At 44.2% G+C, this 123,095-nt stretch overlaps 1 protein-coding gene across 1 annotated transcript; it reads left to right on the top strand.

The window, feature by feature from the left end:
* Positions 1–39,344: 39,344 nt before the first annotated feature.
* On the top strand, positions 39,345–91,150 carry BIN2 (bridging integrator 2). The gene is given in 12 exon segments (XM_088466309.1): positions 39,345–39,422; positions 57,609–57,689; positions 63,261–63,315; positions 67,751–67,845; positions 70,750–70,845; positions 71,265–71,372; positions 72,115–72,200; positions 81,235–81,310; positions 84,287–84,369; positions 86,774–87,914; positions 87,917–87,947; positions 90,813–91,150. Coding segments are annotated over 12 exon segments (2,004 nt in total). The 3' UTR covers positions 90,887–91,150.
* Positions 91,151–123,095: the final 31,945 nt, after the last annotated feature.

Below are 123,095 nucleotides of genomic sequence, written 5' to 3'. Positions count from 1 at the left end.
CGGCCATCCAAAAATGGCCGCCGCCAAGGAGGAGACAGATGCTAGAGGTCCTTAATGGACCTCTAGTGTCTGTTAGGCCAGCGCAAGTGCCGGGAGAAGATGCTGAAAGCTGCATCTTCTCCCATGAAACCCCCTGGCAACGAGCATAAACCCCATGGCAACGAGCATGTAACCCCTGGTAATGAGCATAAACCCCATAGCAACGAGCATGAATCCCCCTGGCAACGAGCATGAAACCCCCTGGCAATGAGCATGGAACCCCCTGGCAATGAGCATAAAACCCCTGACAGCGAGCTGGTAATTTTAAAGTAATTAGAAGCCTTACTGTGGGTATAAAATGGTGTCGGGCAAATATGTAAGTGGCACTTTGGTAATAGGCATTACAGTGTGTGGCATAATGTGTAATGGGCATTATTGTCTGTGGAATAATGTAAGTCACTATACCAGGGACGTTTGACTAGTGCACCGCCTTATGGAGGAGCAAGGACAAAATCCAGGTACGGGAAGGGAGGGGGCGCAAAATTGCTACTTTGCACCGGGTGACAGATATCCTAGTTTCGGCCCTGCATAATGGACCCTATACTCTGGCACTGGATCAATCCCAGGAACTTCCTTAAATAGGTAAGGGTCCAACCAGCCTTAATCAGCACCTCCTACTTCCTGTGTCTGTCCCTTTAAATCTAAAGCAGAGCAGCATGCGCGTCCCTATGGGAGCCGCGTCTTCCTGCACACAGAGCCACCAGGGAGGAGACAGTGGCGAGCCACCAGGGGAGAGAGAGTGGCGAGTTCCCGGGGGGGAGACAGCAGAGGACAGCAGGCACCGGGAACACACTGCCCGCTGCCCACACTCCAGCGCCGCAGGACCCAGTAAGTGACAGCCGGTGTCCGGCACGCTGTGACATTATTCCCTCCTCTAGGGGTGGGCACCGAACACCTCACAAATGGTTTGTTGGGAAAACTTTGGTGGAACTTCTGAAGAAGACTGGGTGCATAGATATCTGAGGCCTTGACCCAGCAGCGCTCCTCAGGTCCATGCCCCTTCCAGTCCACCAAGAACTGAACAGCTCCTCTAGAAACCCTGGATCAAGAACTGAACAAGAACTGAACAGCTCCTCTAGAAACCCTGGATCCAGGATCTGTTTCACTTCATACTCCTCCTGCTGATCCACTGTAATCGCAGGAGGAGGACTGCCAGGTGCCAAGAAACAGTTAAGGACCAGGGGTTTTAGAAGGGACACATGAAATACATTGGGGATCCTAAGTATATTAGAAAGTTTCAGGCGGAATGCCACTGGATTAATCACCTGAAGAATCGGGAAGGGACCAATGTATCTGGGAGCAAATTTCATTATAGGAACTCTCAATCTCAGATGTTTGGTTGACAGCCAGACTTTATCACCAGGCCTTAATACTGGAACCTTCCTCCTTTTCCTATCTGCAAATATTTTATACCTAGAAGAGGCTTTACCTCTTTCCAGACTTTAAGGAAGCGGCTTACTGTACCATGCACAGCTGGACACGATGCTGATTGAAGACCTGGTAGTTCTGGTAATATAGGATGCAAGCCGTATATTACAAAAAATGGAGAGTGCCCCGATGCTTCATGATACAAATTATTGTGGGCAAATTCAACCCATGGTAACAGAGAGACCCAGTCATCTTGATTGGCCGAGACATACATCGGAATGAACTTCTCCTAATCCTGGTTTATTCGCTCTGTCTGGCCATTACATTGGGGATGGTAGGCCCGAGGAGAAGCTCAACTTAATGCCAAACCACCTGCATAATGCTCTCCAAAATCTAAAAGTAAACTGTACCCCTCAGTCAGAAACAAAATCTTTTGGAAATCCGTGTAATCTAAAAATTTCTCTAACAAACACCTCTGCCAACTTCGGTGCTGAAGGTAGACCCTTTAGAGGAATAAAGTGTGCAGTCTTGGAGAATCTATCCACCACCACCAGAATAGTGTTGTACCCTTGGCACTAAGGGAGATCTGTCACAAAGTCCATAGAGATGTGAGTCCAGGGACAATCAGGTACTGATAGTGGTAAGAGAGGACCAGTTGGAGGGTGCGATGGAACTTTGTGCTGCGCACACGTATGACAAGCTGCCATGAAGTCCTTAACATCTTGCCTAACCGTTGGCCACCAGTATCTCCTGAGGATTAGCTCCAAGGTTTTTTTGACTCCTGCGTGCCCACTGAACCGTGAAAAATGTGCCACTGAAGTAGTATAGAAAGCTATAAATGTTTTCCCCTGTGGAATTTTGACCTTGCTAGTGACAGCTACAAAGCAAAGCAGGGTTTAGAATGGGCTTATCTTCCTTTACTTCCTCCATTTCAGCAGTACTAAATGCCCAGGACAGAGCATCAGCTTTGATGTTTTTATTATCTGGTCGATAGGTAATCACCAAATTAAAGCGGTCAAAAAACAATGACCACCTGGACTGACGATAATTCAAACAATTCGCTGTCTTAAAGTACATTAAATTCTTATAATCTGTATAGACTGTCACTGGAAACTTAGCTCCCTCCAACAAATACCGTCATTCCTGAAGAGCCAACTTGATGGCTAGTAGTTCTTTATCCCCGACAGCATAATTCTTCTCTGGAGCCGAGAATTTACGGGAGAAGAACCCCCAAGAATACCACTTGCCTTTTTCATCTCTTTGGGATTACACAGCTCCCACTCTGACCGTAAAAGCGTCTACCTCCAGGAAGAATGGCTGGTCACAATTTGGTTGCCTTAGAATTGGTGCTGACAGGAAACATTGTTTTAGCAGAGCGAAAGCTTCTTCTGCCTTAGAAGGCCATACTCTAGTACTCTGACCCTTCTTGGTAAGAGCCGTGATTGGAGCTGCGATGGATGAGTAGTTCCTGATGAATTGACGATAGAAGTTACAAAACCCCAGGAAATGTTGAATGGCTTTTAATCCAACTGGACGAGGCCAGTTGACAATGGCAGAAAGCTTCTCTGGGTCAATCCGAAGGCAAGACCCTGAAACGATGTATCCCAGAAATGTCAATTCTTCCTGTTTGAAGGAGCATTTTTCAAGCTTGCAGAAAAGCTGGTTAGCCCTAAGTCATGACAACACCTTGCATACATGCTGACGATGACTCACTATATCCTCAGAGAAAATCAGGATGTTGTACAGGTATACCACCACGTACTTGTATAACAGGTCCCGAAATATATGATTCATGTATTTTTGAAAAACTGCGGGAGCGTTGCTCAAGCCAAATGGCATAACAAGGTATTCGTAGTGGGCATCCTGAGTATTAAAGGCCGTCTTCCATTCGTCTCCTGACCGGATCCTCATTAGATTATAAGCCCCACGAAGGTCCAGCTTGGTGAAGATCTTTGCTCCTTTTATCCGATCAAAGAGTTCAGGGATCAGAGGCAAAAGAAACCTGTCTTTGATAATAATCGCATTGAGACCTCGGTAATCAGTGCAAGGTAGCAAACCTCCATCCTTCTTTTTAACGAAAAACAGACCAGCCCCAGCGGGGGATTTGGATTCCCTGATAAAACCACATTCCAGATTCTCCTTAATATATTCTGTCACCGCCTGGGATTCGGGAAGCGAGAGAGGAAAAATTCTTCCACAAGGATGCACTTTCCCAGGTAACAAATCAATGGCGCAATCCCATTCTCTGTGGGTAGGAAGCGTCTCAGCAGCCTTCTTACTAAATACATCACTGAAGGATCGATATGGGGCTGGAAGCTGTTCCGGTGTAGAGACGACTGAACTCTGCATAACTCGGTGTGGAGGTCTGACAGACAACAGACAGGACCAGCGGCATTGATGACCCAATGACAATATTGAGGTTCCTCTCAATCCAGAACAGGGGCATGCTTGCGGAGCCAAGGTAGACCCAGGATGACCGGACTCTCAGCTGACGGGAGTATATTGAACGCAATCTGTTCCCGATGGAGCGCCACTACTTGCATAGAAATCTCTATCGTCCGAGAGTGGATGGTAGCTGTGGGAAGTTTATTCCCATCCACTCCAATGATACAAAGGGGTGTTTGTAAAGGCAGACTTGGTATTCCTAGTTCCTTGGCCTTTTCTGCCAATATGAAGCTACCATCGGCACCTGAATCTAAAAAAGCTTTAGTGACTTCGGAGGAATTTCCATGGACCAGAGTTACATCAATGGTGAACTGAGGAACAGTACAGTCTTTTGGGGTGTGTTGAAATGTACCAAATCTGACCACCCCTCGATCATTTAGGCCTTCTCGTTTCCTGGACGTTTAGAGCATCCAGAAAGAAGGTGTCCCGGCTTACCACAGTACAGACAGAGTTTGTTTTAAACCTCCTCTCCCTCTCTGCGGCAGGAAGGCGGTACTTCCCAACCTGCATGGGCTCCTCAGGAGGTTCCACTGGTGCCGTGAAGCGTGGAGCGAGTTTGAAGGTGAAGCAACGGGACTGTTCCTTCTCTCTCGCTCTCTCCCTGTGGCGAAGATCTACACATAAGGAGATTAAGTCATCCAATGTGGTTGGCAATTCCCTGGATGCGAGTACATCTTTGATCTGTTCAGACAGCCATTGCATAAATGCGGCAATCAATGCTTCATTATTCCACCCTAATTCTGAAGCAAGAGTTCGGAAGTGCACAGCATACTGTCCTGCAGAGTGGCTGCCTTGTTTCAGTTGTAAGATAGCTGATCCTGCAGAGGATACTTGTCCAGGCTCGTCGAAGCCCCTCTGAAAAACTTTCAAAAACTCTGCGCTGTTATTGACCAAGGGATCATTCCGCTCCCATAATGGTGAAGCCCAGGCTAACGCCTGACCGATCAGTAGGGAGATCACGTAAGCCACCTTCGTTCTCTCTGAGGAGAAATTTGCTGCTTGGTCCCCAAATTGAATTGAGCATTGGTTCAAAAAACCTCGACAGCCTTTGGGGTCCCCATCATACTTTGTAGGATTCGGTATGCATAATGAGCTGGTAGCACCCACAGCTTATACAGTCACCGCAGGAGGGGTATTTAACTGCACCAGAGGTGGCTGAGCAGTTCCGACTTGCTGCATTAGGGTCTGCAGGCACTGCATAATCTGAGCCTGGTCTTGTTCTTGTTTCTCGACCTTAGCAAGAAGGTTCTCGAGCAGGTCTCGTGGCGACGGACTTCCAGTAGCATCCATGTTTTTTAGGCCAGAGTATTCTGTCACAACTCTCAGGTAGATTATGGATGCAGCCCGTATTTAAGGAATTGACGTGACCTATTCCTGAGGCACGGAGTCTAATGTGCCGGCGATTTTCACCAGGGACCCTCGCAAGAAGGTATGGACTTGGCTGCATCCAACACACAGGTCACGGCCCCCAGGATAGGTTCTCCTATACAAGTTCTGGGAAACTATGGATGGAGCGTAGGGAATATTCAGCGTAGTCGATAAGCCGGGTCAGGACCAAACAGACAATATGGTACCAGGGAGCAGACGAAAAGCAGGTCACAGGGAATAGCCGAGGTCAGAATCAGATATAAACGCAGTACCAAGGATCAGGAAAATCGGAGTCACAGGCAATGCAAAGGTCGGGAACGTTTAGAGGATATACACTGGAACGCTGGAGTAAGGTAATGGAGTAATGGAGCCTATACTTTGACACTGGATCAATCCCAGGAACTTCCTTAAATAGGTAAGGGTCCAACCAGCCTCAATCAGCACAACCTACTTCTTGTGCCTGTCCCTTTAAATCTAAAGCAGAGCAGCGTGCACGTCCCTATGGGAGCCGCGTCTTCCTGCACACAGAGCCACCAGGGGAGAGACAGTGGTGAGTTGCCAGGGGAGAGAAAGCAGCAAGTCACTGGGGGGAGACAGCAGAGGACAGCGGGCACCGGGAACACACTGCCCGCTGTCAACACTCCAGCGCCGCCGGACCCGGTAAGTGACAGCCGGTGTCCGGCGCTCTGTGACATTACACCACAGACACATTTATGCTGCTTACTCCCTGAGCCCGTGGTCTACATCATAGACACATTTATGCTGCGTATTCCCTGAGCCCGTGGTCTACATCACAGACATGTTTATGTTGCTTAATCCCTGATCCCGTGGTCTACATCACTGACACGTTTATGCTGCTTACTCCCAGAGCCTGTTTATGCTGCTTACTCCCTGATCCCATGGTCTACATCACAGACACATTTATTCTGCTTACTCCCTGAGCTTCAGGAAAAGGAAGAATCACCCGCACAGAAACGTATAATATGTATCAGATCTTTCCTTATTTTACTTAAGTAATGAGAATAATATATTTCATTATCAAGGGAGGTGCACCCTGGAATCCAATAGCAATATAGATATAGAAAGAAGAAAAAGAGATTCCTTTATGGGGCACTCACAGACCTGAATATATATAATAATTCAAGTGTTTGTCAAGGGGATGATATGAAAATAAAATTTAACCTTTATTACATTATTTAAAATATGCAAATGCGAAATATGAAAAATTATATATGAAAAAATAATAAAATCTTAACCACTGTGTGTTGTCTTTTTTGATGCCACTGTCTATACTCCCAAATCCCTCGGCTCAGTGCCCTAATAGTTTATAAGTCAGACGGGTGTCTATAGAATAAGGGACATATATTGTAATATTGATACTCCTCAAGAATGAGTAGATATTGATACTCCTCAGAAACAATTGTTACAATGGTATTTACTCAAGTTCAAATAATATCCTTGCCATCCTAGTTTTAATACGGTGGCAGATGTTGACAGTATGTCCTCGCATAAGCTCTGCTATCCTGATACTAAGTATCTAAATCTCCCTTCACAGCTCCTGTTTGAATCGTATGTATCGGATAGTGGCACGTGATTTTAAGAACTGGTAATATCACTTTTAATCCTTAAAGTGATAGGGTTATAATCCGTGCTATATTAATCAGAGTAAGAGTACTACATTGACACACTGACACATATATATATTAATAACCCTGGATCCTTAATAAGGGAACAAACTAATAGTTTGTCCTTCTCCTATCTCCATAATCAACTATGTACTGTAAGTTGCAGGGTTAATTAATGAAGGTGATAATTCTCTATATCAGAGAGGTAATGAGCTAAAGAGTAATATAATAGCCCTATTACAATGGTATTACTTGAGTTCAAATAATATCCTTGCCATCCTTATTTTAATAAAGTGGCAGATATTGACAGTGTGTCCTAGCTAAGACTCTGCTATCCTGATACTAGGTATCTAAATTTCCTTTCACAGCTACTGTGTGAGTCATATGTATCGGATAGTAACACGCATTGCCCCAAGCCTCTCTCCTACGCTGTGAGTCATAAACAGCGCTAACGGAGTCCCTGTGTAATAGACACCCTCGGGCATTCAAGACAACAAATACATTAACAAATAAGTGGTTTTAACATAAAAACGAAGCACATGCTTAATAGCGTGTGCAGCGTGTCTCCTGACGCGCGTTTCGCATTGTCTGCTTATTCATAGGATCAACCAGTATCTTAGGTTGATAGTGCTTAAAAAGCGCTTCTCAACCAATCAGAGCGCTATTATATTTGATGGACATCTACATAGGCCAATCAGTGTCTCTCCTTATGATTTATTGTGGCAGTGACCAATCGGATTAGCCTGTCAGCTTTTTCATTGGTCCCTAATCGTATCACTCGAAAATATACAGAAGAGATACTATAAAAACTTTATAATCTCGCTTGTCTTACCGCTGGGCTTCTTTTTATAAGTGTGGATATATCTAAACATTATTCTATTTTGCAAACACATAAAGGGCACAGTTCCTATTTTTCCCTTTGATTGACTTATACATGGACCAATCGGATTATCCTGTCAGTCTCACCATTGGTCCAGACTTCTGTCACTCGATATTATAGGGAGAAATAAATAATACTCAAAGGCAGATGAATGCTTTAGGTTGATATAATAACCCATAACTATATTGTCCAACATTCATCTGTCAGAGAGTATATTCTTAAAAAATAAATAAAATCGTGTTTAAGGCATCACACATCCCATGTGAATACACATTTAAGTGATACATAAAATTAATCATTTATTATGGTGTGAAAAAATATAAAAATTAATTGAAATAATAACCAATTATATGATAGATCCCTAAAACTAAAGTGATAATATCCATGTGAAATCAGAAGATCAGAAATAATCTGAATATATTGAATAAGTGTCAATTAAATAAGTGCATAAAAATATATGTGATAAAAATGTATAAATGTGATAACAAACAGAAAAAAAATTAAAAAAATTAATTAATGTGAAAAAACAAAAAAATTATTATACAAGTGATCAAAACCTATACACACATCTAAAAAGTATAAATACATAGAAAATCATGACTATAAAATATTAACAATATCTCGTGTATATAAAGTGTTATAGAAATGCCCCATAAAATATATGTTCATTAAGGCCATCCGGTTGGAGACCTCCCATCATGAATGTCCAAAAACTCTCCCTTTTTAGGAGTTCTTGTGTGATGTTGCCACCTCTTATGCCTAGGTTGAGTTGTTCCAATCCAAAGGCCCTCAAAGTGGTACAATTCCCCTGATGTAACTCAAAAAAATGTTTAGCCACCGTCGTCAATTTCCTACATTTTCTCAAATCTGTTTCAGCATTCCTAATAGTACCTAGATGTTCTAAGATCCTTTGCTTAAGGGGTCTGGTTGTCATTCCAATGTATCTTTTATTACACGGACATGTAATACAATATACCACCCCTGATGTATTGCAATTGATAAACTGTTTGATCTTATGCATTTTATTAAATTTATCCATAAACTCTGTGGTTCTTTGCATATAGGAACAGGCTTTGCAATTCCCACATTTGAAGGACCCTTCCGCTACTGGTTTTTTACGTTTTATATCGGAGAAATGGCTATGTACCAATTTGTCCTTAAAATTAGGGGATCGCCTCCAACTGATCTGTACTCTTGGTCCAAGATTCTTTTCCAAGTCCGGATCTAATGTTAGTATAGTCCAATATGTTTGTATTATATTCTGAATTTTATTCCATTCAGCACAGAAATCTCCTACAAACCGGATTGTACTATTTTCCTTCCTCATATTCATCCTATTTGGATACAGTAGGGAATTTCTATCTTTTTGCAAGGCATGATGTTTAGCCTTCTTAATTGCTCTCTTACTGTATCCCCTATGTATTAGTCTTTCTCTCAATTCATCTGATCTTGCATGAAAGAGATCAGTATTTGAGCAATTTCTCCTTAACCGTAAAAATTCCCCCTTAGGGATCCCTCTCAGAACCGACGGGAAGTGTGCGCTGGTGTTATGTAACACACTATTAGTTGCTGTCTTCTTTCGATATTGCTCAAATACTGATCTCTTTCATGCAAGATCAGATGAATTGAGAGAAAGACTAATACATAGGGGATACAGTAAGAGAGCAATTAAGAAGGCTAAACATCATGCCTTGCAAAAAGATAGAAATTCCCTACTGTATCCAAATAGGATGAATATGAGGAAGGAAAATAGTACAATCCGGTTTGTAGGAGATTTCTGTGCTGAATGGAATCAAATTCAGAATATAATACAAACATATTGGACTATACTAACATTAGATCCGGACTTGGAAAAGAATCTTGGACCAAGAGTACAGATCAGTTGGAGGCGATCCCCTAATTTTAGGGACAAATTGGTACATAGCCATTTCTCCGATATAAAACGTAAAAAACCAGTAGCGGAAGGGTCCTTCAAATGTGGGAATTGCAAAGCCTGTTCCTATATGCAAAGAACCACAGAGTTTATGGATAAATTTAATAAAATGCATAAGATCAAACAGTTTATCAATTGCAATACATCAGGGGTGGTATATTGTATTACATGTCCGTGTAATAAAAGATACATTGGAATGACAACCAGACCCCTTAAGCAAAGGATCTTAGAACATCTAGGTACTATTAGGAATGCTGAAACAGATTTGAGAAAATGTGGGAAATTGACGACGGTGGCTAAACATTTTTTTGAGTTACATCAGGGGAATTGTACCACTTTGAGGGCCTTTGGATTGGAACAACTCAACCTAGGCATAAGAGGTGGCAACATCACACAAGAACTCCTAAAAAGGGAGAGTTTTTGGACATTCATGATGGGAGGTCTCCAACCGGATGGCCTTAATGAACATATATTTTATGGGGCATTTCTATAACACTTTATATACACGAGATATTGTTAATATTTTATAGTCATGATTTTCTATGTATTTATACTTTTTAGATGTGTGTATAGGTTTTGATCACTTGTATAATAATTTTTTTGTTTTTTCACATTAATTAATTTTGAAAAAAAAATTTCTGTTTGTTATCACATTTATACATTTTTATCACATATATTTTTATGCACTTATTTAATTGACACTTATTCAATATATTCAGATTATTTCTGATCTTCTGATTTCACATGGATATTATCACTTTAGTTTTAGGGATCTATCATGTAATTGGTTATTATTTCAATTAATTTTTATATTTTTTCACACCATAATAAATAATTAATTTTATGTATCACTTAAATGTGTATTCACATGGGATGTGTGATGCCTTAAACACGATTTTATTTATTTTTTAAGAATATACTCTCTGACAGATGAATGTTGGACAATATAGTTATGGGTTATTATATCAACCTAAAGCATTCATCTGCTTTTGAGTATTATTTATTTCTCCCTATAATATCGAGTGACAGAAGTCTGGACCAATGGTGAGACTAACAGGATAATCCGATTGGTCCATGTATAAGTCAATCAAAGGGAAAAATAGGAACTGTGCCCTTTATGTGTTTGCAAAATAGAATAATGTTTAGATATATCCACACTTATAAAAAGAAGCCCAGCGGTAAGACAAGCGAGATTATAAAGTTTTTATAGTATCTCTTCTGTATATTTTCGAGTGACACGATTAGGGACCAATGAAAAAGCTGACAGGCTAATCCGATTGGTCACTGCCACAATCAATCATAAGGAGAGACACTGATTGGCCTATGTAGATGTCCATCAAATATAATAGCGCTCTGATTGGTTGAGAAGCGCTTTTTAAGCACTATCAACCCAAGATACTGGTTGATCCTATGAATAAGCAGACAATGCGAAACGCGCGTCAGGAGACACGCTGCACACGCTATTAAGCATGTGCTTCGTTTTTATGTTAAAACCACTTATTTGTTAATGTATTTGTTGTCTTGAATGCCCGAGGGTGTCTATTAGACACAGGGACTCCGTTAGCGCTGTTTATGACTCACAGCGTAGGAGAGAGGCTTGGGGCAATGCGTGTTACTATCCGATACATATGACTCACACAGTAGCTGTGAAAGGAAATTTAGATACCTAGTATCAGGATAGCAGAGTCTTAGCTAGGACACACTGTCAATATCTGCCACTTTATTAAAATAAGGATGGCAAGGATATTATTTGAACTCAAGTAATACCATTGTAATAGGGCTATTATATTACTCTTTAGCTCATTACCTCTCTGATATAGAGAATTATCACCTTCATTAATTAACCCTGCAACTTACAGTACATAGTTGATTATGGAGATAGGAGAAGGACAAACTATTAGTTTGTTCCCTTATTAAGGATCCAGGGTTATTAATATATATATGTGTCAGTGTGTCAATGTAGTACTCTTACTCTGATTAATATAGCACGGATTATAACCCTATCACTTTAAGGATTAAAAGTGATATTACCAGTTTTAAAATCACGTGCCACTATCCGATACATACGATTCAAACAGGAGCTGTGAAGGGAGATTTAGATACTTAGTATCAGGATAGCAGAGCTTATGCGAGGACATACTGTCAACATCTGCCACCGTATTAAAACTAGGATGGCAAGGATATTATTTGAACTTGAGTAAATACCATTGTAACAATTGTTTCTGAGGAGTATCAATATCTACTCATTCTTGAGGAGTATCAATATTACAATATATGTCCCTTATTCTATAGACACCCGTCTGACTTATAAACTATTAGGGCACTGAGCCGAGGGATTTGAGAGTATAGACAGTGGCATCAAAAAAGACAACACACAGTGGTTAAGATTTTATTATTTTTTCATATATAATTTTTCATATTTCGCATTTGCATATTTTAAATAATGTAATAAAGGTTACATTTTATTTTCATATCATCCCCTTGACAAACACTTGAATTATTATATATATTCAGGTCTGTGAGTGCCCCATAAAGGAATCTCTTTTTCTTCTTTCTATATCTATACTCCCTGAGCTTGTGGTATACATTGCAGACACGTTTATGCTGCTTTCTCCCTGAGCCCATGGTCTACATCAGTGGTCTCCAACGTTAATTGAGGTGTGAGCTACTTTAGAAAAATGAAACCTCCTGAAGAGCTACTAAAATTGTAGAAAACAAAATCTGGCTAATAACCGAACAATTGAAGGAAATTTTATGAAAATGAAAAAAAAAAATGTGTAATAGAAAATAACAATGCATTTAATTATTACAGTGATATTGTTGTAATTTGTAAATAAAATTTAAGCACAGACACATTTCACTGTTAATTACCGGCTCCAAGGAGGTAAGTGCAGTAGAGGAGTAAAAGATATTGGCAGGGCTGCTGTGTGATTTTCCGGCAGGGCTGGGTGGGAGTCACTCGCTCCGCCGTAGTGTAGACACCATGGGTGAAACCACAGGGAAGCACGTCCGGTGATTGCTGTTGAGGCTGCAGAAATCATCCGATGTGCTTCCTTGTGGCTCCATCCATGGCATCGATGCCACGGGGAAGCACACGTCAGACGTCACTTCCTCCTTGTTGACTCAGCAGTACTGCAGCTAGGTGAGCTACCAAAATTAAGGCCGTGAGCTACCGGTAGCTCGCGAGCTACAGGTTGGAGACCACTGGTCTACATCATAGACACGTTTATGCTGATTTCTCCCTGAGCCCATGTTCTACATCACAGACACATTTATGCTGCTTTCTCCCTGAGCCCGTGGTCTACATAACAGACACATTTATGCTGCTTACTTCTTGAGCCTGTGGTTTACATCAAAAACACATTTTATGCTGCTTGCTCCATGAGCCTGTGGTTTACATCACAGAAACATTTATACTGCTTACTCCCTGAGCCCATGGTCTACATCACAGACACATTTATGCTGCTTACTCCCTGAGCTCGTGGTCTACATCACAGATACGTTTATGCTGCTTACTTCCTGAGCCCGTGGTCTACATCACTGACACGTTTATGCTGCTTACTCCCATAGCCTGTTTATGCTGCTTACTCCCTGATCCCATGGTCTACATCACAGACACATTTATTCTGCTTACTCCCTGATCCCATGGTCTACATCACAGACACATTTATTCTGCTTACTCCCTGAGCTCGTGGTCTACATCGCAGACACGTTTATGCTGCTTTCTCCCTGAGCCCATGGTCTACATCACAGACATGTTTATGCTGCTTTCTCCCTGAGCCCATGGTCTACATCACAGACATGTTTATGCTGTTTTCTCCCTGAGCCCGTGGTCTACATCACAGACATGTTTATGCTGCTTTTTCCCTGAGCACGTGGTCTACATCAGACACATTTAAGTTGCTTTCTCCCTGAGCACGTAGTCTACATCACAGACACATTTATGCTGCTTACTCCCTGAGCCCATGGGCTACATCACAGACACGTTTATGCTGCTTTCTCTCTGAGCCCGTGGTCTACATCACAGACATGTTTATGCTGCTTTTTCCCTGAGCACGTGGTCTACATCACAGACACAGTTATGCTGCTTACTCCCTGAGCCCATGGTCTACATCACAGACACGGTTATGCTGCTTACTCCCTGAGCCTATGGTCTACATCAGACACGTTTATGCTGCTTACTCCCTAAGCCCGTGGTCTACATCACAGACACGTTTATGGTGCTTACTCCCTGAGCCTGTGGTTTATCTCTCAACCCATTTTATGGTGCTTACTCCCTGAGCCTGTGGACTATATCACTGACACATTTATGGTTCTTACTCCCTGAGCCTGTGGTCTATATCACTGACACGTTTATGGTGCTTACTCCCTGAGCCTGTTTATGCTGCTTTCTTCCTGATCCCATGGTCTACATCACAGACACGTTTATGCTGCTTAGTCTCTGAGGCTCTTGGCTACACAACAGACACGTTTTATGCTGCTTACTCCCTGATCTCATGGTATGGTAAGTTTTAGATGCAACAGACGAAAGAACTTTTTTAGTACACAGCTCAATTTTATCATACATCGATCCTAAAATAAGCTCTCTCCTGGTGTCGACAATCACTGGCATTACCCTTCCCCAGGGGCCTCCTGCGATGCATGGGGAAGCATATTCATCAAGGGATCATGGGATGCAGCAATCCAACTACTGTTGCTGCCCTCCAGTTAATAATGCTAACTCAAGATGCAGGGGTGCCGACAATGAAAAAATGCTTTATTATTAAAATATACCATATTCAAAAGGATTTGATTACATTTCTTCACCTACATGACCAAGAACTCTCTTCGGCTATAAAGGATAATCCACTATTGTGGAATACAAAACGATTATGGCATCAAATGAGACATGAGGCAGGCCTGAATTCACATAAAACATTGTTTCTCTCATTTATAAGAAATCCTGATTTTCAGGAGGGAAGGGCGACATACCCATTCACACTATGGCAAGTAGGAGGTATTCAGAGAATAGGATGTTTGGCAGATAGAGAGGCTCATAGGGCACTGACATTTAGTGAAGCCATAGAAAAATATAATACTTTGTCGGGATACCCCATGGCCTTCTTGCAGGCAAAACATTACGTTAATTCTGTTATCCAGGTATTTACAGAGGGAGATTGGGATAATTCAATAGATAATACAAAAACGAAAATCTGCGCTGTCACTATATATGTCACTAAGATTAATAATAAATAAATGGTAACAGAAAAGATTTTTAATTAAACAAGCTAAAATAGTAAACACACATTAATACATACAATTGACACAGTAATAAAGACAAAATGATTTTCCTTGCAGATAAAAGTGACAATGTCACTAAAAAGCAAAATTGATACACAAGTTGCATAAAAAGAGTGTATCTTGTGGTAGTAAGTGATTCACCGTTATTACGGACCAGATGATAGAATGTTTCCACAAATATATACGGAAAAGCAACTGTAGGCACAATAAATGGAGTGTTTAATCTGTTACTACTCCTTATAATGCTATAGTCACACTCCTGTGATATGGCTCACGTATTCACTTCCTATTTAGGAATAAACAGTGACCCGTTAGGTATATTCAGTCTCAGACTGTCTGCCATGCATGTGATATAATCCTGGAAAACTCAATAGAGAGTCATGTATGGGTGATCGTTATCAGTATAAAATACACTTGGAGGTAGCTCTCATATTCAAATCCAAGTAGATCTGAGAAATAAACGATGAACACTAGTATAAATCCACCGTGCACAGTCTCTGAAACAGCGGAGTGTAAACCGAGTCACTGCAAAATGATTACTTTGGAGAACTTCACGGCATGAGAAAACGTGGTATTTGATAGTACTCACAGTCCGTAGAACCAGCAGGCTTGGGGGCCCCCCCTAATCTGGTAAAAGTATTCTTACCACCGGTTCCTGATTAGAAATGCACACATCCAGATCGAGTGCTGCCAAATAACGGTGAAGCTGCTAGGTCCCGAACCTACGAATGCAGCTGTTCAGTCCTCAATGTGGGCGTCCGTAGTATGTGTGTCAGCTGACACCGACAACAGCAACGGCACTAATAAGCGTGTGCACAGCCAAATCATGTGCCGCTGACAGAAGTGGAGCCGCTGGGTCCAAAGCACAGGATAGGAACTGCCGGATCCTTAGTGGGGATATCCGTGATACATGTGTCAACTGACACCAGCAACAGTGTATCGATTAGCTAAGTCCCGCCTAATTCAATAGATAGTTTTCTTTCTAAGCCACCAATTTTGAGAAAAGCCATCTCCACTTATTATCAACATTTTAAAACAAATATGGATCATGCATCCAATACTAGGGGACTTTCACAGTGGGTTCAGAAATTTCCTGTATACACAATAGAAACTTTACTGACAGCCCTTAATTACTCCTGTAGGTCTCTAACATCAACAATTTGGGAGAGAGTTCTTCACTTATTTCTTTTAAAATCATTTTTTTTTCTATTATTTGATATTGAGTTTATATGATTACATTGAAAACATCACAGACATTTATTATATACTGATTGTTACCATACACAATGTAATGTTTTTGAAAATTTTTATTGTGAAAATGTGCAGTGTTTCAATAAAAATTATATACCATTTTTTTGCATTATTTTAAGTTTTAATTTTTACTTTTTATTTTGCTGAATCTGTAACTGGAATTCCAAGTCTGAGCTTCCGGTTCCTGTGGCACTAAGAGCTGGCTCATGCATGTACTGGTAAACTGCTACTACTAAAGCCACTTACACACTAGATGATTTTTATGAACGAATTGGACAATAACAATATCGTTCAATGATGTATCGTTCATATCGTTTAGTGTGTATGCAGTGAATGACCCCCCCAGTGCTCCCCCAGGTCATTAACAATGTCTTTTGTCATCCGTACATGCAGAGCAATATGACGATATCATCAAGAATTGCCTGTTCAGAGATGTGGCAGGATAACTTCACTGAAAGATATCTTTAAAAAAATCTTTCAGTGTGTACACCCAATATCTATCACAGATATCTATCAGTGTGTACATCCAATATCGTTTGTCCTGCACCACAGAAAATTCAAGGGAAATCTTTCACCAATATCGTTCATACAGCACATCGTCTAGTGTGTATGAGCCTTAAGACTCCTCTTAACACTGCCAGCCAGAAAAACATCTGTTAGTGATGCAGTTAACAATTTAATCATGCAGGGGAACAAATAAATTCTTTCTGACATGGTGGTGGGATTAGGAATGAGACCCTTCATATGGTTCATTACTTACCTTACATCAGCCATGCCAAACTCTCGTCCTACCTGGGGCCATGTTAAGGAACATGAAAAGTTTAGGAACCTGGAGTCCTGGACCGTGGGTGTGGCCAAGAGGCATGCCCAAAACCAAAATAGAGTTACAGACAATTTGTTTGTCAGATTCATGCCATTTTCTTAACACTTTAATAAAGATCCCTTCATGGCCCTTTATATTCCAGCCTTGACCCCCTCATGCACCTGTGCCTCAGAGCCCCTCATGCCATATTATTTGCTAGAGCCCTCTCATGTCCTTATGTGTCACCAGAGCCCCATTGTTATCTTACAGGTAATCATTTTACTTCAAAACCATAAGTCTGTTTAAAAAAAAGGGTTGTTTATTGTGTGGAGAAGAGACACTCTTTAGGGACACACAGCTCTGAGAGAGATCGGAGGACGCAGCCTTCTACAAACATTGATACATCAAAACATGTTTATAGAATACTATTAACTACTTATCGTAGGTTAGCACCTTTCTACATTCTTTTCTGCTAATTACTTCATTAATCTAACCAATCATATGAAATGTCATGTTATTGCATAGAGGCAAACAAGTGAACTACTCTAAGGTCCATTTCTCAGTCACACACTGTATTCAATGGATTGGGTATGAGATGCCGGTGGTCAGGATGCCACTGGTCAGACTACCAACAGTGGCATTACGACAGTGAAGATCCTGACAGTGAAGATCCTGACAGCTGTAGGTAAGTATAATACTAAACTCCCCATCGCCTGATGAGTGTTCCCTCCTAACAGTGCAGGTTAAACCATCAACCATAATCATAATGAAATAATGACACAGAGACTTGTATAAGGGGAAAGGAAGGTCAGCTTTATTTATTTTTAAACTAATTAAACTATTTAATTTATAACTGAACTAACTAATAGAAGAATAAAGAAAGACAGACAAAGTATGGTGGCGCAGAAAGAATGGCCCCACAATGCAAGATCACCAACTGCATACTCACACTGATCTTCTAAATGGGAGATGACCAGCCAGCCCATTACCATGTCCAAGGTATCCACCTCCCACCACAATGACACGACGTGAAACCAACCTGGTTAGGTGGTTGCCGTTGACCCCAGTAGGGTAAAATCAGCCTAAGCCATGTATTGGAAGGGAGAGCACCTCAAGCTCCAAAGACAGATGGCAACTGCTACCGTTCTTTCCCGCCACAAGAAAACCGACACCAAACAACTCAATGAATAAGGGAGAGAGAGCAGGAAACAGCCGACCAGAGAAATTTCTATGAAATGGCTGCCAAGCAGCAACTCTGAAAAAGCACTGAAAAAACCCACCCGCTGCCAATCCTATAGGCTAACCAAACCTAACCCCAGCCCACAACACTATCTCACTAAACAGCTAGCCCCTTCTTGTCCAGAGGCCGACACCCACAGGCTTGGGTGTTTAATTAACTCCTTGCATATGAAATGCACTCCGTCCTACTAAACTCCTCATCACCTGATGAGTGTTCCCTCCTAACAATGCAGGGTAAACCATCAACCATAATCATAATGAAATATCGACAGAGCCTTGTATATGGGGAAAGGAAGGTCAGCTTTATTTATTTTTAAACTAATTAAACTATTTAATTAATAACTGAACTAACTAATAGAAGAATAAAGAAAGACAGACAAAGTATGGTGGCGCAGAAAGAAGGGCCCCACAATGCAAGATCACCAACTGCATACTCACACCGATTTTCTAAATGGGAGGTGACCATCCAGCCCATTACCATGCCCAAGGTATCCACCTCCCACCCCAATGACACGACGTGAGGCCCACCTGGTTAGGTGGTTGCCACTGACCCCAGTAGGGTAAAATCAGCCTAAGCCATGTATTGGAAGGGAGAGCACCTCAAGCTCCAAAGACAGATGGTGACTGCTACCGTTCTTTCCCGCCAACAGCAGTTCCCAGCTAAGAACCCAACTGCCACCATACACTAATCTACAACACCTTGACTTCTTACAACTAACTCATCAATAACTCCATTCCAATGCACCATCCATCCTTTAAAGAGGAACATCCCTGGACCTAATCAAAGCATGTAAAAGGACCACTCCTCCAAAACCCCGGACACTGCAACTCACAACCAGGTTTATCCATCTTCTGACCACCTCCAGGGCCCCAGGAGACAAACCAGCTCTCCAGACCTGCTGTGGAATGATATTAAACCACAAAACTAAACAATAGGGGGCACATGGCAATGATTGTCTCCAAATGAGCTGAAATGGAACACCACAAAACCCCAAAACCATCTATCCCTCTCCAAAACTGGAATAAATCCTGTATATCAAATAAATACACAAAAAAACACAAATAGGAAAGAAAAGAGTAGCAAAGACAGAAGCCTAATACAGGGAGAAAGAGGGGGGCAGGGAGGGGATCCTAACTTGACCTGAGGCAAAATACAAAACGTCCACCAGCCGGCAGGCAGCCTAAGTTATAAACTACTGGTAAAACAAAATTCCTCAGGACCCCCAAATATGACGAGTAGCTAGTAATCAAGTTAGGATGTAAAGGAAAATTTTACCAAAGTCTAAGGTACGTATATAAGCACTAGACTTCCCTCAGCTCATGGCTTTACTCTGATCAACGGAAAAAACCCGATGCAACAGTCAATGCAGCTGCACCGATCCGGACTCTAAAAACCGAAAAACTGTCGAAAAGAAACAACCTGTAATAACCACACAGGAAGATGCAAATAGAGTGGGCGCTGACCAGCAGGGACCAACTTGGCCCACCCCTTCAAAGATCTCTTGGCCAAGAAACACTTTGAAAGGTCGTTCTGGCCAAGACACAGAAAAAATTGGGACAGGCCTGCTAACATCATTACCCCTATCGCACTGGACCTATCCCAATGCAAACAAGCTCTACGCAAAAGCAAGAATAAGCTTTCTACTGGTCTTACCTCGATTCCATCCATGGGCTGAAAATCAACGCAATACCAACCAAGCAGCCTGATAAATTGCAAGGTCCTGGGAGCAAGTATCAATATGCTAGCCCCTCCATGGCAGGTTGGTAATATGCTGTACAGCAGAAAGGCAAAAAATCACTTATCTGACTAGGCTAGCAGGGCAAAATTGCAAAAATGCAACTAATAAAAATGCGACAAGGATTATGCAAGCATGTTCTAACACACAGGGGCATGCCTGGCCCAAAATAGAATGTTAGAACAATGTACATCTTCATCCGGGTCCTCCAATATGGAAGGACTATGGCTGCTAGGTTTATACCTTCTCCGTTGCTTTGACCAAGTATGCCACCCAATCAGCATAAAGCGCGAAAGTTGCCTCATCAGAGCTGGCCATCTGTTTGCCATGTCCAGAAACTGCAGTCATATCTCCATCCCCAGCACCATTCTCTGGAACCGCAGCCTCTGAAAGAGAAACAGAAACCAAAAGAACAACAGGACCAGCCATTTTAGACGTTGCACTATCCTACGAAGGAGTGTAAGAATATTGCCTGCATTTGTAGCAGTATTAGGGCTCCCGTCATGGACCATCACAAACGCACTCAGCTGGAGGACCCCTGGAGCTCCCAAAACCAACACAATAATTTGAAATAATTGCAAAGTCAAAAGAGGGCCAACTGAGCCCCCAGTAGCTGTGAATCAATAGGCTGCACAGATGCCCCACCACAGGTGCTACAGCAGTAGCCATGCACCCATGAATGCAATGGGGGGGGGCTGCGGTTACCGCTACTGCCAACGGGGCCAAAGTGTATTATACAGTGTGGTGTAACCAGGGCTATTTTTCGAGAAAAGTAGGTTCAGGAACTGTGAGTGGCACTACTGGGGGAGGAGCTAAAGAAAATTAATTATAAACACACACATAGCTCTGTGTGTGACCATTATCCGTGTATACTCAGTATTACTATACAGAGCGGTATGCTTACCATTAGTGTTCACCTCAGTGTTATAAATAGAAACTATGCATACTGAGTATCATCACACAGGGGACCTCATTCAGAGTCGGTCGAAGCGGCCGCACGGTCGTACGCAGCCGATGTTCGCTGATCTGCGCATGCGTACAGTTCGTAATGCGCGTGCGCAAACTAGCGACTACGATCAGAAATTTCTCTCTCCTTGAACACCGCCAGGTCGGTAGTTTGAGTGACAGATTGCGGCGTTTGTGGGTGGTAACATGGGAAGGTGCTTGAAAACGGGGGTGTGGAGATCCGAACGCAGGCGTGCCTCATTATGCGAACGGCGTTTTAAGGGAGTGCATAATTAACAAAGTAGTGTCATGGCACACGTGACAGGGGAGGTTTTACACTGACATGATCGTAGAGCTTAAGAGAGGGTAAGGTCAACCTTTAGCTCTACGACCAGTTCCGATGGCATACGATGCTCGCGATTAATCCTTATGTAGCCGGAGATGACGTGTTATGCGTACGAGAAGTGGGCGTATTTTTAGTGATCCGACCGCATCCACCCCTTGGTCGGCCAGCTAACGATCCGACCTTAGGGACGCAACATGCGTGTGCATTATTTGCATATCCGGACCCTTTTTCTATACGACCGTGCGGCCGCTTCGACCGACTCTGAATGAAGTCCAGAGTGTGGTGTATAGAGAGTGTTGTGTTCATCATCACTGTTATCACTATAAACTGTGCATACTCAGTATAACTATAGAGAGTGGTGTGTTTATCATCAGTTTTATCACTATACACTGTGCATACTCAGTATTATCATACAGAGCAGTGTGTTCATCATCAGTGTAATAACTAAACACTGTCTATACCCAGCACTATTATACAGAGCAGTGTATCTTACCTCAGTGTTGTAACTATACACTGTGCATACTCAGCATTACTATACAGAGCAGTGAACCATGTATACTCAGTACCATCATACAGAGCAGTGTGTACACCTCAGTGTTGCAACTATACACTGTGTCTACTCAACACTACTATACAGAGCAGTGTGTTCACCTCAGTGTTATAATCATACACTGTGTATACTCAGTGCTCTTATATAGAGCGCTCACCTCAGTGTTATCACTATACCGATAGCTATATAAAAATAACTATATATAAAAAATGTGATATGTTCTATAAGATCCCGTTTAAGAGACATTTTACCACAGAATTTGAGAGTCCGCTGTGGGTCCTGTAATGTATATATTTCTCATAGCAATCAAGCCAGAAAAACTGAAGAAATCACTTCTTATGCCACTAAACAAACGGTTTAAATTAAAAATTTTATTACGTGCAACCGTACCATTTGTATTTATTTAATCAAATGTATTTGTGGCCTCCAATATATTGGAAAAATCACTAGGGGACTCTGAGACAGATGGACAGTACACCTGCGGAATATTAAAAAAGGTGTTGCCAACCATTCCCTCTCAAACCATTTTGCAGAAAAACATAATTGCTCAAGCATATTAAGAGATACATTGGTTTACCGCTTCCAACCTTATACAACCTTCTTAACTTAACTTAACTAATAAATAACGACACAGACACAAAGCAGCTTGGCTAAAAAAGATCACAGCTTTTATTAATAATTAAGAGGCGCTGCAAGCTCAGTTCTAGCTTTAGAAATACGAGTGACTCGAGGGACGACAAAAAAGACCCTCCTATAGATGCACTTACGATGTGGGGGTCTCGCTTCCCTCCTGGGCCAATCCAAACGCTTCCATACAAAAGCGTTCGGGTCCCCTCGTACAGAGAAGGACAAATTTGCCACGCACCTTGAGGGCAAGCGCCCCCACAACGTTTTCTTGCGCCACATGAAGCCACTGAGCTGCAGTGAACGCCCGCCAAGCCAGACAACAAAGGAAGACTGGCCCGCCACCAAAGAAAAACTAATCTAGAAAGGAAAGCAGATCCTTGATAAACAGCCCAAGGCAAAGAGCATTTAAATGCACACCATTCGGGCAAAAAAATCGATCCAAGTCGCCAGTCAAAAACCTGTGACTTACAACCACACCACCCAAGGAAAGTACATGCCGATCCACCGCCACATTCACCACCTTCTTTCTGTCCACAGCCGTGTGTTTTCGAGCACCCCTCTAAATCAAACGAGGAACCATTTCTGACCAAACTATCCGTACTTCCGGCCAACGCATTCGCACCTCCTCCAACAGGCCTCGCAGACGAACAATCAATTCAACACCTTTCAGATGACCCACATCGTTACCACCAACATGCAACACCAACCACTCTGGCACCCCCCAAGAAGCAACTGATGAGATCACCCTCCACACGCAAACCCCTCACTCCAATCCACCAAACAAGCCGTCCTACAAGCAACAAACTAGCACGCTTAGCCAGCCCATGTTTCTCCGCCCAAAACACATAGGAATGACCCACAAACCAGACCTGTCCATCTTCCCTTGCAGGTGCTGAAATGAAAAAAGCCTAACCATGAGAAACTGTAGAAAACCACCACCACAACGCAACTTAACTGAAGAGAACATGGCAACTAACTAGCAACTAACTAGCAGGGATGCATAAAAAGGGGGGAAACAAAGAAACCGAATGAAGAAGAAAAACTAAAAAACCCAACCCGTGAACCAAAGTGGTGAAACTAATAAGTTGCTGGTGAGGCCCTCGCTGCGCCATTCTGGAGGCCACGGGGCGGCGCACCAATCTCCATCAAAATAAGCCCCGAAGCCAGATGACCTGTCAGCATCAGTGAAGTGCTGCAGCACCTTGTTGGCCATGGGAGGCGAAGGCCAAATGCGTTCGCCATTGAATTGCACCAGGAATCTGGCCCAAACACGGAGATCATCTTTAATCTCGGCCGAAAGACGGATGTAGTGATGAGGACAGAGTACACCTGCCGTGGCCCTTTATAGTTTCCTGCAAAAAACCCTACCCATCGGGATCACCCGGCAGGCAAAGTTGAAGGACCCTAACAGCGATTGGACTGCGCACAATCTCACCTTATCAATCGCCAAACAACACGCCACCATATCTAGCAATTGTGATACTTTGTCTTGGGGAAGACGACAACAACCATCTAATGTGTCAATCTCAATACCTAAATAAGACAAACGGGTACTGGGACCTTCAGTTTTATCCAATGCTACTGGAAAGCCTAGAATCCGAAAAAGCGCTTGAGCGGAAAAGAGGAGGTCTGCACAGACGTTGCTCCCTCCTGGACCCATAAAGAGAAAATCGTCCAAATAATGCGCTACGCCATCCCGACCTGTACTGGCCTGAGTGCACCAGTGCAAAAAGGAGCTGAAACTTTCAAAATAGGAACAGGAAACCGCGCAACCCATGGGCAAACATTTGTCCACAAAATAACCAGTGGGCAGACGAAAGCCCATATAACGCATAGCCTCCGGATGCAGTGGCAGTTGACGAAAAGCCAACTCAATGTCAAGCTTCGCCAACAACGCTCCCTGACCAAAAAGGCAAACGAGGCTTAGAGCCTCGTCAAACAACTGGTATACAACTCTACAGGCTGATGCGGTAATGGCATCATTGACCGAAGAGCCCGCAGGGTAGGATAAATGCTGAATTAGGCGGAAATTGCCTGGAGCCTTCTTGGGGACTACATCTACCGGGGAAATGCAGAGATCCTGCAAGGGGGGAACAGGGAAAGGGCCCTCCATCCTCCCCAACAGGATCTCAGCCTCAACTTTGGTGCTCAAAACATCTGCATGGTCTCTAGCTGAACGCAAGTTACGCTGAGCGCAAACAAACAATGTACCCGAAAAGGGCAAACGAAAACCGATTGAAAAACCTTCTAACAAGAATTTTGCCTCCTCATGCAAGGGGTACCGGCCTAACCACCGGGAAAGAGCCTCTAGGCAAATAGGGGATCTGGCCTTAGCTAGCATTCTTTGCTCCCTCAGGGCAATCAGGTACGTTGCCGCCCGCTCCCCGGCGGCAATCCCTGGCCGGGTGGTCGCCACTGCAGAGACGACAGGAGTGGCGAAAATGACATGAGGCGCCCCGTGTGCACCTCTGGTCGTTAAAGGCAAAAAAAATATTTGCCTCTCGCCTAACCCGTCGCACCCGACTTAAAAGATACTGGAGACCTGCGGGGCTGGGACCCATCCAAAGGGGGCGACGGTTTTGAGAAACCTCCAACCATCCCTCAACATTCTTCACGCCAAATGGCAGGATGCATCTGCCCTCATGTTTTCTACGAAATTGCACATCGTAATCACACCATGCCACGCCCCTGGAACGGACAAACATGTCATGTACCAAAAAAATTTATTTCAGAATATTAACGTGCTCGTCCGCCCGAGTGTGGAGGTAGCATACCGCAAACACGAGCATACCCTTCAACCAGGCATTAAAATTGCAAAAGGCATCCTCACCAAAACCCCCAGGCTTCTTTGCTTTCGCTAAACCTTTTTTTTGTTTCCTCTGTGAGCAAGAAAAAATCCACAAATTTACCCTTGTGGATTCTTTCCCGAACACTTTTACGCAATCCGCGAAGGATTGCGGTGTTCGCGCAGTGCACAGCATCCGAGCCTGGTTCAGGCTCCTCGGGTATTGCTGACTCAACCTTCTTGCTGCTATTATCTGTCTTTTTAGCGAGGCGCCGCGCAACCATCCTGGCAATTTTACGCGGGCGCGCGGGAGAATCAGAGGAATGAGAAGAGGAACTGGAAAAAGAACAAGAGGAATTAGACAAATCATACTCACCATCCTGTGAGGGACCTGGAACCGCGCCATCGACATCTTCACGAGGAGAAGCCGCCGGCCAAACAGCCGGGATTACTTAGGAATGATCATGGATGACAGCCGCACTAGCTGAAGAATCCTCTGTCGCGCATCCACCTGAAGCCCATGTACCTGAAACTACATGCACTTGGTGAGTCACGGGTGGTTGCGCGCTGAGAGGTCAAAGGGGCCAAAGTGACTAAAGAAGGTGGAGCGACTTGAGCAGGCTGCAGGACGGGGGACGGATGAATAGGAAGAAGTAAGCCAAGGGTAAAAGTAAGGTTGGTGAGTAGAGGGCTGCAAAAAAGGATGGGAGGGGTAAGAGGGGAAGGAAGGGGCAGAGAAATGGGGGTAACCTAGGGTGGAAGGTGACACGGAAACAGATGGGTAAACTGGAGGGGCAAAACTGGAGCTCCTCGCAGCTTGACCCCAGGAGGGGCCAGCCATTGATGCAACTGGGGCAGATGAGAAATAGGGAGGGTGAGTAGCTGTAGTATGAATCCAGGACACTTGTGAAACCAGAGGGGAGGGGAAAGGACCAGGGGGACCAGGCATTGGAAATGGCTGCCAGGGTGCAGCAGCAGAATAATTATAAACAGAACCCTGCTGTATACTAGGGTGGATGGCCGGTGAGGCAATCACACTACCTAAAATGGCTGCTGCAGGTGTAATGGCCGCCAGGCCCGCTGCACTGACAAGGGCGCAGGAGCCATCACTGCCCATACTAAAGCCCTGCAGTGTGGGGGACCCCACCGCCGACCGCACCGCTGGGGGGGAAGGGGCACCCAAATAAGCAGAGTGACCGGCGAGAGCGCGCACGGCTTCGCTCCCGCCAGAGTAGCAGAAGGAGGGGGCGGTGTAAGCTGCTGTGACTCGCGACCAGCGGGAGCCGTGTAAGCAGACACTCCCGCTGGCGCGGCCAAAGCGCGACAGAGCAGAGGGCATATGCCGGGAGCCGCCTGCCGGAGCCACCTGCGACATCAACTCCGGCGTAGCAATGCCGGCCGGGGGGGAGCTGGAGCAAGGCTGACGAGCCCCGCGGGATCCATGACCGGAGAAGGACCAGACGGGTAGCGCTGAAGTAAGGGATGGAGCAGTAGTGGCCGTAGATGTGGGGCATGTGTACGCTGGTGGAGGGGGAGAGGGGGTGGCTACCCAACCATATGCCGTGGTGGAGCGCAGCGGGCGGGCAAAGTCCGCCAGCCAGCGTGGAGGGGGGGCAGAACGACGTGGATGGGGCATAATGACAAATAGAAAGAATTAGCACAGTATGGATACTCAGCCTGCTTTCATAAAACGATCACAGAAGAGGCTGAACCTAGGCAAAGCCTAACCTATATACCCTAAACCTAATCAATCCTACAAGAACCCCTATAGGATGAGAACTGACCCCCTGACACACTGACATCACTAAGTCACCTGAGCCAATAAGCCTGTCAATCAAAGCCATCAGCAAAAAAACAGTTCTCTTATCTCCACTTAAACTTAGGCAGTTTTCGCTTGTTATAAAAGCATTATAGGGATTAAAAAGATTGAAGGCAATTGTCTTAGAAAAGGTACAGATACGTTTAGCTAAGGCAGATATGAAATCCATTTACGAAATTAAAACAATACATTCGTGGGGTTTAAATACAGATTTCGAACTACAGTGGTTTTTATAGTTTTTAGAATTTTAAAATGGTTTTGATTCATATAATAGCATGAATTTATATTATTTTAAGATTGTGTTTTTATGCTGGTCATTTTATAGATCTTATTACTATTTACATACATACAGTATATGCACTTTTATTATAATTGATATGCATATTTATGTTTATTGTTTACAATGCCGAAGCCGTTTGCTATATACTAATTATATGAGAGAATTACCTATTTTGCATTTATATAAAAATAGGGAACTCATGTTTTACAATGATGTCCCCAGGGGTGTTATTTCTGGTGGACGGACAAGTGCTGGCATGCAGACGTACACCCTGACTTGTCCAGTGCTTAGCCATCATGCTAGACCTAGTGGTCATGTAGTTTGCGTCATGTGCTACATGGCGTTGTACACACACCGAGTCCCCCGCCACCACGTCATGTCCGGGGGTCAAGTGGCCAGCAGTGTACATTCCAGTACTTGGCACGCAGGAAACGTCCTCGAATTACAGGAAGTGACGCTGAGCATTCAGACCCTCCAACTATACCGATTTAGCCAGTACAGTACCGTTTTTTAACGGTCTGTACCGGCAAACAGGGGCTGTACCGTTTGTATGGGTTAGTAAAAAGACCAGATATCAATAGCAGAGCTGCGGGAACACAGACTCCCGCAGCGCTGCTAAGTGACAGGCGGCTCCTACCTCCATGTTCTCTCAGTCAGCTCAGCTGTTACTTGCAGCAAGCTGCCGAGGACCTTCTCCAGTCAAAGTCTTGCGAGATGATTACGTCATCATCCTGCGAGACAATGACTCACTGCGAGGCTGAGAGCTACGGCTGCTGCAACACCTCGGCGGCTGTAGGGGAACAAGTGCACAATCACAATGCACTTGTTCCCCTAGAGAGGTAGGTAGTCCGCCCGCCCACTATTTACATATAATAATGTAAATAGATTATAAACACCCCAAGTGATATAAATCATGTAAATATATTAATTTATATCTATCTATATGTGTATGTATATATATAAAATTGTGGGCACTCAAAACAAACAGCCAGCAATATGCACCAGCTGCTCCAATGTACAGTACCCATGGACACGCCCCTTTTTCCAGTGGCCACGCCCCTGATATATGTGGCCACGCCCATGTACCGGTTTTTACCTGCAAAATGTTGGAGGGTATGGAGCATTACGGATTTTTTTTTTATTATGGCAGTGGAACACACAGCGGCGATTATCACTAACAAAAGGGGACTATGGCTTGCTATATACTGCAGTAGCTGAGGATACAGCATACCTATTTAGCGGTGAGCTTATATATTAGTATTTTGGATGTGTAGAAGTCTATTTTTATTTAAAACCTGTATCCGCCCACGAGACAGTAAGTGGGCAGAGACTTACATCCCTATTAAGACCTGATCCTGGTCTGATATACATACACCTTGAAAAAGACCTAATATAGGTTGAAATGCAATTGTGGATTATTTTGGTGGCAGCAACAATTTGATCCTGTATAACAGAAGGTACAGATCAGTAGGGGGAGCTAATGAAAATTTCCCCTATATGTATTGATCTATACCTTTTCCAAAAAGGACTTATATGGTATGCAGCCATTTATCATGTGTATTTTTATGTTGCAATAAATGCTTCACTGCTTTACACTATGTACTGTATGCGTTCCCCTTATATTTTTTATGACGTCTCTCTGAGGGATAATAGAATATTAAGGGACACATAATAGGGCCAAATGTAATAGGGTGAGAGTTTAGAAAAGTGAGAGTTTGTGACACTTTTTAAACTTTGCCAGTTTAATAGAGTCCAAAAACAAAGTAACAGAGTGAACTTGCATGTTTTTTTAGACTTAAAAAAACTCTCACAATTTAAAATCTCATTCAGATGTTTTCCCATTTTGAAGATAAAACTCAACCAATGTGAGAGTTTACTGCTAAACTCTTACATTTTCAAAACTCTCACCCTATTACATTTGGCCCATAGTGTTGAAAACAACTTTTTTGGAGGATTCAAGTTTGGATTACTTTATGACTTTCTGGATCATATTGAAGTATCGGTGACATCACTATCCAGAGAAAATTATCTTCCTATGAAAAATGTGACTATATATCAGAGATCTTATACAGTGGCGTAACTTCATCCCAGGTGCCCAGAGGCAAGATATATGTTGGTGCCCCCCCAACCATCAAATTAAAATTTACCACCCCTCAGCGCCTGTGCCAGCCCCAGCTGCCGCCGCCCCCCTATTCAGTTCCTATTATACAGTGCCCCCAGTAGTGGTCCCCCTATGCAGTGCCCTTAGTAGAGGTCCGCCTTAGTGCCCCCCTTAGTGTCCGCCTATGTAGTGCCCCCCAGTAATGGTCCCCCTATGCAGTGCCTCCAGTAGTGGTCCCCCTATGCAGTACCTCCAGTAGTGGTCCCCAAATGCAGTGCCCCCAGTAGTGGTCCCCCTATGCAGTGCCCCCAGTAGTGGTCCCCCAATACAGTGCCTCCAGTAGTGCCCCTTATACAGTGCCCCCAGTAGTGGTCCCCCTATGCAGTGCCCCATATACAGTGCCCTCAGTAGTGGTCCCCCTATGCAGTGCCCCGAGTAGTGCCCCTTATACAGTGCCCCCAGTAGTGGTCCCCCTATGCAGTGCCCCCAGTAGTGGTCACTATATGCAGTGCCCCCAGTAGTAATGCCCCTGGTAATAATGCCCCTAAAAGTAGTGCCCCCTGTAGTGGTGCCCCCAGTAGTAATGACCCCTGCAGTGCCCCCAGTAGTAAGGGCCCCTGTAGTGCCCCCAGTTGTAATGCCCTTGTAGTGCCCCAGTAGTAATGCTCCCACCAGTGCACCAGTAGTAATGCCCCTTGAAGTGCCCCCAGTAGTAAGGGCCCCTGTACTGTCCCCAGTTGTAGTGCTCCCAGTAGTGCCCCCAGTAGTAAGGCCCCTGTAGTGCTCCCATATGATGCCTCCAGTAGTAAGGCCGCTGTAGTGCCCCCATAGGATGCCCTCAGTAATAAGGCCCCTGTAAAGCCCCATGTAGTGCCCCCAGTAGTAAGCCCCCCGCACGCGCACACACACAGACACGTAACACAACAGTTACCATAAACCCCACTACAGTGCCTGCTTCCGTCCGTCCCCGCGTCCAGTCCTTGGAACTATGGGAGTGATGTCATGACGTCACTCCCATAGTGCACTGCAGAACCCGAAAGCCGGAGCTCAGGAGTGAGCTCCGTCCTCCGGCTGCTGCTGGTGCAGGGGAGTGGGGTGTGGGGGAGAGAAGGAGTGCCGATTAGTGGCGCTCCTTCTCCATGCAGCTCTTCCTCAGCAGTGCCCAGAATGGCCGGGTGACAACGGAGCCAGGTGCCCCCTTCAAGGCCGGCGCCCTGCAGCAAATGACTCCATTGTCTCCGGAAGTTCCGCCACTGATCTTCTATTTGTTTCTTTGAAACCATATGTCTTTATTCTTACCCGTTAAATCTGGGTTGTGGTGTACCTTTTTAAGGTAGAGCGCTTGGACCTTTGAATTTTGAAGAATTTGTATCTTGTGATCTGGTGTTTATCACTTAGGTATTAAGTAGCCGTCCTTCAGTGTGAGTGCACAAGTGTGTATTTATAGTATACTGTGTATACTCTGTACTATTATACATAGCAGTATGCACACCTCAATGTAATCACTATAAACTGTGCACACTCTGGGCCTGATTCAGACCCAGTCGCAAGCGCTGAGCGCTCGCAACCGGGTCGATGGTGGCCCAGAGTACATGCGCACGATGGAGCCGGAACCGTCGTGCGCATGCGCGAGACCCGGATAGCGACGGGCAATCCGTTGCTCCGGGTCTCATACGAAAGGGGACGTGCTGTCGATGTTGAGTGACAGCACTCCCCCTTTGGTGGGTGGGCCGGGGGGGTGGCTGCCCAGACGGAGGCGTTCCCATGAGAACGCCTACCGTCTGGGGGTGGCCCCACTGACATCACAAGTGATGTCAGTGGGAGAGCTTTCGGGTCTGTTTGAGCCGAAAGCTCTCTGGGACTTGCAGCCACGAGACCCTACCACAAGGGTCTCGTCGCAAGGCCGATGGTCGCGATGGTCTTGACCATCGCGACCATCATCATGGCCGCTCGCTATAGCTGTGGGTGATCACCCACAGCTATGCGAGCGGCCAGGAGGCCGTTCTAAAAAAAAAAAAGACCGGCCCTGATTCAGAGCGAGTGCTCTGTCAGAGCGTCCGGCTCTGAATCAGGGCCTCTGTACCATTATACATAGCAGTGTGCACAGCTCAATGCAATCACTATAAACTGTGTACACTCTATACTATTATAAATAGCAGTGTGTATATCTCAATGTAATCACTATACACTCTGGGCCTGATTCAGAGCCACTCGTAAGCGGCCGCTCGCTCGCTCCGAGCGATGTTCGCACATATGCGCATGCGTATGGGTTGTAATACGCATGCGCAAACCAGTCAGTGCGGCCGGAATTCGTATGCTCGCAAAATAGCGAATGCCTGCTAATTTGAGTGACAGGATGAGGCGTTTGTGGGTGGTAACAGGGGAAGGTGCTTGTGAACGGGGGAGTGGAGATCCGAACGCAGGCGTGCCAAACGGTCAAAACGGGCATTTTAAGGGTGTGCATAATTAACAAAGAAGCGTCATTGACCACGTCACTTGGTTGTCTTTTAGTCTGAACTGCTCGCATGATTGCGGTAGGAAAATGCTACCACAAGAATAGCGAGCAGTTCATACGCCGTTCGATGTACTCGATTAATCTAATAAATAGCGGAGATGATGTATGGTGCGAGCGGCCAGGGGGCGTTTTTTTCAAAATAGCGACCGCATGTTTTGCTTGCTCATTCAGACATAGAGGCGTCAACAGACCGCAAAGAGCGAGCGCTTAATTTAAATATCCGGCCCCTTTATCAGAACGACCGTCTGCAAATAGCGTCCGGCTCTGAATCAGGCCCTGTGTGCACTCTGTACTATTATACATAGCAGTGTGTACAGCTCAGTGTAATCACTATAAACTGTGTATACCCAGTACTATTATACATAGCAATGTGCTACCATCAGTGTAATCACTATACAGGGTGTATAATCAGTACTATTATACATAGCAGTGTGCTACCATCAGTGATCTCCTCAGTGAGAATAATTAAATATATATACAATGGAAAGAAGGAAGACAGGACAGAAATTAAGGCAGATATAGAAATAAATGGGAAGAGAGAAAGGCAGAATACAGGGTATAAGAACAGTGAGAACAGGCAGAGGGGATAGAGAAGGGGATGACAAAACAGAGAGAAGAAATATAAATAGCTAGAGATAATACATAGAGGTATAAGTTACATAAAGTAAAGTTTCCTGTCACTAGCACAGCACCTGCTCAAACAGCCGGCCAGAGAAATTTCTATGAAATGGCTGTCAAGCAGCAACTCTGAAATAGCACTGACCCACCCCCTGCCAATCCTGTAGGCTAACTAAACCTAACCCCATCCCACAAAACTATCTCACTAAACAACTAGCCCCTTCTTGTCCAGAGGCCGACACCCACAGGCTCGGATGTTTAATTAACTCCTTGCATATGAAATGGTGTCTAAACCTAACCTCCCCTCCTAGTGCCTAAACCTAACTGCCCCCTCCCCTCCCCCTAACCCTAACTCTCCCTCCCTGGTGCCTAAACCTAACCTCCACCTCTAGTGCCTAAACTTAACCTCCCTATCCCCGTACCCTAAACCTAACGCTCCCCCCTTAGTGCCTAACCCTAACCCTCCCACTAGTAAATAACGTTAACCCATAATCCTTCCATAACCCCCGATACTTACCTTCGGGATAACGGTGGTCGGGATTCCGGCGCCGGTATTTAGACCGTCGGCATCCCGCACACACCGGGATGCTGACTACATCCCGTATTCAACATCTACTGTTTTTATTGCTGGGGAAAAACAATGTAGAGAAACAGTACAAAATAATAACAAAGTCTGTCACACAGAACATGCTCTAAGTGAAAAGCTTTATAGACACTTATTTTACCTCTGAACAAGAGGACTTCCTGCTGCCATTTTGACTGAACACCTAACTATAACACCCCTTATGCCCTTATGGGTGCCCAGAGCCCCCTCATACCCTTGTTTGCCCGAGCCCCATCATGCCTATATGTGTGCCCAGCACCCTGTTATGCCGTTATGTGTGCCCAGAGCCCCTCCTGCTCTTATGTGTACCCAGGCACCCTCATGCTCTTATGTGTGCCCAGAGTCTCCTCATTTATTTATGTCTGCCCAGAGCCCACTCATGTCCCTATGTCTCTCCAGAGGACCGCATGCCCTGCACCCATTATAGATACGCCACCAGTGGCAGTTGCAAGGTAGGGGCTGCAGTCCTTACCGAAAATGCAGGGTGGACACCATTTAAACAATAAAATTAAGTCTGATCCAAACGTTGCTGCCGGGAACTCATTAAACTCATCACGGAAGGATTAGCTGGGTCTCTTTGTGATTGACAGGCACCAGACTAAATTGTATTATTTAAACAGTACCCCCTGGCAGTTTTGATTAGAGCTGCAGCCCCTACCTTGCAACTTCCACTGTATGGTCCCTATTGTTCCCTACTCTCCAGGCTTCAGTCATTAAAATCGTTAATGGAAGTGGGATTGTGTAAAAATATTACAAGCACCTGGGTTGGTGCAATTGTTTATATAACAAATACCTTTAGCACCCTTATATAATCCCAAAACCTTTTGAATTAAATTTTTTGAAGTGAGAAATGAACATACTTGCCGACATTGGAAAGTTAATCTCCAGGAGAGGAGGTACAGGTGGGCAATTTGGCAGTGTGGTGCGGCATATTCGCAGCCCCGCCTACTCCAAGTTTTGTCTACTATACCTGGAAAGCATTGGGATGCGGGAGACTTGTATACTCTCCCTGGAGCAGAGAGACTCTCCCCCAAATATGGGAGTTTCCCAGAAATTCTGGGAGATTGGGCAAGTACTGTATGGATATGAAACACACTAATACCCCTTTTACACCGGAGCTAAAACCCGGGTTTTTGAAGGGTTAACCCGGGCAGCTCCCTGGTGTAAAAGGGCAGAGGGTTGGATCGCCAGGTCGAGTGACCCGGCAATCCAACCCAGGTAACTAGCAGGGTTTAACACGGGCGTAGCCCGTGAAACCCTGCTATGAGAACAGCGCACTCCGGGTCACGATGACCTGGAGTGCGCTGCTAGCCGGCCGATTGGTCCGGCTTCAGTGGCGCTTGGAGATGACGTCATCTCCAAGCTTCCACTTTCACTCCGCAAAAGCCGGGTCTATGCAGACCCGACTGCCTTGTGAGCGCTGCTGACTCGGGAATATCCCGAGTCAGCGCCGGCAAAATTCCGGGTCTGATCCGGATAGGAACTTTGGCCCTCATTCAGAGCCGTACGCTCTGAGCAGAGCGCACGCTCTGAATGAGGGCCGCCCTCCATGAAAATGGAGCGTCCTCCTGGACGCTCGTATAGCTGTGGGTCACCACCCACAGGCTATATGAGCGTGCAGTTTGATGGCCGTGATGGTCGTGACCATCGCGACCATCGAAACTGCGAGCTGGAGCCTGCGGTTGAGGTTTTCAACCGCAAGCTCCGGAGTGATTTTGGCTCTATCAGAGCCAAAATCACTCCCACTGACATCACTAGTGATGTCAGTGGGCCGGCTTCTGACGGGAGGCGTTCCCGTGGGAACGCCCCCGTCAGGGAGGCACGCCCCCGGCACGCCTACCAAAGGGGGCGTGCTGTCAATCAACATCGACAGCACGCCCCCTTTGATCAGACTTTCCTTCGCTCGTCGCGTCTGGCGCATGCGCACGACGGAGCTCCCTCCGTCGTGCGCATGCTCAGTGCACACCATCGACCCACTTGCGAGCGGACAGCCGCTTGCGAGTGGGTCTGAATCAGGCCCTTTGTTCCAACTCCGGGTCAGACCCGGAATTTAGGTGGAAAAGGGGTATTAAACATTCAAGCACCAGTGTACTCTGGATCTTTGTGCTCTCTAACAGGCCATGCAGCCATGTGACACTGTCCAATTTAAGCTGCCCATCCACTAGCAGACCATAGAAACAACAGCACGATTACGAGCAGTCGTTCATTGCAGGCCATCAATCATCTGGCAACATGATGAACCTGACGTTATCGTCAGGTTGACCAGCATGTTTGCCCGATGATTGGTGTCAGAAGCGACCAGCAGGCGCGCCCATCGCTGGTCGTTTCCGACTATAAAGCGCCCGATTAGCGGACGATTTGCAAGCGATTGCATGATAACGACGCCGTTATCGTGCAATCGCCTGTCCAAATCGCCTAGTGGATGGGCAGCGTTACTCACAATCCAATGCACAAATAATTGGTGACCATTTATGAAAACTGTTCTATAGGTAACTATGTAGTTGCCTATAGAAACCAATCAGACACTTGCTTTCATTTTAAACATTTAGGGGCCGGATTCAATTAGCCGTGAAAAGCCGTTTTTTGGTGAAAAGCGTTCGCAGGTGAAAAAATGTGCAAAATCCCTATTTTTGGCAATAAATGTGTAGACTTGGTTCAGAACCCCTTGGACACTCCCCCCTATTGACTAATTTGTCAAAAACTCTTTTTTAATTAGCTTAATTTGGCCAATAATGAAATGCCAATTTTGGGGTGAAAAAAATAAAAGAAGTGGAAAATGGATTTAAAGTACTGGATCAGGTACTTTGAGGGGCTGTATGGATTGGACAGGTGTTTTTAGGATTGCAGGTGGTGGCAGCAGGTGTATTTTTAAAACTGCATTTTATAGACACAAAATTATAATAGAACCCATTTTAATGTACCCCCAATGTAACTACAGCAATTATTTTCTCCAAAAATATTGCTTTTTATAATTTGTTAACACTTAAGCAAATATGCGTATAAAAGCCATTTGATACAATTTAAGAACCTAAAATACTTTTATGATGGCTATTAATACACTTCTATATTGATTTCCTATGTCTTTTAGGATTTATATGGGGTACAGACTGATTTCCCCATAATGTGCTGTACTTTTGGCTGGTTTTGCCATGCACAGTTTTCGCATGAATGCATTTTTTGTAATAGGATAGGGCGAAAAACGGGACTACGCATTGCCAAAAGACGCAAAAATATTGCACCAAAACACGAGAATAGAGCAAAAACTGTTCAGGCATTACGTTTTCATTTTATCGCGGCTAATTGAATCTGGCCCTTAATCGTGCTTGCCGACATTCTGGCTGCCCAGTATCCAGGTCAGCATAGCAGGGGTGTGTGGCCGTCATAGGGGGTGCAGCTGGACATAACTGGCATTTGTAGGCGGAGTGGGGGCATGGCCATGGGGGTTGTGTCATATTGGCCTTGCCCCGCTACAAAATGCTGAGATTACCAACATTGTGAAGCAGGAGGCGGGTCATGATGACGCAATTCAGCGGGGGTTTCTATTGTAATCCTGCCTTTCTGGGGGGCAGGAGTGGCCACCACCCGATTTTCGGGAGGCTCCAGGCCGAATCGGAAGGGTAGGCAAGTATGCCCTTAATTTGTTTACTTGGAAGAAAAAATTAACACATTGCTTATTATGGTTATCTTACTGCAAATTTAAAGTAATATATTAACAATATTTTATTATTATTATTATTATTATTATTATTATTATTATTATATTTGAACATTAACATACTTAATTTGTAGACACTAATATGCAAATAATATAGTACAGTACCTTAATTTAAAAAAAAACTGAACAATGGATCATGCAGTTGATACACATACTTTTCTGCAAAGAGCTGGAATGAAAAAAAGGAGTAAAAAGCACTATATATATTTTTGTTTTTGGCACTTTTTTTTTTACAATAAAAATGCTATTTTAAAATTGAAAAGAATTGTGAGGCCTGAAGAACTTAGTTTCTGATGGGCACATTTTTAAAACATTTTATTTTTATTTTTCTCTATTCTTTTTGCCGACAAACTGAAAAGGGGATTATTTTTTATTTTATTTTTTTACAGAAAATATATTTCTTACCATTCATTTGTTATTCATTCATTATTTTCTACTCACCAGGGCTAATGTTTCCATTGTCACTTCACAACTTCATACAACTGTGTAGAAGTTTGCAATAATTACAAAATATTTTCTTATGCTTTCTCAATTTGGAAAAATGCATACATCCTTCAACCCTCCATAAAAAAAATGTATTTGGTGACAGAAATAACTCCCCCTTGTTATCATGTTATTGCATTCTGTAAGATCATGTAACTCTAAGTATTGTACATGTGCACAAACAAACCCCAATAAAATAATATGATGCATGTATTGTGTAATGAAGTGTTTTTGATAGATAACATTGTCTGCTTTACACACATATATATATATATATATATATATATACACCAAACCTCCACATCCGGCACTCTTGCTGTTCACAGCTCAACACGTGGGTGCCATGTCATGAAAATTGACATTTCTGGGCTGCACAAAGCCCTGTCCTCAGAATAATAACATGTGACATGTTATTATCCTGAGGATAGGGCTCTGTGCAGTCCAGAAACATCGATTTTCATGACATAAATTTTCTTACAAAATCTTGGAGTGCCTAGTGGGTTTGTGCTTTGTGCATTACCTATATATATATATATATATATATATATATATTTTTTTTTTTTTTAATTATTATTATTATTATTTATTTATTTATTTTTATTATTTTTTTCATTCATAATTTCAGGTTTTAAGGAATCTGAGTTGCCCACTGGAGTTATCTGTGGGGGCTTGAAGAGGCTGGCAGCATCCACACTATGGGCAACATGATCCAGTGTGTAGAGATGGAAGCTTTGTTGTACATTTTTGAGTGTTTTTGTTAGTTTTAATTAAACTATTTGTTAAAATATATATATATATATATATATATATATATATATATTTAAATTTGTTCAAATGTGGCTATATTTTTTAAAACATGTTGTGAAGCTGATAATATTGTGGGGCTAAAGAGCTACACATATGCCTCTGAAGCTAATATACTAAATATAAACAAAATCAGACACTCATTACTAAATGTACGGATATTCAATTTAAAATAATCATAATAATCACACAGTTCACTGGATACAAATCTATTTAGAATGCATATATAGTAGTGTTATGTATTAGTTCCATATTAGAGAATAACAAGGGCTAATTTAAAATACTGTATTTTGGAGTTAATACCATCATAATGGTAGGGAACAAAGATTGTAAGCTACACTGGGGCAGGGACTGATGTGAATGGCCAAAAATCCTCTGTAAAATGTTGCGGAATATGTGTGCACTATATAAGCAACTGGTGATGATAATAATAATAATAATAATAATAATAATAATAATAGTGCTTTTTCACTAAAGAGGTGCAACATGGCTAAAAAGTTGATAATATATTAAAGGGTATATATTAGAGGACCAAAAAAAACCTATAGATTTTTATATAAAGGTGTCAAAATCTTAAATTGGTGTTAAACAGAGTTTAGGCTTAACTGGAAAGTAAATACGCCTGTGATATAAGTGGTGTACTGCGACCAATGCCACTTTCCGTCCATGAGCATTACTCTGCATATGGGTGCATTTATACATTTTTTGATAGCCACGTAAATGAGGCGTACTTGCTTTCCATGGTAGGTGTCATTTTGATTTTTTTCAAACATTTAATGCATATATGCATTATATAAAAGTATACATTTGAACAAAACACTTTGGGGACTAATGTAGTTAGTTGGACGCAAGTTTGTGGAGCTTATCTTGTGTGATTCCACACTGTGCATGCGGCAGAACCAAGTGTACGCAACTACATGCGATGTGGAGTTGTATGCAACTCAGTCACATGCCCAATTACTGCTGAAGTGATGTAACTGGGATGTAACCGGGTGTTCTCACATAGGTTAACGTTGAGTAAGTGATAGAAAAATATTCATACGTAAGAAGAGGAAAGATGTTTAAAAAGTGAAGTGGTTTGAGAAATCTCACAGCGGAAGAAGTAAAGCTGGGGAGGAGCTGACACTTCTCTAGCTGCAAAGTACCCACACAGACATTAGGAAACCACATCTATTAACAAACAACTATGGCAGAAGCCAAGCAAGGAGGTGCAGGGGTCTTTGCCAAAAATGTCCAAAAGAGAATCTCTCGTGCACAAGAAAAGGTACAACAGAATTGTGAACTATTTCCAAACCTAGTGCTGTGAAACTGTATGCCTGCAATAAATCCTATTATATTTAATGTGTAATGCTTCTCATATTGTGCAATACCTCATATGTAACATATGCCAATACACATTTTTTCACAGTAGGTTATATATGTAAACTGTTTAATAGGGACAAGTGGCTCATTGGTTAATGACCACTATGTTTTCTTCTATCACAGAAACGGTTCAGTGTATAGACAGTGCAGCTTGTTTTCTACAGCAAGGCAGTGTGTAGTGAAATTGCTGTGGGTTTAGTATAGTGTATAGGGAGCATTGTGTGCTTTGTATTTATATGTTTGTGTAGCATAAATTCCTCTCTCTTCCATCACATCTACACATGGAAAATATACCTGTAACTCACCAAGAAATGACACTGGCAAGGATGAAAGTGGTCGCATTAGTTATTAATTTAATAATAAATCAGAAATAAAGCAGAAATAAATATTATACATCAGGGGTCAGGGAACTTTTTTAACCTTTTACCCCAAAATATATTTAGATATGCCATTACCCCCTTGATTTGAAGGAAGGAAATCATATAGTAGTGCCCCCATATAATGCCCCTGTAGTAGTGCCCCCATATAATGCCCCTGTAGTAGTGCACCCATAGCTATGCCCCTGCAGTAGTGCCCCATATAATGCCCCTGTAGTAGTGCCCCCATATAATGCCCCTGTAGTAGTGCTCCCATATAGTGCCCCTGTAGTAGTGCCCCCATATAATGCCCCTGTAGTAGTGCCCCCATATAGTGTCCCTGCAGCAGTGCCCCCATATAATGCCCCTATAGTAGTGCCCCCATATAATGCCCCTGTAGTAGTGCTCCCATATAGTGCCCCTGTAGTAGTGCCCCCATATAGTGCCCCTGTAGTAGTGCCCCCATATAATGCCCCTGTAGTAGTGCCCCATATAGTGTCCCTGTAGTAGTGCCCCCATATAATGCCCCTATAGTAGTGTCCCCATATAATGCCCCTGTAGTAGTGCCCCCATATAGTGCCCCTGTAGTAGTGCCCCCATATAATGCCCCTGTAGTAGTGCCCCCATATAGTGTCCCTGTAGTAGTGCCCCCAATAATGCTCCTGTAGTAGTGCCCCCATATAGTGCCCCTGTAGTAGTGCCCCCATATAGTGCCCCTGTAGTAGTGCCCCCTTATAATGCCCCTGTAGTAGTGCCTCCATATAGTGTCCCTGTAGTAGTGCCCCCATATAATGCCCCTGTAGTAGTGCCCCCATATAGTGCCCCTGTAGTAGTGCCCCCATATAGTGCCCCTGTAGCAGTGCCCCCATATAATGCCCCTGTAGTAGTGCCCCCATATAGTGCTCCTGTAGTAGTGCCCCATATAATCCCCCTGTAGTAGTGCCCCATATATTGCCCCTGTAGTAGTGCCCCTATATAATGCCCCTGTAGTGCCACTTGTAAAAAAAAAAAAAACACCTTAATCCCCGCTCCTGCATCCGCCGCCATCCCGTCCGCCCGGATGCTCCTCGGAACACTGGGAGAGACGTCATGACGTCTCTCCCATAGTGCGCATGGAGAGAGGCAGAAGCTGGAGTTCAGAAGAGAACTCCAGCCTCCGGCTACCGCGGCACTGCAGGGAAGGAGCCGGTCGCCCACTGGTAATAACATCTCAGCGGGTGTCCGGCTTAGAGCCTCCCTGCGGCACAGCCGGGCATGCATATGAAATCATTCTATATTATATAAGAAACTGAGGCTGAGGTATGTATTATCTCAATGTGATATCAGGGAGAGGAGCAACAAAGGAAAAACGAGACGCTTGACACTCGGCATGTGCAGTGTGCAGGCTCCTCAAGCCAAAAATGACTAGATGTATTTAAATATAACTTTTTGGGGACAAATATACTTTTTGGGACTGTTTATGAACTATAGAGACAAAAAAAATGTTTTATAGGAATTTGCATAGACTCCTCAGGTCCAAATGACATTATATATATATATATATATATAGATAGATATATATATATATATATATATATCCAGAATAGATGGCACTCCCAGTCAGCAATAAAGAAGGGTGCCCTCCGCATGTAACTAACAATGGTCCCAAATACAGTTCCTCTGGCAGCGGCACTCCACATGAAAGATAACAGTAGGCAGGAATTATTGCATCAACGTTTTGATGCCTTTTAATGCATCGTTCTCAAGATGCATCTTGAGAACGATGCACTAAAGGGCATCGAAATGTTGATGCAATAATTCCTGCCTACTGTTATCTTTCATGTGGAGTGCCGCTGCCAGAGGAACTATATATATATATATATATATATATATATATATATATACACATACATACTCACACACACTATCTACATTTATTGCACACCCTGAATGCAAACAGTTATATACAGTATGTATGCATATAGAAATACATAGATACTTATATATCTCAAAATCTATTTCACAGGAAATTCCAACTATACATTAAGCAATAATCAGGCAGCTTATGTTGACTCATGATGTTGCAAATACTACATATCAAATATACTTCACAATATTAGATGCCACTACTGTCCACTACTGTAAAATTAGTTCTGTTGAGCAATAACAGACACCCACTTGAGCAAAGCTGCGGGCAAACGCTAGCATTATATAAATAATGTGTATATATTTATATATATATATTCACGCCCATTCAAACAGCTAGCATAGTACCATACTGCCATATTGCTTGGCTTTATGTAGGTTACCATTTCCATAGCAACAAGGCTAGTCCATATAGGCAGGGGATGCTGTCACTGCATAACTGCTATCTCAGAACACTCTGCTCCTATTGTTCCATTGTCAACGTTAGCCCTCATGTTAGTCACTTCAACAATCCATTGTCCTTGATCCTTTATAACACGTTAAATATTTATTATCTACTTATGCCTAGCCCAGTCACATTCCCATACCACATACATTCTTACATTCTTGTGTTCTAGTGTCTAGCGTCTTCCAGTGTCTTCTTTGCAGTTTATAGTCCAGTATAGTGGGGCTGATGCTGAATTGAATGCTAATCAGCCATCATTGCTCCCACATTGCGTGCACTGAACTAAATGCATATTTTTGCCCTTATGCCAAGTTGTACCCATTTTTCAGAGGGGACCAGCCCTATCTGTATGCATGATTTGATGCCCGTCATCATCAACACTTGCACAGCCCTAGCCTTGGTGTAAAATATACATTTAAAAATAGACTTATTTCCGCTTTCGCCAAACTCAACATAGCCCACAATTCTGTCAATACAATTGAAAGTTACCTTTGTGAAATTGCCCCGTTACACTTCAGTTACGCCAAGTGGTCGGTCACAAGTGGACTGGTCTGAGATGCGTACGATTCTGCATCGCCCGTACTTACGTAGACTCTGGTATGGAGCATGGGTAGAGCAAAAACATGGTAGATGTGCCCCACAGATATGTGTATGTTCAACAAGCCCCATTGTGTTTTATAAATCTCTGTGCAGTGATATTGCTGTGGCGTTAGTGCAGTGTACAGGCAGTTACGGTATTTTATAATACTGTGTACACTGGACGTTTTTGTGGGGTTAGCCAGCGAAGGGCATAGGCAGCATAGCCGGTTTTATAAAGCACTGTGTAAGGGACATCGTCATGGGTTTAGGGCAGTGCATAGGAAATATAGAATGTTTTCTAAAGCAGTGTGTAGTGCCATAGTTGTGGTGAAAGAAATGTAATCATCGGGCAGCACGGTTGGTGTAATGGTTAGCATTACAGCCTCATAGCACTTAGGTCTTGGCTTCAATTCTCCCTGTGTTTGTGTGGGTTTCTTCTGGATGCTTTAGTTTCCACCCACAATCCAAAAATATACTGGTTGGTTAATTGACGACTGACAAAAATAACCCTAGTACGTATGTGTATATGTGGTAGGGAACAAACATTGTAAGCTCCACTTGGACAGGGACTGATGTGAGTGGTCTAATATTCTCTGTAATAAGCGCTGTGGAATACAAGTGCGCTATATAAACAACGGTTAATAAATACATGTTTTTCATCATGATAGAGCGCTGCTTTGCTATGATTGTAATGGTTTCCAAAAACAAGACTGCGCCTTTAACTATTTAAAATAACATAGAAAAACAGAGTGCCACAACTTTGTGCTACATAAAGTACATTGTGGTTTTAACATCCTGTTCACTATAAGAGATATGTAGTGCTACATAGCAGGAAGTGTGCTAGCAACAATGAATTTGCAACTTGACTTCGAGTTGACCTTTATTTCAAACTCCATGTAAGATGCATTAATTTAATAGTTGAGTAATAAATACATTAGTATACAATGGTTTTTTTATTTCAGCCTTTAAGTGCCTGGGAGCGGCCATAGGGCTTGATTCAGCAAGGATTGCAATTGCAAAGCTGCACGCAGGCGATCCTTGCAATAATGTAAATGCAGCAGAAGGTGTATGACACCCCCTGCCCCCTGCTGCATTGCGATCCCAGCACTGCGAAGGAGGTCGCAGGCTGGGATCACCATCGCGACCATCGGTGGTCGATGATCGCGATGGTGGATGGCGCCGGGCGGCCGGCCAGCTGAGTAAGCCTCAGCTTACTCAGGCTGGCCGGCTTGCGAGCCCAGCAGACTGCGTACATCCACGCAGTCTCTGGGCTGGCCACTCCCAGAAAATGGGGCAGACACGCCCGTTTCTGGGAACGCCAGCCGCCCCCGGACCGCCCCTTAAATGCCTCTGCCTGTCAATCAGGCAGAGGCAATCAAGGGCTTGCGTGCGTCTTAGGAGGACCCATGCTGCACACTCACACTTGCGTGCACTGTTGAACCAGGCCCATAGTTTCATCTTTAAAGCCAGCATGTTATTGTGTTGTATATGCAGAGAAAATAATAGATATTCATACTAATAGATGTCACACCAAACACGTGCGCACCTCCATATATAAGAAGTGGGCATGGTCACTGTCACATAAGCCAGACATACTGTACAGTACTGTACTGCTCCCTCCTCTAAATGCATCCCATTACTGCTGTGCACATACATACATTCACCACTGCAACAGCCAAGAGAAGTAATGAAGAAAGGACATAGCTGGCATGTTGTAGAGAGGGGTAGACCGGAGGGTGAAACAATGTGTGCATGGCGGGATGGTAAGAGAGAAGGACAGAGATGGTGGTAAATAAGATGATCAATAAGCAAGAGTAACAGAGGGAGTCAGTGGTAAGTGCATGCATGAGAATGTGTAAATGATATTAGTAAATGGTGGTGAACAACAGAAAGTGAGCACATGAAAGAGGGGCTGTGAATAGTCAGTATGCAGGGACAGACTGGGGCCAAGAACTGGTCCCAGCATTCTCTGGGCACGTGCACACTGGAAAGTGAACGTAGTCATGTGTCACTGGGGCATGGCCACGCATCACGAGGTGTGGTCACGTGTCATGGAGTGTGCCCTCGCGGCATGCCCCATCTCAGCATGCGGCCAATTAGCACCAGCAAATTGAATTGCATACTGATAGGTTATGGGGAGGGATGCAGCAAGGTGAGAAATACAGTCAAACCCCGAAAATGCCGGTTTGACTGCATTTCTCATATGCACCAAGCCCCAGAATGCTATGCACTGCGGTGGGTAATGCCATCTTCCTTTTGACATTACCCATAGAAGGTTATGTGCTTCTTTCCACAGAGTGCTGAAAGAGGGATCCGATCAGATCCCTCCCAGCATACCCGGCTTCATGCGTGGAAGGATGCCGGAGGGGCTTCTGAGTCATAGACATTGGTGGTCCCTCCATCGCAAAGGGCAGTGGCGTCACAAGGCGGGTGCAGGCCGCACCTTGGTATCACACGCTGAGGGGTGACACCAAGGTGCAGACTTCCCTTCAGTGTAAGGAGCTGGATGCTGCACTGTAGTATTAAGTGCAGCACTCGGCTCCTGACACTGTGAGGGAGCTGGCACTGCACACAGGGCAGTCCGCACCTCCTGCACAAGCCCCCCTTTCCCAGTAAGAAGCACAGGACCATGGGGGTTTGGGCCGCGTGGCCATGCCCATGAGGCCATGCCCTTTTCATCAGGGCTCTGCTTCACCACGTGCACAGCGTCCCTCCCTGCACGGGGTGACAGCATGGAGGGATGCCACTGGCAAAGGGGCGCCCTTACTGTGAGAGCGTCCTTTGCAGTGATCGTCATACATGCCGGCGTTACCAACGTCAGCATGAATGCGAAGACCGGTGGGATACATCACATCCCGAGTGCGATGCGTCATGCATTCCGCCCATAATGTTATACATAAGTGATATCCCCCAGGTGTTGACAATAAAGCACAAGGAACGGTTCACGTTTACTCATACAGTCCAAAATATGGGTCCAGCACAAGAAAAGTGAATTGCAATCACACAGTCGCATTTGTAAAAAGTATCAACATAAATATTGAAACTTAGAATGTAATTTTTAGAATCAATGTCGTTTTAGTTGCAATATAGATACTCTTAATCGGTATATATTCTAGTATTAGTGATAGGACTACTTCAGCCTTAACCGAAAAGATGGGACCAACATAGCATGTATATCGGGAGCCGATCTGATGGGTTTCAAGATGAACAGTTGGGCCCTGGTGCTGTGTACACAATACATAATTATTGGCCCAAACATCAGACAATAAAAAAGAATATAGTGATGCTGCTTTTCCTGTTCAGATTCCTATTTTTCCTTTACCATAAATATCCATATTGCTAAAAAAAACTTCTCATAAACAGAAGGTTAATGCTCATGTATGTCTCCAAAAGTGTGCGTCTGGGAAAAAGGTCAAATTCAGATTTTTTTATATATCCACTTATAAACAGAACACAGTCACTCTAATCAGATATACAGTATATATATATATATATATATATATATATATATGTGATAAAACATACTCCTTTTATTGAAAATAAAAATAATGTCCTCATATAAAGTGCGTAGATTTCATGGTAGCTAGTATATGCATATGTCAGAAAAACAGAATGCTATTTGGAGCTCCCGGATCTTATGGGAAGCCTGTATATTGTGGTAGATCTCACCAACCTGCAAAGAGCTTTCCTTGGGTTGTGACAGTAATATTCACAAGCCCACAGCTTACTGTTTACCCGGGACTTCTGTTAGGTTGGGATTGCTGGTCTTCCTTCACTCCGGCTCCCAGCGTTTTGCCATCGCTCAGCTCACTGAACCACACTTCAGCGCAGCTTCTAGTGTGTGACATGATGCTGACATTTCTGCTCATCCGGCTTACCAAATCAAACCTGAGCACTCTATACTTTAAAAGTATTCACGGGGGCGAGGCCTGGCAGCCATTTAGAGGAGACGTGCGATTCTGCAGCTCCTGATCTGGAAGCTTTTTTTAAGCATACTTCTACTATTCATCCAGCCTAAATCACACTGGTGAGCTACCATACTGCGCCCAGCACCGGCGGGCATCCCTGAGGTAGGACTGCGGAGTCGGGGAGGGTCTCCTACCCTCCTGCGGGCTGTGACCTACTCACCGCCCTTGGAACTGGGACCTGGAGTTGTGGTAGCCGCCCGTGGCCTGACTGATAGCGGTCCCGCTATAGACGCCGGTGTCTCCTCTCAGCCCCCCGCTGGGGTCTCCCCTCGTTGACGCCGCTGCGACCACACTTCACTTGGGGGCCTTACCTGGTCATGCATCCCCGCTGGCCTGCTCTCAGCGGGTGAGTGACGCGGACCCGCGGGAGCGCCCGCCATCTTGTAAATCCTGGAGGCAAGAGGTCCGGAGCATGGGCCCCCTGCAACGCTTCTTTAGACTCCGCTTGGCTGCCTTCTGGGGAGTGCTGAAGCCTGTGGACTGTGGATGGATAAGACGCGGTGTCTCAGACCTCCTGTCCTCCTGAAGCGTGGTGAGTGTGTCAGGCTCATTACGGAGGGCTGCAAATGCCATTAGCTGCTATTTTATTGCCGCCTACACCCTCGGTGATCCCTGTACTATTTCCCATTATCTGTAGAGTGCTGAGCGTGGGCTACACAGTATCCATCTCTGGTGGCTTAATGATTTCATTATAGTGATCCTACTCACTCCACATAAAGCTCTCAAACCCTCTATGCCCCACTGTATGAACATTAAGAGGTTGTGATAATTATAACATATATGCTCACCAAAGAGACCTACCTGGATTTAATACCTATATCTATCTATATTACTTAACAAAAGTTACCCTCAAGTATTCTACACTGATTTACTCCTCATCAACAATACCAGCTCTTTTGGCTCCCTCTTGTGGTTGTCTTTTGGAAACTCACTACCAAGAGTTCTCATCATCCCCTAGAGACTGTCATATTTTATTCTAAGTACTTTCCTTATCTATCGACCCAACACGAGTTCCATATTTCTCTGATGACACGAAACCACTGCTGATTCTCTCTCTGTCATGATGTGACGGTACTTCTGATGGCTGCCTAGGTCTTTTAGGAGGGACGGTCCCTGGCGATGACCCAATCCTTTTTCTTTCTTCACTAGTCACCTTCACATATGGAAATCTGAGCAGATCATTTTCTATGTCACAAATATACAGTTTTTAAACTCAGAATGTGGAAGGACAAGAAACAAAGATCCAGGTCCGAAGTTGGTGGTAGGTCAGATAGCGGATCCCATCAAGATATCCATCAGTTTTTAAAGCCTGCTGGTGCCACTGCGGTGGATGAGGCCTCTGCACCAGCCTCGCCTGCTGCCTCTTCTTCATCAGACAGAATGTCTCCAGGAGCTAATCTTAGTTCCAGCCCTTCAGCACCCTCCTTCTGGGATGAGATTAGTGAAATTCTCTCCCACGTCAGATCACTACCAACGAAACAGGACTTTCAATCCCTGGAGGCCAGGCTTCAGTCTACTATTCATCAGGAAGTAGCCATTATACAATCGGATATGGCTGAATTGGCGATCAGGATTGACGGCCTGAAAGATTATAAAGAGGTATCTGCGGGCGTTTTTCACCAATTTACAGAAGTTCTCTCTCACCAACAATCTGAGATCCGCTCTCTCAAATCACGTATGGATGACCTGGATAATCGTGGTACACAAAACAACATCAGGATACATGGTCTACCTGAAGATGTAATGCAACCTAACCTCACAGATGCCCTCACGAAAATATTTGGGGAGATCCTCGGTCTAGACCCCAATAGTGAAATCTTGTTTGACAGGGCGCATCGGGCCCTCTGCCCGAGAGGTCTACCCACTGACAAACCCCGAGATGTAATATGTCGCCTTCACTACCATACCCAGAAAGAAGCTATCTTACAGAAGGTCCGACAACTTGAAGAGGTCGATTTCAACGGGGATAAAATCCAACTCTTTCCCGACCTATCATGGTATACCTTGCAACAAAGGAAGGCTCTGAGACCACTCACAGAACAACTTCGCAAACATTCCTTGAGATACCGTTGGGATTTCCCATTTAATTTACAAGTAACTCATAATGGAAAAAAAGTTGTTCTCCACTCTTCCGATGACCTCCCTTCCTTCTTCTCGGCTTTGGGCATAAGTCCAGTGGCACTCCCAGATTGGGAGAACCTACACAGACCTCTAGCGGTTCCTTCCCTTCCTTCTGATGGAGAAAAATGGCATCGTACTTCAAGCTCCAAACGGAGGACAAGACGTCCGTCTCTCCGAATACCTGTAGAAGAGACTTGACCACTTCACCATATATTTATAATTGGTGAGACCGTTTCAGTTTCTTCCTATCTACAAAAGACTCCGGTCTTAGTCATATATTTAATTGTTATGATGCCAACGTTCATTTTATTGCATTTTTGGTATATTTTCACTAACTATAACAGCAATATGTGTGACGTTACTCCTTATTACGTCTATAAGTTTTATAATGCAATGTTAATTGTGTGATTTGCCTAGTTGAAGTTGATTTAATTTTATAATCATATATTTGGGTGGTTGTTGTTACCGTCCCTCCGAACCCCCTCAATGCTGCATTTTTTTTCTTTACACCCTGGACATGGAGTTTTTTTTTGTCTCCTGGTTGTCCAGATGCAGCATTTTAAGGTTTCAATCCTTAACTATACTTAATGTTTTATACATGTGTCTATTGTATGCAATTATGTTTTTTCTTTTATTTTTTCTCTTTCCTTCCCTCTTTTTCCGTCCCTTTTCCCTTCCCACTACCCTCCCATTATTCAGGGGTGACTTACATGATTGGGTAACTAACACTGTATCAAGTGGTGCAGATTGCTACGTTATCTTTACATTATTAATTTATGTCTAGTCGTAAACCTGTGTTGCGGATTGTCACCATCAATGCCAAAGGATTGAATGTTCCTGAAAAGAGATCCCAAATGCTAAGGTCCTTTCGTGCTGATAAAGTAGATATAGCACTTATACAAGAAACACATTTCAAGAAAGGGCATGCCCCCCCTTTAAAAAATTTCTATTATCCTCAAACATTTTCTAGTGATAATTCAGTAAGTACGACTTTAGGTGTTGCAGTTGTGTTTGCTCGTCACTTACCGATATCGGATATTTCCATACATAATCTGGTTGAAGGTAGAGGTATTCTGGTTTAATGTACTCTATACCATCAGCGCTTCTCCTTTTTGAATGTTTACACACCTAATTCTGGTCAACCCTCTTTTATTGCTGGTGTTTTAGATAAAGCTGAGACTTTGCTGGAAGGAATTACGGTTATGGGAGGTGATTTAAATTGGCCCCTTGACCCTCTCCGTGACACTTCCAATAAAACGACTCATAGGCCAGGGAAGGAGTTTAGCCGGATGAGACGCACCCTTCACGACCATCAGCTAGCTGATTCCTGGCAGATCGCCCATCCAGCTGTGTCTGACTTTACCTTCTTCTCTCGTCCTCATCACACTTACTCGAGAATCGATTATTTTTTCTTAAGTCACCGCCACCTACATCTCATATCAAACACTTCTATAGGATCTATCACATAGTCTGACCATGCTCCAGTTTTTCTTACCCTTTCCCTTCCACAACTCTCGCTCAATCCTTGGTCATGTCATTTTAACGATCTACTTTTACAAGATGCCTATTGCAAATCCCAAATTGTGTCTTCTATAGTGCCCCGGGGTACACATTTATGTGCCTCCCACACCGTGATCTTGGAAATGTCATCTTGGTCAATTTCTGGTATCCATATAGGTAGCAAGGAACATAAGCTAGCACTCTTTGCAGATGACCTTCTTGCAGTGTTCTCTAACCCGGCTACCTCTCTTCTGAACCTTGTTTCAGAATTCCAAAAATTTGGCATGTTTTCAAAATTTAAAATTAATTATTATAAATCTGTGGCTATGAGTTTGACTGCTCCTCCTTCTTTGGTAAATTATTTGAAACAATCCTTCTCCTTTACCTGGCATCCCACCAGACTTAAATATCTTGGAGTCTTCCTGACTAAAGACCTATCCCAACTGTTCTCGAATAATTTTTTACCATTATTACAAACGATCCGCACTGACTTAGCCAAATGGCGTACCACTCGTTTATCCTGGATCGGCAGGATTAACGTGATCAAAATGAATTCCTTGCCAAAAAATTTATATTAATGCAAACCCTCCCAATCCACATTCCCCCGGCGTGGTTTGCGGAGATGGAACGCCTTATTCGTAGGTTCGTCTGGAACACCTCTACACCACGCTTTAAATATGCTATCCTTTACCGTAAACAAGACAGAGGTCTGCAACTTCCCCACAATACTAGCTATTATCAGGCCATAATGCTTAATCATGTTCTTGAATGGACTCGAGCGAAGGGTTTCAAACAGTGGATCATGTTGGAGGAGAGCAGTCTGGCTCAACCCATATAAATTGCTCCATGGCTTCCCAAACTGCCAACTGTTAGACATCCCACTATAACACCTACAGTACATGCTTGGCGGAAATTGCGAAGTCTCCACCACATTTCATCTAATGTTTCCCCTCTCACTTCCTTCCTTGGGAGTTTGGACTTTCTTCCTGGGCTCTCAATACTGCCCTTCAAAAACTGGATGAGCGATGGTCACTTTCGATTGGGTCAGATGGTTTGTTCGTCAGGGGTGCGTCCGTTTACAGAACTCCAGGAATCCTGGCACCTCCCCCAATCCGAATTTTGGAAATACCTCCAAATATGGCACTTTATCACCGCTTCTTGCAAGCTCCCTGATCTCACCAGGACACTTACCTTATTTGAGTCTTTGTGTTCTTCCTCTCAAGCTCCATCCCATACTATATCCAAATTGTATTCACTAATTATTGGAAATTTGTATAAACTACCCCCTCAATTTACTGCGGTTTGGGAGAAGGAACTTCAAGATACAGTTCAGGATATTGATTGGGAGATTGTTTTTACGAACACCTTTGCCAGTTCTTCTTGTATAGCTACTCTTGAAACCCTCTACAAAGCTACAAAGTCCTAACACGCTGGTATAGATATCCAGTACTTTTAAATAAAATGGAGATGTAATTCTGCACCAGGTAGCCTTCTCCACATATGGTGGGACTGCCTCTCCTTGTCTAATTTTTGGTTGAACGTATTTGAATGTTCCAAGATAATTCTTGGGGGAGAGGTCCCTAGAGATCCTGGCTTTTGGCTTTTAAACATAAACTCTTCTCACATGGCGTCATACAAGAATTCATTGCTGAGGCACTTACACAATGCAGCTAAAGCGGTAATCCCTGTGTTATGGAAGTCCACCTCTCCTCCCTCCATTAAAGATTGGTTCAAGAGGATCGATTATTACATGGATATGGAGGATATCATAACCTTCTCTAAAGGTAGTCCCACCGACTTTACTGTTTTATGGTCCCCTTGGCTGTTATTCAAGGGATCTACACAATATTCCATGTTTAATGGCTCCAACCCGGTACACGTATCTGTCTCTTCTTGATTCTGATATAATCTATTTGAGATTATGTATTTTACCCCCACAGATCACCCCCCCTCCATTTCCCGCTAGCTTCCTCCTTCCCCTCTGACCTCCCTCCCCCTGAACTTACCCCCTATATTGTTTATTGATTGTCTATTTTATTATTATTGCCTACTGTTTATTTTATTTTATTGTATAACTTGCAATGCGATTTATTTACATCATATTAGAACTTTGATTGTATTATTTGAAATGGAACTTTCAATTGTCAATTGTTTGAATCTATACGCTTTTTCCATTGTGATATATCTACAAGTGTTTGATTTTCTTTTCAATAAAAACAGTTTGTGTAAAAAAAAAGTATTCACGTCTCCACCTGCTGCTGATGCGTTTCTACCCTGGATCAGGTCTTTTTCAAAGAGCAGGTGGAGACAAATTTTGCCCTAATTGATACGCCAGCTAGAAGATCCGGTATGCTCATTACATCCCATTATTATGTTACACACATTCCTGGGTTATTTAAAGCAATAAGCATCCATATTCCATATATATATGCAGATATTACAAACACTAAATAACGGCATTATCGAAACAAAAAGAACATATAATAAACAACAAAGGAAAAAAAACTCAAAGAAACCACTTCATTTCAAACTCATTATTGAGGCCTTTTGGATGTAATGTGTCCAATTCGTAAATCCAGCGCATTTCAGCGTGAGCTAAAGCAGTATTAACATCATCTTTACTACAATTACCTTTTATCTGTTCAATCACTTTAAAACTTATTAGATCTTTAATAGAACACTTATGTTCCATCTTAAAGTGAGCAGACATGCAATGTTTTTCAAATCCATTACGAATATTCCTTAAATGTTCACCTTTTCAGACAGAAAATGGCAAAAAACCCAGATTTTTCCCGACTTTTGCATACCGGCTTGTTTTGCCATTCTCTGTCTGTACCCCCCTTCAGACAGAAGAGCAAATTACCGGGTCAAAAAATTCAACCCAGCAATTTGCTGATTTACACGTGTATTTCTTCTGACTGAAAGGGTCAACCCTAGACTAAATGCCCGTGTCTCCGACCCTGGTAAATTCCTGTGTCGAAGTCACGGGAATTTAGACCCGGGATGACCGTTTCAGACAGAAAAAGGTCCCGTGTAAATCACCAAATTACCGGGTTGAAATGTTTAACCCAGTAATTTGGTTTTCTGTCTGAAAGGGGTACTAGGCATGTTTTAAAAGGTCTGCTAGTTCTCCCTACATACTGCTTTAAACATCTACATTGCAACAAATAAACACATTGTGGTTGTTACAGGTTGCAAACTGCTTGAGACTGTACTGCTTTTTACTTGAATTGGTCATAAAGGTAGTGATCTTACAGTATTTCCCTCATTACTTTTGAAATTTTGACAGCCTAGGCACAAACCACACTTATAAAACCCCTTCAATTTATCTGACTGGAAAAAGTTGGTACCTGGGGGAATCGCACTCCTCACTTACATATTTTTAAGGTTAGGGGTCCTTTAATAGATTATTAACGGCTTGTTAGATATTTTTTTTCCTACAATATTGAATCAGCTTTTAATACATGCCAATGTTTTTTTTTTTTTAAATAGATTCAATTCACTTATAATCATTACTTAAGGTGGTTACAAAAGAACACGAGTAATCTTTTTGCTGTTTTTAATTTTTTCATTCTTAAAAGATTTTCCCGTTCAATTTCATCTATATGTGTAAGACTGGCTTCCAAATGAGCCTCATCATAACCTTTACACAAAAATTGATCTTTTAGAATCGCCACCTGTTCCTTATATGTATCATTATTTGTACAATTTCTTTTCACCTGTCGGAATTGGTTACCCGGCACTCCGTGCAACCAACTAGGGTGGTGATTACTGTCCATACTTATAAAGGAGTTGCTATCAGTGGGTTTATTCTAAATTTTTGTACATATTTTCATGTCTTCAATATATACAGTTAAATCTAAGAAATTCACCATGTTTTCACTTGATGCAAATGTAAGAACCACTCCAAAATCATTACTGTTCAGGCTTTCTTGAAATGTTAATAATGTATCCCATTTTGTGTTTAGTAATTATTGGCCCTATCTGACAGATATAGCCACGTGGGATTGAGAATTGCATAGTGTGTACCCAGCTTAAGTTAAACAAGAGCAAATAACTGTGCACCATGTTGCAACGCAGGTGGGGGAGATTTAAAATGTGCAGAGATTTTTTCTTCTCTTTGCTTTCCCTGCGGACGGCCACCCCACATTACTTCTTTACTCCCCTCTCTCATGCATCTTGCTCTCTTTCGGCACTACCACTAGGCAAGTTTAGGCTGTTACCCAGGGGCGCTAGCCACTAGAGGGTGCTTCTGAGTCCGCCTAACTACGGAGGGTGCAGGGGGTGTGGTTGCTATGGAGCTCGGCGGCTTAAGGGGACCGCCAGCCCAACGATCGCACACCCAGCACCCTCCATTCGCTGGGCGCCCAATGAGATTGTGTTACAAGCGGGCACCCGGTTCCTTTTCTCCTCTCCCTCCCAACCCCAGCGCCAGCCGGAGAACTGAGCTCATTTCTGAGCTCCGGCTTCCAGGGTCCCGCAGTGCACTATGGGAGTGACTTCATGAGATCATTCCCATAGTTCCGAGGAGCGGGCGCCGGAGACGGACGGCAGCAGGCACTGGAGCGGGGTTTAAGGTAAGTATTTCTTTTCGTGTGTATGTGTGTGTGTGCGCCGGGGGGGGCAAACTACAGGGGGCACTACAGGGGCCTTACTGCTGGGGGCATCATATGGGGGCACTACAGGGGCCTTACTACTGTGGGCACTACAGGGGCCTTACTACTGGGGCACTGCAGGGAGCATTACTACTGGGGGCACTGCAGGTAGCATTGCTACTGGGGGCACTATAAGGGCATTACAACTGGGGGCACTACAGGGGCCCTTACTACTGGGGGCACTGCAGGGGGAATCATCCCTTTAATTCGGGTCATGTGAATATTATTAGATCACTGTGTATGTGTCTGTGAGCTGGGCGGAGGGTTTGGGGTAAAACAGGGGCGGCATTGTGGACCTTTAGCTAGGGCGCCCAGAAACCTTGCACCGGCCCTGGCCTCCAGACCAGTGCTCACAGCATCCAATCCCTAGTGATCCTCCCCTATAAAATTTACTCCTGACTGGCTTCTGTTGCCGTTGCAGTACAACATTGCTTTGCTGAAGTTACAGCTCTGTATCTGTATCTGAACTAGGGATGTGCACCGACCCCCGTGTTTTGGTTTTGGATCTGTATCTCCTTCAAGGTTTTGAATCTGGATTTGGTTTTGCAAAACCACCCTCAAGTGTTTTGGTTTTGGATCTGAATTTTAAAAAAAAATAGATAAAAAGTTTTAAAAACAGCTAAAATCATGTAATTTATGCAATCCAAAACCAGAAATTCAGAATTTAAATACAAATTCCGAACCGCAAAAAGATCAGAACCGCAACCCGGATTTACCCGGATCTCCTCAGGAGATCAGAACTGCGACTCGGATTTACAGAGATTCATGAAATTCGGGTGGATTCGGATTTCTGGAGAACCAAACCGCACATCATTCTGAATGGTTCCAGTCCATTATATTCCAGTTCCAAGTCTCTATTCCATCTAATACTCCAGTCTGGTTACAAGTCTCCATTCCATCTAACACTCTTGTCTGGTTTTACCACAGAGACTTGTTTCTATCTGTCTCCATCGGTCCTAGCTGATATCTCAAAACATCGGTCCCATTCTTCAAATCATCGACATCAGTCTCAAACCAATCAAGTTCTTCAATTCATCAACGTCGGTCTCAAACCGATCAAGTTCTTCAATTCATCAATATCGGCCTCAAACCGATCAAGTTCTTCAATTCATCAATATTGGCCTCCACCCGATTCAGCTCTCAGTCTAGCATCATCGGTCCTAATCCGATTCTGCCCATCTCTTTAGAATCATATATCCAGTTCCCATTCCAACCTGCTGTTCAATAAAGACATTTACTTTACTGGCCTTGCCTTCGGGCCCATCATCCTCTACAGTTCATATAACTCTTCACATAATACATGAGGAAGTCCTGGCTCAAGCCACCCAGTTTCATCCATGCCTCCCAAGACTCCTCTTCAGCCTCCCATGCCTGTTCCGACCAAATCTAAACCTCAGACGTGAAGTCATCTTTTCACTTGTCTCCCTCTCTCAGACACACTCCTCCAGCATTTTTGAGGAATGTAGCTTTAACGCATTAATGAGGAAGCAATCCGCTGTCCCAATCCATTATCTTCTATTTCCCTCTCTCCACTCACGATCTTGCTGGTCATAATATGCTGTTTCGGAACGGCACATTGACAAACCAAGCCAAGCTACTAATTGAATGGCCTCTTTTAATTAAAATTATTAACAAAAATGGCTCTCAGATTAAACAAATTTAATTTAGGTACTTTTTCTTACCAAATCCAATAACACTACATTTACCAACAGCATATCATGATGAGAAATATATATTATTCCTTTTAGGTTTTATTTAAAATATGTATTATGCATTATTCTGCATGCATAGGCAACCTGTTGTGTACTATGGGCCTGATTCAGCAAGGAACGCAGTTGCAAAGACGAACGCAATCGGTCGATTGTTGCGTTCTGCGCATTTCTATGCATCACAGTGCGCGTGCAGAAACTAGCAATTGCAGTGGAAACTGCATAGCAGAGGCTACGCAGACCTATCACAGAGTGATTGACAGGAAGTACCGCGTGTGGGTGGTAACAGTGGGGTGGTCGGGATAACGCAGGCGTGCTAGTGCGTTAGGACGCCGTTGAAGGGGCGTGCATAAATTATCCACTGCAATTCCATACGCAGCCTGAGGCCTCCTAGCGTGTGCAGAAGTTAGCAATTCCTGAGTGAGGTCTGCCTTAACTGTGCGTATGGGTACGATGTTACTCGATGTTACCGATTGTTTCGCCAAAGTATACGGATGTAAGGGGAAGTGGGCGTCCTCATGTTAGGTTGAGATCGCATTGCGAATGCAAACATTTACATATCACCGCTGATATTAGCAACTGCATTGCCTGCGTATAAGCAGAATTGCGTTCCTTGCTGAATCAGGCCCTATGAGTGGAAGCTGCCATATTCCATTATGCTACAGAAAAACTAAATACCACCCAGATTGGGAGCCAGATTTATTTAAAACATGATAACTTTTCATTTGCATTGCAGCTCCAAAAAGTGTGAGCTCCCTTTTCACATATAAAACACCTGATTATTTTAATACAGATTTTTTTTCCCGTCATTGCCATTTTAGTTTCAGTAATCCTCCTCTTCTTTTTTTAGGTTCTACAAAAACTGGGAAGAACCATAGAAACCAAAGATGAGATGTTTGAGCAGTATTCTTATAATTTTCATAAGCAACAGGTAAATGTCTCAAATCCAAAGTAAAATGATCTACAAAACCTATGATTTCTGTTCTCTTTAACATAAATCTAGGGAAGACATTGGACAGTGACCAGCAAACATAGTAGCCACTAAACCAATTTCACTTGCAGCACTGATTCAGTGACCAGTAAGTTAATGGCCCAACAGCAACATGGATTATAGGAACAGATATCCTAATGCACAGGTTCTCAAACTCGGGGGCTGATTCAGACCCGGTCGCGAGCGCTAAGCGCTCGCAACCAGGTCGATGTTTGCCCACTGGGCATGCGCACGACGGAACCGGCTCCGTCATGCGCATGCACGAGACCCGGCTAGCTCCGGGTACTCCGTCGCTCCGGGTCTCGCACCAAAGGGGGAGAGCTGTCGATGGTGAGTGACAGCTCGCCCCGTTTGGTGGGCGGGCCGGGTGGGTGGCTGGCCAAACGGAGGCGTTCCCAAAGGAACGCTTGCCATTTGGGGGCGGCCCCACTGACATCACCAGTGATGTCAGTTGGAGAGCTTCCGGCTCCGTTAGAGCTGAAAGCTCTCTGGGGCTTGCGGCCATGAGACCCTACCACAAGGGTCTCATCGCAAGCCCGATGGTCGCGATGGTCTTGACCATCGTGACCATCAACCTGGCCGCTCGCTATAGCTGTGGGTGGTCACCCACAGCTATGCGAGCGGCCGGGAGGCAACTCCAAAAAGAAAAACCGCCCTGCTTCAGAGCAAGCGCTCTTTCAGAGCTTCTGGCTCTGAATCAGGGCCTCGGTCCTAAGATATTAGCTCCACCTGTGACTCCTTTAAAATGTGTCAGTGAGTAATGAATACACACCTGTGCGCCAGCTGGGTGATCTGCAAAACATGAACTGTGTGGGGTCCTGAAGACCGAGTCTGAGAACCAATGTCCTAATGCAGAGTTCTTCAACCTTTGGCCCTCCAGCTGCTGTGGAACTACACATCCCAGCTTGACCTGCCACCGTTTTGATATAACAGCATGTTAAAACTGTGGCAGGGCATCCTGGGATCTGTAGTTCCACAGCAGCTGGAGTGCCAATGGTTGAAGACCCCTGTGACCTAATGCATGGGCTGGTTCATGGTTATGGAGACTAATTTGATTACAAGTTCATTCATTAAAGAGTGAGGTGCACCTTACTAGTTTTAGGTCACAATGCACTTTGCACTCCTAACTAAAGAATTTATTGAGTGATTAATTATTCAATTGAAGGTGATATGGAGTTTATGCATGGTCTATATTAAACTGCATTAGGCACAGTAGAGAATAAGTCATTGGAGGTAAGTATGTTACACTCATGTTGGAGGAGCCATGGATGGTAAGTACACAACACACCCAAAGGTTTAAGAGCAACAAGTGGAATACATGAAAATACAGGAAACATTTTTGAAAGTGGTAAGGATGGGGGGAGTGTAAACTGTTCAGTAACAGCATGTTCAAGTAAGTGCATGCTAATTAGACATAAGTGTATCTCTTGCAGGTACTGAGGGTCTGATGCAAAGGTACACAATGATGATGATGAATATCTAGCTGCATCTGACTAGCTGCAGGTCAATGACCTCTCCATCTGATAATAATTTATTCTATAGTGTTAAAAATATCTTATATCAAGAATTGAAGTGTTAACCATTAACCATCGATGATCATCATCAAAAGGTGCCCCAATTGTAAACCAGTTGGTGCGTGTCACCAAAATTGTTATGAGCTATATCGTGGTAAGAGGGGGTTCGGCCTGAAAGTGATTCATCTATGGCGTCCAAGTTTTAATAAAATTGGAAGGGGTATCAAGTAATATGGAGGTTACTCTGTCAACTCAATAGATGGACCATATCACATTAAGACACAGAAGATTTATGTAAGGTATTATACCAACAGTTCCTTTATATTATAAGTCGGGATGAGAGTGTTATTCCAAGTAGTACAAATCCAGGTGCAACATTGGTGAGGTCCTCATCGCCTCTCCTGTCATATGAATTTCTTTGAATGCTTCTGTACATTTTGACAGTAGGTATTTTCCTGCTCCAGTGATGCAGAAGTGATCACACAGTGACTCTTACTACTGTGTGATTGGTACAGCAATCACAATCTGAGGAGCACAGTGAAAGACAGTGGCAGTAGTGTAGATTTGGGTCACACAAGATGCTTTCCCCCTCCCTCGTCTGTGTGTCTAGCTTTATGGAATCACTGGCAATCAGAGGATGCACTCTTCAAAATGTAAATGTCAGTCCAATCCCTTTTTCCAATTTAGCTCTTTCCAATTCTGTCTTAAAATACTGCTCAGTTTAATCTCATATATTGTATGGCATATAGTAAATCTGAGAATGAGGGAACTTTTGGACTGTTTATTTTGTGTTGCTTTTTTGTGTGTGAACCTTTTTTTATTACATTGCTCAGAGTTTGCCTAGAAATGTTCTTTTCTACCAAAATGCGGCATAAAGGTGCAAAATGCTACCCAAAGTCCACAAGTTCTGGGCTGATGCAAAAATCAAGTTCTTTTGCAGAGTAAGATTGGCTCAGTTCATCACCCAATGCCCCTTGCTTTAATAAATGGGATCTGCTTATTGAAATTTAGATTTTACACTGCTGCACAGAAATCGGCGTAAGGAGCATGCTCACTCCATTATAATCCTCCAATAGTTCAGTGCACACTGCTACTCCTCCGCAAATGCCACCTTCTGGCTCTGTACACTTTGCGAGAAATCTACAGTAGCTGCATCTGCACAAATGTTAGCAAACCTAGTTGTACTCATTTCGGTGCTACACAGAAGCCATTTTGCTTTTCATAAATGGCCTCCAGTGTTGACCTCCTCTTCCTGGAGTTCTGCTCCTATAAAATATATATGGCTGGTTTATCACCGCTTATTCTGCGTTTTACCAACTAAGGTCATATCTTTCACAAATCGGTATTGTTCTGTGTTGATATTACCCAGAGCAAGCATTCTGTAGACCTAAACATCTACTAAGTGCAACAACTGCAATTTTGTTTTGCACTCGAGGTATTTATCCCCTTCTCCCTACTATCATCCTCCGGATATACAGTTAGATGAGCCCCACTTGTCCTCTGGAGCAAGGAGTTGAATTAACAAAAAGGGGAGTCCACTCTTTCAAAGTAGGTGCCCCCCCTCCATAAAGATTATTGCCTAGCAAACAGTGTGATCACCAGGCAAAAACCTCTGCACTACAGAAAAAGTCCTGGGATGGGAAAAGTCTCCCCCTAACCTGGAATCTATTAAATCAGGAGTACCCATTTTAGAAGGAAGGTGGTCCCTTCTTTCAAATGATGGATCCCCTTAGTACGAGGGCTTATTGAAAAGTAATGAGACTGCCTCTGTTTTCTGTCCCATAGGTAGACGTGGAAACGCTATTCTGGTTATTGTGATGCTTATACATCGATGTGTCTGAACCTGCGTGTTAGACTGCTGTAGTCTTCTTTGTTTGGTCACAGTGGGTGGAAGATCGTCTTACGTATCGTCATGTCGGATGAGGAAGACGAGTCTGTGAGATTACGTCAGAGCTGTGTGAGTGAATTTTGAGTTAAACTTGGAAAAAGCGGAAATGAAACTCATGAAATGTTACGGCAAACATACGGTGGAGAAACAATTAGCCGTGCTACAGTATTTCGGTGGTGAAAGCATGTCAAAGAGGGTGATACACGAGTGACTAATGAAGCGCATTTTGGGAGACCATCCACCACATTTACAGATGTCAACATTGCCAAAGCTGTGGAGATGTTACAAAAGGACAGAAGGTTAACTTTATTCAAACTTTTGGCTTCACTTGGGATCTCATTCGAACGGGTTCAACATACTGTATTGTGGCAAAGGAACTGAAAATGCATCTCGTGTATGCCAGGTGGCAGATGTGACGACGAGTTGAATTGTGCTAGAACACTGTTCGAATGTCAGAGAGGATACTCAATTTCTTGACATTAATTGTGACGTATGACGAATTGTGGATTCGTCATTATGATCCGGAATCCAAACAACAGTCCAGTGTATGGAAACACGTGATTTCACCTACACCCAAAAAATTCTATGTGATTCCTTTGGCGTGTAAAGTTTGCTTCTGCTGTTATTTGATGTGCACGGTATAATCCTACAGCACTGGGTTCCCTGTGGACAGAAAATTAATTGTGACTACTATGCAAACGTCCTGAAAACCCATTTGCATGGAGCCATGAGGAAGAAAATATCACATTTGATGAAGAAACAGTGGTTTTTACTACAAGACAATGCTGCCCGACCACATGTTGCTGCTGATGCATTGGCAGCACTGAGTGAAATTAATGGAACAGCACTGGAACACCCTCCATATAGCCCGGACTTAGCGCCCTGTGATTTCTGAGCATTCCCAACCCTGAAGAAACAACTGGACGGAAAGAAGTACTTAACAAATGATGAAGTGAAAAATGCCACAGCTGCAACACTAAAAGTGATGTCACAAAACAGTCTACTGCACGTCTTTGAATCGTTTAACGCTGCAAAAAATGTATTGAATGTGAAGGACACTACTTTGAAAAAGAAAAATGTTTAGATCCTGTGGAGTCATCTGATTCTGAATAAAAAAAATTTCCTCATTACTTTTCAATCAGCCCTGACACTTTTTGTCTGGTGATCACCTACAGCAGTGGTTCTCAAACTCGGTCCTCAGGATCCCACACAGTTCACATTTTTCAGGTCACCCAGCAGGTGCACAGGTGTGTTCATTACTCACTGACACATTTTAAAAGAGCAATAGGTGGAGATAATTATTTCACTTGTGATTCTGTGAGGAGACCTGGAAAACATGCACTATTTGGGGACCGAGTTTGAGAACTTGTGGCCTACAGTATGATCACCACTGTACTATGATGCCCTTAGCAAAGGCTATGTTTTTAATGGGACAAGTTCGTAGGTGAATTGCATTTAAAGGTGCACCCAACACCTATAATAAGTAGTCCTGGGGGGCCCACACCGCACACCCTGCACCCATATAGTCTTATACTTACCCGTATGAAGTCACCAGAGTGCTGCTCTACAGTGCCGGACCAGCAGTCATTTTCCCAGTGACATGAGCATGCACAGTACTGCTGTCCCCGGGAAACCGGGGTGGGCTACATTTACCTGGAGACCCACGCATGCGCAGTACATTCTGGCAATAAGCCAACAGTCTACTGCACTGTGACTCTGCTACACCACACGAGAGAGGAGGGGTCCCAAACTGAGTCTGCGCATGGGCCCCTTCCTCTCTGAGCAGAGCCGACACTATATGTCATTCATAGACATATCATTTGTATACACGTGGCGATCAGGTAGCGATATATTGGTCGATCAATTGATAGGCCAATATATCTGTCAGTGTGTATCCAGCATAACTCGACATTCTGAGATTGTCAGGATTTCACATGTCAACATTTCTGATATCAACACTGTGAACATGTCTGTCTGCCGACATTTCAACATCATAACTGTTGACATTGCGATGACAACATTATGGCTGTGGAAACTGTGAATGGCGAGCATAAGACTGCATTCTGTATCTTAAACCAAGAACATTAACATTTGTTCCTCTTATTTCAGACTGAAAGTAATAAATTACACAAAGATTTAAAGTCTGTTTTCAGTGCTGTGAAAGGTAAGGCCCCATGTAGAAAACTGTTCTTAACATCTAAAATACTAATAACAATGTCAGTAAAACTATTAATATTATGGAACATTTAGAAAAAAGTCTAGATAGAAAAATATTAATTATAATGATAATAACTACAGAAAGTACTGTAGTGGTGTCAGGACAATTATTACAATGATCTAGCCCAGTGGTTCTCAAACTCGGTCCTCAGGACCCCACACAGGTCACATTTTGCAGATCTCCCAGCAGAAGCACAGGTGTATTCATTACTCACTGACACATTTTTAAAAAATCCACAGGTGGAGCTAATTATTTCACTGATTCTGTGAGGAGACCTGGAAAACATGCACTGTTTAGAGTCCCGAGGACCGAGTTTGAGAACCTGTGATCTAGCCAAAGGAAGTGTACAGTAGTCGCATTTTGTAACTGCGTTATTGAAGGCAACACTGATTTATTTATCTCTGCTGTAACTAATTGCTGTTACCTACATCCTACTAGGATCAGCATTTCTATCAAATGAAAAATGTTTTTGCATTTGGAAAGTTATATTTTTTGTTTTAATAGCAAGGCATATGGGGCCTGATTCAGCAGCAGCAAATGCAATTGCCTGAAATCGCTTACGGATCGCAGTTGCTAAAATATACTAATGCCTGCCAAAGCACAGCCGAGCATAGGGACGTCCAGTGCTGCTTTCTCATATCCGTCCAATGTCGCACTCCTGCGTAAGCATCGGTACCATCGATGTACATCAAGCAGTCACGTAGCATCTACGGCAGGTCTGACCAGCCGCAAACACTGCAGCTCTTCTCACATGCAGAGAGCTCTCATGCTGCAAATGCAATCGCTATGGCTAATTTATACATATGTCCATGACAGTAATTAAACTAGGGGTGTGCACCGGACACTTTTCGTGTTTTGTGTTTTGGTTTTGGATCTGGATCTTTCTTCGTGTTTTGGATCTGGATTGGTTTTGCCAAAACCACCCTTCCGTGTTTTGGGTTCTGGGTTTTGTGTTTTGGATCTGGATTTTTTCTTAAAAAATAAAAAAAAAACGCTAAAATCACATAAATGGGCCTTTTTTTGTTCCTACGCTATTAATAACCCCAATAACATTAATTTCCACTCATTTCCACTCTATTCTGAACACCTCACACCTCACAATATTGTTTTTAGGCCAAAAGGTTGTACCGAGGAAGCTGGATGACTATGCTAAGCGACACAAGGGGGCGGCACAAACACGTGGCCCATCTAGGAGTGGCACTGCAGTGGCAGACAGGAAGCCAATCAGCGTTATGGTGCCCATTTGCATGTAGCACGAACCCGGGAGATCCGTGCTACATGCATCTGTGTGATTGGCACAGAGCAAAGACAGGTCCGTGAGACCCGTCTGTGCTGCTGTGGTAAAAAAAAAAAAAAAAACCTGTGTAAAAAAAGAAAAAAATGGCGTGCACCCCCCCAAAAAAGAGCAACCAGCCCCGGGCATTAGTAACCCAGTGCTGGGTGTGCTTAAATACAGGGGACAAACGACGTAGGGGTCCCCTGTACTTAAGCACAACCAGCACCGGGCTAGTCAGAACCAGCGCTGGTTGCCAAAATACGGGGGACAAACGACGTAGGGGTCCCCTGTATTCTGCGCAACCAGCTCTGGGCTCTGATCCGGTCCTGGTTCTGGAAATATAGGGGACAAAAAATGAGTAGGGTTCCCCTGTATGTTCCAGAACCAGCACTGGACTTTTTCTAGCGGGGGGCTGATGCCACAGCCAGGGGAGCCCTTTCACCGGGCCCCCCAGCCGCAGCATCAGCCCTGACCGCTAGTCAGCCCAGGCCGGGGATCCCTGGAGAGCTGGGGACCCCCCCAATAAAGGGGTCACCCTCTCCAGGGCACCCCAGGCCCAGGCTGATAGCCCGGGGCTATCCCCGCCACCCCTGGTGGCGGTGGGTGGCGGGTTGATTGTGTGGTGTGGTGTAAATAAAGAATATCAAACATTGTCTTTACAAGTAGAACTGCAAGTCCCAGCTAGCCTGCCCCGCATGCTGGTACTTGGAGAACCACAAGTACCAGCATGCAGGGCATTAAGGGCCCACTAGTACCTGTAGTTCACCTGTAAAAAAAATGTTTAAAAAAACACAGGACACACACACCGTGACAGTATAAGTTTATTAAACATACATACACACACACACACATGTACACATACTCACCTATGTAACCTGTAGCATCGGTCCACTTGTCCGGTAAAGTATCCCTAGGGGACCTGTGAAAAAAAACATACTCACCATCTCCTATGCGAGGTTCTGTCCTCTTCGTTCCAAAGTAGGCATCCCCGGACTTGGCAAAAAAAAAAAACGAAAACGCGATCCACGAACTTAGTACCGTTCTATAGAACGGTACTTCCCGAATGAGAGCTTAGCGGCGGGGTATCACCATGGAAACCCCGCTGCTAAGCGTTCATTGGCTGAGAGAGGTCATCTCCCGTCTCTCAGCCAATGAACGGCTCCCTCCATTGTAGTCAATGGTGGGAACCGCAGGGTAAACTTTAATAACCTTGCGGCTCCCAGCATTGACTACAATGGAGGGAGCCGTTCATTGGCTGAGAGAGACGGGAGATGGCCTCTCTCAGCCAATGAACGCTTAGCAGCGGGGTTTCCATGGTGATACCCCGCCGCTAAGCTCTCATTCGGGAAGTACCGTTCTATAGAACGGTACTAAGTTCGTGGATCGCGTTTTAATTTTTTTTTTTTGCCAAGTCCGGGGATGCCTACTTTGGAACGAAGAGGACAGAACCTCGCATAGGAGATGGTGAGTATGTTTTTTTTCACAGGTCCCCTATGGATACTTTACCGGACAAGTGGACCGATGCTACAGGTTACATAGGTGAGTATGTGTACATGTGTGTGTGTGTGTGTGTATGTTTAATAAACTTATACTGTCACGGTGTGTGTGTCCTGTGTTTTTTTTAAACATTTTTTTACAGGTGAACTACAGGTACTAGTGGGCCCTTAATGCCCTGCATGCTGGTACTTGTGGTTCTCCAAGTACCAGCATGCGGGGCAGGCTTGCTGGGACTTGCAGTTCTACTTGTAAAGACAATGTTTGATATTCTTTATTTACACCACACCACACAATCAACCCGCCACCCACCGCCACCAGGGGTGGCGGGGATAGCCCCGGGCTATCAGCATGGGCCTGGGGAGCCCTGGAGAGGGTGACCCCTTTATTGGGGGGGTCCCCAGCTCTCCAGGGATCCCCGGCCTGGGCTGACTAGCGGTCAGGGCTGATGCTGCGGCTGGGGGGCCCGGTGAAAGGGCTCCCCTGGCTGTGGCATCAGCCCCCCGCTAGAAAAAGTCCAGTGCTGGTTCTGGAACATACAGGGGAACCCTACTCATTTTTTTCCCCTGTATTTCCAGAACCAGGACCGGATCAGAGCCCAGAGCTGGTTGCGCAGAATACGGGGGACCCCTACGTCGTTTGTCCCCCGTATTTTGGCAACCAGCTCTGGTTCTGACTAGCCCGGTGCTGGTTGTGTTTAAGTACAGGGGACCCCTACGTCGTTTGTCCCCTGTATTTAAGCACACCCAGCACTGGGTCACTAATGCCCGGGGCTGGTTGCTCTTTTTTGGGGGGGGGGCACGCCATTTTTTTCTCTTTTTACACAGGTTTTTTTTTTTTTTTTTTACCACAGCAGCACAGACGGGTCTCACGGACCCGTTAGTGCTCTGTGTCAATGACACAGATGCAAGTAGCACGGATCTCCTGGTCCGTGCGTGCATCTGTGTCATTGAAATACACAGCAGCACAGACGGGTCTCACTGACCCATCTGTGCTCTGTGTCACTGTCAATCACACAGATAAATGTAGCACGGATCTCACGAGTCCGTGCTACATGCAAATGAGCACCATAATGCTGATTGGCTGAGAGCCATGACAGACGGCTCTGTCAGCCAATCAGCACTTTGCCCATTAAAGGCAAAGGCATTTTTTTTAAAATGGCCGCTCGAGGCAAAACCTCGAGATCCAACAGCAGATCTCGAGGTTTTGCCTCGGGAGAGGGATCCGGGGCAGACAGGGAGATCCGAGCTTGGGCTCGGATCGCCCCGGATCCCCGAAGTTCGGGTGGGTTCGGTTCTCAGGGAACCGAACCCGCTCATCCCTAAATTAAACGAACAGACACGCCCGCGTTTAATTAACCCCCTAATGCTGACCACATGACACTTACTTTGCCAATGGATCCCCTGTGTGTACAGTACGTAATCGCAATGCAATCACGACGCGTGCACAGTGAGACTTACACGCATGCGAAGTGGCAAATAATCGCTCGCATTGTGTAAACATCGGCAATGCCTCCGCTGCTGAATCAGGCCCATTGTCACTCATATGTCATTTATATGTCCTAATTTATAAGGTAATCACTAATATATATTGTACATTCTATACTTTCAGCAATGCACGAAAGCTCTAAGAGATTAGCAGAAACACTCCATGCAATTTACAGTGCTGACTGGGATGGATATAGTGACCTCAAAGCCATTGTAGAGGTAAACAGTGAGTGTGAATGAGTAATTATTTACATGAAGATGAAAGGGCAGGACATAAATACACTGTATTGTATCAGGGGACCAATGTGGGTAAAGGCCCCATACACAGGGCGATTTTTCACATGATCTGGCCGTTTTCAACTGATCGTAGCGACCAATCGTGTGAAAATTTGTGTTTCGGTGTCGTGTATCGGCATTGTAGATCAGATGGTTTTGCAGAAGGATTTCGACTGAACAGTACGATGTGACACCTCTTAGTACATCGGATTGTATGGTCATTTGTAGAATCGCACCATTTCTAAATACAAATCTTACAGAATGTAAAGGGAAGAATATTCAAGGGAATCGTATGCGAGATCGGATCGGATACAAATCGTCCCGTGTATGGGGGCCTTAAGTCTGTATATAATAACAAAATGCTATAGGGCAGTGGTTCCTAATCTTTCTTGAATCACAGTGCCCTTGAGAATCAGCATTTTTTTCATGGCACCCCTAGGCCAAAAATGTCTTATTGAGAAATTCAGAAAAAGATATTAAATCAGGTAAATTGTGCTGACCTGTCATCCATTGGACCCATACGCACTGTTGTGGTTGAGCTGACACTGACTCACAACCTGCAAAATCTCCTGTCGCTATCTAGACCTCTGGCTGCGTATGCCATCGCAGGGGCTTAATTATGCACGCCCCTGTAATGGCGTCCAAACACATAGGCACGCCTGCGTTCCTTCAACACCTCCATCTCCACCCCCAAATGGTGCATCCTGTCCTTCACTTCTTTGTGCTGCTGCGTGTCTGCTGCATTCGCATACCTGATCGCAGTGGCCGGCTTGAGCACGCGAACTGCAATGCATACACAGAATGCAAACGTTGACCGGTTGTGTGCGTCCGCAGCCTTGCAATACAACCTGAATCAAGCCCATAGGGCCTGATTCAGAGGACGCTAATACGATCGCAACTGCGTACTCATACACAACTCAGTTACAAATATATGCAAATGTCAGCAAAGATTACCTGAGCATTAAAATGCCCACTGCTGCCTCCTCACCTGCGTGTGACTACACATACCTACATAAACATCGGTAACATCGAAGTACATAGGCGGCCATCTTACCCTTGCGGCAGGTCTGACCTGTTGCAGCCATGGGAGCGTTTTTTTGTGACACGCAGAGCTGCGTATGCAATCGCAGTGGCTAATTTATGCACACCCATGAAACAGCGTTTAAATGGACAGGCACGCCTGCGTTTTTGTGACCACTCCCCATTACCACCCCCAAAAGCTGGCAGTCTGTCACTCACTTGGCGATGGATTCTTCTGTGCATGCATAATCACAATGCGACCGCAGCGCACGCATGCGCAATGGAAAATAATCGCTCGATCTGCGAGAAAATTGCATTAGCGTCCGTCTCTGAACCAGGCCCTTAGTCCCTTAAACACAACATCGATGTTAATCAATTTAGATCAATTTTACTTGATTGAAATTTACTTAGTTGTTACCCGTGAGATTCGGAGCCCCAAGAGCAATGTTTTACCTGAAACCTAATTCTTAACAGATACTGGGCCTGTTTCTGAATCCCACGCGACTTCAAATGCAGGTGCATCTAGCGATTTTTCCCATACTGTGCATTATACTGCAGTTACATATTAACCTGTGATTAACCTTTCCCTAAATTTGAATCTAAGGTCACTTAACATGATTATTCTCCAAGACTGATAATAAAACTCTACATTTTAACAATGACACCTGCAAGTTAGATTGTTTTTGAAGGGGCGGTTAGTGCACATCTTTCATCAGACATAGGGACTTGTGCAAAATCTAAATGCATTAAATAGTTCTAAACACGCAATCATGGAAAAAAAAGTTAACGTTTAAGCGTGCAATTCTTTTCACAAAACTTGTAGGGCACTTCATTTAAAAAAAATGATAATAACTTCTGGCCGTTTACTTCCTGTTGGCATTTCTGCATTTAAACAAACAACCTCCGCTCTCAAATTTGTGTGTCAGCAGATGACGAATCACACAGGTTTGCCCGTAGCAATAACTGCACGCCTTGGCGCCTTGGCAAGTGTGTGCTGAGTAGTGATCGCTAAGGAAGAGTTACTTTAAATTAATTTGCTCACTGTTGAATACTGAAAATGTTGCTATAAACAATGATTCCATGAGATGGAAGCTCATGGGTGCATATGTACAGTACGCTTGGAGTTTAGGCACGGTTATACAATATGTTACATTTCATCTACACTCTAGTTATAGCATAATGTAAACTTTTATTATCAAATCGGAAAATATCCTACATACACTTTGTAAAATTGTATGTCAGCTGCTGTGACAGAGAAGGGCAAAATGCTGAAAGCATGCCTCCCAGTGGTATGTGTTCATAATGTCCACATTCATAGAGTGTAATTATTCTTGTGTCAACATTCATGACGTCGACACAGGGATGTTTACACAAGGTATGGTATGGTATGAATGCCAGCATTCAGGATGTTGACGGAGAATGTCGACGTTCAAATGTCGACATTCACGGTGCTGGCAATGACATAATGTCGACATTGTAAATGTTGACAGCTGATTTCTGGACAATTTTAGGGCTAGGGTTTGGATATACTCACATCCGCAACAGAAATCCGCAGGGTGGACATGCCAGCTCTCAACATTCTGACAATGTCAATATTAGATCAATATTTAATTTCAATCACTCCTTATGTTCTGCCCATTTGTGAGCCCACCATCAATCATTCATAATCAAATCACTTTTAAAATAAGAATAACTTGACATTTAATAACATACATTACATGGAAAACAACATCTATGTAGAAGCAATTGGACTGATAAAGAATGATCTGTGGTAGAATATAAACACCAGTTTTCTTTATTGTGTAACTAAACTTTTCCCCCCTTTAGAACAACGACCTTCTGTGGTGTGACTATGAGCAGAAGCTATCTGACCAGGCTGTGCACATCATGGAGAATTACATGTCTCAGTTTCCTGAAATGAAGGTTTCACAATACTCATTTACCCATTTCATATATAAACTCTGTCATAGAAATTGGCAAAGGGATATACAAACGCAAGCTGTTGGGTTTTATAGTTCTTCTGTATATCTTCTATGTTATCTATAGCTTGCCCCCATATGTGCTCTTATAATCGTCTTTTAAAACTGTTTATTTGTGTTTAGAGTTTCTTACAATACTCCACTGACAACTGAATAGTAAATACTGTTCACCAAATAAACCATCAGTGTACGTCATCCATGGGCCAAATGGATATGCAGAACATTCTGTTGTAACATATATGAAGAATTATAGTTATATGTAGCGCTGATACTTTCTCCCTGGGAACTATACTGTTAGCACGTGGGTAGCTGTACTGTTATACTCTGTAACTTACATATGGTCACGCTGTGAAAATTTCCCAGGAGAAAATTGCAAAAAGAGGGAGAAAATTGGTGGATTATGACAGCGCCAGACACCACCTGGAGACTCTGCAGAACACCAAGAAGAAAGAAGAGGCAAAAATCACAAAGGTAAGAGTGAAGCTGATCAGCCATTATACAGTATATCACCATCACATGTACAATGATGGGTATAATCTACAGTCCAGCAGAATCACTCAGGGTCTTTTAAGAAATGGAAACATCATTATGGTGCAAAGGCTTTTGTCTTTTGCTTTGTGACGCTATGTGCCTACCTGGTAATGCCTATTTTGGCTCAGTACTAAACAAATTACAATAGCAATATAGCTTGGACTGCGACAGACAGCAGCACGTTTTGGACCCAATTACTAGGAGGACCCGGAGCAGAATGGGGAGTAAAACACAGAAACAGGGATAGGAGTAGTAATACTTCACCAATAACATACGGAAATAGTTGAGAATGGCACTTAGGCATGCAGATTTGGGAAAATACAGTGTGTATATAGTATAATTTATTCAAATCATAAATATCTCTGTTATAAATGAATATACATATATTACTGGCTTAACTTAATTAAAAGCAGACAATACAGAATTGTTTCAATAACCAGAGGGAAGTAGCACACAACAATAAATTAAACCCAATGGTGGAACAGCCCAAGTACTGAAGTAATCATAACAGTGATGATACATAAATGCATTTCTACAAATATAATTATCATAAGAACACATTTGTTGAAAGAACCAGCAATTAAAAGCCATACAAATGCTAATTTGTTCAGAGTTTGACAAAATATATATTTTACTTTCTCTTGTTAATAAAGTAACTAAAGTTTGTTTGCATGTTAATCAGGCAGAAGAGGAATTTAATAAAGCACAGATGATATTTGAAGATTTAAATAAGGAACTGCGGGATGAGTTGCCCGTTCTATACAGCAGGTAAGTTAGGGCCTAATACAACAGTCTAACTGTCCATCTATGGGCCTGATTCAGATGTGGACACAATGGCGATATTTACGCATTTAAGCAATTATCAGTCAACTGCGCATGCACCACAGTCTCACCGCGCACACAGCAAGGTACCTTAGCAAAGCCACTTGCTGTGGGGATTTATTTGCAATGTGTCTGACAGTCAGGGACTGTTTGAGGGGAGATAACGGGGAGTGGTGGCAAAAAACACCGGTATATCCCGGCCGTTTTCAGGGTGTGTCATAGCCTGCGCCTGTGATCCCGTAAGCTGATAAAGTGGTTCCGACAGCTCAGTTCAGGCGGCCATTCTGCGTGACCATAGAGTTAGAAAACAAAAGAGGAAAGATGAAATGTCATAAGTGGTGCACTAATTATTAAAACGTAACTTTTAATATTATGAGATTAATATCCAATAATATTGGATATTAATCTCATAATATTAAAAGTTATGTTTTAATAATTAGTGCACCACTTATGACATTTCATCTTTCCTCTTTTGTTTTCTAATATACACTATTGGATTTTTATGATGCAGTATATGAGGGTTTTTGTCTTCTCTTTATGAGACGAAGCATATTTTCTCTTGTGCGACTGTGATTACTTTACTGACCATAGAGTTACTCAGATGGCCGATAATCGAATCGGCTGCGTACTTGAAAGCAGTTGCTTGGATTTGTGATGGCCCTGGTGGGAGTCTCAAAACATATCATGGCTTCTGCAGCATTTGCATATTTTCACAAAGCGAGCTGCGTGCGGGATGGTGATTGCATTAGCATCCATATATGAATCAGGCCCTATAACAGCAAACAAAACTTTGGATTACACACCTGGTAGACTGTTGATGCCCAGTTATGTTCTGTTTTCTTTTCTCTAAAAGATCACTAATCCATATCTACTCTACATACATACTCATACATATTCATAATATATACAACTGTTGAGAACTCTTGGATTCATGATGTTAATGCACAATTAGGATCTATGGGCCTGATTCAGAGCCGCTCGTAAGCGGCCGCTCGTTCGCTCCGAGCGATGTTTGCCCAACTGCGCATGCGTACGGATATTAATACGCATGCGCGAACCAGTCAGTGCGGCCGAAAATCGTTTGTTCGCTATATAGCGAATGCCTGCTATTTTGAGTGACAGAATGAGGCGTATGTGGGTGGTAACAGGGGAAGGTGCTTGAAAACGGGGAGTGGAGATCCGAACGCAGGTGTGCCTAAAGGTCAAAACGGGCGTTTTAAGGGTGTGCATAATTAATACAGCAGCGTCATTGACCACGTCACTGGGTTATTTTATAGCCAGAACTGCTCGCAAGATTGTGGTAGCAAAAACCAACCACAAGAATAGCGAGCAGTTCATACGCTGTTCGATGTACTCGATTAATCTAATAAATAGAGGACATGACGTAGGATGCGAGCGGCCAGGGGGCGTATTTTTCAAAATTACAACCGCAAGTTTTGTTCGCTCGTTCAGACTTAGAGGCGTGAACAGACCGCAATTAGCGAACGGTTCATTTGAATAGTCACACCTTGTTTTAGAACGAACGACCGCAAATAGTGAGCGGCTCTGAATCAGGCCCTATATCTTCTTTATGAAAGGAATTTTTTTTTCATTTAAAAAAATTTAGCCCTAAAGGTGCATACACACGTAACGATTTTTGAACGATTTAACTATAACGACGCCGTTATCGTTCAATCGTTGAAAAAATTGTTCAGTTTCTGAGTTATAACGATGAACGATTATCGTTCATGTGCATTCCCATTTGTAGTTCATTCTGACTGACCAACTGAACAATTTTCATTAAGGGAAGGTACAAAAATCGTTTGTAGTTCAAAAAACCGATCATTACACTTTAAAAAATCTGACAGATTATCTGACAGAAAATCGTTCATAAAATCGTTGGTAACTAAATCGTTACGTGTGTATGCAGCTTTAGTGCAAAACGCATTTGATAGCATTGTCAACCTTCTCACACAGAATTATACAGTAACCATACAATGCTACGATCTAAATTGTTAGCAATAACAAACACCACTAGTGCCATCTTGTGGACAGAAGAACATTAATGCCAGGTAATTATGTTTGTGTTGTGTTAATACAATCATATTTTACATTACTATGAATCACTATGGACAAAACAATTGCCCAATAGTTACAATACATTTATTATAAACGTCTTTATAAGATGAAATGCAAATACAGTGGCGTGAAAACGTTTTTGCCACCTTCCTGATTTCTACTGTTTGCATATTTGTCACACTTAGGGCCCGATTCTGACCCGCTCGCGAGCGCAGGACGTTCGCAAGCGGGTCGATGGTGCCCTAATGCACATGCACACGACGGAGGGAGCTCCATCGTGCGCATGCGCGAGACCCGCATAGCGACAGCTATGGGTCTCACACCAAAGGGGGCGTGCTGTCGATGGTGACTGACAGCACGCCCCCTTTGGTGGGCGTGCCGGGGGCGTTGCTGCCCAGACGGAGGTGTTCCCATGGGAACGCCTACCGTCTGGGTCCGGCCCCACTGACATCACTAGTGATGTCAGTGGGAGTGATTTTGGCTCTGATAGAGCCAAAATCACTCCAGGGCTTGCGGCAACGAGACCCTACCGCAGGGTCTCGTCGCAAGCCCGATGGTCGCGATGGTCTTGACCATCGCGACCATCATCATGGACGCTCGCATAGGCTGTGGGTGGTAACAGTCCAAGAGGCCGCTCCATTTTTAGGTAGGAGGGCCCTGATTCAGAGCGAGCGTTCTGGTCAGAGCGTCCGGCTCTGAATCAGACCCTTAATTGTTTCAGATCTTCATATAATGAGTATAAGACGGAGCCAGACTGAGGTGACCTGGCATATCCTTTACTGGTCCATAAATAATCCATATGGAATTGCAGAACAATGTATAATAAATTTTGCTTATTTGGAACATTATTGTACTTTAGTGCACAATGATGGTGCATATAAAGACATCTGTATTACGGGATCACCTACTGTACATTGTTTATGGAATCATTGGTGAGGGCTGTAGCATAAGCTCATATCACATGTTGACACCTGGTCATAATTTCAAAGGATCGAAAAGAAATAAAAAGTAAGAATTCTGCAAATTTGAAATATTAATGAGATGCATCCAATTTGTCCCTTTAATTCCCAAAGTTGTTTAATAACAAATGAGGATTAAACAAGTAATTAAATGACAGGACTTGGAAAATAATCAGTAGAGTTGGCCTAAAGAACAGTGCTTAAACACTATATTACAGCTGTGTACAAAAGCACTTGGAAAATGCACAGGAAGAGATCCTTGGTTTAATCTGTAATTCATTTTAGTGGGAAGAATAGAAATACTTTCAGAGAAGAGTCTCCCTGGATTTTGTGTTGTTGGTCGGTTACCCTGCCTGTCTGACCCAGAGACTGTTAGCCTTTGTCCAGCAACTACTTAACTGTGGATTGAATTTACTAACATACTTCTTAATTCTGAGGATGCTTCTTGGAGCTCATGAGCTCCCCGCATGAAGCAAGTACCTTCCCAGCCTGCGCTGCACCCCAGCCTCCTCCCCTCTACCATATGAAAACTTACGTGCAGCATACATACCAGTCGGGGTGCTTTGCAGCTATCTGTCTACCTGTGGCCAGAACAACTTATCTAGCTAGCGGGACAGTCCTCCCACTGTTTAGGGTATGCACTATAGTTTGTTCATATAAATATTATTTTAATCAGATACAGAGGACCTTCATAGACAAACATGTTTCGGGCACCAGACAACTATTGAATGTGAATTAAACAATTTGGGAACCTTGTTCACCTAGTTCAACACTTAGGTGGCATTGACCCAATGACATAATACTCATGTGGTGTCCCCTTTGTTCTTACTTTAGGGTCAATGCTAAGTGTGAACACTAAGGGGTATATTTACTAAAGAGTGAGTTTTTAGAAGTGGAGATGTTGCCCATAGCAACCATTCAGATTTTTGCTAACATCTTCTAGAAAGTTCTAGATAAATAAATAGAATCTTATTGGTTCCTATGGGCAACATCTCCATTTTTAAAAACCTGCACTTTAGTAAATACAGATTTGCACAGCTATGTTGTTGCCTATGGCACTGCGAATCGTGCCACACATAGCACAAGACACGTGTTCGCAATCGGATATGCGCACTGCGGACGCGTCTCCATAGGGATGCACCATAGCGTACGCAGTCACGAGGAAACACATGGCATGATGCGTGCACATGTTTGTGGCGCGACCAGCCACAATGTAACTGGGCACATCTGTATACCCCTAACACTAAAGCCGTGTACACACTAGACATTAAATTGAATGATAACGATATTGTTATCGTTCATCGCGTTCAGTATCGTCCAGTGTGTATGCAAGATATCGTTAACAATGCATCCTCCCGCGGATCGTTAACAATGTCTTTCATCGCCCGTACTTGCAGGGCAACCTGACGATATCGTCAGGTTCTGCAAGTTCGGGGATGAGGGAGGGTGCCGTCACTGAACGCTATCGTTAACAATATAATTCACTGTGTATGCTCACTGTCGTTAACAACATGGAGCCCGGCAGTGCAGGGGAAACACTTAATGATATCGCTCATGGAGCATATCGTTAAGTATGTATGAGCCTTAAGTTTGGGATACATAACAAACATTGACTGGCAACTACTAATGTTACTGAACATTCTATAGAGTATATTTATCATTTGTTGCAGATGGGCCGCTAAAGTATCACACCTTATCACCAAATATTGCAATAGTAAGAAATAATTTTTCAGGGCTATTTAACCAGTATAGCCCCCTTCAACAGGAAGAGGTTTGCAGTAACAATAGCCACACATGCACAGATTCAAATTGCAAAAAAAAGCTGGCCTGGGAGGAATCCCCAGTGGGGATCAGAAAATCCCTCTTTGTAATAATAGTCCTTCTCAGTAAGGTCCATGGAGAGGGAGGTCAAAGTGGATGGGACAGGGTGGGGCACTATAAATCAGATTATCATGATAACGCCCCCTGACATTTTGCTGCAATTCACAGTGAATTGTCAGCATGCTCCACCCACTCTAAAGTGGTGGCCGGCAAATTGCAGGAGAGTTGCCCACTTTCAGGAAGCCTAGAGACTCTTCCCAAATACAGGCGTCTCCTGAAAGTTCTGGGAAAATATGTAACAGCCAGAGATGTAGCATTTGACCAGGACGCCTGGAGCACGTGCATGCTATGGTGCCGCCCCCCACCCCAAGTGTGCCAGGGAGGAGACGTGTCCAGCATTAGAATTAAATGGAAATAAAAATAAACATTAGGGGCCGTATCGGACTGGGGCATAGAGGGCTAGATATGTTCCAACTTCCAACCCAAGTAATTCCACTAATAAAATCCAGTTTTGTGTGTACTCAATAAAAATACACCTTACCTATATGGTGCTTTCTCTGCAATAGGGAACCTCTAAAGAAATTGATCCTCCCTGGGCAGACTGTGGACCTCATTCAGAGGCGGTCGCTAGGGCACGGTCGATCGCAACGAGCGATTTTTTGTCATGTGCACATGCGTGTAGTCGGCATTGCGCGTGCGCAAGCCAGTTCTTGCGAGCTAAATGGAGTCTGTCGTCAGTCACTACTTGGTCGTATCTCTGATTGACAGATAGTTCTGTTTGTGGGTGGTAACAGGGGAAGGTGCATGTGAACGGGGGCGTGGCGCAGCGAACGCAGGCGTGTCTGGCATAAAAAGAGAGATTTCAAGGCGTGCATAAATTACTGAGCGGGTCATCGCACACGTCATACCGCAGCCTTTAAGATGCTACTTCTCGTAGTGCTTGAGTGAGCCCAGGGTCTACCTCAAGCACTGCGACTGCAGGCGATGGTTTCTGCCTCTGCTGATGCCTGGAGTCAATTAACAAAGTAACAGGTGTTTGTCATTGCAATGTATATTAGCAAACTGGTTGCGTTAATTGGTTTTTTTTTCTTTTTAAATGGACATTACATTTGGTTGGTCTTGGTATGTTATATTTATATTACATTTGTTTGCAAAACCATTTAAAATACATTTAATAATCATAATTCCCTTTTTTTGGTTCAAATGCTAAATACATGTTTTTGTAGATGTTTTTTTTATATATTTTTAGGTTTGTGGTACCGCACATCCCAGCATGCTTTGTTTTGTTTTTTTTAATAGTAAAGCCCATAGCCAGATTTCTTAAACCAAACATCAAAAAACACATGCAAAATTTACATTAGAAGAACAGACAAAAAAAAACACAGTGATTGCACGCTGCTTGCATCCGCATCGAAATAGGCAAAAGAACCATCGAAAGTGCAGATGTGGAAACTTGACTCTGCCAAAAAACCACGATGGTCACATAGCTTGGCACCAGCGACAGACAAATTTCTGCGACTGTAGTCCTCGCTCACCCCTTTACGAGACTCAGAAGGTGTGTTTTCATTGTGATGGTAGTTTCCTTGCTTACGATATGCGCTGCGATTTTGTGCATGATTTGCATTTACTCGCTCTTTTATGATACGATCGATTGCGCCCTAGCGACCGCCTCTGAATGAGGGCCAGTGTCTTCAGTCGGTACTCAGTCTTCATGTAGGAAATCACATAGTCCGGAAGATGTCTGTTTGTGTAGGAATGTAACCAATGTCATCATCATACAACAAAGGTTCAACCAGACTCGTGCCCCCTGTGTCACCTCCTGCCCCATGTCCCCTACAGCCCCCTGCCCCGTGTCTCTCCAGCCTCCTGCCCCATCTTTTCCAGCCTCCTGTCTTTCCGGCCTACTGCCCCGTCACTTCATCCTCATGCCCCATGCTACACCAGTCTCCTGTCACTCTAGCCCCCTGTCACTCCAGCCTACCGCTTTCACCTGCCCCCTCCCACACCCCTGGCAACAGCTTACAGTAGATTTTTGGATCTTAGTAAATTGGGCCAGAGAGCAGTCTACAGCATTAGAAAACCTTTTCTATGATATCTCTTGAGTTCTGGCTTTGTTATATTGCAGCATTACTTAAACCATGTGGAAACTGTAGTTTAAGGAATTGACGCTGGGCTAAATTTACTATCCATCTGTTTTTCAATTAAAGCAGCAACAGAAAGAAATGCTAAACCAGCCTGGTTTACCATTTATTTATGTTGCCTCTTTAAATCAGTCGGTCAAAGCTGCTGATGATCGGCAGCTTTGAAATATTAGCAAAGTAAGCCGTGATAGCATACTGGGTGACACAACCTGTTAGGGTTAATGTGGCTATCAATATGAAATGCAAGCAGACATGCTGGGGAACAGTAGTTCTCCAGACAGAAAGTTAATCCAGCGTATAATGCACATTGGCCAAGGTACATGTGGTGTTATATATGTAATGCAGTTGTTGGTGCTTAACCAGTTCTTAGGTTTATTGAATTACAAGTACTGTAGTATATGACACAGGAAAATTACAGGTGTAACAGCGCTATGTAGAATATATAAGTACCAACAGCCTAAAGCTTAGAGTTTGCTTGGTGTTGTAATGTGCCAGACGTGATTGTGTTGCTGGACATTGTAGTGCACCAGGCATGATTGCGGTAAATACACAGACGGATGTGTAGTGCACCAGGCGTGATTGCGGTAATTACACAGATGGATGGTAGCACTGGTGCCGTATACGCTAGCGGTATTCATACAGTGTACTTGCTGTTTGGTACTGCGGCTCTGTATTGCTCTGTATGCTGTTAGTATCCTGAGTCTTAACATCCACAGGGAAAACCATAGAGTAAGACGCGCGGAGATGCTGCGCATGCGAAGTAGCACAGGTCAGAGGTCGGGACGGTCTAACTGACATTGGCAAGTCCTAGTGACTGCTGAGACAGCTTACCATGTCAGGGTACTTGGGGGATGCCGGGCCGGTGCAAGGTTTCCGGGTGCCCCTAGGCAACATTTCACCAACCGCCCCTGCTCCCTCCAATTCATAATATGCTACATATCAGTCTGCCCAGTTAAATAATATGTCTTGCACAGCAGTGTCCCAAATTCATAATATACTATATAGTATAGTACACACAGCAGAGCACCAAAATCACAATGTACCTCATAATACTGCCGCAAATTCCTAATATGCCATACAGCTGTGCCACAAACTCATTATATGTCACTCCGCCATGAATTATGCCATTCATATTTTTTCTTTGTGGACCCAGCAGTGCCCCCCAGTGGCCGGTACCCTTAGGTGGCTGCCTAAGGTTGAATGGTAGCACCGGCCCTGGGTGGAGGCAGCGCAGGAGCACACTACTTCTAACATGAAAAACTGACAGATAGTAAATCATATAATAAACTATTATAGGAGCCTAGTGCCTGGGGACAGTGGCCCTCATTCAGAGGCGGTCGGAGGATGCAAGCGGTCGCTCAGAAACTGGGCGGCCGCTTGCATCCTGACCGCCCGCCTCTGTTTCGGTCGTTAGGCTGTGGGTTTACACCCACAGCTCTAACGACCGCTCGGGTGATGGTCGCGATGGTCAGAGACCATCATGACCATCGGGGCTTACGACGAGACCCTAGGGTAGGGTCTCACTTGTCGTAAGCCCCGGAGAGCTTCTGGCTCTGTCAGAGCCGGAAGCTCTCCACTGACATCACTAGTGATGTCAGTGGGGCCTCCCCCAAACGGTAGGCGGTCCCATGGGAACGCCTCCATTTGGGCTGCCACCCCGCCCGGCCCGTCTTCCAAACGGGGCGAGCTGTCACTCAACATCGACAGCTCGCCCCCTTTGGAAAGAGACCCGCTACGACCGGCGCTGTCGGTCATAGCGGGTCTCACGCATGCGCATAAGGGAGCCGGCTCCCTCGTGCGCATGCGCACTGGCCAAACATCGAGGCGGCCGTGCGGTCGTAGACCGTACGGCGCCCTCTGAATAAGGTCCGGTGTCCTGTTGTAAAACCTCACTTTATGTAAACTATCATGCAATAGACAATTTTAACACATCAATGAAATACAATAATTATATTGCATTTTATTATATCCCTCGCAATGTTTTTCCTTATTTTTCTGCAGCCGTATTGGATGCTATGTGACCATTTTCCAGAACATTTCAAATCTAAGGGATGTTTTCTACAAGGAGATGAGTAAGGTACATACTTTGTGTTCATTTATTGCAGTGTTTTGTAAGTAATAAAAAATAAACTTTTTTGGAAAACAAATAATTAAAAAAGTTAGCTTGATACTTAATAGTTATAGGATGAAATTAAATTCATGGCAGTTTACAGCCGCGTATTGCTGTGATACCCGACTGCACATATATCTGCCAGTTAGCAGGCGTAAAGTGACATTTCCAAAATGTTGCTCTCTTGAATTTATTGTGAAGGGGATTATAGTATACACAGTATTATGGCAAAGCTGCCAAACAGAGGGCCTAATTTAGACCCGCTCGCGAGCGCTGAGCGCTCGCAAGCGGGTCAATGGTGCCCTAATGCGTAGATAGAGCCAAAAGCACTCCTGGGCTTGCGGCAGCGAGACCCTACCGCAGGGTCTCGTCGCAAGCCCGATGGTCGCGATGGTCACCCACATAAGCCAGGAGGCCGCTCCATTTTTAGGTAGGAGGGCCCTGATTCAGAGCGAGCGCTCTGGTCAGAGCGTCCGGCTCTGAATCAGGCCCAGATTCCAGGTTTGAAAATGTACATTTGAAAAAGGCTCCTTTGCCATTCATGTATGGATGCCAGGAAATGCAGGCGGCGCATTTCTTCTTTATTTTCATGTGGAAGTGTTTGGAACTGCACCAATATTTGCAGAATTGCAAACACATCGTAAAATGCCAATGTCTTATTACGTGTGTCATCGATCTGTCAGGCGCCGGGACCGGCGCATGGGCACTAGCAATGGGGAGCCGTGCATGCCACTGCCATCCAAATGGGCTGCATCGTCTGCAGCCCGTAGGAGCCGGTTAGGGCTGGCGGAAAGGCAGAGTAGTGGCTTCCTCCTGGAAGCCGCTCTCTGCTAATAGCAGCTCAGACTGGTAGTCCCAGGGGGAGGAGACACCTCCCCATGGGGCTGCCTGTTGTGCATGTGACTGGCAGATATCACTTCCAATAGGAAGCCACTGCCAGTCAAACAGTGTAGCCAGTGCAGTCACGGACTGCACTGACTACACAGAGGTGGTGGATTTTACTCGGGGGGTGGGGGGGGGGATCTGCAGCCTCTAGGCACAATCTGCCACTGATCTATATATATATATAATATATATATATACACACAGTCTAAATATACTGTATATATATACAGTCAGGTCCATAAATATTGGGACATTGACAGAATTTTCATATTTTGGCCTCTATTCACCACCACAATGGCTTTGAAATGAAACAAACAAGATGTGCTTTAACTGCAGACTTTCAGATTTCATTTGAGGGTAATTACATCCAAAGCAGGTGAACGGTGTAGGAATTACAACAGTTTCTATATGTGCCTCCCACTTTTTAAGGGGCCAAAAGTAATGGGACAAACTAAACAATCCTAAATCTAACTCTCACTTTTTAATACTTTGTTGCAAATCCTTTGAAGGCAATTACAGCCTGAAGTCCGGAACACATAGACATCACCAGACGTTGGGTTTCATCCCTGGTGATGCTCTGCCAGGCCTCTACTGCAAATGTCTTCAGTTCCTGCTTGTTCTTGGGCCATTTTCCCATCAGTTTTGTCTTCATCAAGTGAAATGCATGCTCAATCGGATTAATGTCAGGGGATTGACTTGGCCATTGCATAACATTCCACTTTTTAGCCTTAAAAAACTCTTTGGTTGGTTTTGCAGTATGCTTCGGGTCATTGGCCATCTGCACTGTGAAGCGCCATCCAATGAGTTCTGAAGCATTTGACTGAATATGAGCATATAATATTGCCCGAAACACTTCAGAATTCATTCTGCTGCTTTTGTCAGCAGTCACATCAACAATAAATACAAGGGAACCAGTTCCATTGGCAGCCATACATGCCCACGCCATGACAATACCACCACCATGCTTCACTGATGAGGTGGTATGTTTTGGATCATGAGCAGTTCCTTTCCTTGTCCATACTCTTCTCTTCCCATCACTCTGGTACAAGTTGATCTTTGTCTCATCTGTCCATAGGATGTTGTTCCAGAACTGTAATGGCTTTTTTAGATGTTGTATGGCAAACTTTAATCTGGTCTTCTTGTTTTTGTTGCTCACCAATGGTTTACATCTTGTGGTGAACCCTCTATATTCACTCTTGTGAAGTCTTCTCTTGATTGTTGACTTTGACACATATACACCTACCTCCTGGAGAGTGTTCTTGATTTGGCCAACTGTTGTGAAGGGGTTTTTCTTCACCAGGGAAATAATTTTTCTGTCATCCACCACAGTTGTTTTCCGTGGTCTTCCGGGACTTTTGGTGTTGCTGTCTATGTGTTCCGGACTTCAGGCTGTAATTGCCTTCAAAGGATTTGCAACAAAGTATTAAAAAGTGAGAGTTAGATTTAGGATTGTTTAGTTTGTCCCATTACTTTTGGCCCCTTAAAAAGTGGGAGGCACATATAGAAACCGTTGTAATTCCTACACTGTTCACCTGATTTGGATGTAATTACCCTCAAATTAAATCTGAAAGTCTGCAGTTAAAGCACATCTTGTTTGTTTCATTTCAAAGCCATTGTTGTGGTGAATAGAGGCCAAAATATGAAAATTCTGTCAATGTCCCAACATTTATGCACCTGACTGTATATATATCTATCATACTATGTTTATGCGGTCACTTCACTTTACACATTGCAGGGACAGGCTCCTGTTGGAGTACATGTCCCTCGTTGTGATTTTTAATACATTCGGGTGGTTCAGAAGTTTTTATTGTAGCGAATAGCACCAATAACAAATTCTAATTATCAGGCCTAAAACCTATTGATAAATGGTCCCCTACATCTTCTTTCGGTACATAATAAAAACTAGGTTTCCCCGGGCCACCTTTTTGTGTCCTTAATTACCAAAATATACTTAGCTTTAGTTTATCCCAAAAATTCATCCAACAACTGCCAGCTACAAAGACAGATCATGACTGCTTACAATGAATAATACAATTTGTCTTGATGATCTTCCTGCAGCTAAACCATGACCTATATGAAGTCATGAGTAAACTGGAGAAGCAGCATTCCAACAAAGTTTTTGTCATTAAAGGAGTTAAAAGGTATGATCTGTTTACATACAATATTATGCATACTTAAATGTGAGTCATATACTTTGTTTTTAAGGTGTGTTTGATTAGGATCTGAGCAGCTTGTTGTATCTAATTTTCAATTTCTGCTCTTCCCGGATGTCCTCAGTACTGAAGTGGGAATAGAATAGCCTGTATCCAGATCACTGAAATGATCACAGCAGCTGCTGAGGGAGCTGAGCTCAGGGAAGGCTATGACCTGTTCACTTGTGTGATTATATTTATTAGTGATTATTAGTGATCAGAGCTGCATGATGTGAGGAGGGGAATGCAAGCAATTGGAAAGCAATCAGAACCTGATAGCGGAAGGAGAATGATCTCCCAAATCCAGGGTTGGACTATCCCACAGGGGTACAGGGGAAATCCCCAGTGGGCGCCACTGCCTGTGGGCCCACCCCTCTCCTCTAGGTGTCAGCTTCCAGACCTCAAATTATAGATTGTTATTCTATTAGACGGTCAGTTGCCAGGAACACTGATCAGCATGGTGACTTGGTTCCCTTCTATAGAAACTACACCAAGATTTGCCCATTGATTAGCCAAACTTCTGTTGTGGCTGGCCACACCCCCTCTGATGGATGACCGCACCCTTTAAGCATGGGCCCCCACCACTGCATTCTGCCAGTGGGCCCTTTATGTCCCGGAGCCTGATTCAGAAATGTACGCAATTGCAATTACATATGCAGATCAGCCAATTGTTCAGCACTGCGCTTGCACCGAACTGCATGTGCTCTGTAATCGCACTGCGATCATGCACGCACATAGGAATCCATCGCAGAGTGAGCGACAGGCCGTGAGCATTTGGGGGTTGTGACAGTAGAGTGGCTGGAGAAACGCCGGTGTGTCTGACTGTTTGAACGCCATTGTATGGGCGTGCATAAATTAGCCACTGCGATTGCATATGCAGATTGAGTACTCACTGTGTGCGACGAGACTTGCAGTTTCTGCTATGGATCAGACCTGCTGTAATTGTGCATGACGGGCCGATGTGTTTCGATGGTACCAATGTATATGCAGGACTGCGAGGTTGAACGGATATGAGAAAGCAGCAGTTGGCATCTCTATGCTGGCAGAGCTGTGGCAGGCATTAGCATATTATGTGCAGCTTCATTACTGAATCAGGCCCCCAGTCTGACACTGCCCCAATCACATTAGGGCAGGAACACTGTGGTGTCAAAGGCACCACTATATAAAAGTTATTATATTATATATATAAACGTCATCTTTCATGGACAAACATCATCTTCCATGGACTTCTGTCCAGGAATGATGATGTTTGTCCATGAAAGATGACGTTCTGCCTCTTTCTGAGACCCAATTTTTGGCGGGAAAAATCCAAACTTGGCAGGGAAATTCGAACCTATCCGAACCTGCACATCCCTAATAAATATATATATATATATATATATATATATATATATGAATACCCCTACCCAGCTTGTTTGAATCATGTCAACAAGCAAGAAAGTGTAATCATATATGGCTGAACGCTAATTTGAACACTACTGTACCTTGAAATAGACTTTGTTACAAAACAAGAATAATATTAATATTAACTAAATCACTAACAGTTCTCTTAATAGGCATACGTTTCCAGATAAGAAAATCTACAAATTGTATTTAGCAATTACTCTGCTGTCTTCTGGTGGAAGTAAAAAAACAACAACTCAAAAACACATATTTGAAGTTCTTTGTTACCTACGTGTGTGCTGGGGGTTTGAACAACTTGTACTAAGAGAGTTACCTTCCTTTCCTTTCTCTGTACTAGTACTTGGCAGGAAACCATGACTGTGGTTATCTTTTACTTTGTTAAAATACAATATTGCTCTTTGGGGACATGACCAAGGAAATGCAAACACAAGCGCAATGCTGCAAAACACAAGTGTATTAGTGCTGTATAATATAACCCACAACACCCTCTCTTTCATCGTCTACTTATTAGAAAGAAGAACAACCCTTAGTGACTGGTATTTAAAAGTTTTAAACGTGTTTTTAAAGAGATGGTCTGAAATGCTACTGAAATGCTTCATCAAAAAGTGACCTGATGACGCTAATTTTTGAAAAGAAAAAAAAAATATATAACTGCAGCCCTCTCCTCCCTGCATTTTCGTTTGGGCATAACGGGAAATGTAGTTGATGGTGACCACACAATGGGAATGTTAATCCCTTTTTTGTTGTGTTAGAACAATTATTTACCCCACACATGTAATTAGAGTTTCTAAATGGACTTTACTGTCCCTAAATATGGGGAAAAAAAGTCGGGTCATCTTCCTGAAGGAGATACGTCACATTATCATTTTTACCACCTGTAAATATAGTTTCTGTCTACATTTCCAGTCAGGTATAAGTTTTTAGCTAATGTAAACACTTTACTTTTCAGTAAAAGAAATTCTCTGATGATCTCATCTCCCATAAGTTCTTCCAATTCCTTCTTCATGGCATCGGTAGACCCTGGGACCAACATTTCAGCTACTGAAAAAGAGTCCACAGATCAGAAGTGTGAGGAGAGTTCCCTATCCTCTACAGCCAGTGAAACACAAGATCCCTCCATAGATGGCACTTCTTGCAGGTTATCAGAGAAAGTAGTGCAGGATGTATCGCCAGCTGCTCCTGCTGACATTTGTGAGAAACAATTAGAGGAATCTGAAAGTGAGCATTCAGAGGGGTTCATACAGGACAACACAATGGAATGTAAAGAGAAAAATTCGGAGGACAATACAGCAAATGGATTAAAAGAATGGAGTTCAGAAAAGGCTACTCGTGAGGATTTTACAGACAGTGAAGATGTGCTGCAGCATAGATCCGTGGTTACCGAAGACAATGTGTCAGATAAAATAATACCGGAAAATGCAAGTATAATAACACAAAGCCAAAGCGTAACTGAAGACAGTACATTAAGAGATTCAGGTCACTCCAATGAAACGGTTGCAGAAGAACATTCCCATGCAAGTCCAGGTGATACAATTCAGCTGGACGCTGAAGACACAACAGACAAAGACACTGGAAAAAGGATGCAGTGTCATTCAAATGATGTAAACCAAGGGAGCTCAGTGCACGCAACACAGGGGAATTCTGAAAATACAACACAAGTTTATACAAAGCATCCTGCACAGGCTGAAATAATGCACCAGGATATGGGAGACACACAGGACATGGCCCAGAGAGATTCCAGTGATATAACCCAAGACAAGTCAGGAGATGTAACTATGGAGGATTCAAAGAGCAACACACAAGAGATTTTCAGTGACAGTTCTCAGGGAGACTCAGCTGGCATAACACAAAATGACTCAGATGATCGAACGCAGAATAATTCTAGAACAGGAACACAGGGGGGCACAGAGGACGAAGTGGAAATTAAATCACAGGATAACAGAATGCAAAGCTCCAAAAATGAAGTTTCATCAGAATCTAAAGATAAATCTCAAGATAATGAATCTGACAGCCAAACAAAACCATCTACTTGCTCCACACCACATGCATCTGATGAAATGAATCCGCAACCAGATGTTGGTGCTGACTTACTGTACTGACTGGGAGGCAGGAGAATTATTCAGGTATATTTAAGTATTTTTATTACATATCTATATTAGGCATCTTCTCCCAAATTGTAATAAATGCCCAAGAGTATTTTATACAAACACTTTTAATCTTATACAAACTCAATATATTACTCTCTAATTTAGTGCATATTTGCCTACTCTCCCGGAATGTAAGGGAACACCACCCAAGATTAGGTCTCCTAGAGTCGCCCACCACACACCTGCGGAAGCCATCTACCCGAGCAAAGTGGGTGGTCTGGGTGACTGATGACGTCATTCAGCCCTACTTCAGAATGGTGAATTGCGGAATTGTATAGCGGGCGAGGAGCCATGATGACTCAATCACATCATCACGCCACCGTGCTGCCCACTTTTCTGCACCACACCCCCCTCCCTGTAGACCCGTCCTGACAACTCCCTCCAGTTTGGGTGCACATCTTTTATTTCAGTAAAGAATACTTAACTCCTCTTCATAGAAAAATGATTGACATTTTCGAAAGCTTTTATCCTATCGCCCTCTTCTCTACATTTAACTTTGTATTATTATATTTTATTTATACAGTGTCACAAGGGTTCCCTAGCACAGTATAACATATTCCTTTAGTCTTCTCTGGTAGGTTTTGTTATTTAGACCATGCACAGTTTTATGTGTCTTTCATTGCGCAATTTCAAATTTATTTGTAGTGTTCTCAAGATATGGCATCAGGAACTGAGCACTATGTACTAGGTGAAGTTACAACAATATACTATACAGTCACATTACTACCTCTCTCTATGTTTCTGCTTGTACATACTGTACCTCGCTCGTCACAACTAGCAATGCACATTTGTAAGTTCAATGGTGCAAAAACCACAGTCAGTGGGTGGAGTAATAAATAAGATGCAGTTATTCAGAATGTCAACACTATAGTGTTGAATGGTTCTGACATTCAGCATGATGACAAATTTGTTCATAATGTCGACATTATGCATGAACATAGCAGCATTACAGTAATGCTGGCCACACACATAGCGATATTTTACCCGATCTGGCCGATTCCGACACAGTGGAACGACAGATCGTGTAAAATATGGCCAAATCCTGAGTAAATCGTGAGTCCCCACTCATGATGCGATGCGCATCCCCGCTGGTCGCACATCGCATCGTCAGATCTGCCGTGCAGTAGGGCAGATCTGACAATCTAGGAGGCGATGCACTGTGAAAGTCTGACTGCAGGAGAGATCGTATCAAGATTGGAGACCAAATTGTGTGCAGATCGTGTGCAGAGCTGCCGGGGAGGGTTTCAAGGGAAATCGTACACAAATCGTATACATCGGCTGATTGTGTGCAGATTGCCATGTGTGTTGCCAGCTTTAGGCTGCGGTCAGGGTCAGAATTAGGTTGCAGCTAGAGTTAGATAGAATGGACGGCATTCTTACACATTATGTCAGTGTTGACACAGTGAACGTTGACATGGCAAATGTCAACTTTTAGACCATGTCGACATTCACAATGTCGACATTCACCCCATGTCAACATTCTTGTGTCAACAAACTGAATGTCAACATTATGCCAACATCATATCACACCCGGTGATACGATCACATTAATTATCCTTCACTATGGCCCTGATTCAGAGCCAGTCGCTCTGACAGTGCGCTCGCTCTGAATCAGGGCCGGTCTTTTTTTTTTTTTTGGAACAGCCTCCTGGCCACTCGCATAGCTGTGGGTGACCACCCACAGCTATAGTGAGCGGCCAGGAAGATGGTCGCGATGGTCAAGACCATCGGGCTTGCGACGAGACCCTTTTTGGTAGGGTCTCGTTGCCGCAAGCCCCAGAGAGATTTCGGCTCTGACAGAGCCGAAATCTCCCCCAATGACATCACTCGTGATGTCAGTGGGGCCGGCCCAAAACGGAGGTGTTCACATGGGAATGCCTCCGTTTGGGCAGCCACTCCCCCAGCACGACCACCAAAGGAGGCGTGCTGTCACTCAACATCAACAGAACGCCCCCTTTGGTACGAGACCCAGAACGACGGATTGCCCATCGCTATTTGGGTCTTGCGCATGCACACGACGGAGCCAGCTCCATCGTGCGCATGCGCTCTGGGCCACCATCGACCCGGTTGCGAGCGCTCAGCACTTGCAACCGGGTCTGAATCAGGCCCTATGTTCACTGGGATGGGTACGGGATTCTGGCACTTGGGATTCTGGCAGTCAGAATCCCAAAGCCGGCATCCTCACGGGGTTAGAATTCGGACACTTGTCGGTCAGTATTATAACCCTCCCCCTCTCTCTACCCTCCCTCGCCGGTGCCTGACCCTAACCTCTACCCCTAGTGCCTAAACCTCAAGTCCCCCTCCCTGCACCCTAAACCTAACCATCCCCCCTTAATGCCTAACCCTAACCTTCCCCCTAGTGCCTAAGCATAACTACTAACCCTAATGCTAAACCTCCCCCTATACCCGCTCACCTTCAGAATTCTGGCAGTCGGGATGCCGGCGCCGAGGTTCTGACAAGTGTCGGGAGTCCAGCGCTGGAATCCCTGTGGACGTGATATTGATCGCATCCCATGTTCACCATGTTCTCGGCTTACTCTCTAGCGGCTAAGGTAAAGAACTTTTGGCAGAGTTTAAGTACAATTATTCCCTTTGAAGGCAAGGTCAATATTAATCAGTACTAAGCACAACCAGAGATAGTGTTTCTCATCACCAATTAACAGGGGTCAGTTGTTGGGAGACTTGTGGAATATTGGTGCTGCCCAGCTCCCATATAAGTGACTGTATATTATTGTTTCCACTACCTGTATTTCATAACTCTGTAAAGTAAATGTTCAATAGCCATTTATTATTTATTTTATTTTTTTCCATTTCAGTGAACCTTGTGTTTATTTTATGCAGGTTGTAAAGAACAAGTGATCGCACCACTGTCTGCACAGACTGTAGCTAATGTGGACACAAGTCACTCCACATAGACAAGCTAAGGAACAATAAGTACCTGTACATGTTTCAGCACAATGAAAATCTCCTACTGAGAAGGATAGGTTCATTCTACATATTGACCCTCTTTATTGCAAGAAAACATCCACTGACTGCAAAAAGTTATGTTTAAAATTCTATAACTTCCATATTGTAATGTTGAATTTTGACCCGGTTATATTCAGGCTCTGATATTTCACTGAAGTTACCAAGTGACCAATTCTAACTAAGGGCCTCATTTATTAATGAGTTTTATTACCAAAACGAGTGATAAATGTCACTGTGTATGATAAATTGTGCCCCAGCCAATCACCTCCCAACTGTCAACTGTTAGAAAAATGACAGTTGGGAGCTGATTGGCTGGAGCACCATTTATCATACACAGTGAAATTTATCACTCATTTTGGTGACAAAACTCGTTAATTAGAGGGAGGCCATTAGCATTTTGCATATCTGATGTGGAAAACGTGACACATCTAACTTACAAACTTTTCACTCTGAATACTGTATATCTCGTTTCAATGTATAAAGTGTCTAAACCATGTCTCTTCCTCACTTACTTTTGCTTACTGTGTTCCGGGAGATCCGGGATGAGGGAGATCCAGGTGGGAGAAGTGAAGCCCTGGCACCAGAATATCATCATTGTGGCCCCGCCAATGACATAATGACACCATTCGTGGCATTACTTGCAGAGGCGGGACCATGATGATGCATCATCACACCCCTGCCTCACCCACTGCACTGGAGAAGTAGGCAGGATGTGAGATTAGGCAGTATGACATGTGTAATATACATATTTTTTGACTCAAAACTACATTGTCATGCTTGTCTATAACGCTACCCTTACTCCATATGGAGTGACACTTGTCAAAAGTATATTCTGTCTCCAAAAGAATAATATAGTTAGAGGCCTAGGACTCTGAGGAGTAGGGATCCCTTATGTAAGTACTGCCTGAAGTTTGTATTTGGTCCCAACTTTATAAAATCATGCCTTTATATTCTCAAACAGTGGCAGGCTTTGCAACAAATAATACTATATCTTAAAGGGGGAAATGTATCAAACTCTGAAGACTGTAGAAGTAGGAAATTAAAAAGTTGCCCATATCAAACAAGCTTCTAGCTAGCGTCAAGTACATTATATAAAATGATCGGTAGAAGCTGATTGGTTGGTTTGATATATTTCCACCATCAACTTCCTCTGAGCAGTGGTACATGGTAGGGCTGTCAACTGTCCCCCAATCTCTTACTGCAGGAACCCTTAAGTTTTTGGCAAAGCAAATTTGTGGCAATGCTGCACTGATGAAATGAATCAACACAAAGTATCTGATTAGGGTTAATCCTAATTACTCTTATGGGGAATTACAATGTTATTCTCCTGGCCCTTAATGGCGCAGCTGTTCCAATAAAAATTTCCATATTGAAATAGTTACAATGCTGTAGGTATATCCGCAATCCTATGGCTGTAGGATACACATAAGATGGTCAAAAGAGCCGGACTTCGTAATTGCCGTGAAAACCGGCTATCAATCAACAAGGCTGGGGTGCCTCTGCATGTGCATATGCCCGCTTACCTGGTGTATGTGTTCATAGCGGATGCCGGGCTCCGTTGTTACCCCCTCGGTCGGTCGGCTACTGTGACTTGGAGTCTGCCAGTCACCAGCTCACCACGTGACACCTATTGGCTGGAAAAGATGTGGTGGATTTGTGGCTGTTTATCCTCCAGAGGTTTTGGTTGGCCATTTATAAACCAAAGGACAATCGACTGTGGTTTTCAAAACGTTATCAAAACCGCTGAATTGTAAGTTAATAACGATGGTGATCCAAACCGTAAGTGATGTCCAGTGGTTTTAAAATGTGTAGGAGACAGGCCATTTGTAAATTTGGTCCTGAGTGTGTGACATGACACACATTACTCCTCCTCTCTTGAACTTTTGCTGATTTAAAATCCACTAAGTTCCAGCTCCACGCAGCAGTAACAGTGCTTTTTTTCAAATAAGGGGATTTTAAGGCAGGGGTGGGCAATAAGCGGCCCTCCAGCTGTTGCTGAACTATAAATCCCAGCATGCCTTGCAACAGTTTTAGCATAGCCAAATAGAAAAACTGTGGCAAGGCATGCTGGGATGTGTAGTTCTACAACAGGTGGGGACTGCTAATTGCCCACTCCCTAATTTAAGGCATGCATTGGTTTTATAGCTTGGGATTCTGATTTTGAAAACTGTAGATTGAAATGGGTGCAAGAAGTTGTAGAGAAAATCAGCAATATATTAAAACCCCTAGAGGTATCAAACAATGATAAAACCTTAATAATGTAAATTAAATACTTGCATAGAATATATAACGATACACTATAATCATACCGTACAACTGTCCCATTTTACAGTCACATTTTAGCAGCTCTGTCCCACTGTCCCAATCAGACAGGATTATCCCAGATGGGTCAGAAAGTTGTTATAAAAGCATAGGGGGCTTTACTGCCAATTATTAATAAAGACAAAGTAAATATGCTAGTTATTTTAATAATTGAATAATTAATTATAATTCATAATAATATCATACATTACTAATAAACCATTTATAACTCACTCACAATGAAATACATAGAAAATATTACTGTTCTAATACCACAAGGACGTGCTTTCTCTGACATGGTTGCATTCCATACTGCTGCGTGTGTGACCCGGGCACAAGTGCAATGGTTACAAGGTAGTTTATTGGCACTGGAAGGATGGGTGTTTTACTATTTAGTATTTGCCATTGGGAAAAAGTAGGAACCATTAGACACTTGGGGATTGTGGTAAAGCCACTAGGGAATCTATTACTAGGGGGAGGAGGGTTAAAGCCATTAGGTATCTATAAATTACTGCAGGGGCGCCGATAGGGGGGAGCGGGTTCAAATTACCCGGGCCTGGGCTTCCTGAGGGGCCCGGCAGGGGCCCCATGTCCAACACCGCCCCCCACCCTCCCTTACAGCAGCCCAGCACACAGCGTGTGCTGAGCTACAGTGGGAGACTGCTCGAGGCTGCTGAGCAGTAGCCACAGCAGTCTCCTATGCCTGTGGGGGGGAGCGATCACACTGATCATGCCCCCCCTGGCTTTGCGCCGGGCTGAGGGGGCTCAGAGTGCCCCCATCGCCAGCGAAGCGGCGCTGAAAATGTTCTTGTTTTGTTTTGGTTTTAAGGGGGCGTGGCCACCCCTCCCGTTATTAGGCCACGCCCCCTGTTACCCGGGCCCGCTGCGGCTCTTGGAGGGCCTAAACTACTGAGAGCATTCATTATGCTAATTATCGCTGGCTGGATGGTCCCTGAAAATTAGGTATCCAACTCGCAGCAAGTAGCAGCGGTGTATACAAAGTCACTAGAGCATTTCAACATTGCTCCAATGCGGAGACAACTAATCTGAAAATCAGCTGCGTCTGCGATGTCCCTCACTGCTGCTTCCCACAGCAGTGAAATTTAGCACTGACGAGTCTGACTCTGCAGTGCTACTGCGCATGTATGAATGTCAGTTCACACATGCGCAACCTCCAGTGGAAGGAGCCAGGCGGTGGAGGAGAGATCCTAATGGCTCCCTCTTCGAAGCCCTGGATTTATGAACTCTTTCAGATGCTGCACACTTCAAGGTACAGTATATTTTGCTTCAATTACACATCTAAGTATACTTGTAAAACAATATTATCGACTAAATAACATTTCTTTTTATGTAGTCTTTTTTTTTAATCATCAGTTACTCTAAAGTGTATATTCCTTTAACAATATATTAAAATATTTACAAATGATATAAAACATGGTATTTAATAAAAATACAGAGATAGGGTACACAGAGAGTGGAGTATAGTGTGAGGGAGCTTTGGGTGTATCTCAGCAGGGGTGTCTTTAGAGAGGAGGGGGCCCGTGTGCATCATCCGTCACGGGCCCCCTCTTCTCACCCCGCCGGCCGGCAGCCGACTGATGCTGCTGGCTGGCCACCGCAGAATCATTAGACTCTAGGCACTAGAGTGTGCCCGGAGTCTACTGCGCATGCTCAGATCGCCGGGGAAATGGAGCGGCCGTCATTTTCATGGAGATTTCTCACAGCGCATGTGCAAAACGCTGGAAAAATGGCCGCGGTGGGCATTTTTCAGCATTTTCAGCAGCACTGAGAGACCCGACGCGGGACCTTGGTGAGGTAAGTTTTAGATAATATGGGTGCAGGGTGTGCGGTGCGGGCCCCCCTGGACCAGGGGGCCCGTGTGCACCGCACACCCTGCACCCATTATATATACGCCCTTGTATCCCAGCATCCTTTGCATGGTGATCTATTTGTCTCAGGTCATGATTGCTACAGGACTCAAATTGTCTACAAGCATACACTATCCTCCATTTTATGCAATTCCTGTATATTCAAACTTCACACAGTATGAATGCAGCATACAGACAGCATTGCTTAGCTCCAAACTGTTATCTATTTAACTCCCAAATACAACCATATGATCTCCATAAACAGATAAACCATAAAGCATAATGCATATGGTCAGAGTGAGTGTATGGGGGAGGGAGGAACACAGACTACAATTATATCTGTAACTAGATGTTGTCCCTCGGAGCGGTCTGGGTATTTCTTTTTTCTCTCTCCTCCTATCTCTCTCTCTCTACAATTCTCCCTCTACTTGTTTTCTTTTCCTTTCTTTTCCCCTCTTACTCCATCTCTCTCTTCCCCCTCATCTGTCTTTTATCAGCACTTTTATTCTATAGATTATCCTTAGCATTTAATTTCCCCTTTACTATAGTACTATTGGGGAGGGTCTATAGCGGTAACTAATAACATGTAGAGGATAATTACAGAGCAAACTCACCTTAATCGCAACCTGCAGTACAATAGATGAACTTGATGACTTCTTAAGAAACTGCAAATTATTTTCCCAATGTTATAATTACTTTAAAAGTCAGATATAAAAGATGCAACATAGAAACACAAATAGCTCCCCAATATATAATGTTATGTATTTAGATGCCATCAAAAATAACTAAATCCAAAAACATTACAGCGAATGAGTAATACCTATAAATAAGTGCACATTAAAAGCGGACGAAAATATCAAAAACAATAATTTCTCAATTTTTTATTTCCCATCATGTTATATAAATGTGTCAGTTAAGTCCCAGAGCTGATCTAAGCTACAGCCATCTCCAGCTGCTGCCTGCATGCATTGTGATGTCACAATGCAGGTCACAGAACTATGTAAAGGATGCCAAGCTGCTGGCAGCCATTTTATAGTGACATTTTGTCCTACATAGATACTCTGTGAGTAGTTGCTGCTTATTTATTGGTGACTTTGGATAACAACTACCAGAAAAGACTTTGGACTACATCGTCTAATAAGTTCGTGAACAACATCATCTTTAGAAATCAAATCTGAATAAACTATATAATAACTTGGCTTGTCATCTTTATCTCTTCAGACACCTCCCCCTGTTTTATCTGCTGTTTTTATTTAGAAATTGTGGATAAAGCAAATTATTCATCTAATGTGACGTTGAATAACTAGGACGGTGTTAGAGGTTCCTAGGACTCACTGCGTAAACCCCCTAGAACTCAAACAAGGCGAGGTCTTCTGCCAATAACAGCCACCCACTGTTCCCTTAGAACCAATTACGTTCACCGGTACTTAGGTGGCCGCCTGCACTTAATCGCGAAGTAGTAGTGGTTTACGCAGACAACCTATGAAGACCAGAGTTTCTCATGACACAACAGGAGCTGGAGAGATGTGATGCGGCTTATACGGCTAGTGGTATTTGATACAGCTGGTATAGCTAAAGTAGTTGATGCGGCTTGTGCAGCCGGTGTATTGATGCAGCTGGTATAGCTGATGAGGAATTGATGTGGCTTATGCAGCAGGTGGTACTGATGTAGCTAGTAAAGCTGGAGGAGTTGATACAGCTTGTGCCACCAGTGTATTGATGCAGCTGGTATAGCTGATGAGGAATTGATGTGGCTTATGCAGCTGGTGGTACTGATGCAGCTGATAAAGCTGGAGGAATTGGTGCAGCCTGGAGGCTGAGATGCGGCTTGGTACGCCATGGAGCGGCTATAGCAGCCGAAGGAATTGATGCGGCCTGGAGGCCGAGGTGCGGCTCGATTAGCCGTGGAGCGGCTATTGCAGCCGGAGGAATTGATGCTGTCTGGAGACCGAGGTGCAGCTTGGTTAGCCGTGGAGAGGCTATTGCAGCCGGAGGAATTGATGCGGCCTGGATACCGAGGTGCAGCTTGGTTAGCCGTTAAGGGTCTATTGCAGCCAGAGGAATTAATGCGGCCTGGAGACCGAGGTGCGGCTTGGTTAGCCATGGAGCGGCTATCGCAGCCGCAGCAATTAATGCAGCCTGGAGACCGAGGTGCGGCTTGGTTAGCCATGGAGCGGCTATTGCAGCCGGAGGAATTAATGCAGCCTGGAGACCGAGGTGCGGCTTGGTTAGCCGTAGAACGGCAATAGTAGCCAAATGAATTGATACGGCCTGGATGCCGAGGTGAACAAAGCTATGACAGAGTCTAGCTACAGGAACCGGAAGGGCACGTACAGAGATGCTATAGCCGGCAAGGCCGTGAGGACTCTGCCAGGTATTTAAAAGATGAAGAACCAATCATATCAATGGAAGATCAACCTGTGTTCCCAGTAACACGTGATGTCGTCCGGCATCAAGATTGCCTAGCAACAGATGGTATAGTTCCCGTACGGCAGATGGAAGTAGAAGGAGTAATCACTGAAGTGTTGGAGAGCAACTGTCAGGGCTCAGCCAGGGATCGGCGCCCGCTTACCGCACCGCCGGCTTCCCCTTTCATCCTGGGTGGTCGGGCGGCCTGCGCGACGGCGGGGGAGAAGCTGAGTATTCTCCCCGCTTGCTGTGGCTTCCTGGAGGGCTGGTGTCCGGCATCGCAAATCCGGACATGGGCGCCGCCATGACAGTCGGCCCATGTGACTGGATCCTTCTCCCTGATAGGCCCGTTTTCAGCTGATGCTGTGCACCTGTCTAAGGGTTCCCCTGGGTATAAAACTGTTCCACAGGTTATGGGAAATTGCCTGAACAACGGTTGTCTCCTAGCGTGCTTTAGTGAGTTCCCGGTCCAGGTTCCTATTCACCCGTACAGCAGCAGTGTTACCAGCTTTACCTGTGTGCCTAAACATCTCTGGTGAATACCCGTGCAGCAGTGTGACCACCTTTACCTGTGTGCCTAAACATCTCTGGTGAATACCCGTGCAGCAGTGTTATCACCTTTACCTGTGTGCCTAAACATCTCTGGTGAATACCCGTGCAGCAGTGTTACCACCTTTACCTGTGTGCCTTTACGTCTTTGGTGAATACCCGTGCAGCAGTGTACCCACCTTTACCTGTGTGCCTATACGTCTCTGGCGAATACCCGTGCAGCAGTGTTATCACCTTTACCTGTGTGCCTAAACATCTCCAGTGAACATCCGTGCTACCACGTATACCGCCTCTACCCGTGTGCCTTCTATCTCTGGTGACGTCTCAAGTAACCGTGAGTTGCTTCCCACTTGAAATCCTTATTGACGTTTGATCCACGTGTCAAGGTGTGTTCTATACAGTATTTTAAGGGACTGTTTTGTGCCTAAGCAGGCATATCCTCGCTGGGCCACGTGTGTAGTGTCTCTATCCCTGCAGGGCTTGGGTACCTGGTCAAAGGACCGCGACCTGCTCACGGGGTGCAGCTAAGCCCATATCCCAATTGGGGGGGGTCACTGGCGAACACCATCCTGTGGGTTAGACTCCGCACCTTTGCCCAGGTCTCGCCAACACTCAAGACCTGTGGATGAGGAGAACGTATATCCAGGCCCCTCGTCTCCGCTTCTTTCCCCAACTTAGGCCCACCACGTCCTCTTCTCCAGTTTCAGACGTGACAGCAGCAAGTTGTGCTGGGGACTTGTAACAAACGGTTACACTTGTGCAATCCTCTAGGGCTCCGACTCCAGAACAAACTGTTGACACAATCCTATTGGAGACCTGGTCACAGAACACCCAATATATGCCTTCACACCTGTCCAATTTTGCAGCAGATCTCAGATATATGTTTGCTAAAACAATCTGCTAAAAAGATTGTGTCACTGTACACACTCTTCAATCTTTGATAGAGCAGCTGATACTCACAGGGATAAATTGGGAGAAAAATTTATAGCACAGGGATGAATTGGGAGAAATATGTATAAGACCAAGTTAATACTCCACAAAATGTATTTCCTCTGTTCTCTGTTGACAACATTGAAACCAATTTTATAATTACTTTAAAAGTCAAATATAAAAGATACAAACATAGAGACACACATGAGCTGCGGTTAGAAGGTTAGAAAGAAAGGGTTGTTTATTTTACAGTATATAAATATATATTATGCTATCAAAAATAACTAAATCCAAAAACATTACAGAGAATGAGTAATGCCTATAAATAAGTGCACATTCAAAAGCAGACGAAAATATAAAAAAACAATAATTTCTCAATTTTTTATTTCCCATCATGTTATATTAATGTGTCAGTCAGGGCCCAGAGCTTATATAAGCTACAGCCATCTCCAGCTGCTGCTTGCATGCATTGTGATGTCACAATGCAGGTCACAGAAGTATGTAAAGGATGCCAAGCTGCTGGCAGCCATTTTATAGTGACATTTTGTCCTACATAGATACTCTGTGAGTAGTTGCTGCTTTTTTTATGAACGATTTGGATAACAACTACCAGAAAGGACATTGGACTACATCTTCCAATAAGATCCTAAACAACAACATCATCTTTAGAAATCAAATCTGAATAACATCTTAAGGTAAGGACTATATAATATCTTTGGGCATGTCATCCTTACCCCTTCAGACACCTCCCTCTGTTTTATTGCCGTTTTTACTTAGAAACATTGGATGAAGCAAATTATTCATCTAATGTGACGCTGCATAACTAGGATGGGTACACACTTGTGCTATCCCATGGGGATCCAACTCCAGAGCAGACTGTTAACACTGTCCTATTAGAGACCTGGTCACAGATTCAACACCCAATATATGCCGACACACCTGTCCAATTTTGCAGCAGACTTCAGATATATGTTTGCTAAAACAATCAGCTATAAAGATTTTGCCACTGTACACTCTTCTAAAATTTGGGAAACCAGCTAATACTCACAGGGATGAATTAGGATAACAATTAATAACACAGGGATGAGTTGGGAGAAAATTGATAACACCAAGTTAATACTCTATAAATCTATCTACTCTACTCTCCGCTGATAACATTGAATCAAAGCAAATAAAATATATATAAAAAGAGGCTGGGGGAAGAAAACCAGGCCAAAATAAAATAAATAAATAAATATATGAGTGAAAAGGGCAGAAAAGTATAGGAAAAGTATAGGAATAAAAAGGTATAGGAAAAGTACCAGGCCCAACTGAAAGAACAATATAGGACCAAGCCAAAATAAAATAAATAGCAATTTGGAGAAAACCATGGGGAGGGTCTGTAGAGGTTACTAATAACATGTAGAGGATTATTACACAGCAAAATCACCTCAATTGCACATTCACAATTTGCAGTACAATAGATGGATTTGATGACTTCTTAAGAAATTGCTAATGATTTTCCCAATTTTATAATCACTTTAAAAGTCAAATATAAAAGATACAAACATAGAAACACACATACCTCCTCAATACATAATGTTATGTATTTAGATGACCTGCTATTAGAAGATTAGAAAGAAAGGGTTGTTTATTCAACAGTATATATTATGCTATCAAAAATAACTAATTCCAAAAACATTACAGCGAATGAGTAATGCCTATAAATAAGTACACATTCAAAAGCAGACGTAAATATAAAAACCAATAAGATCACCATTTTTTATTTCCCATCATGTTATATAAATGTGTCAGTTAGGGCCTAGAGCTGATCTAAGCTACAGCCATCTCCAGCTGCTGCCTGCATGCATTGTGATGTCACCATACAGGTCACAGAACTATGTAAAGGATGCCAAGCTGCTGGCAGCCATTTTATAGTGACATTTTGTCTTACATACAGTAGATACTCTGTGAGTAGTTGCTGCTTTTTTGTTAGTGATTTTGGATAACAACTACCAGAAAGAACATTGGACTAAATCTTCTAATAAGTTCCTGATTAACAAAATCATCTTAACAAATCAAATCAGAATAACATCTTAAGGTAAGGACTATATAATAACTTGGCATGTCATCCGTACACCTTCAAACACGTCCCTCTATTTTATCTGCCGTTTTTATTTAGAAATTTTGGATATAGCAAATTATTCATCTAATGTGATGCTGCATATCTAGGATGGGTACACTTGTGCAATCCTCCGGGGTTCCAACTCCAGAACACTGTTGACACAATCCTATTGGAGACCTGGTCACAGATTCAACACCCAAAATATGCCGACACACCTGTCCAATTTTGCAGCAGATCTCAGATATTCATTTGCTAAAACATTCTGTTAAACAGATTGTGTCACTGTACACACTCTTCCAGTCTTTGGCAGAGCAGCTGATAGTTACAGGGATAAATAGGGAAAAAAATTGGTGGCACAGGAATGAATTGGGAGAAAAATATATAATACCAAGTTAATACTCCATGAAATGTATCTCCACTGCTCGCCGTTGATAACTTGAATCAGAGCAAAATATAAAAGGAGGGGGGAAGTCTCGCCCACATTGAAAAAAGAAACAAAGGACACAAAGGTAGAAAGGTACAGACACAAATACATAAATTATTAGGGGAAAAAAGTGGATAGGAAAAGTACCTGGCCCAACTGAAAGACCAATATAGGGATGGTAGGCAGATAGGACCAAGCCAAAATAAAATGAATAGCATTTTGGAGAAAACCATGGGGAGGGTCTGTAGAGGTTACTAATAACATGTAGAGGATTATTGCACAGCAAAATCACCTCAATTGCACATTCGCAACCTGAACTACAATAGATGGATTTGATGACTTCTTAAGAAATTGCAAATGATTTTACAAGTTTTATAATTACTTTAAAAGTCAAATATAAAAGATAGAAACACATATACCTCCCCAATACATAATGGTATGTATTTAGATGAGCTGCGGTTAGAAGGTTAGAAAGAAAGGGTTGTTTATTTTACAGTATATAAATATATATTAGGCTATCAAAAATAACTAAATCCAAAAACATTACAGAGAATGAGTAATGCCTATAAATAAGTGCACATTCAAAAGCAGACGAAAATATAAAAAAACAATAATTTCTCAATTTTTTATTTCCCATCATGTTATATAAATGTGTCAGTTAGGTCCCAGAGCTTATATAAGCTACAGCCATCTCCAGCTGCTGCCTGCATGCATTGTGATGTCACCATACAGGTCACAGAACTATGTAAAGGATGCCAAGCTGCTGGCAGCCATTTTATAGTGACATTTTGTCCTACATAGATACTCTGTGAGTAGTTGCTGCTTTTTTTATGAACGATTTGGATAACAACTACCAGAAAGGACTTTGTACTACATCTTCCAATAAGATCCTAAACAACATCATCTTTACAAATCAAATCTGAATAACCTTTTAAGGTAAGGACTATATAATAACTTTGGGCATGTCATCCTTACCCCGTCAGACACCTCCCTCCGTTTTATCTGCTGTTTTTATTTAGAAACATTGGATGAAGCAAATTATTCATCTAATGTGACGCTGCATAACTAGGATGGGTACACACTTGTGCAATATCATGGGGATCCAACTCTAGAGCAGACTGTTAACACTGTCCTATTCACAGATTCGGCACCCAATATATGCCTACACACCTGTCCAATTTTGCAGCAGATCTCAGATATAGGTTTTCTGAAACAATCTGCTATAAAGATTTTGTCACTGTACAATATTCCAATACTTGGCAGACCAACTGATACTCACAGGGATGAATTAGGATAAAAATTGATAACACAGGGATGAATTGGGAGAAATTTATAACACCAAGTTAATACTCTATAAAAATAAGAGATATGGTAAGACCTTACCTTTGTTATCTCTATTTCTACGAAGTCCACAGGAGACCTTGGGGTATACGCTGATGACATCAGTCGTCGAGCACCTCAATAGTTAAATTTGTGCTCCCGGGATGCACCGGTCCCTCTCCTACACCCCGCCCCTATGCCAAGGCACCTCAGTTTCGTAACAAGCCAATGGCCGGAGGAGGAGAAGAAAGAACATCTGAAACACACAAGTATCACATTCTCACATAAAGTACGAGATGGAAAAAACGGTGACCAGAACATAGCCCATTTGCAGCACAGGTGCGACAGAGTGGGAGTCCTGTGGATCCATATGGACTTAGAAATAGAGTTAACAAAAGTAAGGTCTTACCATATTTCTTATTTTCTACTGCATGGTCCATAGGGCTCCACAGGAGGCCTTGGGGATGTCCCAAAGCAGTCTCCTTAAGGGTGGGGATGCTCCTGCGGAGAGAGGAGAATCCGCCGCCCGAAGGAGGCATCGTGAGAGGCAAAGATATCGAATGCATAATACTTTAGGAATGTATGGACTGTAGACCAAGTGGCTGCCTTACACAGCTGAACAGCTGAGGTACCATGACGAGCTGCCCATTAGGGACCCACAGACCAAGTAGAGTGAGCTTTTACAGAGGATGGAACAGGATGGCCCTCATGAATGTAAGCTTCTGATATTGCCAGGCGAATCCAGCCTGCCAACGTCTGCTTAGTGGCAGGCCATCCTTTCTTTCGGGAAACCAAAAAGGACAAACAGTGAGTCCGACTTCTGAAATGAGTTGGTACGGTCCACATAGGTCTTTAGAGCCCGTACTACATCCAAGGAGGCTTCACCAGCTGAGAGGTCTGGGGAGTTAAAGGCTGGCACTACAAGCTCCAGCCAGCTCTCTCCGTTGACTCAGCAGCCTATGACAGTCTGTCTGACTCTCATCAGCTGCTATTACAAACACACAGCAGTCGCTGTGTTTCTGGATTAACAGTGTCAATGCAAAGTGTGCATTACCCTATTTGAACACAATATAATGTAGGAAAAAGCTGTATGTATGTGGGGGGGGGGGGGCTGCGCACCCTAATTTTAAACATAATATGAGGTGCTACATGGTAGGTGGGCATACATTTTTGACCAAAGTACTAAGAACCTTATTTAAACTCCATGTTAATTGTTAAAGTTTATTATAAATGTTTTGATTATCAGTATTCTTAGTACTTAGAGTGTGCACCTGCATTTTCTTTTTTTCTGCATGGCACTATGGCCCTCATTCAGAGCCGCTCGCAAGAAGCGAGCGTTCATTCTGAATGAGGGTGGCCGCTTGTTTATTTTAGTGCGGCCTCCTGGTCGCTAGCTAAGCTGTGGGTTACCACCCACAGCTTCAGCGACCAACCAGGGTGATGGTCGCGATGGTCACGATGGTCAAGACCATTGCGACCATCGGGGCTTGCGACGAGACCTTAAGGTTGGGTCTGATCGAGCAGGAAGCTCCCCACTGACATCACCGCTGATGTCAGTGCGGCTGCCCACAAAACGGCAGGCGTTTGTGTAGCCACACCCCCGCCCCGCCTACAAGACTGGCCGAGCTGTTGATCAACATCGACAGTCGCCCCTTTTGTAGTGAGCTCCGGAGCAAGAGAATGTCTCTCTCGCTCCGGGGCTTGCGCATGCGCAATGCGGCTGCTGCATGTGCGCAGGGCCTTAACATCGACCCGGTTGCAAGCGCTCAGCGCTTGCGACCGGGTCTGAATGAGACCCTATAAATCTCAGCATAGTAGCAACTCTTATTATGTTTAAAATTAGTGTGTGCATTCCAGCCCCCCTTTATTCTCTGTATGTGTGTATATACTGTACACTTGGTGAGACTTTTTCTGCCTGTATTAGTGCCCTTTCCACTGGCCCCTAGGTGATTTTAATTAGTATAGGTCCATCCATTGCAGTCTACACATCGGAATGGCAGAGGTATAGCATGAAGACATGGCCCCCGAGCGTGCCAGCTAGGGGGCACGCCCAGAATGTAGGGACAAATTAAATGGAAATAAAAACAAACATTAGGGGCAGTATCAAACTGGGGCATGGAGGGCTATATATATTTCAACCCATTAAAGTAATTCCACTAATAAAATATAGAGTATACATCAGTAATATAACATCAATATAAGCAATGTTACATTATATTTACTGTACTATAATGCCCCCAATTCACATTAAGCCACATATTGGGCTTCATTCAGAGGCGGCCATATGGTCTACGACCGCACAGCTGCCTCGATGTTTGTCCAGTGCGCATGCGCACGAGGGAGCCGGTTCCTTCGTGCGCATGCGTGAGACCCACTACAACCGACAGCGTCGTAGCGGGTCTCTTTCCAAAGGGGGCGAGCTGTCGATGTTGATTGACAGCTCGCCCCGTTTGGAAGGCGGGCCGGGGGGGGTGGCATCCCAAACGGAGGCGTTCTCATGGGAACGCCTGCCATTTGGGGGAGGCCCCACTGACATCACTAGTGATGTCAGTGGAGAGCTTCTGGCTCTGACAGAGCCAGAAGCTCTCCGGGGCTTATGACAAGTGAGACCCTACCCTAGGGTCTCGTCGTAAGCCCCGATGGTCTATGACCATCGCGACCATCACCCTAGCGGTCGTTAGAGCTGTGGGTGTAAACCCACAGCCTAATGACTGAAACAGAGGCGGCCGGTCAGGATGCAAGCGGCCGCCCAGTTTCTAAGCGACCGCTTGCATCCTCCGACCGCCTCTGAATGAGGGCCATAGTGCCCAAAATTCACATGCCACACACGGGCTGCCAAGAGCCGGGCTGGGTCCGGGTGAAGGGGACGTGGCCTAAATGCAGCCAGCGTGGCCACGCCCCCTTAAGAAAGAGAAACATTGTTGCAGTGCCTCGAAGCGGCCCTGTGCACTTGAGAGGGGAGCGATGTGAGTCCCTCAGCCCAGCGCATATCCAGGGGGGGCGCAATCAGGATGATCACTCCCAACCACAGGCAGGGGAGACTGCCTCTGCTGCTCTGCAGCAGCAAGCAGTCTCCCTTTGCAGCCCTTCACACAGCAGCGTGTGCTACTCAGCTGACAGGGATCAGGGGGGTGACGTCGGACCCGGGCCCCCACCAGGCCCCTCCAGCAACCTAGGTAATTAGTACCCTCCCTCATGGTGCCCCTGGCCACACAATAGTGCCCCAATTCACATTACACCACACAGTAGTGCCCACAATTCATGTTATGTAAAACAGTATTGTCCTTATTCACATTATGTCACACTGTAGTGCCCTTATTCACATTAAGCAACACAGTAGTGCCCCTTATTCATATTGACACACAGTAGTGTCTTTTATTCACTTTATGCCACAGTAGTGCCCCATATTCACATTAGTGTTTATTCTAACACCCTGTATCTATCACAACCCGCACAGCTCCTCTTTCCTGCCTGGGGTGTCACTGTCTGCTCTGGTGCTTCTAGCTCAGCTCTAGCTGTATGTATCTCAACAGTTTGTTGCAACAGCTGAGTGTGCTAGAGTCACCAGAGCACAGAGAGACACCTCAGGCAGGAAAGAGGAACTGCACGGGTTGTGACAGGTGTTAGAATGAACACTGCACAAAGTAGTGCCTCTTATTCACATTATGGCACAGTAGTGCCCCTTATTTACATTATGCCACAGTAGTGCCTCTTATTCACATTATGCCACACATTAGTGCCCACAATTCACATTATGCCACACAGTAGTGTCTTATTCAAATTTTTCCACAGTAGTGCCCCATATTCATGTTATACCAGACAATTCACATTATGCTATACAGTAATGCCCACAATGCACGTTATGCCCCACAGTGGTGAACCTTACTCACATTATGCCACACAGTAGTTCCCACAATTCACATTATGCCACAGTAGCATTCCTTATTCACATTATGCCACAGTAGTGCCCCTTATTCACTTTATTCCATAGTAGTGCCCCTTATTCACATTATGCCACAGTAGTGTACCTTATACACATTATGCCACAGTAAAGCCTCTGCACAGTAGTGTCCCTTATACACATGCCACAGTAGTGCCCCTTAGTGGCATGTGGCATCAAAGAAGTCAGGCGTGACTTTACCAGACTCACCGCTCAGGCTCCTCAGCAGCAGCACCCAGCTAAGGCCCCCCTCAGCAGAAGGGACACAGCCACCATGTTCTCTCCTCCTTTGTGATTGACGCTCAATTTGTGCAACCCAGCCAGCTGACATAATGGCAGGGGGTCGTGGGACCAGGCTCAGAGAAGGCAAGGAGAAGGATCTTGGGGTGATTATGGGAGGGGACCGTTTCCTTCTCCCTCACTCAGATCTCCTCCTCAAATAGCTCTCCCCTCCTCACATAGACCCTTACACCCTCACACAGTTCTTCACCTTACTCAGCTCTGCTCCCCTCAAACACATAGAGTGCTCCCCCTCACTCAGACCTCCCCCTCACTCAGATCCCTCTTCAATCAGATCCCAACCACAGTTGCCCCCTCACTCAGCTACCCTCCCCATCCCACCACTCACACACACAGCTCACCCCTCTCACTCAGATCTCCTCTCCTACACAGTCCCCCACATACAGTTTTCCCCACTCACTCAGATCCCCCTCACACAGCTCTCCCCCTCACACAGCTCCCCCATTCACACTGCCCCCCACACAGCTCTCCCCTTTCACTCAGATTGTCCCATACAGCTCCCCCCTCACTCAGCTCCCCCTTCACACAATACCCTCTCCCCTCAAACACACACAGATATCCCCCTCACTCATTTCTTCCCCCTTACTCAGCTCCTCTCCTCTCAGTCCATCCCCCTCACACACACTACTCTCCCCTTCACTCAGCTCCCCTACCCTCGCACAGACTCCCCTCACATACACAGCTCTCCACACTCACTCAGGTGCACCCACACATATCTCCCCATCACACAGCTCCCCTCCTCTCACACACAGCACTCTCTGCCTCACTAAGATCCCCCCACTCCCCTCCCTACTATGATGTCCCATCCTCACTGTTGCAGGGCACAGGGAATCAGCCTTCCGACGGGGGTAAGTCATCTGCTGAGCCTGAAGCACAGAAATTGATCAGTGCCTCCATACTAGCGGCATGATGTTGGTGAAGCCACAAAGTCTGCTCTGCCCACACCACACCCCCTGTCTGGAGGCACTGCTCTCTCTATATGCTTCATACTCAGCAGGTGATCAGCGCTCCATCAGATGGCTAATCTCCTGCACCCTGTGCCAGAGCAGGCACCTGGACCACGAGCTTCACTGGGACCACTCTCGCTATGCCCCTGGGAATGGATACATTTTATATAATGTGTCAGTATTAGGGATGTTAGGGTCCCATCTGATGAGGTTCACCTTGATGTGGTAGGTGGGCATAGGAGTATTCATAATGGGTGCAGGGTGTGTGGCCCCTGAGTCCAGGGTCACCCTGCTTCCAAAGTATACTTACCACGCTATGGCAAGTGGGTTCCTCCTTCTCCTTGGTGCCATCTTCCAAGTGCCATCTTTGGAAAGATGGTGCTGTGCAGGAATAGCAAAAACTCTGGCAGTGTGCCAGAGTCTTTGCTATATAGTGTGCATGCGCCATCTTCCCAAATATCACTGGGAAGATGGCACCATGGGGGAGGAGGGACCTGCTTGTCAGAGCCAGGTAGGAAGCCTGATTGGGGGGTATCTGGTCAGATACCATGTTAATTGTTAGAGTTTATTATAAATGTTTTGATTATCAGTATTCTTAGTATTTGGAGGTATATTTACTACAGTGAAAGTTTTTAGAAGTGGAGATATTGCCCATAGCAACCAATCAGAGTCCAGCTATTATCTTCTAGAAGGTGCTAGTTAAAGGTAGAATCTGATTGGTTGCTACAAGCAACATCTTCACTTCTAAAAACTCTCACATTAGTAATACCCCTTAGAGTGTGCATCTGCATTTTCTTTTCTTTTATTCTGCATCACAATATAATGTAATGACGTATTTTATTTCCAAAAGAGAATTGTTTCCTGATAGTGTTATTTAAAAATGCCACATTTTCTATTTAAAATGTAATTGAATGCAAACACACACTCATTATTTTTCACTTTGCAAATCTAATGGGATACATGTCTCGTATTAGTCCAAAGTTAAAGACAAATTAGAAATCCAAATAGCTGACCACAACCTGACATAATGGATTATAAACTGGTGAAGTCACTATGCAAACAGACAATCAGAATCGGCCACATAATGATGTGTGCGTCATCATATTCATCCTCAATATGTATCTTCTTTACCCCAAGCTTCCACTTCTCGCAAAAGAGAAAAAGCAATAATGATTTGGTTGCCTCTCCATTTGATTTTATACTTTTACATGTGCTAAGAGTACTAATCGGTTGATGCTGAATGTGCTCTGGGCCTGATTCAGAGCCGCTCGTAAGCGGCCGCTCGTTCGCTCCGCGCGATGTTCGCACATTTGCGCATGCGTATGGGTCGTAATGCGCATGCGCCAACCGGTCAGTGCGGTCGGAAATCGTGTGTTCGCAAAATAGCGAGTGCCTGCTAATTTGAGTGACAGGATGAGGCGTTTGTGGGTGGTAACAGGGGAAGGTGCTTGAAAACGGGGAGTGGAGATCCGAACGCAGGCGTGCCAAACGGTCAAAACGGGTGTTTTAAGGGTGTGCATAATTAACAAAGCAGCGTCATCAGCCACGTCACTTGGTTGTCTCTTAGCCTGAACTGTTCGCATGATTGCAGTAGGAAAATCCAACCACAAGCACTGCGAGCAGATCAGACACCTTTCGATGTACTCGATTAATCTAATAAATAGTGGAGATGACGCAAGATGTGAGCGGCCAGGGGGCGTCTTTACAAAATAGCTTGCTCAGACATAGAAGCGTCAACAGACCGCAAAGAGCGAGCGCTCAATTTAAATAGCCGGCCCCTTTTTCTGAACGAGCGAGCGCAAATAGCGTCCGGCTCTGAATCAGGCCCTCTGTTTTTATACATCAGTTATCTCCATTTTTAGAGATCTTTATGTTGGGGCATATCCATTTAGGCACGGGGTTACACGCCCAGAGCTATTCAATTATTTTCCATTTCCCAGCACGGTAAACCCTCGTGCAACATGCGGTAACTAATAGAGTCCACCAAAAAAATGTAATCTATGGGTTTCCTCATGCATTAAATCCAAGAGGGTGCATTTTAATGCAGACATTTTCTTGTAGCTCCTGGGGCTGCAAGGAAAAGTGCACCCTCGGGCTAAATGCACGGTGGATACAAGACCGTATTGAATAGGTCTGAGGCAACAATTAGCCGCAGGGTAAAGCTAATTGGATAGGTTGTGTTTTAATGCAAGAGCTGCTTTCTGGTTGTAAGAGCTGCTTTACAGGTAGGCCTACACAAAAAAGGAACTAAACAGACAATATTAATTCAAATTCACAAAATATTACCTCTAATGTACAGTTAGTTGTGCACTTATGTACATAAACCTGAAAATGCCATTAATTCAAGACTGTTTTTCATGTAACAAAAGTAATATATGTACAGTATACTTGACATTATTTATAAGTTAAGCATAACATGTACAGTTTCATATAAGAGCAATACATACACATCCAGAACAACAGTGACCTAGGATTGTGCTTGTAAACATTTAGTCACTGAGTGAATATGATACCTTATAAATATATGATGTTCAAGATAAGACATGGAAAATCCCTGAGAAAACAACTGTGACAATATAGAATAGCTGCATGATTAGACATAGGCTAATAAGTAGAATGTAGTAAATGTTGCTAAATCAGATATTAACAGCCAAAAGCTGGGTACACACTGGCACCAGCGATATGTCTGTGAACGACGTCGTTCATAGACATATCGCATTGGCTGTGCTGCACAGCCGATGCACAGATATATCTGCAGACATATCTACCCATCGGTCAGTGTGTACATGCCCCCAACCTGCCCCCCGGCCAGCGGGACCTAGAGCTGCCTGGAAGATGATGATCGTTCAGTGTATAAGAAGGACCATCATCTACAGATGTATCTGCTAGGTGCGTACCCACATAACACCAGACAAGACAGTGATCAACCAAGAGATGCTTGAATGTAGCTGAGGTCTATGGGTCAAACAGCTGAGGCCAGTAACAACATGTTGTCCTCTTTAGATTGCAATACCCCACTCCTTTAATTGGTTTCCTAGCCAATAACGCTCCAATAACTGTCCAAGTTCAGCTGTTAATGCCAAGAGCTGTTAAAACACCATTAATATATATATATATATATATATATATATATATATATATATATAAATAATATCCCCAAGGCCTACTTTCATGAAAATCCCTGTCCCTTTGTATTATATGTTTCTTTTCTCCTCTTAAGTATAAGCTCATATAGGCATGGACTTTTATCAATATGAACTGACATATAGCAAACTAACTTCCAAGGTACACAGAATTTGTCACCTAGGGGTCTATTTACTAAGCCTTGGATTGAGACAAAGTGAATGGAGATAAGGTACCAGCCAATAAGCTCCTGTCATTTTTCAAACACAGTCTGTGACATGGCAGTTAGGAGCTGATTGGCTGGTACTTTATCTCTGTTTGCTTTATCTCCATCCAAGACCCTTTAGGAAGGAATGGTCTCAAGTGAATTTGCAGAGCAGAAATGTGTGTTTGTATCATGATAACCTCAATATATAGCACTGCATAATATGTTGAGACTTCATAAATAAAGAATAATAATAATAATATTTTTTTTAAGTGGGAGGGATTATTTCCACCCTTGGTTTACATTTTAATCCTTTCTGCTCACTGCTCTTACTGCAGAGATAGCCATATCCATTTTTTACAGAAAAAGTAAAAGTTTATAAACCTAAGCTCCACCATAACAGTTTCCCATTATCCCTAGCAATCTGCTGTAGTAGAGATGTTTGTGGTCAGTGACAATGGAGAGATACATCTAATCTAGGTCGGCCTGGGCGAGTTGCCGACATCCCAAGAAAATTTGACCCACCATCCTCTGCAAGGTGGTCGGAGATTTCTTCATCCCAGAGAGCATTTCCATAAACTTGTAAAAGGACCAGTTATTGTAGAATGCTTCATAACATGACATATAACATGGAAAATTACAAACAAGTACAACAATAGTATGCACTGTCATGACTTAAAGCACAGCCCCACTCATTGCCCCTCCAGTAGTATTCTAGTATACCCTTTGGCTAAGGGGCAGAACTAGCATTGCACCAGGGCCTCAGGAGCAGTGGCGTAACTAGGGTATTTGGAGCCCAGGGCAAATTTGAAAAAGGAGCCCCCCCCCATGTGCACGCGCCGACAGCGCGCGCGCCAAAAAATGGGCGTGGTCACTTAAAAATGGGGCGTGTCAACATGACACACCCCTTTATTTTCAAACTGAACATTCCTATCCATATGCACCTTAACCCCAGTAGTACCCCCCGTATGCAGTTGTGGTCCCTCTCATGCAGGCCCTTAGTAGTGCCCCTTATACAGTATCCCCAGTAGTGGTCCCTCTTATACAGCCCCCAATTAGTTCCCCTTACTCAGTACCCCCAGTAGTGGCCCCCCCAAATGCAGTGCCCCACGTAGTGTTCCCCCTTATGCAGTGCCCCCAGTAGCAGTCCCCACAATGCAGTGCGCCCAGTAGCGGTATCCCCTTATGCAGTGCCCTTTTATATAGTGCCCCCAGCAGTAGTCCCCCCCATGCAGTTTTCCCAGTAGTGGTCCCCTTATGCAGGCACCCTGTAGTGATCCCCCTATCTAGTGCCCCCTGTAGTGGTCCCCGCAGTGCCCCTAGCAGTAAGCCCCTTATATAGTGCCCCCAGCAGTAGTGTCCCCCCCTCCCATGCAGTGCCCCCAGTAGTGGTCCCCCTGATGCAGGCTCCCAGTAGTGACCCCCCCCCTATCCAGTGGTCCCTGTAGTGGCCCTTCCTATTATTGCCCCCATTAGTGGTCCCCCGAGTGCAGTGCCTCTAGTAATACTAGGCCCCTTTTAGAATGCCCCTAGTGGTAGTCCCCCCCCCAAGTAGTAGTCCCCAGTAGAGTAGCCCCCCCCAGTAGAGGTCCTCCCAATGGCACCCCCAGTAGATGTCCCCCCCAGTAGATGTCCCCCCCAGTAGTAGCCAACCCCTCCCCCGTTGTGCATATAGGTTTAAAAATAAATAAATATATATAAAAATATACTTACATGATTCCACGCTGCTCCTGTCCGCGATGCCGCTCCCGCCCTCCAGTCCGCCCGGGCTGGCGCGCTCAGCACTATGGGACTGACGTCATGACGTCATGACGTCAGTCCCATTACCCACTGCAGGAGCCGGACGGAAGTCCGGCTCTTGCAGTGGGTGCTGCAGCAGTCAATGAGAGTCTATCTGACTCTCATTGGCTGCTGTTTAACACACGCATCGCCGCCAGCGCTGGCAGCGATGCGTGTGTTATGCACAGCCTGAGCCCGCCTCCTGGTGCTATTGGACAAGCGCTCAGGGGGAGGGAACGGGCTCAGGCGTGCAGCACAGGACTGGCGCTGGAAGCCTAGCGCCGGTCCTGTGCAAATGTGTAGCGCTGACCGCACTCATTGCGGTCAGCGCTACACTGGCTAACTAGGGCGGGCGGGCCGGTACCGTGGCCAGCGGCGCCCCCCCGCGCCGCCGGTCCAACGGCGCCCAGGGCACGAACCCCGCTCGCCCTGCCCTAGTTACGCCACTGCTCAGGAGCGCGAAAATGGTTGTTGGGGGATTGCTAATTACCCAAACCGAGGTCTGTTGGAGGACCCCAGGCCAGCTGCTAAAGAGTGCTGCGCATAATATTAAACATTGATTTTTTGGGGGGAGAGTGCATGGCTACGCTTCCTAAATTAGTCCATGTCCCCTTCAGTACCCCATGGATGTCTCAAAGGTCCTGCAGGGCCTGCCACAATGAAGGAGCCCACATCTGGCGGCATTATAATGAGTCAGACTGACTAATGATGGTCCGCGGGCCATAACAAAGAATAAGGATGCCTGATACATGACAGAGGGAGGGTGTTGCCAGTGAGAGAGCCACAGTGGCACCATCATCAATTCAAATGAAGCATGATGAGATAAATCATCACCCTTCAAGTCGGCGCTGCTGCAGCTCTCTCTCTCTGCTGGCCACGCACTAAATGCTGGGAGGAAGGATGGCAGCTGTCTGTGTTGTGTGGTCGCACTGGAGGGTGAGCAGCTGCAGTGAGGTGTCTTACCACCGGAGCCAGCGAGAGCAAGTCAGGCCAGCTGCCAGCCATGGCAAAGTATGTTGTAAAAATAAAATATGTAAATCCCAGGCAAAACTCACATAACATATATATATATATATATATATATATATACATACATACATACAAAGGGCCTGATTCAGACCCGCGCTCGCGCTCGCAAGCGGGTCGATGGTGCCCTAGTGTGCATGCGCACGACAGAGGTAGCTCCATCGTGCGCATGCGCGAGACCCGCATAGCGACAGCCAAGCTGTCGCTATGGGTCTCGCACCAAAGGGGGCGTGCTGTCAATGGTGAGTGACAGCACGCCCCCTTTGGTGGGCGTGCCAGGGGCGTGGCTGTCCAGACGGAGGCATTCCCATGGGAACGCCTACCGTCTGGGGCCGGCCCCACTGACATCACTAGTGATGTCAGTGGGAGTGCTTTTGGCTCTGATAGAGCCAAAAGCACTCCAGGGCTTGCGGCAGCGAGACCCTACCGCAGGGTCTCGTCGCAAGCCTGATGGTCGCGATGGTCTTGACCATCGCGACCATCATTTTGGCAGCTCGCATAAGCTGTGGGTGGTCACCCACAGCTATGCAAGCGGCCGGGAGACCGCTCCATTTTTAGGTAGGAGGGCCCTGATTCAAAGCGAGCGCTCTGGTCAGAGCGTCCGGCTCTGAATCAGGCCCAAAGTTCCAGGTCACCCCTTCCTCAGGACAACATAATACATAATGTGCAAAAATACAAACTTAAATAGACATAGACCCTCATTCAGAGGCGGTCGCAAGAAGCCCTGAATGAGGGCGGCCGCTTCCTTTTTTAGTGCGGCCTCCTGGTCGCTAGCTAAGCTGTGGGTTACCACCCACAGCTTAGCGACCGACCAGGTTGATGGTCGCGATGGTAAACACCATCGCGACCATCGGGGCTTGCGACGAGACCCTAAGGTTGGGTCTCGGCAACCGCAAGCCCCAGGGAGCTTCCTGCTCTGATCGAGCAGGAAACTCCCCACTGACATCACTGATGATGTCAGTGCGGCCGCCCACAAAACGGTAGGCGCCTCCGTTTTGAAACCACCCCCCCCTGCCCGCCTACAAAACGACAGCCGCCCCTTTTGTAGAGAGCTCCGGAGATGCTCTGACATGGGGGTTAGTTATGGTTACCCCCGATTTGGCTTGCTGAAGGTATTTGATTATTTTAAACGGGCTCAATAGCTGCTAAATAGCGTTTTTGTACAAGTGGTGAAGAATAGTATTCAGGAGGTTTTTTTTGCAGAAAGTATCTTATCCCAGTAAATTTGGGGTACTTGAAAATGGGGGCCAGCATATTATAAAGTTGCAAAAGTTAAGTTTAAAAAATCGTGAAAAATCCACCTGCCGCAAGCCCCTGCAATGAAAAAAATACATGGGGCATACTTGGGGACCCCCCTAGAGTGTAGTTCGCTAGTTTTTAACTTTGTCCCCCAATTCTTTTTTTTTTCGCCCCCAAAATGGGAGTGATTTTTTGGGGTGTTCTCAAGTGTTTTTGTTTTATTTTTTGACACAGTTTACCTTTGGGGGACTGTCTGAAGGCTGCAGGGGGCTTCCCGCAAAGTTGCACCCCAAAATGTGCAATAAAAAAGCGCCATCTATACTAATAAAAATTATAAAATCTAGCAATTACCTAATATACTAATGATAACAATGTTCTCTGAAGCATCGATACCTGAGTTACAGTAGCTATCTCTATGTCAGTCATATAAATAGAAACAATGGCCCTCATTCAGACCCACTCGCAAGCGGGCGCACGTACGTTAGGCGTACGTACAAAAATATTTAAATTCAATGGCTCGCTCGTATTTTCGTTCGCATCTAAAATTCCTCCCTAAACTCTGACGACCCCTCCTCTAACTAACGAGCGTACGAAATAGCGAGCGTACATCCCCGAAATGGCTTGAAAGGAACGCACGCACACGTATAAACAGGAAGTGGCCTTGTCAGATGTCGATTACCTGCTCCTTTATTCTGCCTACCTCCATCAATCGTATCATGCCAATCAATGTATCAATTAGCTTAATTGTTTGTTTTTTTTCAACACAATGCAAGAAACTTTACTCTTGTCCGTGTTTGTGTTTACCCGCAGAATACGTACGGATGAAACATTCGCTTTTATTGTTCCAAAAACATGTGAACCACAATTAAACAATTGTACTATTGCTGTGGATCCCCGCATATTTCCCTGGGTTCATTTCTTTATTTAAATTTGCTTACGCATGTCACTGCATCAAGCCTATCCTAACTCTCCAGAGATTTCTGGCCCTGTCGAACACATGACTCATACACTAACCAATAAAATTGCTCCTGTTAATTTCCAAAATACATTAGCCAATCAGAAAATTTTTACACACTTTATCAAAAATGATTTTTAAGAAAAACACTATTGCCATCATGAGAGCCTCCGCATTCACCAGGCGTGAGCTGCTGGTGCTTACGGAGGTCATGGATCGCCGGATCACCAGCCAGCCTCAACCCATGACCAACCGGCAGAAGCGCTCCGCGTATGCGGAGGTACGGTCCCGCCTGCGGTCCTTCGGCTCACGCCGCAACATCGGGCAGCTGGAGCTCAGGTGGTCCGACCTGCAACGGCGAACGCCCCGCTTGCTGGCATGCTTTCGCATGCAGATCCTGGCAAGTAAGTGTTATGTATTGTGGTTTTAATGTTTGTGTTTGTGGGGCAAACTGCGTGTGCATGTTTTCCTGTCTGTTCTATTTATTATTTGTACTCATATCTGCGTCTGCATGTTTTCCTGTCTGTTCTATTTATTATTTGTACTCATATCTGCGTCTGCATGTTTCCCCTCTATTTCTGATTTTTTAATTCTACTGCTATTTTTTTTTTTTTTTTTTTTTTTTTGTTTGGTTGCCCGGATTTGTCCATAAACTAAACGCAATTTCTTTGACATATTTTAGGGGGACAGCCAAGACTCCGCCGTCAACGTCCGTCGAGACGGCGTTCCCGCCCACTCTCCCCAACCCCCAGCCAACACTCCACCCCAAATCTTTCCCCTATTCCCCACTCCTCCCCATCCTTCCCAGACCCTCTCCCGGAAATGTCGGGCCTCCTTCCCCTCCGTCCCACTTCCCCCTCTCCTCCACCCACCCCTCTTCCAATTACCCCCTCCCCGGAGTCCAGCATAACTCCGCCCCATTCTTTGGGGAATGACGGATCCTCCGAGGAGGATCATGGAGGTTTGGCCGGAGCTCCCGATTTGTCTCCCGGTATGTTTTTTTACTTTTTTTTTTAAAGCACAAACTGTTTGTATGTAATTATGTGTCGTGCCTTTCTTCGTGTTTTTGTGGCTTGACTTTTGTTGATTGTGAAGGTTTGCCTTTACCTCTTCCTGGTGATTTAAGCATACACATATCATACCTGTGGGAATTTGTACCTAGGCCTTGTATTTTTGCCAGCCCACCCTTTTTATTTCTGTTTTTGGGTTTAGGAGTGATTTGTTTTTTTTTTATATATTTTTCTGTGGATTCCCTATTGTTGTATTAACCCACACACTTTTCTCACCCACAGAGGAACAGAGGCGTCGGCAAGAGATGGCGGATGTTGTGGGGCACATGCGCCAACATGTAATCGGCCTTCTGGTGGCCCTCGACCGGCTGTCTGGCCTCCTTCGGCATTAGATTTTTTTTTTTGGTTCTATTTTCCAAATAAATTTATTAAGACAAATATACGTTGTGGCTCATTTTTAAAAACCAAAACCAAGATAGTTTAGCCTGACATAAGTAGACTGTTCCTGCAAGGATTTCCCTTTTTTAAAAGTTAGATTGTGTTTTGTCTTTGTATGTCAAACAGACACCAGAAACACATAACAGTAACAATGTCATTTCCCTTTTTGGGTGTAGTGTCAATTACAGATTTCTACATTTTCCAGGTTCCTACTTGGTGCGCAAGCTGCTTAGGCCAATCTTACAAATCCCAAGGTTGGGCCAGGCTTCCTTTTGGTGTGGATTGGGAAGCTGAAAACATATTTCAGTTTTGCTCAACTGGCGTCAGTACTGGTTTACCCCTTAGTCAAATGTAACTTGTGTTAACCTGGTTACACTTGCTGTTAACGTCCCAAAAAAGGAAGACCATTTCACTCTTCAAACATTTATTCACAACATAACAGAGAAAACAAAGTGGTCACTCCCAAAAAAAATACACAGTGATAAATTCAAATACAACACATACCAAGAAATAATTAAATAAAAACACAAAATCAAGAACTGGTTGACGAAGGACCATGCCAACATGATTCCACAAACATGGCGTTGCGATATGGGTTCCAGAATATATGCCCAAAAGGACCAGATCCAGGTTTGGTAAGGGTAGCAGGAAGTAGTGAGCGTTGGAGTGCCAAAGATTATGTGAACAAACAGAAGATGGTGAGAAAAATAAAAATAAATTAGATGTTCGCCAAAAAACACAAACACATTAGGTATAAACACTGGAGTTTTGTTCAAACTTACCTAAAAAATCTGCCCACCACATCATCGCGTATGGCCCCCCCACATACTGACCTTCGACCAACCTCGGGGGGGCCATCCTCAGGTAAGGCATCCTCTGGCTGCATTGGGACACCACTCCTTATGGCAATGTTGTGAAATATCCCACACAGGACCACAATTTTCGACACCATATCCGGCACATACATGAGCTCGCCACCAGAGCGGTGGAGGCATCTGAATCGGCCTTTTAAAAGGCCGATACAGCGCTCCACCACTTGCCTGGTGGCTGTAAGTGCGGAATTATACGCACTTTGTGGCCCTGGTGTGGGAGCCAAATAAGGAGTGAGCAGCCAGGACATGCAAGGGTATCCACTGTCTCCTGTGAACAAAAATAGACCACATCAGGAACACTGTGTATCAAGCTTAACATTGTTATGTACTAAAGGTCTCCACTTACCCAGAAGCCACGCATCACCAGCTTGTAGGTTGGTTAATTTCTGCCATATCCCTGATTGCCGGATGACGAAGGAGTCATGAGCACTTCCGGGTAATTTAGCATTCAGGGACAGGATCTGGAGGGAGGCATCACATACCACCATTACATTCAGGGAGTGATAGTGTTTCCTGTTTCTAAATATTGCCTCCAGCCGTGCTGGAGGCTGAAGTGGTATGTGAGTACCATCCACAACCCCTATGATGTGTGGGAAGCCAGCTATTTGGTAAAAATTGGCCTTGGCCACACTAAGGGCACCCATATCCAAAGGCATTTTAATAAAATGATGGAGGTGCTTGAAAAGTGCCTCCATCACTGCCCTCAGGATCCTGGAAAAGGAGGATTGGGAGATGCCCGCCACTATTCCCACCGTTGTTTGAAACGATCCTGAGGCACAGAAATGTAACACCGCCATAAATTGCGTCAGTGGTGGTATTGCTGTTGGACTGTCAATTTGCCGCTCAAGATCACTTTCTATTAATGAGAGAGTGTCTATGATGATTTTGGGAGGTAGACGGTAGCGTCTTAAAACCTCATCATCGGGCATTCCAAAAAGGGTGACACGTGTTCGAAATATCTGGGGCCTTGCATGCCTACGATGCCTACGCCTGGGACGAGTTTGAGGTTGGTCGTCTTCCGGGAGCAGGGCCAGAACAATTCGCCCCAGATCTACCTGAAATTCAAAGTTTACAATGTAAGGCTTTTGACCCACCCCAAAAGTAAGAAAAAACAACTTAGCTTTCTGATACCATCCATAGCTGCTTACATGCCGGGGTATTGTCATGATACGTATAAACTGTAAAAAAGCCAACAATGAGACTTCAAAAATTTAGAGGGTGTTTTTTTTGTTTAAAAATTGTTGCAAGCCAACACAGAAAATAGCGGAAAAACACATTTGGCCATCGATGAAAACGACATTGCACACCGTACGTCAAATAGGGTTCAAATGGACCCAAAAAATGGAAAAGGGAAAAGCAAAACTGGATTATATGATGAATAAGCCGTCAAAAATGCGGTAATTAAATCGCAAATGCAAGTCGCTACACCAACAGTCACAAATGCGGTAATTAATTCGCAAATGCAAGTCACTACACCAACAGTCAAAAATGCGGTAATTAATTCGCAAATGCAAGTCGCTACACCAACAGTCAAAAATGCGGTAATTAATTTGCAAATGCAAGTCGCTACACCAACAGTCAAAAATGCGGTAATTAATTCGCAAATGCAAGTCACTACACCAACAGTCAAAAATGCGGTAATTAATTCGCAAATGCAAGTCGCTACACCAACAGTCAAAAATGCGGTAATTAATTCGCAAATGCAAGTCACTACACCAACAGTCAAAAATGCGGTAATTAATTCGCAAATGCAAGACAAAAAATGGACTTACCCAACTCGAATATATAAGATTTCCACAAAAAACTTCTTTGGGTCCGAAAACCAAAAAAAACTAAAAAAGATGAAATGAGTGTTAAACAAATTAACGAACCACAAAACAGAAGAATACACCAATTGGCCACAAATTTGAATGCACAAAACTTACCAAATCAGGAAAGGATGTGGAAAAAATGAAAAAAATGCGAACGGAAAAACCAAAGAAATGTAGCAAAAACAAACAAAAAACCAACTCTGCCAAATCCTCCAACCGCAAACAACCAAATCCAAACCACTTAACCGACAACACTCCAACAACCCCACCTCGACTCCGCACACACCAAGCCATAAATAGTGTTTATTTTCCCGCACAAATTAAGGATGAATCATAGGGACGCACAATCAATGATGCGGCCGCAAACTAAGGACGCATGTATAAATACGTCACGAAATCACATAGAATTTCTGGATGATTTCATGCTGGAAGCAGAGACATGGCTTCAAACCAGGGAAACAATGGTCAAAATTGCGGCGGTAAGGCCTTCATGCATTTTGTGTCAATGATTCTTTTAAAACATAATATTGTGCAAGTTGTGAAGTGGCTAAATCTGCATATTTACCCAAATAGGTGAGGAGGATGACATGGAAGAGACTGCTGGCCCCAGTCAACCCGCCAAAGCTGGCAAAAAAAAAAGGCAGCCACATTTCACAAGCAAGGAGATGGAGGTTTTGATCCAGAAGTGCGTTGACATCCTGCCCCAGGCAGCCAGGAATATGAGCCAAAGCCAGAAGTGGAGAATGTGGGAGGAGGTCGCCGTTGCTGTCAATAGGGTGGGTGATTATGTCCGTCTAGCCCGGGATGTCAAACGGCGGTAAGTAAACACTTTCCCATCCTATAAACAAACCCCATTGTAAAAAAAAGGATAATGGTTCCAAATTCATTCCACAGATGGGCAGACTTCAAATATCGTCTCAAACAAAAACTTGCCGACAGGGCTAGGCATGCAAGGGGGACAGGTGGGGGTCCAACCCCTGTGTCATTGGAGTTGACAGACTTAGAAGAGATGGCACAGGGGTGTGTGCAGGCTGTGGAGGTGTTTGGCGTGTCCAACATGGATACGGACATGCCAGACTTTGCGGCTCCTCATGTTGGCCAAGGTAAGTCTTGTGATGTCACCAACTCAGAAATGCTATTGTGCCAATATGTAGATTCTAATGTGAGTCTTTTCTCCAATTTCCTAACAGAGACAGAGGCGGATGAGTCTGCTCCAGAGGGGAGCCTTGGGCGCAGAATTTTTGCTGGCTCTGCAGGGGAGGAACCAGTACATCCGGCTGAGGACCCTGCAGAAGCCAGTCCAGGGCGTGCCCCCTCGCAGGCAGTGGGCCTCCTCACAGAACTCAATTTTAAATCGGATTGCCATACGGAGATTCTGCAGAGGATGGACGCCAGTCTGATACGGGTGGCTGAGGCCCTGGAGCAAAATGCTGCGGCCAACGTGACCATTGGTCAGGCCCTGGCGGAAAATACCAGGGCCAACATCCGCATCGCCGATGCCCTGGAGCAGCTCGTTCGCCAGCACATGGTGGAGCCAACCTCCCTTCCTGCCGGAACATCCGGATCCTCCACCTCTGGCACAACATCAGCCAATCCTCCAAATGTGCCTAGCCCTGTGCCTAGTCCAGAGGCCACAACATCTGCCTCTGGACAGGCCAGCCCGATGGCATCCCGGACCCGGTCTGGCGCCCACCCTCACCCAGCCAAACGGGCGAGAAAACGGTGACAGCAATGGCGACTTTTCCCACACTCCTTCTGTGCTTGGCTCATATTCCTTTCTGGTCAAAACTTCCCTCTCCTTTCTTGTGAAATGTTTTTAAATTTTGTATTTACGCTTATGTTAGTAGTTATGTTATATTTTTTTTTGGATCAAATATCTTGGCCACAAAAAAAGGCAATACAATATTAGGCCAATTTGTTTGTGTGTAAACAATAAATTAAAAACAAAACACTGACATTGTATTGTGACATTATTGTACAAATGGGTTACATTTAATCCTGGCCTTAAACGCAAAAACTGACCCTCTTTAAAAAAAAAAAAGGCCTCTTTAAGGAACGTTTAAAAAATCACATAGCGATGCAAATTCCACAGTAAACCAAAAAAAAGGGGAGCTAATTAAAAGATGATGACATTATTGTTACAATAGGCCATAACCACCAAATTGTGGCCAAAATAAAACCCCAAAAATGTACGCTAATTGATTGTGTAATCCTGACATTAGCAGCTCTGATTTCCACCTGCGTACGCTTTTGTGCTATCCCAATAAACTGCTTTCCAAACACATACCAAGCCGGATTTCAATCCAACACTAATTACTTTACTGACCAGCCGCGATTAATCGCTGCACCATCGTGGAGTCCCGGGACGGAGGAGAAGGCCTTCGCCAATGTGGTCGAGTAATCCTGACCCTAAGCTGTGCGAGCATTTTGAAGGGAAAGCGGATGTTTCAGTGACGTATGAGACGGTCCGAACACATTTGACGTTCGCATCTGCTAATGTATGTACGCCCCAAAAACGCCTCGCCACGCCTGCATTTTTTCATCTCCACCCCCGTCAACACCCAAAAACGCCCTGTTCTGTCAATCACATTTGACATGTCACTTCCT

Source organism: Taudactylus pleione, unplaced genomic scaffold (assembly GCF_031769625.1).
Source record: "Taudactylus pleione unplaced genomic scaffold, aTauple2 ptg000065l, whole genome shotgun sequence".
In the NCBI taxonomy this organism is placed as follows: domain Eukaryota; kingdom Metazoa; phylum Chordata; class Amphibia; order Anura; family Myobatrachidae; genus Taudactylus; species Taudactylus pleione.
This window is presented reverse-complemented; position numbering and strand designations above follow the sequence as displayed.